This window comes from Aedes aegypti, chromosome 1 (genome assembly GCF_002204515.2).
Source record: "Aedes aegypti strain LVP_AGWG chromosome 1, AaegL5.0 Primary Assembly, whole genome shotgun sequence".
NCBI classification, from domain to species: Eukaryota; Metazoa; Arthropoda; class Insecta; order Diptera; family Culicidae; genus Aedes; species Aedes aegypti.
The window spans coordinates 227,181,662-227,325,840 of NC_035107.1; the positions used below are offsets into that span (position 1 = coordinate 227,181,662).

A 144,179-nucleotide genomic window follows, 5' to 3' on the forward strand; every position below is an offset into this window, starting at 1 on the left:
ATCAAAATCAAATGCATCAAATTAAGTAATATTTATAAATTTCTATTGATCGATAAGTAGAAGAATCATTCGATGTTGAAGAAACTGACAAATCTCTTGAAATGCTTTTCATTTCCTCGCATTCCTCAGCGCGCTGATCATTTTCGCTAATATGGTAATAAGCACTTGGTCCACTCTGACTGCACACTTTATTGATTTTTATTGATCATTCAAAGTAAATTTGTTACATATCTCTCGCAGTTTACAGCATTCATCAAATCTGGGTAAAGTGAAACGGAGGTAAGGTTATTTTGCATCTAATGAGAGATAATCCAATTTTCCTAAGTTTTGCACTTGGTCCCCTCTGACTTAACGCCGACCAAATAAAATACTAAAATCACTAGTAAGGCGAGCTAATACCTTTAAACTCTAACATGTGTTGCTTATCTTGACAGATAGGCCTATTTCGTCTGCGACTTACAGACTTCTTCAGTGTCGAGTGCTCGACTTGAAATAGGCCTATCTGTCAAGATAAGCAACACATGTTAGAGTTTAAAGGTATTTGCTCGCCTTACTAGTGATTTTGGTATTTTATTTTTTTTTTCTGCAAAAAGTGAAGAGTTAAAGTTCAATTTGTAGTTTAAAACATACTCTAATAATCCCTCCCCTAAATTTAATATAAAAAAATGTAGAGATTTTACTGAATTCAGCGAAAAAAAAAAATGGTTTGTGGAGGTGAAAAATCTAATTGAGAATTTATTCGCTAGGTGATTATGATGATGATGATAATGGTCCCGCCACATACCTCTACAAAGGTTCGAACAAGACAATATATCTTTAAGATTATTCATTCTGATCATTTTAACCAGATGTGCAAACAATAAACGGTCTGATTATTTTTACAGATACAGAGCTTTATAAGTTTCCATAGTACAGGTCGGACTCGATTATCCGGCGTATCGTTCTTTTAATACGGATAACCGAATCACTAAAAGAAAAATTACAATCTGCGTTGAAAGAACTTAAATATTACACTTGACTCTCCACATTTCGATGTTCTACATCTTGATATCTCTCTCTATGCCGATGATTTCTACAGTCCCTTCATTCTGCATACAATTTGCCTCTTCATATCTCGATATCCTCCTTATACCGATATCTTCATATCTCGATGTGATTTTCATTTCCGATTTTTTTTTTCTCCATTTGTCCATATGCGTATTATCTAAGCATACTAGACCAAATTTTCGTGAATCTGAATAATGTAGGAACACGGAATTACGTGTGATTGTTTATTATCATTCCTATTTTCCTGACAATGGAGCGGGATTCAATCTTGTATTTATTAAAAGTGTGTTCTATGTATCGATTTCACCCTATCTCGATGGTCTTTTCGATATCGAGTTGTGAAGAGTCGACTGTATCTTTTTTCGTTGTTTTATGTATATGATGCTGTGGTTAGTAATTATTTCTAGGATCATTAGGGCTCTTGAGAAGAAAAAAATGTTTTTGATCAGCATACACAAAAATCCTCTCTTTCAAACCCCCCTTCTCTTACCTAAGTCCAAAACAGCTAAACCATTCATATTGTTGCATTATACGAAATTTTCTCATATTTATGCATAAAAACAGAAAAACCAAAATAACAGGAAAAGAAAAACAGACTTCGGATAATCGAGTAAAAAAATCCGGACAATCGAGTCCGACCTGTATGCAGAAAAAATGATAAAATATTGCTGACGAAACTGAAGACGGCCTTACAGTTGAGGTCAAAATACGCGTATCTGTCAAAGGATACAAAATCTAATGGAATGAAATGGTATAGTACTAAATTTGGTTTTCATTTATTTATAGACATTTCATTCAGCTCTAAGATTCATTATCACGCCAAGATGTTTAATCTCGAGCACACGATCAATTTTTTCGTCATCAATTTGTCTACAAAAATCGTCCGGTAACGGAAACCACCGATAAAAGTTCGCAGAAAGTAAACCACAAAGAGACTGCCTGTTAAATAAAAGATAAACGACATCCAATCACTTTGTCCGTTGCTTTCGTTTTCCACCTTCTTCAACGGGACGACGATGCGAAGCGAATGTTGTCACGTAGTCCAGCCCGGTCGACTCATCGACTAATGCATTCCTCTCAATTAGCTACTTACAATGAAAGTGTACATAAACATGTGTTTATATGCAATCATGAGTGCATCTGTTTAGAATTTTTTGTTTACTCCTATATGATTTTGGGAATGTTGTTCCACAGCTAAATGCCGTTTCTTGCACTAAGAGGTGAAGAGATTGGCACTTCGTATTTGTACAGAATTACGGTACTGGCGATGTCAACAGCGTATATTGCTTCATTCGTATCCATATATTATAGGTTTCTATTTATAATCTAGCAATAGAAAAAGATCCAATATAGTTGACCGCCAACAGTTCATCTCTAGTTGGTGATGTGACTTATCATCTACACATGGAGCAACTTTTTGAGGAAAGCTTGACTGGCCAGAACGGAACCTGTTTTACTGTATCAGAGACGGGTGTTATCACCTTAGATGGAACACGTGACGAAGATGGATTATTATCTACACATGGGGCTGGACCACTCGGTCCTGATTTACGCAAACGATTTTGTTCGCCGATGAGATTGAAAGAACTTTAATGATCTATCAAGCGCTAGCGATGGAACAGGTTGCTCGACATAACTGTCTATGTAGCAGACGAGTGCCTTAACTGGTCAACTGACTCTCGCGATGGAAGCCAGCGGGTTTGTTGACTGTCATTTACATCTAAGGTAAGAACTGCACAACGTCATAGATGGAGGCAAGGGCACGACGAGCAGCTGTTTTCTTTGTGGGCATAGGCCGGTCGCGAATGGAAATAGAATCACAACATGAGGTTGTTGTCTGCGAATGGTGATGCTGGGCGTTATCACCATAGGCGTGACAAGTGCGATCTATAAAATCGATTCCAGTTCTAGTATGTTTCAACCAAAAGACCAATTACTTATTTTTAATATTTTTATTTAGGGTAAGAGACCTTTTCCTATGACGCACTCTGAAATAAATCAGATCCTCATTGATCAACATATCAGAGAGAGTTTGTACCGTAAAACGGGGTAGCTTTGATAGTGTGGGACCCACCATTTTGTTCTAAAAAATCATCTTCATATTCAAAATATTTTTTTTATCTAATTTGGACGCAACAAATCTCTTTTTGTTTTTTTTTCTCCATGTTGCCGTACGGTAACATGAGGCGTTGTTAAAAATCAAGCTGGATTTTATCAAAACAAAATCCCTGGTCTCCTGATTATAAAACGAAGCCAAACTTTAAATTTTCAAGTGCACAAGACTGGAGAATCTGACAACAGTTCGCGTTGAAAATCAATCAAATTGCTTGCTTGGTGGTGGTGACCAATGGGATAAATTTTCATCGTGGAGCGCTGTTTGGTTCTCAAGTTTTGTGCTCTTGAAAATTTGCGATGTGGCTTCGTTCTATAATCATCTTAATTAAGGCTAAGTAGCCCGTCATTCGTTTTGGCAACAATTATGACTTTTCAGCTTGCCTTTCAAAGTGATATAACTTAGTCATGGTAGTTTATATTGACTTGAAAAAGTATCACTGTACGCGCTAACATGCATACAGCATGCAGATACTCTTTCAACTGTGTCAGTGCAAAACCAACTGGTTTTCTTTGATTCGAAATTGTGAGATGAATTAGCAACAATCATTAACGACGCGTACAAATGTCAATGACGGCCTACTTCGCCTTAACGCCGTTGCGACGATCAGCTGTTCCGAAACGTAAAATGGGTTGTACAGCAGTATTGTTTGTTATTCGCTCCCAAGACGACAATTCGTCCGCTGGGGTGTGCTGCTGTCGTCAGATGATGGTTTCCGAAAGCAATGTCAAACCCATTCATGGTTTCAAAACATTCGGAACAAAATATTTATTTTCACCGTTTAAGTGAAGTAATGCATGACATTGAATGAGATCCAATGGTAGAGAATTCATTTATCTACCCAATGGTATTTTTAGGGGCAGCGGAGAATGTCCCGAAACGAGTTTTATTCAAGCGCAAAAATCGCTCAGGCGAAAGTTCCAATGAAACTAACCTCACATATACTGGTTTTCCAACCTCAAACTAGTGCTCCTACCAGCCGGATCTCATTTTTTATGAAAGTAGTGTAATAATACAAGAAACAAACGTATGAAGAACATAGAAAATGAATATTCCTACCTTCTCCGCCAAACTATTTCACTGTTAACCGTATTTTATCAGGAAAATAAAACATTTTTCCCCACAGCGGCATGTGATGGATGCGTGAAAAATCAAATCTCTCATCATCTGACTAGTTGCGCTACCAAAATATAGATGGCCAACAGTATGTTGCGTTTCGCGATTAGAGGCGTATTGTTTACAGTTGTTGACAGTTCTAGAAGATTCAGCCACATGCACACAGCAAACCGTTTATCGTTTGAAGCAAAGACCGAAAATGGCCGATAGTTCTAATGATCCACAAGGTCGAATGGGTAATTCACTGGGATATGTTAAGATAATTTCCATCACCTAGAAGCCGCCGAATGAATTTTCAGGTCGAATGGATTGTGATATCAAGATTCCGCGGTATACCGTTTTGACTCATATTCCGAACACTTAAGGCCAACAGTGACTTCAAATGCATCTGATTGGCATAAATTGGCTGATATTTGTGTAAATTTTAATTTCTTCGCCAAGTTAGCTGTTGAGTGTACCAATAACAATGTTGATTATTCTGTCTCATATTCCAAACACCTTGATTCAAATTCCGAACAGCACGAATAAACCGTATTCAAATGAATAATTTCGCAAATAAATTAATTTTAGCTTGTTTTACTGATTTCAAACTAGAGAATCATCACTACTCCCGCGGTATAAATTATATTGGAAATGTTAAAATTGAATTGCAATTGGCTGCCATTTCCTTGTTATTTGGTGACATATTTCAGCGAAACATTTCAACCAAATCGCCATACAAAAACCGAGTGTTCGGAATATGAGTCTGTTCGGAATTTGAGACAAAATGGTAATCAAGATCAAGATCAAGATATGGATCAAGATAATTTATATTACCTAGAATCCCGTAGTAACCGCTGTGAAACAGAACTAAAAAGAACAATCTTTGATTAAAAGATGGAAAAACACTGATGGCTAATACATTCAATTATTAGCCAGAAGTAAATGTGCAAATGTTATTTCGGCCTAACCACCCTTTCAGCACATAACATATGTGGAACTCAGAAGTGAAAGCGAGTTGAAAAGTTGTACCCACTTCCAGCTGCTGGCAAGTGGTATATTTATGTCGAATTCGTTTTTGAACCTAGGTTGGAACTGGCGCAACCCGTTCTGAATCACAGTTCCAACCCCAACCCGATTCAGGTTCGGCCGAACTACAATTTGCTTGACGTTGGTTTGTTTATGTGTTGATCACCGACTCAGTTCCTAAAAACGAAAACGACATTAGTATAGAAGACATCAAACTGTCATTACCAATAGTAAACAAAAAACATATGATTCGAGTAGTAGACCAGTTGCTGCGAAGATTATAGACATTAAGATCGGGGGACGGTCGACAACGTTGGGAAGCAATGTCTAAAGATGTTTATTTTTTCATAAAATGTATTTTTTTCTGTCATACTATATAATATTCATGTTTCATAACAACAGAATGTGATCGTTTTGGAAATATTATTTCCTATCAAAAAACTTTCTGCTTCATAACGTGAAAAAGCTTTTGCTTTCCAAAATCCTTCCATTCATTCACCTAAAAAATACAATATGCTAGAAACAACACAGATATCTAATACATTGACTAAATTATCTCGTATGCGAGTGGTGTAAATCTAATTCTTAGCTTGTACCATAAATAGTTATTTTCATTCCCTTCGTTGCCACTCTGGATATATGTTATCTTTGGTTCATTTCAATACAATGCCACATTGGGCCAGACCGCAAAATTAGATGAAAAAAAATATTTTGATTATGAAGATGATTTTTTAGAACAAAAATGGCTGAGGCAAAAATGTTACATGTGATTAGGACTACATTTTGACATTAAGTGACATTAGGGTGCACCAACAAAATACGGAAAAAAATTTTGCCAACTTTTGTGCTTTTCAATTTAACGCTTTTAAGTGTTCTATCAAGTTGATCTTTGTTTAATTTTGAACAACTTTGCCGAAGACGCCAATCTTGTAAGTCTACTGTAGCCGTTGCTATGGCGTTTTCAATGACGCAGGGTAGGGCGGTCCGCAGCAGGGACGACAGTCCAGGGGCTTAACGGACCCCCCCCAGGACCTCTGCGAGTTGGGGAGTTGCCCAGGATGTGGTGAAGTTCGCAGTGGGCTCTGATGAACCTTCATAAAAACCACAAAAATCCGAATGCAACTCTGTCACAGCGACCGGTGCCGCTTAAAGTACCATAGCCCAAACTAACAGGAGTGCCAACCGGCACATCAGGATTGATACCAGTGAGATCCTGATTATGGCATACTGGTCGCGATACAAACGGACAAGGCATGGAATTACGAGTAGGAGTGCTTCGAGCACATTGGGACCAACGCCAGTACGGCCCCAATTATGTATACTGGCAGCGCACGACAAAGGACAAGTAACGGTATATGTACTGGATAATATGCTTTGAGGCTGACAGCGGCGACATTCTACTCCCTTAGTAGGGTCGGGTGACACTGGCCCGAAACGGCGAGTGGGTTAATGGCGCAGGCTGCCCCCGTCCCGTAAAACCGTGGCAGGCCTTAGAGTACGTTCCAAATCCGTCGCCTGGTTGTTCCAACTGGGCGGGAGTAGGCTCAGATGCCATTACCTGACCTGCGCCGATCCGGCTCTGAACATAGTACCCCATAAAGGACTATGTCAACCCTAGCATGGCCTCCCTGCTTGCATAGATAACCATGGGATTATAAAGGCGACTATTCCAGCGGAGATGGATAGCGGCTCTTAGGGGGACCCATAAGAGATGATCAACCAAAACAAACAACTAGCGGAATGTGAAGGAGAGGCTTCTGGACCTATCAGTAACCGGCTAAGGTTCCCGCCAAGGAAGGAGGCGACCAACTTTATTGGAAACAGTGTGGGCAAAAGCCTAGATACTGTGACGACGGCAGGCACTGGCCGCTCCAGTGCAACATGTGTGGTGACCGATGGCCCGGGACTAATCGAGGCCATGGATCGCAATAGGGAGTACCTCCCTAAAATGCAGGTAGCTGCTGAGCAACTTGATGTCATCATCGAATATGTTAAAAGCAAAACAAACATCAGCAAAGACTTGAAAACAAGTCTACTGAAATTGCGACAATCAGTCCTAGCTGCAAAGCAGGACTACGAGAAAGCCAAGGAACAACTGGGCAAGGTAGAAGGCCAAAAAGACACTAGGTCGTGTCAGACCGAAGTGTTTTCCTTCACAGGCAACGCGAATATATCTGATGATATCATTCGATACGCGATGCGGAAGAGGGAAGCTTCCGGGGATGAATACGTGGCGAAAAGACGTATGGTTGCTAAGGGAAAAGTAACCTACGCGGCCGTCCTCCAAAGCGGAAAAGCTGGCACGAGCCAAGCCCCGCGATCAAGAGAACATGGCAACAAAGGAGAGGCCAACACCAATCCTAAGGCCAAGAAAGCCAAGAAAAAGGAGCCACGGGTTAACCGGAACCAGGCAGTGCATCCACAGGAACCACGGGCGCAAGGCAACAGCAACCCGTGGATACGAGTTGGAAATAAGAAAAAACAGAGGAAACCGAAAACGGAGCCCAAGGAGAGCGCTAAACCGAAAACAGCGAAACGTAGGAATTTAGGCGAAGCCCTCGTTATCAAAACGGAGGAAGCAAAATACGCCGAGGTTCTGAAGGCGATGCGAAGCACAGAGAAGCTATCGCCATTGGGCGCAGACGTGCGAAGCATAAGGCGAACTAGGATTGGTGAAATGATCCTAGTCTTAAAGAAGGACGCCAAGGAAAAGGGTACAGTCTATAAGCAACTGGCACAAGAAGTACTTGGTGACGAGGTTGATGTAAGATCCCTTACTGCTGAAGCGACTCTCCAGTGTAAAAATCTGGATGAGGTCACCGATGCAGCGGAGGTCTCGGCTGCCCTCAAAGAGCAGTGTGACATCGACGTAGCCAGTAAGGCCATCCACCTTAGAAAGGGCCCGCAGGGCACCCAGGTGGCGGCGATCAGGCTGCCGGTCGCAGAGGCCAACAAAGCGAAGAACTTGGGCATACTCAAGGTAGGCTGGTCGGTTTGCCGGCTGAGCATACAACAGCCTCCTGAAGTTTGCTTCAAGTGTTTCGGGAAGGGCCATAAGTCGTGGAATTGCAATGGTCCCGACAGAAGTAAGATGTGCAGAAAATGCGGCGCTGAAGGCCATAGGGCAAGCGATTGTAAGCAAATCGCTAAGTGCCTAATATGTGTCGACAGAGCAGACAACGGACACTTAACGGGCGGACCCAAATGTCCGGGCACAAGCGGAGTATCAAAGCAGCCAAAACGGAAGTAACACAGTTAAATTTAAACCACTGTGATGCAGCCCAGCAGCTGCTTTGGCAGTCAGTCTCGGAAACCAAGACTGACGTGGTGTTATTATCGGACCCATACCGCATACCAGCCAACAACGGGAACTGGGTGGCGGATAGGTCTCAACAGCTAGCAGCTATAGGGACGACAGGACGATACCCAATCCAAGAAGTAGTCTCTAGCTCAAATGACGGTTTTGCGATAGCAAAAATCAACGGCGTGTTCTATTGCAGTTGTTACGCGCCCCCAAGGTGGTCGATTGAGGAATTTTCCCACATGGTTGACAGGATGATGGCCGAACTAGCTAATCGGCAGCCAGTAGTGATAGCTGGCGACTTTAATGCATGGGCAGTGGAGTGGGGTAGCCGCTGCACCAATCAAAGAGGCCAGCTATTGTTGGAATCCCTGGCCGCATTAAATGTAGAGCTGGCAAATGTGGGTACAGTGAGTACCTTCCGCAGAAATGGTGCAGAATCGATCATCGACGTGACGTTTTGTAGTCCTAACCTTTTAGGTACCATGAACTGGCGCGTTGATGACGGTTATACTCATAGCGATCATCAATCGATTCGCTATAGTATAATACCAGGCGGGCAGAAGGCAGCGCGATGTAACTCGACCCAAGCCCGAGGATGGAAAACAGCGCGCTTCGACGGCGAAGTATTCACTGAAGCCCTGAGGCGCGAACGAAACACTCTGGACCTAAACGGTGAAGAGCTAGTTGCTGTGATATCACGAGCGTGTGATGCTTCCATGCCGAGAAAAGCCCCTCCTAGAGAGAACAGGCCGCCAGTGTATTGGTGGTGCGAATCAATTGCAAATCTTCGAGCAATCTGCCTTCGGGCTAGACGAAGAATGCAACGCGCACGCACAGAAGCACAAAGAGAGGAACGCGGTGCAGCATTCAGAGAGGCAAAGTTGGCTCTCAAAAAGGAAATCAAGAGTCGAAAACGGGCATGCTTTGAAAGTCTATGCGAGAGTGCCAATTCTAGTCCATGGGGTGACGCCTACAGAGTGGTAATGGCTAAGACCAAAGGAGCCATAGCACCCCAAGAGAAATCGCCCGAGTTGCTGCGATCGATAATCGATGTACTCTTCCCGCACCATCCCATAAGCCCATGGCCCCCAGCGCCGTATGCGGCAGATGAAGGAGAAGAAGTGGCGAGAGTGACGAACGAAGAGCTGGCAGAAGTCGTGAAATCATTCGCGTCAAACAAGGCACCGGGACCCGATGGTATCCCGAATGTTGCCTTAAAAGCGGCAGTGAACACGGATCCGGACATGTTCAGAACCACGATGCAACGCTGCATTGATCAAGGAATCTTCCCGGATGTATGGAAACGACAGAAATTGGTGCTACTACCAAAGGCGGGGAAACCACCAGGTGACCCGTCGGCGTATAGACCTATCTGTCTACTAGATACGACGGGCAAGTTATTGGAGAGGTTGATTCTCAACAGACTAGTACCGTATACGGAGAGTGCAGACGGCCTGTCCAACAACCAGTTTGGATTCAGAAAAGGTAAATCTACTCTGGACGCCATCCAGTCGGTCGTTCAAACAGCTGAGGTGGCAATCGAGCATAAAAGGAGCGGCATCCGTTACTGCGCGGTTGTCACTCTGGATGTGAAGAATGCGTTCAACAGCGCAAGCTGGGAAGCAATAGCACACGCGCTTCACCGCCTCAAGGTACCGGTGCAGTTGTGTAAGCTTCTAGAAAGCTATTTTGATGGTAGGATTCTACTGTATGACACAGAGGAGGGGCAGAAAAGCGTTCGAATTACCGCGGGAGTACCTCAAGGTTCAATCCTGGGCCCGCTGTTATGGAATGCGATGTACGATGACGTACTGAGGCTGCCCCTTCCGACGGGTGTTAAGATTGTTGGCTTCGCCGACGATATCACCCTAGTGGTCTATGGTGAATCGATGGAGGAAGTAGAGTTGACAGCAGCGCACTCTATTTCCCTGGTTGAGGAGTGGATGAAGTCTAGGAAACTAGGACTGGCCCGTCACAAGACTGAGGTGGTGGTGGTCAACAACCGCAGGTCCGAGCAACGGGCGCTTATCTCGGTAGGTGATTGCACCATAGAGTCCAAGCGATCCCTTAGGCATCTTGGGGTAATGATCGATGACAAGCTGAGCTTCGCTAGCCACGTTGAATATGCCTGTAAAAGGGCATCTACGGCTATAGCGGCGCTTTCGAGGATGATGTCTAACAGCTCTGCTGTAATTGCCAGCAAACGCAAGCTGCTGGCAAGCGTGGCGCTATCCATACTAAGGTATGGAGGACCAATCTGGTCAAAAGCGCTTAGAACGAACAGAAACCTAAAGCGGTTGGAAAGCACGTACAGGATAATGTGCTTAAGAGTAGCAAGTGCATACCGGACGGTATCTAAAGAGGCCGTGTGCATCATAGCCGGGATGACGCCCATCGGGCTCATCATCAAGGAAGATGTTCAATGCTTCAACCAAAGGGGTACCAGAGGAGTCCGCGACACGTGTAAAGAGGAAACGCTCAGAAGCTGGCAGCAGGAATGGGATAACTCCACTAAGGGTAGATGGACCCATCGACTAATACCAAATGTGTCAGATTGGTATGGTAGAAGCCATGGGGAAGTGAACTTCCACCTGACGCAGTTTCTGTCAGGACATGGTTGCTATAGACAGTACCTGCATAGGTTCGGGCACTCAGAATCTCCTGCGTGCCCCAATTGTGCTGGTGTAGAGGAAACAGCGGAGCATGTCGTGTTCGATTGCCCCCGTTTCATTGTTGTGAGAGGTCGCATGCTCACTACATGCGGAGGGGACACGTCCCCCGACAATATTATAGAGAGAATGTGTGCGGATGCCGAGTGCTGGAATGCAGTAACCACGGCTGTCACTCACATTATGTTAGAATTGCAGCGTCTATGGCGCGCCGACCAAGAGTTGGCTGCAGAGGATTAGCCCTGCCGAGGCTGGTCCCTTGTAACATTGTTTAAGTCGGCTAGGAGAAGCAGTTTGCCTAGGCTACTTCTGCTACACGTGTTGTGCTATATGCACTGGTCCCTTCCCGAAGAAATACCGTAAGGTGGTTCCGGGGAGATGAGGGTCTGAGTCCAAGGGTCATGTCGATGCACTGTTCACCACTTGAGCAATTCTAAATGAATTGCTCATGCACAGTGCATAGGCTGGTTTTAGCGGGTCGTCGTTGGTGCGTCATCCCCGCATTCCCTGAGTTATCTTCTCAGGGGATCTGTTTGCAGATTTCCCCCTTGTAAAAAACAAAAAAAAAACAAAAAAAAAAAGGGTAGGGCGGTCCATGAAAATTTGATATTTTGCGCATTACTTTTTTATTTCATATTCTACCAAAATTACGCCTTCTACAATGATCTAGAACTAATTGAAACGCGTATTTTGGTGAAAGAATTAAATTATTCTATTCATTCGTTTATGAGATATGACCATTTTTATTCCAATAAATAATATTTTTCGAACTTCAATAGCTTCAAGAGGGGAAAATCGGGGATGCACAGGATTTGAAAGGTATAACTTAGAGGTTCAAATGGTATATGGTATCTCCGGAGGATATTGGAGGATTTACAGTTTAATTTTGATGTGAAAACAAATAGTTTATACAAACTCATGATTTTAGTTGAAATATTGAACATTACGGCAAAGTTCTAAACATAATTTGGGTGAAAACTGTTCAACTGAATATTTTTTAGCATATTATACTTATTTATATAATGTTTAGATTCATATTTCGAACACTTGCGATTTACGCTGACTTGAAATGCAACTTATAGGCGAAAATCAGCCTGAGTTGATGATAAAAATATTAATATACTAGTGGTCCCGGCAAACTTCGTCTTGCCATCAAGTAGGCTGTTGAAAAACGCTTTTGATCATCCCATATAAAATGACAGTTTCGTTCGCGCTCGTTTTTTCAACTTTCCCGGTGAATATCCTGGGATTTTTATACACACAAACACGTCGGAACCCTTGACGAACAAAACAGAGAAAGAATCATTCAAATCCGTTGACCCGTTCGTAAGCCATTTCGTGACATACAAACACCATTCCATTTTTATTTATATAGATTCTTCTGTTTCTTGGAATTAACGTCCCCACTGGGACAGAGCCGGCTTCTCAGCTTAGTGTTCTTATGAGCACTTCCACAGTTATTAACCGAGAGCTTTCTTTGCCAAAGTTTCCATTTTCGCATTCGTATATCGTGTAGCAGGTAAGATGATAATCTATGCCCAGGGAAGTCAAGGAAATTTTCTTTTCGAAAAGATCTTGGACCGACCGGGAATCGAACCCAGAAACCTTCAACATGGCGTTGCTTTGTAGCCGCGGACTCTAACCACTCGGCTAAGGAAGGCCCCGAAAAACTTACAATAAAAGGAGATATTAATATATCTCCTTTTATTGTAAGTTTTTCGCAAAAGCATTGAACAACATTTTGTTTCTATTGTCAATCACTGTGGTTATTCTGCCACATATTCCGATCACTGTGATTGGACTATGAAATTGGTAATGCTTTTTGGTTTTGTAGAAAAATTACTTTGCAATGGATTACCTGCTTCGCTCTTGTGCACAGTTGATCAGCAGAAGTTTTCTCGTTTTATTTTGTATGGGGAAAGGCATTTAACTTCAAATTTCCCGTAAATGAAATCATTAGTCAAAATATATTTGGTAAGCGTGATCACCATCACACACAATCGGTACCAAATATTTTTTTCGAAAATAGTTTCCAATTTGGAGAAATAATTCGTTCGCCATACAAATATTTTAAAATTATACGGTAAATCCTCAAATATTCTCCAGCGATACAATATACCATATAAACCTCCAAGTTATACCTTTCAGATCCTGTGCAAATTGCATCCCCGAGGAACCTTTTTGAGATACTGACGTTTGAAAAATATAATTTTCGAATTAAAATGGTATATCTCATAACTTAAATCTTTCCCTAAAATACGCGTTTCAACTAGTTCTAAATCTTTGTAGAATGCGTAATTTAGATAGAATTGGAAATAAAAAAAGTTATGGGCAAAATATCAATTTTCATTGACTACCCTACCCTGCGTCATTGGAAACGCCATAGCAACGGCTACAGTAGACTTACAAGATTGGCGTCTTCGAAAAAGTTGTTCAAAATTAAACAAAGATCAACTTGATAGAACATTTCACAGCGTTAAATTGCAGAGCATAAAAGTTGGCAAAAATATTTCCGTATTTTGTTGACCACCCTAATGTCACTTAATGTCAAAATGCAGTCCTCATCATATGTAACATTTTTGTCTAAGCCATTTTTGTTCTAAAAAATCATCTTCATATTCAAAATATTTTTTTTATCTAATTTCGCGGTCTGGCCCAATGTCGATTGATGTATTGGTGGTATAACTCTTTTGACATTTCGATGTCCTTATACCAGCATGCAAATTTTAAAGTCGGTGCCACTTTTTGAGCTCGAGCTCCACTTATATTATGTGCTTTCAGCCTAACAATCCCTTCGACCTAACATCCCTTTTGGCCTTTCGGCCCTTTTGACCTTTCGGCCCTTTTGGCCTTTCGGCCCTTTTGGCCTTACGGCCTAACGGCATTCGGCCTAACGACCTGCACCCTCTCCACATTATTACGCCCTTACTGTGCTATCCGAAGCAATGACGCAGTTGACCATGTTTCTCCGAGATAATCGGCTACTCATATTTAGTCTCAAATCAGCTGCTCAATACGAATGGAAGCATGTAAATGTAATATGAACCATATAAAAAATTTTCCAGGTTGACCTTCACCATGCAAACAGCATAGACATATGTAATAGAAAGGATTCTCCTACTTTTGTAAATGCTATTCGACAGAAGGCTCTTGATCTCATGATCTGTAGTGACCTGCTATCGGAGAAGATTGTGGACTGGATGAAGATATTCGATTTTAAAGCTGGATCAGAAATATCAGAAAGCTATAGACACCCAACGAAAGCAAGCTGAGATTCAGAATTCGTATAACGGTGAACGGTTTCATGACTGAAAAATGCCCCTATTGGGATCATTGACTAAATGATCTCATCCTATGTACCTTGGTAGAATGACATGCTGGCAAGATTACGGAAGAAATTGTTCAATACAGGAAAATGAAGATTGGATTGAATACTAAAAAGCAATAACTAAATACAACAGAGAACTTAGGTACGCCAAACGTAAGGGCCTTTCGGGTATGTAAAAAACGTCAACAACGTTCCTGCTACTACAAGGCTACACAAAGTCCTTTCAAAAGACCATTCAAGTGGTCTAAGCAGTCTCAAAAAACAAGACGGCAGTTTTATTGTTGACTCTTCGTAAACATCGGAACATGATGGGAACTAATTTTCCTGAACCGATCCCATATTCGGATGAAGAACAGGTCTTAGGTGAGGCAAGATATGTATGGTCAATAAATGCCTATCAGAAAGCATGTAATATCTTCACGCCATCGATGGTCGAATGGGCATTGAGCTCTTTTCAGCCTTTCAAATCTTCCAGGAAAGATGAAATTTTCCCTCCCTTACTACAACAAAGCTAGTGTTACTCATACTTATACATTCCAAGAGTGTGGCAAAAGGTTCGAATTGTATTCATTACAAAAGCTGGAAGAAAGGATAAAACAACTCTCAACGAAAAGAAGCCTTTAAGCCTTGCTTATGTTCTTCGAGGCTGCATTACCGGAAGAGGGTGAGCTGGATGAAACCCCTCTTGAGGACTGCAGGAGAACAGTGAAAGCAGCCATCAACAATGCAGCTGAGAGCAATGTCGGGTACGTGGGACGGAGTGGACGGAACGATTGGTTCGACGAGGAATGAATTGACGAGCGTGAGGTGGTCGGAAGGTGGAAGCAGCACTTCGCCGAACACCTAAATGGCGCTGAGATCACAGGCAATGAAGGATGAGATAACGGAGGAGATGCCTTCGTCAGTACTGCGGGCGATGGAAACCAACCAGCCCCCACTTTTAGGGAGGTTAAGGATGCCATTCACCAGCTCAAGAACAATAAAGCTGCTGATGAGGATGGTATCGGAGCTGAGCTCATAAAGATGGGCCCGGAGATGCTGACCATTTATCTGCATCGGCTGATAGGCACAATCTGAGAAACGGAACAGTTAGGAAGTGGAAGGAAGGGGTAATTTGCTCCATCTACAACAAAGGCGATAAGTTAGATTGTGAGAACTTTCGAGCAATCACCATTCTAAATGCGGCCTACAAAGTATTATCCCAGATCATCTTCCGTCGTCTGTCACCTGTAGTAAACGAGTTCGTGAAAAATTATCAAGCTGGCTTCGTTGACGGCCGATCGACAACGGACCAGATCTTCACTGTACGGCAAATCCTCCAAAAATGTCGTGAATTCCAGGTCCCAACGAATCACCTTTTCATCGATTTCAAGGCGGCATACGATAGTATCGACCGCGTAGAGCTATGGAAAATTATGGACGAGAACAGCTTTCCCGGGAAGCTCACGAGACTGACAAAAGTGACGATGGAAGGTGTGCAAATTTGTGTGAAGGTTTCCGGTGAACTTTCCAGTTCGTTTGGATCCCGCCGGGGACTACGAAAAGGTGATGGACTGATGCGGAAAAACGGGCTTACCAGCTGGAGTACGATTTTCACGAGATCCAGTCAATTTGTTTGCTTCGCGAATGATATGGACATTGTCGGCCGAACATTTGAAAAGGTTGCAGACCTGTACACCCGCCTGAAACGCGAGGCAGCGAAAGTTGGACTGGTGGTGGATGCGTCCAAGGCAAAGTACATGCTAGTAGGTGGAGTTGAGCGCGACAAGGCTTTTGTACGAAGCAGTATACACACAGCCTTTTTTTGGCAAATAAAAGAGCTGTGTGTTTTTATTTTCTTCGATTTGTCTACTTAAAAAGAGAAAACTGCTTTTTCAGTTTTAATTTATGCACCATTTTTACTTGGGCCTTAAACATTCACACCCGCACCAAATGTATCATGTACAAAACGCTTATAAGGCCGGTAGTCTTCTACGGGCATGGAACGTTGACGATGCTCGAGGAAAACCTGCAAGCACTTGGAGTCTTCGAATGTCGGTGCTTAGGACGATCTTTGGCAGTGTGCAGGAAAACGGTGAGGCGAAGGATGAATCACGAGCTCGCCCAACTCTACGGCGAACCCAGTATCCAGAAGGTGGCCAACGCTGAAAGGATGCGATGGGCAGGGCATGTTGCATGAATGCCGGACAGCAACCCTGTAAAGATGGTGGTCTTCACGAATCCAGTCTAAACAAGAAGGCGTTGGGCGCAGTGAGCTAAGTGGATTGACCTGGTTCACCTGGACCTGGAGAGCGTGGGTCGCAGTCGAGGATAGAGAGAAGCGTCCATGAACTAGTGAATTGACGAAAAATTGTTGGCGAGGTTTTAATAAGTTAATTGATGTAAAACCAAATAAATAAATAAATGATAATGTGACATTGACAATGCTTCCGAAACTTGAACTAATTCCATTGTTGAAGCAAAAGGCATTGCAACACCAAAATGGAAAGCGGAAAATTATTCTTTTATCATATACGACTTCTTAAACTCTTAATCTGTCTTAAAAACGCGAGGAGAGGATGGTTTCAATGTACTTGAGATTCTGTTATGGAAATCATATGGCAGAATCTGCAAAACCTATTAAAAACGTTTTATGAATTGAGAACCAAATGAGAACCAAAAAAAAAATTAAAACAAAATATCTTAATTGGACTTTTACTCTAAGACTTTTTCTAAGAAAAGTATATAAAAAAATGAAAAAGTGGTGTGAGTCAATTCTGGCATTGACGGAGGAATGTATTATGTTCAAATATGTATTAAGTTCATAACCGAAAAATCACCTCATTCTCTTATATCTCCCCCAGCATAGAAGATTCGAGCAACATATTGCCTTCCTTCGCCTCTGTTACGTAAAGACAGTCAGCCCTACCACGCCAAAGGGCCACCGATAAGCTAGTACAGAACCGAACATTGTTGCGAGTACATCGACTTCTATACTCGTCCGGGCACTGAGTAGTTGTACCTATACGAGTATAGTTTACGTTCCTCCAGTCTCGGTGACACCACAGGGTAAAATAGTGCTGCACTAGATTCGAGATCACCACGCTTGCCTTCCATCGCATCGGCCAAACCATGCTGTGTTGCCTGTCCGCCTCTAGACGCTGAACCACCAAAGCAGAAACAGTCGCAGACTGGACCTGCAACGGAAAGCACACACACGCGAGTTCGTCACTTCCGAAAAGGCGGAGATTTGGTTCGGACCGGCCAATTGCAGTTTTGGGCGTGATTTGTACCAGTAGTGTGAAAAACGATCGCGAATCTCTCGTGCAGTGATAAACACGGGCGTTTTTCAAACCGAGTTCCAAGTGTCGATACCAGTGAGGCGCATTTTTGGCGGGAAGTTTGCAGTTACCATTGTTAGAAACAGCCTAACGTTTGGGAGATAACAGAACTAGAATAAATTAGTGGTGTGTGAGCTGCCCTGTATCGCCTGTACTGTGTTACGTGACAATTCCGGTTTTTCGACATCGTTGGCTGCCAAAGGAAAGGCGAAAGAAGAAACTCAAGATAAAGAAAAAGTCGGTCAATGAATCAGAAGTGCATGGGTTGTGCTTTATTTGCGGTGATAATTTTTTAAATGTTCTGCAAAGTTGTTGAAAGCAAATGCTAGAGATTATGTTTTATGTGCATTCTTTTAGTAGAAAAGCATTTTACTGAAGACAACAAATCAAATATAAAATATTCATAAAGGTAAGATCATTCATTATTATAATCAAAAATGGAGGGGGAAGCAGAGATATATAACTGGATAAGAGATGAGGATGCTATGAGATTGTTTGAATTAAAAGATTTATAACTAAGACCCACTGATAAATTTTTGAGCTGTTTAGTGGATAACCTATAAATAAATGAATGAAACTCGAATTTAGTACTATACCATTTATACCATTTACTGTACACTAGAGTGTGTATTCTTTGGAGTTTGGAGTGCACTTAGCAAAAAATGCCAAAAGGTTTTACTTATTCATCGGGATTGTTTTTAGAAATGATTAAGACAGATTCTCAAATTATTGACAACTCTTTAGTTTTTATTTTTTTTTAATTTGAGGTTCTATGATTCCATTGGATATGAATCTCTCAACTGAGAAAGTCTGTTTCTGTCAAATGTACTTCTCACGTTTACCCAGCGAATACTGCTAGTGGGCCTCTCTTGGGCTAGTGGTAAAGTCCGCGTTTACAAAGCAAAACCATGCTGAAGCTTTCTGAGTTTGATTCCTGGTCGACGCAGCACCTTTTCGTCGTTGAAATTTTCTAGACTTTCCTGAGCATAAGAACCATTATACCTGCCACACAATGTATGAAAGCGAAAATGGCAACTTTTGCAAATATAGCCTTCAGTTAACAACTGTGGTAGTGTTGATTCAACACCAAGTGGAGAAGCAGAAAATTTTAACAATTACTTCAAAATATGTGCTGGAAGTCTCGATAACGATTCATAAGAACATAACAGTTTATGAAATTTAAAGTAATTCGTTAGAATATGTAAAACTCATACAACTTCTACCACATCCATTACTTTAGTCGGTTTTTCAGTGTCGATTTCAATAAAGTCACATAAGTTGGATTAATGGAGGGGAGAACGTTTTCATCCCTTTTTGAGCGATGAAGATTTTTTTCATCTATGTGTTTTTGATAGTCGCATTGTTAATATAATTTATTCTAATGACGTCAATTTCACAGCACGAATATTGCGACACTGTGATTAGTAGAAGAACGTAACATCATACTAGCTTAATGGGAATTACGTCAATAACTATGCTTGACGTCAACGAACTTTACGTCAACCATGCAGAAAACTATGTAGTAAACTGATTTCTAAATTTCTTCTTTCGTTGTTCTCTAAAACAAGTGAACAATTTATTTTATATTTTAAGTTTGTTTCTCGCTGTTTTAGTTATTTACTAGCATAATGTTAAGCTCTTGATTAGCTGAAAAATTTGACAATCTATATATTTTTGTTTTCAAAAAGGATTTGTCTTTCAAAGCATGATCAATTTGAAAAAAAAAATCAAGTTACTTCTGGAGCAACAATGTTTTTATAAAAAACAATTTCCACAGATTTTTTTTTTTTTTTTGAGAAAAATAATTTAAATTGAAAAGGAACTGAAATGAGTAGAATTGGATTGGATTATCAGTACTTGTTTAAAAAATATTAAACCTGCAACATTTGCATTTTCAAATAAAAGTTTTTGGAAATGTTTTAAAAATGATCAATGTTACCCCGGATTACGATACATGTTTTGAAAAGTATGAGATTCATAAAAAAAAACGATTCAAAGAGCTTAATTAATACCGTGATCCGGGGTAACATTGATCATTTTTTTGAATATTTCTCAAATATTTTGTTTGAAAATGCAAATGTTGCAAATTTTATATTTTTAAAACAAGTACTGCCACCCATAGCTCGATACTATATACAGCATTTTCTTTTTTGAAAGATTTAAGCATGTTTAAAAAAATGTTTTCAGTGATTTTTTGATTAAGCTGATTTGGGGTAACATTGATCACCTATGTGAACGATGTTCGGTAATATTGAAAATGTCATTACTTACTCAAATCATGGCCCCGAAGCCAAACATGAAGGCCAAACGCTTACAAGTCATTTACTTTTTGAGTTATTTTGAAATTAAAAACACCTCGAATCACGGAATACGCCTAAAGATAGGCAATTTCTTAAGGGAATTCTATATTCTTTACAGTATTTCGTTAATGTTGCCTAATTGAGCATACTTATGAAAGTTTTGACAACGGAATCGTTTTCGGCGATGCCATTTTCAGTAAGAACCACATATCGTTAGCAGAACTTGTGTGATACATGAATGTTCAGTAGTATCATCCCTACCCATTGAAATAATTGTTTCGAAAAGTTGACAAATTTACGCAAAAGGTAAACGCAATTTACGCAAAAATCTTCACTTTCATTAGCTTATGAATATAAGAAAGAGAAGCTCCATTCATGATTTGGAAATGTTCCATCAATAAATGGCGATACGAACTTTTTAGGAGACGGGTCATTCCGATCAATGTTACCCCGCTGATCAATGATACCCCGAATTACGGTACTTTAGAATGCGGGTTGAACTCACGTTTTAGCTCTTTATTATAGCTGTATAGCTTCTTCACTAATCTAAATCATCCAGGTAACCACTGAGCACTGTTATAAGCGGTTTTTGAGCCGTTCAAAGGCTTTCCAGTGCCAACTAGCATTAAAGGACATTTTTTAAAGCCTTTAGGCACAGCCCTTTCAAGCCCTGAAAGTAGCCTTATATGGGTAAATAACGCCGTATACAACGGCTGCCAATGTTTATGAACGGCTTAGTGTCATGACGTTCATATCATGATTTAACCAAAACAAATCTATTATGACCGATGATTAAATTTGGCATTTTGGGTTCAATATTCCTACACATCTTTGTGTTTCTTTCAAACAATAGGGTAAAGGTCGTATTTTGGATCCCTTAGGGAAGTGATTTTAGTTTTTTGTCCCAATTAGTTAATTGCACAGCGAAACCAAGTCAAAAAACATGCCAAAATGTAGAGAAACACTTTATCTATGAGATTAAAATGAACATACGGTTATGTAGGATCCAAAAAACGTCGAAAATAATCGAATTGTAAAGTACTATTTTTTATTATTTTATACACACCAATACATTTTCGACAATCAAAGTATATATATTGGACCCCGGCATTTTTTATCATTTGGCGACAAAGTCCACGACATTGGTTGTATAATATGCTTTCCCATAGTCTAATCAATCGATTGACAATGGAAAACTGAAGAAACTCTACGTTTTCAATTCAGAAATATTGACCATTGCACGAATTTTTAGATTCTAATGAAATTGTTCTTGTGCTGGGTACAATTTGCACACTTACTCAAATCAGTATGCATTCAACTATTTATGACGTTTCAAAGTAATTAGAAGCAGTCGAATAGATTGCATGAAAACTTCTTCATGGTTATGTTTATTAGAAAGCAATCATCATTGATGTAAAAAAGTGTCCACCGTATGGTCAGCAACACGCCACGAACAGACTTCTTCTATATTGTTCCTTCTTCATGGTCCTTAAAAGCGCGAACGGCCAATAGCCAGCAGCCGTAAAGCTCACAGGGAAGTTTTGCTTTGAGAAGATATTGTTTGCTGGATCCAAAATGATACAATCACCTAAATCAGATCCAGTATCAGATCTGTTTCCCGCAGATTCAGGACGTAATCGTTTAGCAATTCGGCATTCATCATAACGGAAGAATTTTCAACAACTTGATCTACGTCGTTGCCTAACGGTTCACCGAAATACTCCACGTTGACTAACGAATTTAACTCGTCATCTAAGGTATTAATTCTGCACTGGGAACTGTATCATTCTTTCGGTGGTGTTTTTGGCAATATTCGGGTTGCATTTCTGGACCGCATGAATTGAATTTACCAGTGGATAAATTAATTATGTTAGGGCTTATTCGCAAATTTCATAACGCTGAAGAAGGCGGATGGGGGTCTTTCGATTACTACAGCTAATACAAAAAGAAAAAAATAATACGAAATGCGTTGCATGGAGGTGCTTGAGTGTCATTTTTGGCGCAAAAAAACAAAACATAGACAAAAAAAGTTAGTATCCAAGCATGCTGTCAAACTCACAGTATTTGACAAAACATGTGCAACTTTTTCGATTTTCCATTCAAAATGACCAGCATTGGTAAGCTATATCTCGGTTATTTATAGACCGATTTGAATGAAATTTTGACAGAATATCAGACATAACTTGAATTTTAACATATGTTTTTGAGTGATTTTTCCAATTAAAAGTTTAAAAGCAGTAACGGTTTGACTAAAATGAATTTTTTGACGATTTTTTATAAACGACATAACTAAACATATTGAAGAAATAGCCTCATGGTATCTTCTGCAAAGTTGTAGATTTCAACGAGATGAACAAGTTTGCTGAAGATTGTTTTTGTGTAGGGCTATCCGACTTTGAGATAAACAGTTTTGAATTTTTCGTCGAAAATTACATTTTAGTTGAACCGTTATTATTTAAAAACTCGTGATTGAAAAAAAAATATTCAAAAATATATGTTAAAATTCAAGTTATATCTGATGTTCTGTGAAAATTTCATTCAATACGGTTCATAAATAACTGAGATCTAGCATACCAAAGTTGTTTGTCCAATACTGTACGTGTAAGGTGTGCAAATGTTCACTGTGCATAAATTTTCTGCACAGTAGTCTAATGAGGTGCAAAATGCTCAATATGAAAAAAGTTTTTGTTTACATTTGAAAATTTTCTGACGGCTCTAATTTCTGTGTATAACGTGTTGTGACGGCTTCATGAATAAACCGATTAAATTAAATTAATTTCAGATAAAATAAACACATTTTCTAAGTACAAACGGTTGATGCAAATGCAGTCCTATCTATCCAAATGGCACGCGAATTGAGTTGGTTATTCGATTTAAACTGGAAATTTTGCAGAAAAATGGCCCAGGGCGTCCAAAATATGGTCAAAAATCAAAATGAAATGCAACGAATTAAGTAACATTTATGGACTTCTATAAATGGATGAGACGAAGAATTCTTCGATGTCGAAACATCAGACAAATCACTTAAAATGCCTTTCATTTTCACGCATTCCTCAGCGCGCTGATCATTTTCGCTGTTATGGCACTCTGACTGCATACTTTTATCGATTTTAATTGATCATCAATACACGCAAACGAATTTTGTTGTATAATCTACCGAATCCATCGTAGAATTAGGAACTGCATCAACGATTTTCAACCGACTACAAAAGTAAATGTGACCATGTCCATTGTAGCATCCACTACAAAGCATTGTATTTCAGTCCGTGACACCCACCGAACAAGAAAGTGTGGTCAAAAGTGTAATGCCAAACTTATCAAATAAAGAATGTTTCTAGTCATAAATACTGCAATGCTGGTTAAATATACCGAATATATTTTCTTGTGTAGTGATGTTGACTAGTTAACAGCTCAATGTAGTCGGTTGAAAATCGTTGATGCAGTTTTTAATTTTACCATGGATTCAGTTGTTTCTACAATAAAATTCATTTCAGTGTAGTAAATTTGTTACATATTTCTCGCAGTTTACAGAATTCATCAAATTTGATCAAAGTGAAGTGGAGGTAAGGTAATTTCGTATCTTTTGAAAAAATAATCCAATTTTCCCAAGTTTTGTACTTGGTCCACTCTGACTTAAAGTCAACCATATGAGCAGAGAATGGACTTATGAATCGTTTCCAATTAATTTGAGGTATATAAGCTACCTCAACAATAGCTTATTCAGAACCATTGTAAGATAACAGAAACAGCACAAAAATACTAAACACATTATAAAAGCCATCGGGAGGGCTGTGGGAGGTCATTCCGGGTTATTAAACTCCTACGTAAGGGGCCTCGGAAACATGATGATTTGCAGTTCGAATCTTGATCATTCAACCAAAAAATAACTACGATGAGGGACATAAGAAGAAAGTGAGAGTATATAAATTAAACAAACCTTTTTTTTCTTTGGCTCGTGCTATGAAATTTTGACATCTCTCGTTTCAGAGACTCGAAACGAAGAGTAAGGATTCATTCACAAATTTCATAACGCCAAAAATGGGCATTTTGACAATTGGTCATACATGGATCAATCCTAAGGTTACCTAGTGTCAGAGATTAGAATGGTTACTAACTTTATTCTTTGAAAAAAAAAAATCCTAGGCGATTTTCACACAGATGCAAAATACTTGGGCAAGACTTTCATATCACTGTCAAAATTTAATGGATACTTGACGCAGCATTCTCTCGAGTATGGGACAAGATAGGGGGACATGAGGCAAGAAGGACACCCGGGGCAAGAGTGCCACCTCTAATTTCACGTAATTCAAATCAATTTTTTTATGTTTAACGCAGGATAAGTATACATTGAGTACTAATTGAGGGTTGTGTAAATATTTCAGTTAAAAATGTTTAGTACAAAAAATTAGAAAAATGTCTTTAACTCACCAACGCAAAATATGCGAAATATTATAAGAATGTAAGACTGGAAAACAAGGTTTGACTCCCAATAAATACAAAACATATTGATTTTTCCGCACAGTATTGATGATTTTCAATTGTTAAATATAGCTGTGAGGATTTTTTATCGAAAAAGTCCTTTTGACATTAAATTTTACATATATAATAACAGTATGTCTTATGGGGCAAAAGGGACACCGCAATTTTCTCATATAAAATCAAATGGACTTTTATTTTTCTTGTTTAATATTGCATTCAATCAATGTTTCCTACTAAATAAAATCAAAATAAACCATCTTGGACATTCAGAATGGTTTCTGAAAATGTTTACTATTTTTGTTACAGTCAAATAAGATGAAAACTAAATTAATTTCGTAAAATTAATTTTTAACTTTAAGTCAACTTTTATCCCTCAGTTTTTATCTTTACTTATTCTACAATTTATCCTTTAGGCGGGGAAATAATAATATACAAAATTTATGGCTTTTTGCTTTGGTGGTCTTCTTGCCCCATACGAGTGGCACTCTTGCCCCGTGCCTGGTTTATAAACCTCATAAGAAGGGACATTTTCAAAAATCTCAAATCATCATGTGTTTCTTATATTTTTGAAATCTATTGATAACATCATTTAGAACAAGAGCTGAGCTTGCCCCTACACTGCAATAATCTTCAAAAATTGTGCTAATCAACCATGATTTGAACCTATATATCTTGAGGTGTCCTTCTTGCCCCCAGCCCCCCTACTTATAGAACCTTTACAAGCCTTCCTCAGCCGAGTGGTTAGAGTCCGCGGCTACAAAGCAGGCTTTAGCATGGCTTTGCAGAAGGTGTCTGGGTTCGATTCCCGGTCGGTCCAGGATCTTTGTATGATGGAAATTTCCTTGACTCCCCTGGGCATAGAGTATCAACGTACCTGTCACACGATATACGAATGCGAAAATGGCAACTTTGGCAAAAAAGCTCTCAGTTAATAACTGTGGAAGTAAAGAAGAAGAAGAAGAAGAAGAAGAAGAAGAAGAAGTATTCTAGACATCATAAATACTTAAAATGGAACATAATGATCAAATTTTTATAAATTAACATAATCCCTGGGGGATTTTGAACAGGAATCATATAGAATACTAGCTATAAATTCCACAACTTGCTGGCCAGGATTACAAAATAAATATTAGACAAGATTCTGACACAATGCTAAGCACAATTGTGACAGAACCCTGCATATTATTTTCTTTTAATTCTAGGCAAGAATCTTGGTGATATGCTAACGGCAAGTACATATATTTTCTCAGTTTCTCCAAAAGAAGTTTTTTTATTGACTGAATTGTGTTCGATTTCACAAAAATGGATCTATATGTGAACCTCAAAAAATATCTTACACTGTAAATGAGATTTAGCCCGCGGTTTCAAAACGTTGGTCATGCATGCCGTTAAGTACAAGATATTGCGCGTTTCATTCACTACTGGACCATCACAGTAGTTTTCAGAAATCGAAAACGCAAATGAAAGTGCGCGATTGAATAAAATTGAGTCGATGTATTCAGCGGGCTATAAAAAATATGTTCTAGGCAATCCTTCTATGTATTGATTAGAACCAGAGTGTTACTTCAAACTGGAAGGAAATATTGAATAATTGCAGAATCTTATGGATTTCATTTTAAGAGCGCCGCGTTACGTTTATCTTCCAACAGGGTGTCGCGTTACGCAAAAAACATTTTTATTTTTATTGACAAAATCGATATGTTGCTTTCAGGTTTCGGAAAAAATGTATATTTAGTATTCTTTTTGTTTAATACATTTGACATTCTGCTTCACAGTGGAGTTATTTGATCCGATTCTGGCCAAAATTAATTAACTGTTTCCGTCAAGATTGTCGTTGTAAAAGCGCAGAGTGCGGATGGCGGAGCAAATAATCTTCAATTTTGACACATGGTGGAGAGATTGAATTTGATTGTAATATAAAAATAGTAAACTTTTCAACGATGTACTTTGAAATGTATACTTTCGGCCAAGTCGACAGGCAGACGTTTATGGTTGTCAGAAATGGCCGAAATTCATTAACACAGTGGAGTAAATGGATCTAATAAATGGGTAAATATCTGATAAACAAAATTATTCAAAAGTTTCAATACAGTATTTTGAGAATATTGTTTTAGAAATCTGTATAGAAGACCATAATAGCTTCCAAATGGTGGATCGAAAAATCTTTAAAGCTGTTGTACAGTGGGGTAATTGCACTTAGTTTTGGTTTAAATTTGTTAACCGTCCCCTTCATATTTTTGATGATGATGTTTGTGACTACGTTATAGAGAATATTTAGAGTGTGGTCTGAAGGATACGGAGTTTTGCCGCACAGGGGTGTAATTGAACCAGATAATATTTCAACGAATCCATATAGTATTTTGAAGATCATGTTTTAAGCAAAATTGTTGAGGACGTTTATGGTCTCAAAAAAGTAATCTGAATATCATGGAATTCTGCCACACAGAGGAGTTAGTAGATCTGATTTTTAGGCGAAATTGAACCTACCTATTTTCAAAACATTCGTTTCTATTAAATATCGAATCGATTGTTTTAGCTTTTATTGAAGGGAAATAGTTGTACCAGCTTTAAGCATTGACGCAATTCGGCTGAAACTTTCCACGTTTTTGTGAGATGCAAATTTATATTTTCTTTGTCTTGTATTTGCTAAAAGCTGATCAAATAGCTCTAGTTTTATGTCTGATTTTTAGAAGTGACCCAAATTTTATCAGAAAGGTGTCGGACGGGGAATGAATAGCCTCACGCATGCATGGGACTACTTGGCTTCAACCTCATTTTCTGTAAAATCCGCGATAACCATTTTTACTGATACACCGGATCTTTCATATGCCGTTATTGTGACCACCTAGGTCCACGAACCATCCGAATAATCTATTGCGTTCTATAATAAGGAATTCTGATGAGTTTGCAAAAAACCGCAGCTGCCTTGGATTATTTTCACGAATCGACCATTTTTATTGATGATCCTGATTATCCACCTGAGAACCTTGTTGTTTACCATCAGAGCCAAGTATTCCTCAACATGTAAGAAACTATTCCTTCACTGAACGATACCTGTCTGATAAGATTTGAATGACTAGCCAACGAGTCCATTTAAAAACCAGAGCTATTTGATCAGCTTTAAGTGGAAATTTAGAAAAAAAAAAAACAGACATACTCACATCTCACAAAAACGCGAGGTGAAATCAATGCTAAAAGCTAGTGCAACTATTTCCTCTTACTAAAAGCTAAAAATTTCGGAAATCGGTGCAGGCATGGCCGAGAACGAGCATTTTGAAAATTGTAGTTTCGTCCTTGAAATTTACGGTTTAAATTAACGTAACGCGGCACCAAAACGTTGCACCTCGTGCAACTTTTTGAAGAATGGTCCGTTTTAAGATCAAATGTCAAAAATTAGGCGATTTTCGTAACGCGACACCATATTAATGTGACTTTTTTAAAAAATACGATTTCAAAGAATTAATTACTCGTTCAAAACAAATTAACCCACACATAATAATGCCATCAAATACCCTCCTATTTAACGTATAAGAGATTCATATGACACTTGATAAACTGTGATACAGTACTTTAAAAAAAAGTTGTTAAATATCTCAGTTTCTCACCAATAAATTATATCATGTTTATATAGCTTTTCAGGTATGTTTGTTATAGTATTTTCAATCAAATTTATGTTTTTTTTATACAATTCAATATATTGCCTTTCATGTTCTGCATAGCTTTGGAATTATTTCAGAGTTTGAAATTTTGATATCTTGGCGTAGATGTGCGTGGAATGTGTCATATATGCTTACATCTTAGTAACCATTAGCACTAGTAATAAGATTTAAATCAGCATAATAGATGTACACGGGCATTATAATAACACTACAAATGCTGACACATCTAATAAAAGTTCAATAACTATTATTAGATAGGTCAGCATTTGGGCTTTCAGACATTTCGTCGAATGACATTTGGTCGAAAGACGTTTGGTCGAAGGGACATTTGGTAGAATGGACATTTGGTCGAATGGCTTTAAAATATTTCGTCAAATGACATTTGGTCGAATGACGTTTAGTCGACGGATACTTGGTCGAAAGCTTATTTTAAAATGGTTTATTGGAAGATTATTTGGTAAAAATGATTATCGCTTTCTAAGTTTTGTACATTGTCTGAAATATTTAGCTATAGTGAGTTTATTATTCTTTTCAAATGTCATCATTCTTTGAAAAACTATTCAACAAGCTGTTTTATCACTCAAAGATGTGAACATGATGTTCTTCGTAATGAATTGCTGCTCTTCATCTGATGGAAGCATTCGAAGAGAATACTCGGGATCTTTCTTTTAATTCCGGACCTTGCAGCTTACGGACGTGGGTAAGATTTCTGAATACGGAAATCAGACTTAAAACGTAGGAAAAAATTGTTCTTAGAAAAATCTATATGGCGAAGTGTCTTATTACTTTAACTTTCAGCTAAATGTTATTTTTCAATCTAATATGGCTTTGCTGGCGGTGTTGATGACCTCGGGAGAAAAAAAGAGTTTGCAGCAGAAACTTTGAATAATTGAACAAGATAATTGTGCGTATTCTATGTATAAGGTAATGGAAAATGAGTTGACAAAGGTGAAAAAAGTCGGCTCGCTTCTATTTAAGTTAAGCTTATCTTAACTCGCAGAACAATGAAAAAGTAGCACGAAACGTCAAAACGCAAGAGGTTGATGAATATGTTAGAAGAGTAGGGCCAATCAAATTGAATAAACAAATTTGATAACCACATACAAATTGATGGTTAAATGTAGTTATTCAATCACTCTGTGAATTAGCGACAAAATACTTCTCTCAACAATAATGAGACTAAACGCAAAACTTTGTTTCCTTACTATTTAGATTCCACGAAATTTCGGTTCGACCAAATGTAATATGATTAATGTTGCAATTAAACCTTTTCGACCAAATTTACATTCGACGAAATGTCTTTTCGACCAAACGTACTTTCGACCAAACGTCATTCGACTTAATGTCATTCGACAAAATGTCGTAGATCCCAGCATTTGTAGTATTATTATAATGCTCGTGTACATCTTTTATGCTGATTTAAATCTTATTATTAGTGCAATCGCTGCATCATTGATGCTTTTAAGCCTAATGCATGAAATAAGCACTATATTGACTCCATATTCGCATATACAGCATTTTTCATTGCTATCCAGTATTTTGAAAGTTTACATCTAGTGTGTTCGAAGTTTACATATAGTGGTAAGAGGGAGCAAAACATTAATATTCACACTACCACTATCGCAAATTTTATGACTGGGAAAAGTGATTAAATCGGTTTCTTTTCTCCACAACAATATTTATCTTCTGTGGCCGTAAGAGTAAAGGGACAGGGTTTCAACAATCCAACATCACAGGTGTCGCAAGTACGCGAACAACTGACGTTGTTCATGGTCTAACTGGCAATAGTGGTGTAGAAAAGCTCGGCTACATCTTTGCATTATAATGGCACGCTATTTCGCTTTCTCTGGCATGAGTCAGGTTGTCAGGCATCCAATGACTACCATATATGCGCATAGAATGCTGTTATAATGCCGCATTATTGTGCTTACTACTGGTAACTTGGGTAGGGTAGTCATGTGACGACTTACAATCAACAGCATTCAGCTACAGCGTAGACGGGGTTGGTAGTCTTATGGCTACTGCTCCTGCATCATATGCAGAAGGTCATAGGTTTAATCCCAGGCCCGTCCCTTTCCTTGTACTTTGTAGTTGTATTTTTCACTTGCTTCTATTTTCCCACTCTTAATCTTTCACAGCTGATCTATTCGTTCATAGCATTTGCAAGAACCAGATACGGACAAAAATCCCGTTTCCCTACGCTTGCACTCTTCCATCATTGTAGCACGCCTTGACAGTTGGGCTTCATCTTTATAGTGTGCACTCGTAAGATCTTTATTAGAATCCTAAGCTGTTGTATAAGGCTATCGCACTCTTCTTTTTCCAGCAACAAGATCAAATTGGGATTTTTTGTTTATTGTTTTCATACGGAAACGGTTCCCGTATGAAAGCAATCCATAAGCGTGCGTGTGCAGGAAATAGAAAGGTGATCAAACGTCAGATTGCCTTATGGTGTCCATATCAACTGATGTGGATAAATAGGATATAGACAATTCAAAGACGATTTGTAAGGCGTGCTCTATGTAATAGACCGTGGCGTGATTCTATGAACTTGCCACCGTACGAGGACCGATGTCGTCTTCTTGGCATTGCCACCTTCGTTAACAGAAAATTTATCAAATAAGCGGTATTTGTGACAAAAGAACTCACTGAAAAATTCGATTCGTCTGAAATTCTGTCCCGTTTGAATATCTACGCACCTAAACTAATTTGGCGGCAACGTGATATTTTAACAATTACACCCAGTAATACGGTGTATGGCCAAAATGATCCAATAAGTGCCATGTCAACTGTGTTCAACGAAGTTTACAGATATATTGACATCAACGTGCCTGCTGCAGCAGTTTTGAGGAGGCAACGCAACCGATCATGATATTAGGACGAAAAATCAGGCGAGTTCCGCTCCTAAAGTTTATTTTAGAAATAATTAAGTTACTAATTTTCAACAGTGATTTTGTGGCTTTCTCAGTATGTTTTGCCCAACGTTTCGGCACTCTGTATTTGGCCTTTATCAAGGGTAAAACAGTCTATCGTTTTTCGTTTTGAAACTTATTCCCTAGACTGAGAAAGCCACAAAATCACAGTTAAAATCCTTCCAGTCGAGTATCCTAGATCAACACTAATTTTTAATTTTCAGCAATGTTTCCAACTTGGACAGCCTGAGAGTGCGACGTCGTTGTAATCGTCCATTTGTTGAAAAACTAACCATTTTTACGTAACGTGCTTTGTTTTAATGTTGACTTATAGCTCGTAATTGGTGCAAAATTGTAAAGCATTCAATTGTAAATGTATTTATGAAAAGATGCGGGGTTTTTACGCGCTTTGGAGAATGGAATTACAATGCTTGTCACATCCAACGGGTTAAGTAAAAAGATATATAAACAAATAAACAAATAACCGTGACGATAAAAATTCCTTATTTGCATCTGGAACCTGCGACACCCGTAATGTTGAATTGTTGAAATCCTGCTTCTTTGCTCGTTTGGCCACAGAAGATGAATATTGTTGGGGAAAAAAGAAACCAATTACCAAATCATTACGAATCAATACGTATAGGTACTTGAAAGGAACACTTAAAAGTTTTGTTTGTGATCCACCACAGATAATACAATGGCCTTCCTAATCCAAATAGTTGGAGTCCACGGCTACAAAGTAAAGCCATGCTGAAGGTGTCTGGGTCCGATTACTGATCGGTCCAGGATCTTTTCGTTTTGAAAATTTCCTTGACTTCCCTGGGCACAGAGTATCATCGTACCTGCCACACGATATACGAATGTGAAAATGGTAACTTTGCCCAAAAAAGCTCTCAGTCAATAACTGTGGAAGTGGTCATTGAACACTAAGCTGAGAAGCAGGGTTTATCCCATTGAGGTCGTAATGCCAAGAAAAAGAAGAAGATGATGATCCGAAATGATCATCCACCTAATATGCAAACAACGAATGGCCCTATTTTTACAGGGAAATTTCCATCAATTCGTTCATAACAAACGCATAATTTGTCGTTCATAAAATCACATACCGTTTACAAATGCCAAATCATGCCTTTCGGTTTGGTCACGTTTGTTTACCATCCGGCATACCATCCGAAAAACCTGTTGGGATTTTTATCTCCCGATAGGTTGGTATGCCATGCGATCCGGAATCATCACGACGACAATCAATTGGAAGAAACGCGTTGTCACCTAAGAGTCGGTTGGTAGCAGAGCAAAAAATATAACATGCATTTCTCCCCTTTAGCCTTAATTTGATCTGATCGTCTGTTGGACACTGTCGCGTTAATGACGGAATTTTCCAATCGTTATAGCCACAATGAAACCGATTAGATCGCATGGTTTGTTACTTGTTAAAAAGTTTAACGGTTGTGATACGGACCAACAAGTTATTAGACCGGATTAGTTATCTTACTTTTTTTTATCAATTCGTTTGCTGTTTTATGTACTGCAGAAAAAAAAACACGGATGAAATGAATTGCAAGATTAAGCATAAGTTTCTTCTGGAGATTTCTAATTCAAAATAAAATAAAACTAAGATAATTGCCCTATTGCCGTTTGTAAAGATGGACAAGTACCCAATAGGGCCGTTCAAAATTTAAAATTGTTATAAAATCCAATCTCCCATCTGTTCCTTACAATCCTTACCATAAAAATAGTGTTCTGTGAAATTTTCAGCTTTCTAGGTGGTAACTTAAAGGTGGCCCAAAGACAATATAGGTTTATATGGAAATTACTATGGAGAAATATTGAAAAATGTTCCAAACACGCTAGTACTATAATGTAAGTACAAACCTATTATCCTATAGTAAAAACTCATTCTTCAAACCATAATTAAGAAATTTGCTGAAGAAAGAAATTCAATCCGACCAATAGCAGAAAAGATATTCATGAGTTTGTTTGCTATTATTTAGCTTAATATGGGATTATAGCCCTGTAAACATGTACAAAAATACCAAAAAAAATAGCTCAAATGGTATTTGTTTCTTCAGCAATATCCTTCATTGAGGTTTGAAGAATTAGTTTTCAATATGAGATGACAAATTTCAACTTACATTACAGTACTAGCGTGTTTGAAACATTTCTCAAAATTTCTCCATAGTAATTTCCATATAAACCTATATTATCTTTTGGCCACCTTTAAATCACCATCTAGAAAGCTGAAAATTTCACATTTCACTATTTTTATGCTAAGGATAGTAAGGAGTATATGGGAGATTGGATTTTCAAACATTTTTAAATTTTGAATCGCCCTAATACCCAAGTAATGAAAAGTACTAATAATAAGACTAAATCAGCATCATAGATGCAAACAGGCATTATAATAGCACTACAAATGATTGCACGCATCATAAAAGCACTTCCACCGCATAGAAACCCTATTACTGCATCATTAATGCTTCTAAGCCTGATGCATACAGTTATTAAATAAGCACTGTATAGACGCGAATATAGGCGTAAAGGGCATGTTTCAATACTATCCAGTGTTTTGACAGACATAACACGTTCTTTGTATTGGTAAGAGGGAGCACACATGAATATTTTCAACAGAATAAAAAATAGACATGAAATATTTCGTAATGTTCTTCAATCACATTCAGTTGAGAAATATCATTGACCAGTCGGTACCATATTGTACGAGACCGGCCTGTACTTCTTATCGATGTCACGCGTTTGCATGAGGAACCGGTTTGCTTATCTTTTCCCGCCACCCGTTCGAGTGGACAATACAAATCACTCGATTATTTTGGACAAAAGCGTGATAACCACTGCTGCCCACGCAGCCAAAGGGACACCCCAGTAGGTTTCCATTCACGTGCTAGCTGGAAGGTGTTAAGGTCAATTCGCGATCGAATTTGCGATTTCGGAGTTGGCCTGGAGGCACGACTCGAAATGCTGATAACGCCCCTCTCAAAATGCTGTTTTACAAGGGATTGCAACTGTCCGATCGGACAACTGCAATCTGCAATAATGAGTGATTTTTTGTTGATTCCATTTTATCGATTACGGGTACTATTTTTATCGGTTGAGCTAATGCGAGTTGTCAAGTGTGGTACGGAGAGTGATGCCCGAATGAATCATGGCATGGGTGAATTGTTATTTTTCACAGAAAGTCTTACTCAAAGCGGTTGTACCAGTTGTGCCATCAAAAACCGTTCGTCAAAAGATGGGTGGTTTACTGACTTCGACAGTTTTGTTTATCAGCGATGCAGTGTATTCTATGATTGCTGACAACTAACATGGTCTGAGTGCTGTCGAGATAATAAGATAAATGGTTGGAAAAAGAACTGCAATTGCTGTTGTCGACACAGCGATGGTTGAACATGGGCACTATGAATCATCGGTTGTTCAGTAGGGACACATTTTGAACCCATGATTTTCAAATTACAAAAGTGAATATGATAATTGAACCTTCCCAAAATCACAAACCATATTAAAAGATTTATTTACTTAATTCTACACGGTGTGCCAAAAACCGTTATTAACACAAAAAAATGTCCAAAAATTTAGCACCTACCATTCGAAACATATAGCATTCAACCATCTTCTCCATGAATTTGAAAATATTCTTACGAGAGAATTGAAAGTTATCGTGATTTGAAGGTTTTGAGCTATTTTGCAAGGGATATTCTCATGTTTCAAAATATTCCCCAACGGTCCCTAAGTTCATTTATATGCCTTTGTTATAAATGTGTACATAATTTACACATGAGAATGTCTATAGGACTTCGCAGTTGGGTTAAGAATATTTTATCAAAAGACAACATAACTAGAGCACTTTTAAATTTTGGAGTCATTAGGATTTTTTATGGATCGTCTAAAATAGTGTTTGCAAAACGCATTTTATCATTGAGCAATTCTCGCTGAAATCAGGCCGCCATCGGCACCCATCGTTAGAATTCCAATTTTATGATCGCTAGTTTTTGATAAAACTTAAGGGTGGTCCTTACGGTTTTCTCAAATTGGTGGACCCCTCGTTCGCCAGCTAGCTAAACAGTTTGCGAAAAAGCCCATTTTTTGATAAATATTGGGCATTATTTCGCTTGAAACACAAAGCAAACTTAGTGGCATCGTATAAAGAAAGGATATAGCTTTCATTTGAAGTTAACAAAATTTTGGCCATTTTAAATTTGGCCGCCATCTTGAATTTTGTTAGAAAAATCGATTTTTCACCATTAGCGCACCGCTTGTTTTGAATTCTGAGATCACCATCAGAAAGCTGAGGAAAAATTGCGTAAGATAGGCTACAAAAACTAGGTGAGCAATGGTAATTAACCTATGAAATGGACGATTTTCTAAATCATGTTCTACGATTTTGACGTATATGGCGAGTGCAATCAATGCAAACATTGCTTTTTGTACAACAAAGAAACAAGTTTTCAATCGTTGGTGTTTTATTCGAGTCGAGAGGTCACGTGTTTGAATCTTGTTGGATTTTTTTTTATTTACATCCAAATTTTGTGGCATCGTATTGCAGAGCACGAAAAGTCTGAAAAAGTCTTACCGAGTACTCATGTAGCCTCCTCTTTGGTAGGTATATAGCCTTTTCATGCATTCAATACGAGTGTATTGATTCATATAGAATGATGTATTTAACAAAAGTTTTACCAACCAAATTTTTTACTGGTTATCGCGGAATTGCCATTATCTCCTGTATCCCCAAACTCTTCGAATCTCTCGTGAACGTCAAAATTTTCCAGCAAGTAAAAAATCAAATTACTTCTTTTTTAAAGGCCACTCAACATCTTCCAATCTGCTAGAATTTGTATCTTTCATTCTCAGCGCAATGGACAATGGCAAGCACGTAGAAGCACACTACACTGACTTTAGTAAGGCATTTGACCGAATCGACATAACATTATTAATCTTCAAATTGCAAAAATAGGAATGGATCCAAACATATCTATCATATCGGAGACAAATAGTGTGCTTTCAAAATAAATTCTCAGTACTCATTTCTGTAACCTCTGGAGTACCCCAAGGTTCTCATTTAGGCCCACTTCTTTTTATTTTGTATGTAAACGACATTTCCTTTTTACTTAGAAAAATAAAATTTCTTATATATGCAGACGACATGAAGCTCTTCATGGAAGTAAATAATTCTAGCGAGCGGAAGAATTCCAGAATGACATTAAAATTTTTTTATTCTTCACTTGGTGCAAAAAAGTCTACTCCAACACAATGTCAAAAAATGAAATTCAATAGAATTTAGTCGAAAATATGTAACACCTCCAGTGGAAGTATTTTTAGGAAATCAAGTAGTGCAGAAGTGTAAAATTGTAAGGGATTTGGGCGTAATCCTAGACTCTAAACTCACTTTTGTAGAATATTATAATTCCATAAAAAACAAAGCAAACAGCATGCTTGGGCTTCATTACGAGGTTCAGTAACAATTTTCAAGATCCATAAACCATTAAACTATTGTATATTACATATGAAGAATCCATTCCGCAATACTCTCACCTAGTATGGAACCCGTACCATGTCGTACACGAAGAATGCATAGAATCAGTACAGAAGCAATTCCTTTTATACGCCCTTCGGAAATTGAATTGGACTGTACTGCCACTTCCGTCGTATGAAGCACGCTGCAAACTCATCAATGTGGAAACACTTAAGCAACGCCGGGAATTCGCAATGATTCGCTTTATAAAAAACATTATTTCAAACCGTGTTGACTCTGCTGCACTTCTCTCTCAATTTAACTTCTACACACCCTCTCGGCGTTTAAGAACAAGAAAATTATTTTCAGAATAAATCATGCAAAAACGCACTAATAAACCGTTCAAAAGTTACAGATAGGTTGAATTTTGACATAAAAAAATGCAATCCATCTACGATTGATTTGGTCTTAACCGACTCTAGTCATCTTTGTAGCCAATTAATTACTCATGCTGATTTTGATTCTGATCATGTCCCTGTTACATTTCAAATATCCCATGAAGCGATTCTCAATCCTATCAGCTCCACTTTCAATTATTTACGAGCCGATTGGAATATATATGAAACGTATGTTGACTCTATTCTTGATGTTAACATTTCTTTAGAAACTAAACTTGATATTGACAATGCTCTTGAAACTTTAACAAATTCGATTGTTGAAGCCAGGAGCATTGCAATTCCAAAATTTGAATCCGTGATTATTTATTTATTTATTTTTAACTTGAAATTTTGGAAGAGGGAAAAACCCCTTTGAGTGATTTCTTACCGAAATCTTTCTCAAAAAGGCACAAAACCTCTTCATCTTTTCTAAAAACATTACAAAATAAACAATCTTAACAATAAAAGGCTCAAGCGGCATTGATCCATAGCAGAGCCAAATCCTTGAAGAAGTGAAAGGTCCCAGGAGAGGTTTATAATTGTTAAGGTACCACTTATAGAAAACTGTTCTTTAAAGCTGAAAAGAAACGTACGAAAAAAAAGACAAGTATTATACATAATAGGAGATTTGATTCAAAAACTGAAATAAAAGTTTCAATATTGGAAGGCACATATTTCCTAAAATATCTCTAACAGATATTGGAGTAGTTTGATTTAAATTTTGAATTTGTTTAAAAAAATTATTCCTTGGTATAATGTATCTTGAACAATGAAAAATTATATGATCAATGTCTTCATAGAATGGTCCACAATCACATAAATTTGAATCTTTTATGTGGATGCGATATAAATGACTGTTACAATTATAATGATTTGAAATCAGTCTTGAAATGTTACAAATGAAATTTCGACTAACTGATAAATTTTTAAACCATGGATTTAGACAAAATATTGGTTGAATAGAATGACACCAACGTCCTTTATCACTAGAGTCCCAAGACGTTTGCCATATAAGGAAGATTTCTTAAATTTTGTATGATATTCAGATGCAGAAATACTACGGTTATATGTAATACCACAACGAACACCCAATTTAGCTAAAGAATCAGCTTGTTCATTACCATAAATTTTTGAATGAGATGGAACCCATACAAATTTAACGATAAATCCTAGTAAATTTAGCTCAAATAATAATTGTTTTATCATTAGAATAAGATGATGAGTTTTAGCATGAAAATAAAAAATATATTTGCTGAACGATTTTTTATCAAACTGCATGTAAAATATAATGCAGTTAATTCGACAATAAAAATAGAACATGGAGATTGTAATTTAAAATAATGTGCTGCAAAATGATTGTATACTCTGAACCCTGCAATGTCCTTCATTAAAGATCCATCTGAAAAATAAAGTTGATCAACATTTACACCAATAAATTTACGATGAAAAAACAAACTAGCAAACCGAGGATAGTCATTGTGTGAAATTTGTTTCAATTCTTCATGTAAAGATAAATCAATTAAAGGTTGGAACGAGTGGATTTGAATTTCATATTTATAAAAAAAAGTTTGACGAATCAGCTATAATATTTTGATTTATACAATGATTAAAGGAGTCTAAAATTTTATTTGTTGGATTTATTTCAGCTAATGATTTTAAAATTGTGATTATCGGATGATTATTCGAAATACATTGTGTAATATACTTGCAATTTAATTCATGAAAACGAATTTTCAATGGAACAATCCCTGCTAAAACTTCCACAGATATTGTATGAGTGGAATTCATTAATTTTAAACAAATTCTCAAACAACGATATTGAATTTTTTCAATTTTAGAAAAATGTGTAGGAGCAGTACTTCCAAAGGTAAAACAACCATATTCCAGTACAGAACGTATTGTCGTTGTATAAAGTGTTATTAAATCAGAAGGATGAGCACCCCACCAGGCACCTTCGCTTCGAACACGTTTTTTGAATATACTGAATATGATACTTCCACGTTAATTTGGAATCAAACCATATTCCGAGGTATTTATATTCATCAACCTGTTCAATTTCAATATTATGAAAAAATAAATTAATGTTAATAACAGATTGTTTACGCGAAAATATTATAAATTTTGTTCTAGCTACTGAAAATGTAAAACCATTTTTATGTGCCCGGCTACAAATATTATCCAATGCACATTGCATAAAATGACGAATCACTTCTCTATTTTTGCCACTGACACATAAAACCTTGTCATCAGCAAATTGATAAAAATAGCAACCATTTGGTAGAATAGATGCTAAATCACTTGTAAATAAATTGTACAAGAAAGGACTCAAACAAGATCCTTGAGGTAGACCAAAATAGCTATAACGAACCATTTTAGAAGATCCATTGTAAAAAAAAATCATAATTTTGAAAGAAAACAAATTACATATGAAATTTGACAAAAAAAAAAGGAATTTTGAAATTTAACATTTTTTCATATAATAAATCAATAAGAACAGAATCATATGCTCCAGACACATTAAGAAAAGTGGAAACCATGTCTTGTTTTCTATTGAATGAAAGATGAATTTGAGATGCTAAAAGAGCAGTACAATCACGAGTACCACAACCTTTCCTGAAACCATATTGTGATGAAGCAAAAATGTTATTCCTCTCAGCCCATAATTCAAGGCGATTCAAAATCATTCGTTCCATAAGTTTACGTTCACATGATAATAAACTAATAGGTCTTCTACTGTCAGCCAATGAAGGATTTTTACCTGGTTTTAATAAACTAATAACTTTTACAAAACGCCATTCTGGTGGGAATATATTTTGAAGAAGAAAAGAATTATATAATGATAGTAAATGCATTTTGCCTTCAAATGGTTAATTTTGTAGTACAATAAATTTTATTTTATCAATTCTTGGAGAAGTATTATGAGTAACAGATAGAGCTAAATTCATTTCTTCCAGAGAAAATAATGTACAAAGTTCAGGAAAATAGTTAAATGTTTGATGAGTTTTAAAATTAATATTTTGTAATACAAAATTAGGACAAATTTTTGATGCAAATTTTTCTATCCATTCTGTAGAATATTCCAAAAAAGGTTGAGTTGAAAATTCGTAATTTCTTAAATTTCTTGCAACCTTCCATAGAGTGGATAATGAAGATTCTTTATCAAGATTTTGAACAACATTTTTCCAATAATTTCTTTTATTAAATTTGGTTGTGCTTCAGCTTTGCAATATAAAAAGTAATTATCCCTAGAACCAAACCTTCGAAATTTTTTAAATGCATCAGATTTATTTTTTAAAGCTAATGAACAATCATTATCCCACCAAAATGTCGGACGTTTTTTAACAGGAGATTTAGAGACATGTTTTTTTGTTTGCGATTTTATTAAAGTTTCCATTAAAAGCTTCAAAAATATTTCATAATTTTCAAGTGGAGTTGTGGAGTAATCAAAATGTATTAAAGAAAAAGAAACTAGATCAGAAAACTTATTCCAGTCAACATTTTTATATAAATCAGGAGAATTTACTAAAGCAAATTTTGAATTGCTTTCAGAACTATAAATTTGAATTAAAATTGGTAAATGATCACTACCGTTTGGATCATTAATTGTTTTCCAGGACGAAATAAATGATAAACTACTGGAACAAAATGTTAAATCTATAACTGAATTATGAGCTGGCGAAATAGCAATTCTGGTAAATGATCCATCATTCAAAACATTTAAATTGAATTCATCAATCAGGTCCATTATTAATGAACCTCTACCATCAATTTTATCACTTCCCCAAGCAAAATTATGTGCATTGAAATCCCCTAGAATAGAAAAAGGAGAAGGCACATTATCCAAAATATTTTTAATTTCAGATAATGAAAAAGAAACATTCGGATGAATGTACATACAAATAATTGAAAACTTAAAACCATCATAATTGACGGAAAAAGCAATAAATTCAATATTAGTATGGAGAGAGATATCCAAATATTTGAATTCAATATTATCACGGATACCGATCAATATCTCTCCAAATGGAACATTTCTATCACAACGAACAATATGGTATGATGGAATACGAAAAACTTTATCCTTAGTGAACCAAGTCTCATTCAAACAAAATATATCTATATCATAATTTGTCAACATGGCTTTAAGCCTATCAATTTTTGGGGAAATACTGTGACAATTCCATTGCAAGATATTCAATCCTTTGAAATTGTCCGAAGCCATTAGGAAAATAATGAAGACAAAAAGGGTCCAAATGAGTTGAGTTTTTCAAAAAGATTCACAAGAAAAGGTAAAATCTTCTTTATTAGGTTTTTCCAAAAATCGCTCATACCTAATAAGTTTAACATTTCTTCTAAAATGCTCAAAATGGAAAAATCATTTTTTTCACTGCCTGAAATATTGTTATCATTATTATTTTCTCCATTTTTATCATTAATTTTCTGAAATCCGGGAATATTTTTTGGAAGTAGATGCAATATTTAGAGGAGGAAAATTTTGTTCAAATAATTTTGAAGAATGAGTATATGTTTTAGGATCATTATAAACAGCACAAATATTAGGACGTTTTCTTTTACTTGGAGGTTTGTAAATATATTTATCATTTTTATCAAATGTATTATCATTTTCAATATCAGATAAAGTTTCATATAGATTTGGTGAACTAAAATCACCAGAAGTTTTCAAAATCTCTGAATATGAATATTTATTTTGATTTCTTAGTTTTTCATTAAGTTTCTTTTGATTGGATATGTATACCGAACAATTATTAATTGAATTATGTTTTTGTTTGCAATAAATACAAATATCTGATTTTAATTTACGTTCAGATGTAGAATGAAGATCTCCACATTTTGAGCATTTTTGTTTATTTGAGCAAAAATCAGATGTATGCCCAAATAGACGACATCTATTACAATGCATGAGCTTTGGAAAATAAAGCCTCACGCGAAAAAAAAACATTATCAATATTCAGAAAATCTGGCAAAACAGATCCTGAAAAAGTAATTTTAATACAATTGGAATGAACATATTTGGAAATTCCATTTGCATCAAATGATAATTTCGACAAACGTTTGCAATCTAAGATTTTGACCGGTGAAATCGATTGATTTCTAAAAATGCCAGAGCCATGGGACCTAATAACGTCACAATCTAATGATTCATCGTAGATGACTCCGCTGATTTCGCAAGAATCGCACGGAGCATATACACGATAAGAATCATTAAATAATTTGGATTCTAAAAGAGAATTGGCTTCATCTCTAGTTCCAAAAACAACTCTGAGTTTGTCTAAGGAAATGTTTTTAATTTCCTTAACTGATTTATATTTCTTGTAAACTTCCGATGAAATCAACAAAACATTTATGGGTCGATCTTTCTTTCGGAAATAAACAGGAAATGGACCAGCAAAAGTCGCAGGGTAGATTTTTATTCGAAATGGTTTCGAAGTAGAAGGTACTAAATCATTATTAGTATCTGGATTTTGTAAGCCTCCGTCAATTTCCATAGTGGAAATTGAACGGGGATTCAACTAATAACAAAAACAAACTTATCTATTAACAAATAAATACAAAGGAATACTTAACAAACGCCAAAATGAATCCAACAAACACCGGAAAGACCAATTGTTTTCACTTCTTCAAACACCGCCAAATATTGCTTCAAAACCAACACCAACCAGTTATTAGGAGAAGCTTAACACCGATCAACCAAATCTACCAGGTCCTTACAGGTAATTCCTCACAATTGGAAATTCTTGAAAAAATCGTATCTGAAAAATGGAAAAAAATGACAAGCAGAAAAAAGACCATCCAAGCCGGTCAAGGCCTACTTACCTTTTTTGAATCCGTGATTATAGACGATGATCTTAAACTCTTGATCCGTCTTTAAAACGTGAGGAGAAGGCAATTTCAACGCTTTCGCGATCCTGCTATGAAAATTATATGGCAGGATTTGCAGAAAGAAATCAAAAAACGTTTTTCTCAATTAAGAAACAAAAATTTTGAAAATAAAATTTCTCAATTGAACCTTGTCTCTAAGCCCTTTTGGAAATTATCTAAAATTTTGAAAAAACCTCAGAAGCCAATACCGGCATTGAAAGAGCAAAACAAATTATTACTAACTAATTACAAAAAGCTCAAAAACTTGCTATGCTGTTGGAAAGTGCGCACAATTTTAATTTAGGACTTACTAGTCCAATTGAAAATGACTCAGGACTTCGAAAATATTCTCAATCAAGAGAACGTTTTCGAAAATGCCTGGGAGACTAATTTGGAAGAAGTTATTGAAAAAATCAAAAATATGAAAGCTCCTGGCGATGATGGAATTTTCTACATCCTCATCAAGAAACTTCCAGAAAGTAGCTTATCATTTTTAGTTGATATATTTAACAAATGTTTTCAATTAGCATATTTTGCTGACAAATGGAAAAATGCTAAGGTAGTTCCTATTTTAAAACCAGACAAAAACCCTGCAGAAGCTTCTAGCTATCGTCCAATCAGTTTGCTTTCCTCCATCAGTAAACTTTTTGAAAAGGTTATTTTGAACAGAATGATGGCCCACATCAACGAAAATTCAATTTTTGCCAATGAACAGTTCGGATTCCGCCATGGACATTCGACCACTCATCAACTTTTACGTGTAACAAATTTGATTCGTTCCAACAAATCTGAAGGCTATTCTACTGGTCTTGCTCTTCTAGACATAGAAAAAGCATTCGACAGTGTTTGGCATGAAGGTTTGATCGTAAAATTAAGAAACTTTAATTTTCCAACATACATTGTTAGAATAATTCAAAGTTATCTGTCAAATCGTACACTTCAGGTTAATTATCAGAACTCCAGATCTAAAAGACTTCCTGTAAGAGCTGGTGTTCCTCAAGGCAGCATTTTGGGACCAATATTATACAATATTTTCACATCTAATTTACCTGAGCCACCTCAGGGATGTCAAAAATCTTTGTTTGCGGATGACACAGGCCTCTCCGCCAAAGGACGAAGCCTGCGTATCATCTGTAGTCGATTGCAAAAAAGTTTGGATATTTTTTCTTTATACTTGCAAAAATGGAAGATTTCTCCTAATGCTTCCAAAACTCAACTAATAATATTCCCACATAAACCAAAAGCTCTTTATTTGAAACCTTCAAGAAGACATGTTGTCACGATGAGAGGGGTTCCAATAAATTGGTCAGATGAAGTTAAGTATCTAGGGCTCATGCTAGATAAGAATTTAACTTTCAAAAATCACATTGAGGGCATTCAAGCCAAATGTTATAAATATGTAAAATGTCTCTATCCCCTTATTAATAGAAAATCAAAACTTTGTCTTAAGAACAAGCTTTTGATATTCAAACAAATTTTCAGGCCAGCCATGTTGTATGCTGTACCAATATGGACTAGCTGTTGTAATACCAGGAAGAAAGCTCTGCAGAGAATTCAAAATAAAATTTTGAAAATGATTCTGAGGCTTCCTCCCTGGTATAGTACCAATGAGTTACATAGAATATCCAATGTTGAAACATTGGAACAAATGTCAAATAAAATAATTAATAATTTCAAGCAAAAATCGTTACAATCTTCTATTGCCACGATTAATGTGTTATATGTTTAGGTTAAGTTAGGTTAAGTATATTAAAAACGTTTTTTTTTCTCTTATAAGCAGGTGAAATCAACGCACCTGTAAAAAAACTGAACTGCTACGGCAAATGAAATGTAATATGTTGTTAACCTTTCGGTCGTCGCGTGAATTTTTGTAACGCGAGTAGTCGCACGTTGTACTTTGTACAACACCCTTGGTTTAGGAATCTGACCACTTATAAAGATGACGTCTTCGGCAAAATTGTTCAGTAGGTCAAGGACTATCATTGTTCGATCTAGTTGACTCGAAATTTTGCCACCAGACAGCGCTAATGAACATAAAACAATTGTTTTGCAAATATCTCAGGAGCCTGATCACTTAGAAAGATGGCGTCTTCGGCAGAGTTGTTCAGTAGCTCAAATTCTTTCTTTGTTTGATGATTTGATTTGAATGATTTGAAAATAATGATAGTCCCTGAGCTTCTGAACAACTTTGCCGAAGGTGCCTGTCTAAAAATTCAAGATCCTGCAGTATCCGCAAAACAAAAATTTCATGCTACAGAACTATTTTGCCGAAGACACTATCTTTCTAAGGGGCCAGGCTCACTAGCGCCGCCTAGTGACAAAATTTTCAATCAACTAGCTCGAAAAGTGATAGTTAACTTACTAAACAACTTTGCCGAAGACGCCATCCTTTTGAATGGTCAGGATCCTGAAATGTCTGCAAAACAAAAGTATAACTTCCATGCCCACTAGCGGGCAAATTCCAAATTAAATGAGGTACCATCAAATAACACTTCACCTCCAGAACAACTTAACTAAAGACTCCAAGTTTCTCTATTATCTGGATCTTCAGATATACCGATTTCAAACTGTGGTTTACTCGAACCGTATATAGTGCGTTCATTATTATTCGACTTCCATGAACATTTGTTGATTTTACCGCATTATAAAAGCCATACTGAAATAAAAAACTGTCGAGTATTGTTTTTAAGAAGATTCTTGATGAATACATTTTGGTTTGGTGTCGATAGATATCTTCGTTACAAAATGATATTATATAAATCACAACTGTTGTACAAAGTACAACAGCGCGACAGCCCGTAGGTTAACAAAATGTTAATTAAATCTTAAATTTGTTTTACCAAATTAGGATGATAGTGTTGTCTAATAACACAGAACACCTAGATATAAGAAATGAATGTAATGTTTGGAATGATACTAATAAAGAAATTAAAAAAAAAAGTTAATGATGCAATATTCAAAAATATTACAAAATAAATTTAAACGAGTTAGGCAGCAATCATTTATTATGTCTTTATCATGACCCGTAACCCTTAAGCTAAAATGCGGCACTGCTTATCTTCTAATATTCTTTTTCTTCTTTTTTTTACTTTATAGGATTATATTCGAACCGAGGTCTAGCTAATTTCCAAGGGTAAGTAAATGAAAGAAAACAATTTATTTGATAAACTACTGAAAAAAACACATTGAATTTTTGAGCATGTAATGGAAAACATTTCGAAGGAAGTTTGTTAGCAACCTCATTGAGATTTTTCTTTAAAGAATCGCTTGAAAATTTCTTCATTTTTGCCCGGAACACTTTCTTTTTCATTAGAAATGACAGAAAAAAATCTGTTGGATCTTACATTGTTTAAGTTCCTATTTTTCAATCAAAAATCCTAAACTATCTTATCTGGCTTTCGAAAGCAAACCATTAAAAAATGGTCTAAACACACCCAGATGATAAAAACATAATATATAATATTATAATTTCTGGCTTTACGTTTCAACTGAAATAGAGCCTGCTCGTTGATAGCTTGCGAAAGGTGAACAGCTACTAAGGTAGAGATAATAATAATAATATTATGCATATGCTTCTCAACTTACTGTTCCTTGAGCACTTCCACAATTATAGTTGAAATTTGCCCATTGATCGTTGTTGTATTTGTATACTGTAAGCTATATAGGTATTATTGATGAACTCCTATGATGAAACAGGTTATCACCCTAGTAACCATATAAATCCATCGCATCATAACCCGTGTGCGGGCCCGTTTTGCTAGCCATTCTTTGCGTGAGGTCACATCACTTATCGCACTCACTCGATCACGGTTCACTACAATTATTCGGCGTTATTTATGTGGTGTCATGCCATGCGTCGTCGTCAGTGTCTAGGAATAAAGATTTGTTTGTTCCGAGCTGGATCTATCCAGCTGTTACTAGATATTTTTTACCCAAATTAAAGTCTTCGGGGTCATCCGTTTCGACAAGTGCCCATGTTGGGTCAACCAACGAGGTTATTACGTCCCTTCACAAGTTTTCCGTAAGCAAACCACTCCAACGTGTTGAATATGTGTTATATAATGTTGCCGAGTGGTGGCATCTTAACCTAATCCAAAACGTACCGATCAATTTGGTCGTTAAGCATATCAAGTTTTTTTCTTGCTTCAATGAGACATGATTTCCGTTGAAAGATTGCGAACTTAGCTAATTGACGTGGTCAAACGGACGTGAATGGTAAAAACACACTTTTGAAAAAATGCAATTATTCGATAATTATTCCTAATTTCAAAAGCAAAATATTTCCTGTCGTTGGCCGTCTTCCTGTTCTGCCACAAAGTCACCCGAGTTTGTTTTGTTCTAGATGATAATTATCCCGAGCGGTAGAGCAGCACTGATAATATGGGATGAGTTTCAGAGATTAGTCAGCGAGATAATGTAGTCAAATTTTCAGGAGAGCATGACATTTTCGATTCAAATGCAGGAAAAGGCTGATCGACGAAAATGTGATTGACAAGGGATCTCTAGTTCGTCTGTTACCAAGGTATTTTTTATATTACTTTATTAGTGTGATTCCAAACCTTCCATTCATTTCTTATATCTAAGGGTTCTGTGTTATTCAACACTATCATTCTAACTGAAAACAGCGTTTTGAGAAAAATATTATACAATATTTTCACATCTGACTGACCTGAGTTATCTCAGAGATGTCAAAAATAATTGTTTGCGCACTCAACTAATAATATTCGCACATAAACCAAAATCTCTTTATTTGAAACCTTCAAGTAGACACGTTGTCACTATGAGAGGGGTTCTAATAAATTGGTCAGATGAAGTTAAGTATCTAGGGCTCAAGCTAGATACAAATTTAACTTCAAAAATCGTATTGACGGCATTCAAGCCAAATGTAACAAATATGTAAAATGTATCCAATTATTGACAGAAAATCAAAACTTTGTCTGAAGAGCAAGCTTTTGACCTTCCAACAAATTTTCAGGCCAGCCATGTTGTACGCTGTACCAATATGGACTATAGCTGTTGTAATACCAGGAAGAAAGCTCCGCAGGGGATTCAAAATAAAATTTTGAAAATGATTCTGAGGCTTCCTTCCTGGTATAGTATGTGTTTTTCTGCCTCGTTCCAACATTAAAATCACGTGCTCTACCAAACAACATCAATTGAAAATCTAACTAATTGATAGCAAGAGCCGCACAATGTCAATCAATGTCTAATCTCAACGAAAGCTGAATAGATCTTTACGCATAACCGACGATACACATTCATTCATTCAGCTGATTGGAACGTGACACCGCGGAGTGTCTCCAGTCAGACTGTTCGGTTGACATAACTTATGAATGAGTGACCACCACCTTCGCCGAAGCAGCCTTGATGCTTGTTCGGGTCGCTTTGGGGGTAAATCGCGTTTGTGGGCGGTGATAATTGGCGACACTCGGAAGAGTACCTATACAATACACTCTTCTTATCTCGCTTGGAAGGAGACATCATCGGCGATCTGCAAAGCGATGCAACGTCTCATCATCGACGTCATGAATCACGAAGTGGTTGGAATAGCTGCCGAATCGCGCGTTGGTTAGTTGAAGCGGTTACTTTTCCTCGGGGTTTCATTGACGATAAGAGCGCGACTTCAGAAATCGGGAATGGTCTATATAAACCACTGGAGAGATCGAACCGGGGGTACAATTCGGAAGATACATCGGGTTTGCACAATTGATGCGCCGCTGTATTACTTGTTTGCTCTCCAGAGGAGGAAAATATTTGTGTTTTGTTAGGTGCGCCGTATCTAGCTGGGAAAGTGTCGTGTGTGCTGTTTAAGATTTCGGTTTGTTTAGTTCTTACGTGCGACAAGTGGCCAGTTGTGGTGAAAAGACAGTTGCAGTGGCAGTTGTTAACATTTGTCTCCAGAACAGCACGGTTCGAGTGGTGGACTGTTTGGAGTGGTTCGCGACTGGATTGGAGTGGTGGAATTAGCTTTGAAAAATGTGAGTGCTATAAGAATAGTTTTGATGCGTGAATTGATTGTTTCTAGTTCAACTAAAATAATTGAACAAATGTTTATGTGCATATTTGAAAATCTATCCTGCTTACAATTGTCCTTCAAAGCTGAACCTCGAGTTTTCAAGAGCACAAATCTAGAGAACCAAACAACTGTTTGGGCTAAACATTTAATTGATTGGTAACTCGCTGGTGATGACCAATCGATCAGGTTCTTTAGATTTGTGCCCTTGAGGTTTGGCTTCGTTGCATCTTCACCTTACTCTGAAGAAATGTGAAAATGAAAAAGAATTTCTGAAATAAGAAAAAACTGAAATTTTTGTTACTGGTCCTTGTTGCTTCTTCCATGAGAATTGTACTCTCAAAATTTTTGTACATTATTGACGTTTCCGAATGATATTCTCCTTGCCCATACAGAACTCTTGGTGTTAGTTGACCCCGCTACCCGGCAGCTTCATTTTTTACCGCTAAAAATATTCAAATTGAGTTGACTTTTTTGTTTCTCGATATTTTTGCACCATTCGAATACGATAAAAATCTATAGCCTGAGATATTTACGTGGGTTATGGCTACGTGTCGGTCCCCCAAGGAATTTTGGAATATCTCCGGATCCAGATGACCAATTATCAATAGCGATACATATTCCAAAACTAGAAGAATTTTTTGAGAGTTTGTGAATAAATGGTGCAAAAATATCAAGGAACAAAAAAAGTTATCCCGATTTGAATATTTGTTTAGTGGTTAAAAATGAAGTAGCCGGTTGAGGGGTTAAACTCCTGATGGTCTACTGGAAACTTCCAAATGTATATCGTTAGAATTTCCGTGTGAGAGTGTAGTGTATTTCCCTGTACGCTTTTCACTAGAAATAAGTTCACGAATTTCATAGGAAATTCATCTAGATATTCTTTTGAAGGTCACTTGATAATAGTCAAGGATTTTTTCCATCTTCATCTCAACTTATTTCTTGAAAGAAGACCTCAGCGATATTCTCACGATTTCTGTTGAATATATTTCAGCGTTTTTAAGCATGCAATCGTGCAAAATCAACGTAAACCAGTCGTAGTCGAGTCTATTATAGTGGGTTACCGTAATCCGTACAGGCTCAAAATCCGTACACTTCATAGAAATAAGTAGGCCTCATAGAAATTAGTAGGCGTTTTGTATGAAGTGGACGGATTTAGATTCATTTCTTAGGTGTACGGATTCGAGCAATAGTCATTAGACTACACTAAAACCTTGATTTACGAAGTATTTTTTCACGTTTCTTTTTTTTACGAAGTTCGTAAATTAAGTTAGTAAGATTGAACAGGATATTAACACATAATATGTTGCGATGCTGAGATTCGCGTTAATTATGTGAAATTTTCTTTGCAGTTCTTCTTCATTGCAGTTCAGTTGTTTTAAATAATGGAATAACTATACATGCCTTAACCTCCAGAATACTCTGGAATAAAGTTTCAAAATCTACAATTATTAATATTTTTATTGTTGTTCTTCTTCTTTCTGGCATTACGTCCCCACTGGGACAGAGCCTGCATCTCAGCTTAGTGTTCTTATGAGCACTTCCACAGTTATTAACTGAGAGCTGACTATGCCAATGACCAGTTTTGCATGCGTATATCGTGTGGCAGGTACGAAGATACTCTATGCCCTGGGAAGTCGAGAAAATTTCCAACCCGAAAAGATCCTCGACCGCTGGGATTCGAACCCACGACCCTCAGCTTGGTCTTGCTGAATAGCTGCGCGTTAACCGCTACGGCAATCTGGGCCCCCTAATTTTATTGTTGTATAGTTGTCTTATGTTGATTAAATGTTTTGAGCCATCCAAGAACTTCTTGGAATATAGGTCTTAAGATATTTATACGTAAAAAGTAACAAAGTGGACGATTATTGATGCAGCATATGCTTCTAATAATTCAACGAAGTAAACTCTTAAAATCTTAATCTGAATTGAGTTGTAATAATAAATTGTGGACAATCTGGGCTACCCAAGAACTTTATGGTAAAAAGATCATAACTATGAGCATAATAGGTTACATATTGAAGAGTTCTAAATTAGGCTTATGCTCAGAAATGTTTGAAAAATTTAACTACAAGTATTGATGATCACAAGGGAAGTTCCAAGTTAACTTTTCGAAGCATAGGCTATAATATCTACAAGATCTACCAGCATAATAAATGATTGTTTGATGAACAGTACACGTCCAGTAGACTCATGTTATTAAGTTGGATAAATTGATTAATTCAAAGGGTGCTAGTCCCGACCTAACCTCGTTCTATGAAGTGTTTGTTTCACATAAATTTAAGACGTATCTTTTGTTTACTAGGTTCGTACAATAAGTTAAGACGATCCTATGGAAAATTATTGATTATTTAGATACTTTGATTGATAGTTTACGCTAAAATTAAGTAATATGCTATAATTTTTTGCTTTTTTATTAAGTCAACAAATGTTTAGTCTGTAAGTTAATGATACATGTCCTTGGTCATACATGCCCCAAACTGCATAATACTTTTGAATATTGTCGTCATATTATGATTTATAAAATATTGTAAAATTTAGAAAATCCTAAAAAAAATTCAAGGCAACATACTACTTTGATTTTGAAGTTGTATTGTAAGAATGTTTTGAGCTATCCAAGTACTTCCTGGAATGTGGTTCTTTAGATCTACATATATAAATAGTGACATGTGGGTAAGTTATTACTACAGTACATGCTTACAGTAAATCAGCAAAGTAAGTTCAATGAAAGCTAGGCATAATTTGTAACCTAAAATGTTAGTGGACAATTTGAGTCATCCAAGAACTTTTAGGTAGCTAGAAGGTCTTGGAATTTATAAGCACAATTTGTTATTGACTGAAGAACTTCGAATTTGCTCAGAAGATATTGTGCAACGTTATTGCGTAATTTGATGAATACTACAAAAGTTCTAAGCCATAGATACGAACATCTACAAGATCTTCTAGCCTTGCGACTCATCTTTTGATTTTTGTGTCTATATAGGTGTACGTTTTGTAGACTCATGTTTTAAAGCTGGATAAATTGTGGAGTTCAATGGAGGTTCTTATTTTTATCTCATGAACTCCTGGAATATTAGTCTTTAGGTCTTCATACGTAATAAGTGACATATTGTTTTTAAACATAGATTTTTAAATCTTCGAGAGCAATTTGTTATATTTTAAAGTATTTTAAATCCAGCACATTTTTAGAAAAGTTTTGAAACTTTAACTGCATATCTTGATGATTAGAACAGGAATTCTAAGATTCTAAAGGCTTTACTACCTTGAGCCCTTGAACGAGCACGAACATCAAATCAAACATTAATACGAGGTATTCGTTTACTTTTAATCATGGTTATGGGTATTTGAACTATTCAAAAACAGTCTATAAGCCATTGGTTACCCTTGTAAATCTATGACTATATCCCATGGAGTCTTTTTGGATCGAAAACATGCATATGAATCAGTACAATAAGCCATTTTACGAAGCTGGTCAAATGGTATGAGACCTTTATCAAAACAAAATCCCAGGTCTCCAGTCAATTGACGCCGTTGCGACGATCAGCTGCTCCGAAAAGTCTCGTAAAATGGCTTATACTCCGTTTACTTATATCAAGGGTTAAGATTAAGTAAAAACTGTAACTAGAGCACTGACTATGCTTGTAGAAGCTAAGGCATGGAATCCTTGGAGAATCAAGAACATCAGTAAAAATCAATATACTACTCCGTTTACTTAAATGAAGAGTTATGATTTTATGCCATAATTATATACCATCAATATACAACTGCTTACATTTGTAGATCCTAAATCCAATATTGCGTGAAGGCCTTGTCGATCCAAGAATATCGCAAAAAAAAAATCGTTTACTGATATAAATAGTCAGGAGCTATCAAAATATTAAAACATTATCTATATACAATTGGTTACGCTTGCAGATCTTAAGGCCTATATTTGATAGAGATCTTGGAGGACTAAGAACATCCGCGCAAATAATAACAAATCATCGTTAACTCACATAGATGGTACGGGGCCTTTGGAGTACTTGAAAATTATGATTAGATCATTTAGGGTCCTCCCTTAGCCGAGTGGTTAGAGTCCGCGGCTATCAAGCAAAGCCATGCTGAAGATGTCTGGGTTCGATTCCCGGTCGGTCCAGGATGTTTTCGTAATGGAAATTTTCTTGACTTCCCTGGGCATGAGGTATCATCGTACCTGCCACACGATATACGAATGCAAAAAGGGAAGCAGGCTCTGTCCCAGGTGAGGACGCTAATGCCAAGAAGGAGAAGAATAAGAAGATGATTAGATCACTTATAATCCTCGCAGGTCCAATACTCCATTGAGTCCTTGGAGGACTAAAAATGCCCGTACAAACCAATACAATATTCCGTTGACTTAATTGAATGGTTTAGAAACTGTGCAATTTAAAAAAAAACTGTCAATCGAACATTGCTCACGCCTGTAGATCTTAAAGCCTGATTTGTACTGAAAAGGAATCGCTAAAGAAATTTCTCGCCGATTCCTTGCAGAAATTTTCTACAGCGACTCCCATTAGAACTGACAGTTCTTTTCAACTGCGTACTGCGATCAGAAAAAACCGCATTCTTGGTCGATTCCGGGCAAAAATTTCCCATGCATCAAGATAGGCCGAGAAATTACTTCTTCTTCTTTCTGGCGTTACATCCTCACTGGGACAGAGCCTGCTTCTCAGCTTAGTGTTCTTAGGATCACTTCCACAGTTAATAAATGAGAGCTTACTATGCCAATGACCATTTTTGCATGTGTATATTGTGTGGCAGGAACGAAGATACTCTATGCCCTGGGAAGTCGAGAAAATTTCCAACCCGAAAAGATCCTCGACCGCTGGGATTCGAACCCACGACCCTCAGCTTGGTCTTGCTGAATACCTGCGCGTTTACCTCTACGGCTATCTGGGCCCCTTGGAAATTACTTGTCAGCAGCGAATCAGGCTTAAGGCCTATATTCCATGGAGAACCAAGGATATCGGTAAAAATTGTAACAATACTGAGTTTACTGGTATGGATCGATAAGGGCCTGTGCCATATCATTGAAAATATCACAGGATCACTAAATACGCCAGTACATTGCAGGTATTAGCTTTTTACGCTAGTTGTAAAACGACGAGGGGTTATTTGACTTGGACATTTCTTGCCTACAGATTTTATAGTTCATTCTTAGTAGGCTGTAATATTATATTATTGATTTGACTGTCAAAAATTTTCACTACGCTTGTTTTGCAGCAAGGTTTGATTACAAAAATTATTCCTCAACATTATTTACCGGATTTATTCGTCGACTTTATTTCTTTCAGGAACCAGAGAATAAATACGACAATACAGAAGTGATTCGAAATGAAATATTCCATCGTTTCATGAACATCGTTGTTTGGTTAAATAGATCACTATCACATAACAACGGACACGCTCTGGACAAAGGTGGATTTTCCTGATGCATTAATTATTTTAATTTTATATATTAAAACGCAGTAGATGATCAGTTTTCAAAGCGTAAAGACGTTTTTTGTTTAACCGCTGCACTGAGAATCAGCTATTGTTTGTGAATCCGCTTTGTTTCTGGCTACGTTCTAAGGATCCTATAACATTTCCCCGAATACCATTACCCCGAAAACCATCACCCCGAAAGTCAATACCCCGAATGGTCAAGTACCCCGAAAACCAATACCCCGAAAACCATTACCCCGAATAGTCCGTTACCCCGAATACCATTTCCCCGAATGGACCATAACCCCGAATTTTCTTGGCACGAAAAATTGAAGATCCGACAAATGAATCCCATATACCTATTTCATAGAATTTTGATTTTCATTTGAATTCATGTTCTTCATGTTATCAAAGATTTATTATTCTTTTAATTAACAGCTATTCTTCATGAGCCAAGTGAGAACCCAAATTTTACTCACAGGCGTGTACTTGATTTTGTGAGAATGATTGTGTTCACAGCAATAAATCATTTTTCGAACTGCTGACATGTTAATATTAGAGACCTTTCCCGCCATCTTTCAAAAGCGTTATATTATTTGGTAATACATAATTATATTTTTATATTGCTGGAGGCAATGCGAGTTTAACATATTCTAAAATGTCATTAGACTATGGTTTGAAAAATGTCTGATGAAAATGTTAACTGATTTTTAACTGACCACTATTTCAAAAGTAAATCGCTAAAGAACAGCCTATGATAAAAGAAGAAAAAATCACTGTTTAAAGCGTCAATAAATATGATGCCAACAATCACTTTGCTAGTGCAACTTCCGAAAGAATAACCGATAACTAAAAGAAGGACAAATCTCTTGTTGGAAATTGTAATACTGACAAGATGTAATACAGACAAGTAATGAAGGGGCTTATTTTCATTTATTTTTTGAAGTCACTGTCAACTTTGAATTTCGATCAAGACAATTTTGTCAGTCGTTTTTTTTCGCTATCGCTCAAACTTCAACTCAAACGGTACAACTAGAAAGAACAGCCTATAACTCAATGAAGAGAAAATCATTGATTAAAATTTTTATACTGCCATTATACAACCTCGAAATAACAGGCGATGATTGAAAGAATAAAAAATCACTAAATCACTAATAGGAATAGTAGTAGTTACTTTTTTTTTTTTTTTTTTTTTTCGGTAGCGATAGGGGTAGTACTGGCACTCTTAATCTGCCCTAAGCTCCTTCCCAGCATTTGCTTTTATAAGCCTCTATTGCGTTCATCACACAGACGTTCCTAAGCAATGTTGCTCAAATGGTCACTGTGTACGCTAGCAGCAATCAGCCCTTGCCGTAGTTTTGCAGTCTAGTAGTTCAGACTACTATCAAACTATGATAAGGCCTGAAATGCTACTAGAGTGGTTAAAGTGAAGAACGAAATAGTTTTATTAAAAGGTCCTCATTCCCCATTTCACTTCATCAATCACTATCGTCACTTTTATTTTCGACACTATCACGTGTATCACCGATTATCACTCATCAACTTTCGTAATACACTTCAGATATACTTTCTATTATATCACTTTTCCCCATCACACCATTTTCATATAAATCTTTTAGCATTACCATCTGTTAGCATTACTAAGTAATTTAAAGATATTCAATTTAAATGTATCATTATTTTTGTTGCTGTAGAGTCATTACTATTCAAACTACGATTTAGCACTATGATCAAGAAAGTTACATTAAAAAAAAACACTTCGATCCATTCTTCTGTACTCGCTGTCATTACATTAACACTTTTATCATGCACGTTTGAAGAACTAGGCAATTAAGTTTATATTCAGAAAAATGATTGCACAATGTATTATGGCCATTATTAAATTAGTAGAGTTCACATCATTATTATTATATTTTTAACAAAACTATCAGAATCACTTCCACCTTAATTTTTTCAAATTTTCATCACTATAGATTTAATTATAAAATCACTATTAGCACCTTCACAATCACTAAATTTAATAACGACGAGTGTAACGCACAGTTTCACCAACCACCCATTCTTATGTTGCATTATAAAACGATTGATCACACGTTGGCTTCGAAACTTAACCACCATTGCTGATTAGTACAAAGGATGCTACAGCTCGTGTAAACGAATTGAAACATCAAACATCCAGCACTGGTTTATAAGTAACTAATGAGCCCTGGCGGTCCCTCCGTTCGAAGAGGACCTGATAATATGCCGAAACATATTAACAGATCCTCCGCCTGAATGCAGCCGTTTCATGATAAATCATGAACCGTTGGAGGTGTGCCAAAGTATTGGGAAGGTGATATGTTTCACAGACGGGTATTATTATGGTGCACCTTCTACTTTAGCACCGTCAAACCCTGTGATCGTGGCCAGGGAATAGTAGTAGTTACTAAGCCGAAAACTTTCAGGCTCAAATTCGCGAGCTTCCTTGAAGAATTTCTTGAAGTGCATCACTGATTTTCGGGGAAGTGTCGTATTAGGGGAACTGGTTTTCGGGGTAATTTACCATTCGGGGTAATGGTTTTCGGGGTAATGTGTCATTCGGGGTAACGTTGCTTTCGGGGTAATGGTTTTCGGGGTACTGGTTTTCGGGGAGATGGTTTTCGGGGTAATGGTACTCGGGGAAGTGTTATAGGACCGTTCTAAGCCGTATCTGGCTAACCGGTAAAAACCCAAAGGAAGAATGTCGAATGGAGTAGTTAAAAACACGCTGGTATTCCAGTTCCCAGAAACCGCTGCAGGACCCACCCTGGTGGAGATTGCTCGCTTTGTGAAAGCTTTCGATGCCGATAAGAAAACCATGGAGTCAAGCTACAAAATCTCTGATGAACGGGTTGTCTGCATCAAGTTCAAATCAGAAGCAGCGATGAAAGAGGCTCTTCTACAGAATCCGGATCTACACACGTTCCGGTATTCCAACGGAACAACTGTGGAAATACGAATGACGGTTGCAGGAGGATGCATTCGTTATGTAAGGGTCTTCGATTTGCCGCCCGAGATATCAGACCTGGAAGTTTCGCTTGTTTTTGGAAAATATGGAACAATCAAACGCATGGTTAGAGAGAGATTCCCAGCGGAGCTGGAGTTGGATCTTTTCAACGGAGTCCGAGGGATATACATGGATATCAAAAAAGAAATACCGTCAACTTTGTTCGTCGCTAATCGCAGAGCAAGGCTGTACTACGAGGGACTAAAACAACGGTGCTTTTTGTGCAAGGAGGAGGGGCATCTCAAAGCAGATTGTCCGCAAAACAAACGACGCCTTCCAGAAGGTGCAGCCCCTGGGGTGGTAATACCACATAGCGAAAAATCGATAATCAGCAAAAACACATATGCCGATGCTGTGATTGGAGCCGCAACATCATCCAGAGTACACGCACAGCTACAGACGTCAATGGTGACACTAGTTTCGTCAAGGGATGGCAGCATGCGGCAGAAGCAGATAGAAGGAAACTCCATCATTGAGGTGGCTGCAGACCGGCAGTCCGATGTTGCTTCCAAAGCAGATTCCGAGGAGGACACGTCAGACGAAATTACGGCCGAGGAGAAGGAGCACTCTAATAAACGACCTCTCACAGCGAGCAGCAAATCTGGCTCCGATGATGGCGGCGACAGTTTCGTGACCGTTGAAAAAAACAGGAAATCTCGTAAACAGAAACGTTGTGACGAAGATGCAGAGAGGCCAAATCCACTGGAAGCAATTGCAGCTGCTAGTCGTAGTGATTCCAGGGTCACAAGGTCCAAATCCAAACGACAACAAGAGGATCGATCACGATCACGGAATGCAACGAAGGTAAGTGAGTCCAATGATGCTACCGATATATGTTAAGTTTTGGAACTTGGTGTCAATCAACGTTGAACAACACTGTGCATAGCCGTCTCTTCACACCTCTGATATTGTACACAATATTGCATAGAAATATGAATTTTGTGAGGATTATTTTCACTGTGTACATCAATGCAATAACAGTAAGTTCAAAAAAACAGTTGCTAAAGGATTTTATAGTACACAACGACATAGATGTTACAAGAAGTTGCCTTTGACGATTTTCACTTTATCCCTTCACATCATGCGATTGTCAACCGTAGTGATGAGAATGTCGGCACAGCAATACTTATAAGGAAAACAATACCTTTCGACCATATCATGTTGGACCCTTCTGGCCGTCTCGTTTCGATCGTTGTTGATGGACTAAACGTGATCAATGTTTATGGGCACTCAGGATCGCAGCACAATGCAGAACGTGATGACCTGTTTCAGAATAGCATCGCTCCACATTTGAATAAAGGACAGCAGATTTTGCTGGGAGGTGATTTTTACTGTATACTAGATGCGGTAGACAGTAAAGGAAAATACAAACCGTTTTCCAGAGGACTTCGCAACCTTGTCAGCTTGTTCAAGTTTGAAGATCTTGGATCCAAAAAGCGAGAGTATACTTTTTTGAGGCTCAACTCCGCTTCACGTTTGGATAGGTTCTATGGTAATAAAGATCTCTTACGTAGACAGAGAGACTACATCACGACACCAGTTCCATTTTCTGACCATCACGCAGTAGTTCTCAAATTTGAAATTAGCCCTCAAAACGTTCCTATGGCTATGGGTAGAGGTCATTGGAAAATAAACAGCTCCCTGTTAGCAGATGACGAGATTTCCGAGAATTTCGCTAGAATTTTCGCTAGTCTAAAGTAACGTCGTAAGCATGAGGTGAATTTTTCGGAATGGTGATCGTACGACTTTAAGAACAAAGTAAGAAGTTTCTATAAGTCGGAAGCATTTAAATTTAACCGATCCAATGCAATAAAGAAAGAAAGTTACTACAAACAACTTAGTGATTTGATGCACCAACAGTCAGATGGGTTGAACGTACAGGAAAAGATGAGTAGCGTCAAGTCAGCAATCGTCGGACTCGAGGAACAACGTTTGTCAAGTCTACGCACCAAGCTTCAGCCGTCAACCATGCTAGAGAGTGAGAAACTAAGCATATTTCAAGTGTCACGAATTATGAAACGTGGATTCAACACTCCACAGCTGGAAATAGAAACTTCAGAAGGCTATACTACCAAGCAGGCTGTGTTTGATCATTACCAGAAGCAATTCTCCGAACCGCAAGTCCACCAAAGATCAACATACGCAGCAATGAACCACGTGCACAAAATGCTACCACAGAATCTGGGAAACAACTTAGTTGCGCCAATTGGAGAGCAAGAGCTTCTTGCGACGATTCGGAATGCTACGAGGAAGAAGGCTCCAGGCCCTGATGGGCTTACATACGAATTTTATGAAAAACATTTTGAGCTTCTAAAAGAGGATCTCTTGAAACTCCTCAACGGATTTCTCGACGGATCTCTTGCTATGCAAGAAAACTTTTCCAGTGGCATCATCGTGTTGATTTTCAAGTCCGGTAACAAAAAAGATCTGCAAAACTATCGACCAATAAGCCTACTAAATACAGACTACAAAATTCTGGCGAAAATATGCGCAAACAGACTCAAAACCTGTATGGAGTTTCTAATCGCAGAAGGGCAAACAGCAGGGCTTGAGGGAAGGTCCTGTAACCAAAATTTGGATAAATTAAGAACGGTAGTTGTACGGGCACAACAAAGTAAGCGAATACAATTTGCTTTACTTAGCTTGGACTTGCAGAAAGCGTTCGACGCTGTGAATCACAATAGGCTTTGGGAAACACTGGCGATATTTAATCTTCCTGGGCAGTTTGTCAATTTCGTGAAAACACTGTATGCTAACGCGTCATCACAAGAAATGGTGAACGGTGGCCTGACTTCATCATTCCGAATTCATCGGTCAGTTCGTCAAGGTTGTCCGCTATCCATACTGATGTTTTCGCTCTACGTGGAACCGCTGATCCGGCAACTTTACGATTCAACTATAGGACTAATGATAGATGGAAAATTCTATAAAATAATGGTATATGCGGATGACTTAACACTTATAATCAGAAACAATGAAGAATTTGACCTAGTCATGTCAATAATGTCCGACTTTGCCTTACAAGCAGGAATACAAATTAATTTTAGAAAATCTGGATTTATTAGATTCAATAATTGTTCACTAGGCCCACAAATGTTGCCCGAAAAACAGGAAATCAAAGTTCTTGGTATGAAAATAAGAAAAAAATGGAAGGATATGATAAAGGTTAACTTTGATGCACTCCTTAAGGCCTTTACAGCTGCTTGTCAAATCCATAGTGCAAGAAATCTATGTTTGCTTGAAAGAATAATCATTCTGAACACGTACCTACTATCGAAACTGTGATATGTTTCGCATGTGCTACCGCCAAATAACTCGCACATAGCAGAAATAAAGAAATGGACAGGCTATTTTTTGTGGAACACGTACTTCTTTAAAGTAAATAGGAATCAATTATACCTCGAGTACTGCAAAGGGGGGCTTAAGCTAATCGACCCTGAAAGTCAGTGTAAGGCTTTATTTATTAGAAATCTTTTGTTTGACGGTAGTACAAAAGTAAACCATTTTCTTTTAAAACAAAGTAACTTAAGGAGTTTATCTATGAACGCTAAAAAATGGATTGAAGAGGCGAGGAAGCTTGAAAATCATACATGTGTTGAAAATAATAAAACATTATACAACTATTTCATAAATGAAATGAAAATACAACCAAATGTGCAGGAAAAGTTTCCACATTTTTGGTGGGATTGCATATGGCAAAACATTAATCATTCCTTTTTAAGTTTGAGTACAAGATCAATCCTTTACCTCATTTTCAACGATGTAATACCAAACAAAGCAAAAATGTACATTTATACCGATAAAGTGGACCATAACCTTTGTGAAATTTGCCACAAACCCGATACAAATATCCATCGAATCAAAGAGTGTCACCAATCAGGAATTATATGGAATTGGATTAGAGATATAATTGAAAAAAGACTTAAACTAAAATTAAGATCGCCAGAAGAAATATTATATAATGGTATAACCAAGAAAAAATATTTAAAAAAAGCTGCACTATACTTAGTAGCTGAAGCAATGGCCTACAATATTATACATTACAAGAAGCCAAGTCTCTTTTCTTTCAAAAAACTCATACGAGAAGCTAGATGAATGTATATAATATATGAATAAGAATGTATTTAGGGCAGTATTTAAAACATGTCTTAACATCTGTTAGACAATAACAACTGTTAAGATTTACAAACCTTTGATGTCTAATTATTACCATATATGTATAGTTATGCGATACATAAAAGAGTTGTAGTTAGTATTTTTATAAATAAACAGTAAATAAAAACTTTTAGAAAAAAAAAACAGCTGCTTATTGTAAACTGACAGGGCAGTGAAAATTTAAATTATAAAGTAAATCGAGACATATTCACAAGGATTTTGATGTTCTAAAAGTTAAAACGTCAATGTGTAAATTGTTTATTGCCGGAAAGGTAGAGAATCACGAACTATGTTTCGTTGGATTTCACTCGGAATCCATAACATCGGAAGGCATGCAGTTGATTTGATTCCTATTAGTTTAATTTGAATTTCTGTTCGATTATGCAAATTTTCAATAATTGTCACCAATAATTATTCATCAAAAATTATTCCGCCAATAATTATCCAATTAAAAATGAGTCCAAACTTTTTTGACAAATCACACTATCACATTCACTGTATCCAAAGGTGGCCAAAGATCTTTCCTACAGTAGCCACGTGTTTTAAGTTGTTACATCCTTGGAGAAGTCAGATTCTAGCTCAGTTCTGGGCCTCGTAACTTCTTTTAAATAGAAAAAGTATCATAGTTATGAGCCCATACATGTCATAAAACGTTTGCGCCCTGTTTTCAAGTTGCTCGTTGAAAAGAGTGAGACAGCACCAGCACACGGCGCACAGTAAAAGTAAAAAAAAAAAACAAAAGGATTTATGGCACGGACAGAGTTTCCTGTTTCCTGCTTGTTTTACGATGTCTTACAACCTAAAATAGAAAAACTTTTAAAATAAAAGAGGAAGTCAAGAAGAATACACTGCGGAACACGTTTTTGTCTCAAACATCAACATACTGCTATTTACATAATTTAGGGTTGCTGAATCCATAGCCGTTTTCAAAAATATCATAGCACGTCTAGTTTTTGAGTTATTGGCTGTTGAAAATGCAAAATTTTAGTATATCAGCCAATTTGCATGCAAGTTTCCCAGCTTGTATGGCAATTTATTTGCTTAATTTGCCACAGGATTTAAACTTTATGTGTATAACAATACTTATCAACAAATTTTAGTGATCTTGACTGGTATTTTTGTGAACTTAATTTTGGATTTCGGCTTGCAGTCACAATCAAAAGCGTTGATAATTTTAATTCATCGCCGACATTTCGATCCTATGGTTTGGATCTTCTTTAGGGCTCGAAGCTAACCATTTTGTTAAGTAGTAATAGTAGAGTAATATTCCCTTCTCCGGCTGTGAAACATCCGTGCGCGAGACGTGTGTACAAACCTGGCAATTAATTCCAAAATGTTCTATTGCTTAGAAATATTGAGTACATCTTTATTTGCTCAGGCAGAATTCCAAACTCCAAGGAATTATTGGAAGACTTACACACTAACTAGGATGTATAAAAATCAATAATGCGATAATTATACTTTTCATACTTAGGAAGCATTTTTTAATAATAACGATGTATTCCTTACGTATTCTTCTTCAATAGGCAGAACAACGTTTTACAAACTAAACTTTCCCGTGTTACGAACTTATTCAATTAACGAACCCCCCATCTTGTTCGTAAATTGAGGTTTTTTAACTTGCTCCTTTTATATGGGCAAGGTATGAAACCCGATCCATCGAGTAAAAACTCGTTTGTCTCATGCTGTGGTTCTATCCGAGACGGATAAATCCGATAAAATGTTTTGACGTTATGTTATGACGAACCCAAAATCTTTTTAAATTTTGCGAACGATTCTCTAAAAAATTGTCCAAGAATCTCTCCATGTGTGCCAAAAATAATGCCTTTTCGAACGTCAACCAAAGGATTCATTTTTTAATTTATCTACGAATTCCTCAAAAGTTGAAGGTTTTTTTTTAAACATCTCTTTCAAGATATTATGAAAATTTATTGGCTTTTATCGGTGAATGCAATACTGTACTCAGAGTGAAAGGGAGTAACGAAAGTAATGAAATGACAAGATGGATAGAATCGCAAGCGAGCGACGAGAGAAATGAATAGAAGTTGAAAATTTGTTTTTAACAGAGGGCCATATGTATGAACAACACAATCGAAACGACAAATCGTTGCCTAACGTCCTGGTCTTGAACGGCTAGATGTTGTAGTGTTGGTCACTACTAACACTAGACAGGCAAAAATTTGTCGCCTCGACCTGTTAACTATATTGTTCGGCGTATATAACAGTTCTATCGATCGTTGGCATATTTTCGGAGATTGATACGAAATGACGTTACTTATTGGATTTTTCGCGTCTAATCTCGCATACCCCTAATTTGCCCAAGTGATCCTATTCGAACTGACGTTAAATTTCTTTGCCAAATTGATTCTACATTTATAAGAATCTGCAAGATATTTTGTACAAGGTTTTAAATAAATTGTTGTTTCTTATATTAGAGGGATTCTGAACTATTTTTTCTAGTATTTTCGATATAACTACGGTGTGTGTGATATCGCTATGGGGAGCAATTATTTAACAAATTTTCTTGGAAGAAAATTCCACGAAAAATATCAGCCCCTTTCGCTAACAGTTCTCTTCAAGGAGCATATAGCAGTAGACGACAAATAACAGATCGACTTGTTAATTCAACTGGGGATTCTTTCTACAATTTATGTCGAGATGTTGGTTAATTTAATCAACGATTCTTGACCACTTTTTTAAATCTTTGACGTGATCTCTGATAAACATATTCATGACAAATTGCAATGTCAACATTTTTTACGAAATTCGTAAATTGACCTTATACACTGGAAAATTATGCTTTGGAATAAACATTTTTGAAGATATAATGTGATTTGCTTAGATCTTTTACATTATAATTTATTTAATGTAATTAGTAGCAAGGATGGAAATCTAGTGATCATGATAAAACAAATGATGCATCGTGGTTGTTCTTTGTCATGCGATCATAGCAACAACGATAAACCCTTAGTCGTCAAGCCATCACAACAAACTTCGCTCCGCAAAAAATGAATCGCTCGGCATGTGTGCTTACGATCAATTGTTCGCAAACCGAATTTTGGAAGATTTTCACGCTTTCACTCTGCGATATGACTTCTAGCATACCATTTTTGATCCTTAAGTCAATCGTGCATGGAATGTGAGAAAGTTTATCCGTGAATTTTAAATTGATTCACATTAATCGCAACTTGTTACAATATCCGACAAACCCTTTGTCCTACGACAAACAGTTTATCGGATGCTCGATATTTCTATGATTAGCGCACGTGGTGAGGTGTTGAAATCATGTTGCTGCAAGAGCGATGGCCCTCTTGGACCGTTCAAATACCGTGTTGTTTGTCGTTAGAGCTGATTTTTTTCCATCCTTGATTAGTAGTACATCATCTTAGTACTATTTGCCCTAGTTATAATTCAGAATTCTTTAATCAGATCCACAAGCATGATGTATTAACCTTTGAAATTTTTTGCATATGCAACAGAGAGCAATGCAATATATTGCTTGGTTTTGTTGTAGTTTTGAATTCAGAATAGAGATGGGCAAAACCACTCATTTCAATGAACGGACCGATCCAAATCACTCATTTTAGTGAACCGAATCTTTCGATCGGTTCAGTAGCTCAGCGGCTTGCAAAGGAAGAGCGAACTGAACGGAAAAAAAGCGGTTCACTCTCTATTGCGCGACATGCGCCGTTCTTTTCGTAACTTTCGTTCTCTCATTCTTCGAACATTCTTCCCCAGATACTCATCATATAATTAGGAAGCAAAATGTTGATTGCCATTCAAATTGATACTTTTTCTCTCTTGCTTGCATCTGCCTGTATGCAAGTGGCCGAGGCATGCTGAGAGCACGGAACAGCGGAAATCTTTGCTTACATGTGTGACGTGGCGCGCAAAGCAATGCACGTGTCAAGCATTATAATAAAGCCGAGAAACGAACGAAGGAGTATAGGAGAAAATAATCGGTTCGTACTTTTTCCGGGTCACTTGTGAACGGCTCCGATTCTTTTTTCCCATCTCTAGTTCAGAGAATGCTCTGAGTCATCCTAAAACTTCCTGCAATGTTAGTCCTGAAAACTACATAAGCAATAAGTGGAATTTTCGATGCGGCACGTGTTTGCAGTAATGCAACAAAGTGAACACCTTGAATTCTAGATTGAAATTTATGGATTTTAACTCTTAAAGAATTTTCAATTTATTGAATAGTTGGGAAAGTTTGAAGAATCAAACAGCATAAGATAAAACATTAACTTTCCGGAAACATGAGTTTCCAAGATTTATGTACACGATCTACTAGTGTAATGAATGGTTGTATTATATTTAAAACAAAACACAGTATGCGTATATTTAAGCTGGATTAGTTGTTGAGTTCAACAGGCGTTTTTTGTCAACAAATGAATTCCTGTTATATAGAAAGAAAGAAAGACAATTTACTCCGCCATAGGCTGCACAGACTGAACATAACGAACATTAGACAACGGACACACGGAACGACCAATGGACCAGTGAAGAATTTTTCGTTTGACAAAAAGTTTTCTCCGACTGGGGCGGGAATCGAACCCACACTCCCTAGCACAATACGCCTAAACGACTGACGCCGCTAACCGCACGGCTACGAAGCCCATTCATTAGCCCAGGTCATTAGATCTATACGTGCGAAGTAAGTGAAAGTTTGTTAATGCAGTTAATGCTGACAGTAATCAAACCTAGATAGATCTGGGTGAAACAATGTTGGTGGTGTTGGGTACTCTATGAATCGCCTAAAACCCATACTTTGATATTTTAATGGGGCTTAGAGACAATATGTTTAAAGACAAAAAGTCGAAAGGCAAGACGTCGAATGCCAAAATGTTGAATCCCGAAACGTTGGAATGAACAAAACGTCGATTTTTTTTCCATACAAAGTAGGCCAAAATCGTATGGATGGGTCGAAAATTAGTGCTAGGTCGAAAATTGGTGCTCTTCCCCTATCTCTTTTTGTTTAGGATCGTTGTTTTTCTTGTGAAGACACGCCTGCTTTGTATAAGATTGGAGCAAATAAAATAAGTATCTTTAGACGGCATTCCAAAGACAAAATGAGTTTCTATATCATATCAAAAAATGTAGATGTGTAATTTCGCTATATCTCGTCAAAGTAGTCTATGGATGACTTTAAAAACTTAAGGCTCAAGAATCCATCATTCAATCATCAGCAATCATCAAACATGAAAAACCAGTTTTTCCGTTAAAAATCAACGAAACCCACATAAAAATCTATCACTGCAATCCAGATAGCAATTCTATTGCAGTGATAGATTTTCTTGATGATTGCATTCATTTTGAGCAAAAAAAAAAAAGGTTTTAAAAATTTGAAAAACGATGATGGTTATTTTTCTCTTAAGGATTCTCAAATTTTCATGCAAAAATTTTTGATATTTATATGAGTTTAAAAAGTCTTGAAGTTTTATCTGAAAAAAATATGTTGTTTTTCAAGGCATATTGTTCGAGTTACAACGATAAGACATCAGTAAGTTTTTAATATAATATAAAACCATTGTGTCTTTCGAATGACGCCAAAAGATGTTTTTATATTTGCCCCAACCAGAGATTTTTACAATAAAAATAGTCGTGTTTTTGCAAACTCCTCAACGGAAAGATTTTTCGCTCATCAAATTACGCACCGAGAAGCTTCTTTAGACCACCGCTTGTTAACATAGTTCAAAGTAACATAAAAAAGTTCTAAATCGGTCAATTAAAAAGCTACAAAATACTTGATTTGGCAAAGTTTCTTGAACTTGAATGTCCTACAACTTCGCAGAAGCATGTATACAACAGCTCATACAAATAAGCAAGTTGACTTTTTCATTTTAATGAATATTATTTTCTCATATTTTTTTTCTAACTTTCGCTCTAAGGAATTATTCTAGAGTCTGCGCTCAAATATAGTCACTTCTTTATATCCTTGATTGAAGTGCAAATAAATTCTTTTGTGCTAATTTCAAACTGCATGAACTGAAGGATCCGAAATTTTAATTAAATCACCATACAAAATTAAATGTTCGAAATATGAGTCTGTTCGAAATCCCAGACACAATGGTACGCTCTGTGCGATCTTAACAGAGTAAATGCATTTAGTTCTCAAGTTTATCAAGGACATAAAAAAATAAATTGTTAACATTGGACATTGAACAGTTGCCACATTTGATTCGTCATCACTTTCCCACCACATTACTGAATCATTATAAGTAGCCAATTCATCATCCAACGAGTTCTGGATAATGGTTAATAAAGTGCAATTTGTAAACGACAATCGGGCGTGACTCTGCTGCGCGCACCAAACACCCCTCATATGGCACTAATTACCTTTAATCAATGTTGAGACTAAAAGATCTAATCAAAGGGATGGAACCGTCATGACAATAATTTCAGCCTTTGATGAGTGATGTTTGCATCGTTCCAGAAGCCGTTGGAGTTCCGTTTAGCACAGAATGTCACCTATGAGAGCTATGTCTAAATTCTTTTCTCCTGTGTGTGGAAGCAAAACAGCTTTTCAGTGAGCTTGAATTGAACTCAAAATTCAAATTCATGATGGATAGAAATTTACAACAAATTTGTTCCTAAAATATAATCACAGAAATGTCGATGGCTTCAGATTATAGAAGATCAAATAGTTTTGTTATTAGATACTGGTCATTTGCCGGATGTGCACTGTCTAGCTAATTGTTCCTACTGACATGTGATGTGATTACAGTACGTAAATGACATGCCTTGTCCACTTAAGTGATTCATCCAGAGAGGATGGTTAAATAATGAGGTGTGAGGTCAAATGATAAACATTAATAATAATGTTTGTAGTTCTTGTAATAACGGGTATCATCTTGGAGTTCCTATCGAATCAAAGTAAATCGACAGTTCTTACATGACCGAAGCGATTCGCATCACTTCTTAGCAGAAAAACAAAGATCTTACATATGTCGAATTTGTCATTGAAATACCAAAACACCATGCAGATTGAAATCCACATTATCATAACTGAATAATGATAAAACCTGATATTGTTGCCAAACGCGCACATCTGCGTTAGTGCTAATTGAGGAGTTCTGACCAAGATAAATATACGCAAAATTCATTTTCACGGTTTTAATGATATTCAGCGCGAGTTTTATAGCACATTTAGCAGATTATACTTGCATGTTTTATTTTGCATTTATTAAAGATGTGTCGAATTTGAAAGACACACTAATTATCTGTCTGAGCTTTAAATGTAGGCGGGCAAAATTTTCGATGAAATTCCAGACCATTTTTTTGATAATATCCTAAGTGTAAAATTTGCCCAAAAGTCCCCTTGGCCCGAAAGCCTTCATGGTTTATTAAACGCTTTTTAGCACTCGTGAAATGATGTTCGAAATAATGAGACACGAATACGGCAGACTGATGCAAAAACCGGACATTTTTTCCCAACTGGATCTTGACGCACTTTTGTGTCACCGGCTTGCCGTTGAAATACATTCCGCTGTTAATGGATTTGATCACGTTTCTGGAAAACTAGTTTCCACCGGATAGGGCAAATTAGCAGATGGCGCAGTGGCAGACGCCACGAGTTACAATGAATCAACGCATGATTGAATCGATTTCTCGACAATTTTTGACACATATTTTGCAAGGTACTGGCAGTACTCCACACATTACATTTATTTTTCATATCTAGGAGCTCTGCACTAAGCAACACTTTATTTGTAATTTGGCCAAAATTCTGCTGAGGAGCTTCCAAGCTTTTACTGAGAAGTTTCTAAGCCTCTGCTGAGAAGCTTTCAAAGTTCTGCTGAGAAGCTTCCAAACTTCTGCTGGGAAACTTCCACGCTTCTGCTGAGAAACTTTCAAGCTTTTGCTGAGAAGCTTACGAGCTAAACTATTTGAATTAAAAATCGCTTCATGAGAAAATATAAAAGCATTTGGGATGTAAGCAGTCTCAAAGACAAGAGTTTCTAGTTGCCTACAAAATTACCTAGATCAAATGAACAGTTGAATAACTTTAGAATTTTTTATATTGAATTGAGAAATATCCTGAAAAACACTCGAAAAAATTCTACCGTTGGATTAAATTGGATCCACCTATCATAAATTTCTGTAAGAAAACAGTCCGATTAACCATACTCACGTTTGCACGTGCTCTTGAAAGCCTTGTCAAGCCCCGGCTACCACCAATACCAATTCCGTTATCAATTCATCAGAAGTGTTTGACCGCAACAGTAACTATCCCACGATACAGACAACTGCCGCAGTCTGGAAAAGTTACTAAGAAGTCGTAAAATTAGAAAAGTAGGCACCCACTCGTCGCAGTTATTTACAACGTGGGGCAAATATTTGGCCAATAGTTAGTGTTATCACCATGTGAAACTGTCGCACTATTATCGCCGTTTCCCTAAGAACTTGAGCTCCCAAAGTGGCAATGCGGTAACAAACGATGACTTGGCTTTGTTTGAAGGTAGCTTGAAGCCACTGCGGCGCCTCGGTGCAGTTTGTTTTAGGGCCGGTGCATTCCGGTAAAAAAGTTGATAATGGCTTCGATGGTAGGTGGTGAATGATTCAACTTAATTGTAGTACTCCATGTTGATATGAAATTTACAAACAAAATTGTTATTTGATGACGTTAAGATGAATCGTCCAAATATATTTTAAAATATTTAATTTTTGAAACCAGTCACGGGGAAAGCTGCTGTTATTTAAGAATTGATAACGTACATATTATAGTTGTTATTGATGTAGTTTTCCATGAATTTTACCAGCGATTTCTCCAAAAAACAATCCAGTAACTATTTTAAGAATCTCCAGCAATTTCATCAGATATTTCTACAGGAATTTCTGCAAGAGTATATTCAAGAACAACTCCAAAAATTCCACCAGTAATTGGTCTATACACACTAAGCTCTTACGGTGAATTTCACCGTAATCTCAACAGCTGAACAGTTCGGTGAAATAAAACACCGTAATTTCGTCGGAATTTTACGTATTGCGGTGAATTTTTACCGAATACTGTGAAAATTTACCGTACTCCGTTAATTTATTTTACCGAACCGTTCAGCTGTTGAGATTTCACAGGAATCCGTAAAATAATTTAAGTGTGTACGTATCTGTACGGACTTTTCCAATATACTATAAATTATCATTGAATGATTCATCCTAGTAGGTATCCTGGATTTCTAGAATCCAGTTTTTGAGCCATGAGTTTTCAGCCTTTTTTTATAACCTAAGATATTTCTGCAATGAATATTCAAGAAATTCCTTCAAAAGCTTCTGCAGTAATTTCTCCGAATATTTCTATGAGTCTTTCAGGTTCTACTTGCATTCATTCAAAAATGTTCCCAGAAGTTTCTCCAGAATATTCTCAATGAATTCTTTCAGGAATTTCCCCAGTTTCTTCAGGGATTTCTTCAAGAAATTCTGTAAGATTTTTTCCAGAATCGCCAAGGATTCTCCCAAACAGATTCCTCTTCATAGAATTAATTCACAAACTCCATTACGCATACGTTTGTGCATTTCCACAAGAAATCATTTCAAAATTCTTCAAATTAGCTGTCTCCTGTCTCTCAGGGACGAACAGTTCATTCTTAGAACGCTTTACACTGTTCTTGGTATCGTATATAAAGTTTATCCAAGTGTATCTTCAAACATTTCTTCAACATTTTTTTCAGAGATACTCTAATGCGATTTCTTAAGGAATTTTTCCATCCTTCAGGAACTTCTCCAACAAAAAATACTGAAAAATCCTTCCAAGTAGGAAGTTCCAACAATTTCTACTGAAGTTCTGCGGTCTTGAAAAGATTTCTCCTAGTGATCGCTCGATAGTTCTCAAATTCTAACTTGTCACCCTTTTTGTATATTGTCCTTCCACTCCTCCGGTAGATGTTCTGTATCCCAGATCCTAGTTATCAATCGGTGGAAACAAGTAGCCAACCTGCCTGGGCCCATTTTAATAAGGTCCGCTATAACACCAAAGTTGTTTAATAGCATCCTTAACTTCACCTATTGTGGAAATTGGCACATCTCCCTCATCCGCCGTAACTACTGTAAAGCCATTCCTCATGCGGCCTTGGCCTTCCGCCTATGCGCCATTCAAGTGTTCATCGTTGTGTGGCTTCCATCCTTAAATCACCTCACGTTCGTCCGTCAAGATACCTCCATCCTTTTTCCGGCACATACGCTAGGTTCTCCTCAGGATTGTTCCCCGCGATGAATCTATCCTACTCTAGCTAAGATTTCTTCGACGGCAGGAGATCTCCGGAACCAATGATATTCGTGAAGATGTGTTGGTACTGAGATTCCGGTAAAGGGTATATGTTTGTACCAACAGGGCAATTCAAAATATATAAATGTTTGAACATCCAATCTCCTATATCTTCCTTACTATAATTACTTACTATTTTTGAAAACACGTTAGTAATGTAATGTAAGTACAATCTTATCATTCCATAGTGAAAACTCATTCATCAAATCTTAATAAAGGACGTTGCTGAAGAAACAAATCCTCAAGCAAACAAATTGTTTGGGATGTTTTTTATATGCTAGCGGGCCTGAAATCCCACATGAAGCTAAATAATAGTAAACAAACCCATGAATATCTCTTCTCCTATCGGTCGAATTGAACTGCTTTCTTCAGAAAATGTCTTTATCATGGCTTGAAGAATGAGTTATCACTTTGAGATGATAAGTTTGTACTTTCATTCCAGTACTAACGTGTTTGAAACATTTTTCGAAATTTCTTCATAGTAACTCTCATACATATCCTACATTGTCTTTGGGCCAAAAGAAAGCTGAAACTTTCACTGAACTTTTTTTAAGAGAGGTATGGACGATATGGGAGATTGGATTTTCGAACTTCGATTTATTGGCTGTCAGGGATCGATCGGGACACGAACAGTAATGAAACACATCTATCTTATGGAACAGTTGGAATGAGAATGAGTTTATTGTAACATAATTGAACATTAATTCATGTCAAACTTCAATGACTGCTTAGATTCTCCAGGGAGCTGCGTTGCAACTCCAATACTCCTCCTCAACACTGCTTCTCGAGTCTGCATTGCTGTCGTAGTTTTTCAACTCGAATTCTTGAGAAGGGTTTTGAAGATCGGCTAGCATCAGTTCGGTCGGACAATAATTGTACTTGATCGCTCCAGTCTGCTTCAAATCTTTGGCAAAATTGAACCTGATTGCGATATGCTTCGTTCCGTTACTGAATTTCTCCGAATCCAGCATCTTGACACAACTTTGATTATCTTCGTTCATCGTAACGTTGGGCAAATTTTCTCCTAAATCCGTAAGCAACCGTTTCAGCCACAGGGCTTCTTGCGAGGCCTCCGACAGCGCGACGAATTCTGCTGCAGCTGTCGATAGGGAAACACATGTCTGCTTGCGACAGGTCCAAGAGATTGTTCCTCCGTTGAATTTGAAGATGAATCCATTATTTGATTTTCGATCTTCACGGTTTTCTGCCCAGTGATCATGTTTGCTCAGCCTTAACTTCAATTCGACGGATCCCTTCAGGTACCGAACGATTCGTTTTAACTCCTTCCAATCTTGCTGGGTGGGAAAGGATACTTTCCGGCTCATGATGGAGATCGCTGCAGCTATATCAGGCCGGGTGTTTACTGCAATGTACAGTAGTTGGCCTACTAGCTTTTGATACTGCTTATTGTCCGGGAGAATGTTGTCGTTGTAAGTTTGTTTACCATATCCAGTGTCCAACGGAATGTTAGACGGTTTGGCATCTTCCAGTCCGGCTGATGCAACCACATCTCTGATGTATCTCCGTTGACTGAGGTAGAAATCTCCAGCTTCATCACGTTCTACTTCGATGCCCAGATACCACTGAACATCACCGAGGCTACTGATTTCGATGTTCTGTCGCAGGACTGCTTCCAGTGGTTTGATAATCCGCTCTTCCTCGCTTGCGACAATCTGGTCATCCACGTACACTAAGATATAGCACCACTTTTCTTTCACCTGTCTGCTGTATAAACAGGGATCCGATTCACAACGCTTGAATCCAGCTATCTCGAGTACTTCATTGAGTCGGTGGTTCCAAGCTCGCGCAGCCTGTTTCAAGCCGTATATGCTTTTCTTCAATCGGCAAACCTTGTTCTCCATATCAGGAACCACATAACCGGGAGGCTGACGCATAAAAATCTCCTTCTCAAGGTTTCCATTCAGAAAAGCCGTCTTCACATCGTACTGTTTGACAACCATTCGTCACTTCGCCGCTACTGACATCAGTGTCCGGAATGTTGCTTGACGGACCACCGGCGCGAATACTTCGTCGTAGACGGTTCCATATCGTTGGCTAAAACCTTGAGCTACCAATCTTGCCTTGAAACGATTGACTTCACCGTCCTTGCCTTGCTTCAGCTTGTAGACCTATTTACACCCAATGACACGCCGTCCGGCAGGCAGATCCACCAGGTCCCATGTTTTGTTGGAGTTCATCGAATTGAGTTCCTCTTCCATCGCCTCTTTCCATTTGCGGCTCAAGGAACAGGATGTTGCTTCCTTGAAAGATTTCGGCTCCTCCTGAAACAGCGGACCAGCCATACACACGTACCTTTCCGGTGGTATACCTTGATTCATCCTTGCAGATCTTCGGACAACAACTTCATCTTCATTGGGTAGCTCTTCAATGTTTTCCGGATCGTTCCACACGTCATCATCGTCGGACTCTTCAATGTCAGGATTGCCAGATTCATCACGTTCCTCAGTGCTCACCAGGGGATTATTGATTGGAGGAACCACAACGAGATCTTCCACTTCATTTTCATCCACAGGCTGACTGCTCTCCAGGCACTTGACATCACGACTAATAGTGACTTTTCCACTTCTTGAATCCAGCATTTCAACCAAATACCTGTTTTTGCGCTCGGCAACGCCATTCTGTTGCGGACTGTACGGCGCCGTGAACTGGTCAGCAATCCCGTTTTACTTCAGATATGCTCTCATATGCTTGCCGGTGTACTCACTTCCATAGTCGGATCGAAGGATTTTCGGTATCTTGTTGAACTGAGTTCTGGCCATCTCTACGTATTTTTGCAGCTTCTCAAATGCTTCCGATTCCTTCCGTAGTATGTGAACGACTGTATATTTGCTGTAGTCGTCTACAAATGTCAAGAAATATCGTCTTCCGCCAATAGTCTTTGTTCGCATCGGTCCACAAATGTCGGTGTGAACGAGCTCCATCACCTCCGACGTCGTTGATTCGGAAGCTTTCAGGAACGGTTTCCTCTGCATCTTATCTTGAATACATGCCTCGCAAATTTCCTTGCAATTGCACCCTTTGACGTTAACTCCTTGAACAAGGTTCTTCAACTTCATGACAGCATCACAATCTCTATGGCCAAATCGCCGATGCCAAGCGTGGACGCACTCACCAGCCGACGTCACCAAAGATGCAGATTCCCGGTATTGCTTGATCACGAACAAACGGCTACAGCACCAATCGCCCCGCTTCTGGAAATTTCGGCGCCTTCTTCATCAAACGTCACGACAAAGCCTTTCGTTGCCAACCGCTTGACCGAGAGGAGGTTGGATTTCATCTCAGGAACATACAGCACCGATTCCAGGGTTATCACTCGGCGGTTGCCTTCACCATCGAGCACTGCTAACTTACCAGTACCGCGACCTTTTGATTGTGCCTTCATGTCATTAGCGACCCAAACAGCTTCCAGAACTGACTAGTCCAGGTGGTCGAAGAATTCGCGACGATTACAGATGGGGCACGTTGCTCCGGAATCCAGGATCCATTGGTCCTCACGCCTCAATGCATTTCCGGTACAGAACGCCCAATTTTCGTCCTCGTCATCTTGCTGCACCACACTGTTGACTTTCTGTTGCCTGGTTGCTTTCGGAAATTTCTTCTTCTTCGCCTTCCATACCTTGAATTTCTCACAATTTACCTTCAAGTGGCCCGATTTCTTGCAAAAGAAACACCTATCGAAATTCGTCTTGGGTCCAACTTGCAACGCAGCTTCAGATCCATCGTCCGAATTGATGCGATGCTCCCGCTTTTGCCATTCATCGATCAGCTTCCCCTTCACTAGGTTCAACGTAAGATCTTCCTTTGGCCTTGCCTCCAGCGCGGTCACAAAAGTTTCGTATTCTTCTGGCAGGCTGCTAAACAGGATGGGTACCAGCCACTGATCATCGAGAAATTTTCCGGGTTGCAGACCATTCAGCTTCTCGAACAGCTCCGTCAGAGCCGAGATGTGGGATTCCATGTCCCCGTTCTTCTCCAGACGCATTCGAAAAATTCTTCGTATAACGGATACCTTGGTGCTGCGTGTCCTCTTGACATGGAACTTCTCGAGTGTTTCCCAAGCTTCGCGAGCGGTTTTGGCCTTCCTAATGTGAACCAGTTGATTGTCGTCCACGGTTAGTCCAATGGTCGCCAACGCTTGTTCATCCTTCGACATCCAGGCAGCAGTTACCGGATCGGGTTTCGGATCCTTTACGGTAGCCCATGTTCCTTCCTTCATCAAGAGTAACTTCATGCGAAAACTCCAGTTGTCGTAATTGGTCCCGTTCAACTTCGCAAACGACTTTTCCATCTTCGTGTTTCTGCTCTTCTATTGAAAAAATCTTCAAACTTCATCGATCTCGATTCAGGTGCGGCCCATAACCTATTGGCAGTCAGGGATCGATCGGGATAGGAACAGTAATGAAACACATCTATCTTATGAAACAGTTGGAATGAGAATGAGTTTATTGTAACATAATTGAACATTAGGGGTATTCACTTAACAGCGCAAAACACTGCGTAAGTCATGCTTAAATGATTAACTAAATATTTCATGACTTTGTGAAAAACTGCAAATGAAACATTTCGGAGTGTCAAATTCAACGGCTTATCAATCCAAGAACGCTTTGATAATCTGACAAATGTCATTAATTTGTTTTCTTAGACCGGATACAGAACAGCCGGATGCAAGACGAATTGGCACTAGGAACCTGAACTTTAAGTTGCAAAACGGTTGCAAATTCACAGGCCAATGAGAGCTTTATTTCGATCTGAAGCTATGTGCCCTTGTGGAGAACTGAATACCTCAAGTTATTTTACTATAGGTTCAGCGACTTCGGAAACGTGGAATTTGTTCTGAATATTTTTATTCATTAACATCTCAGGATCATCTTAGGGGCAAAGTTTGGTTTTTTTACTTCACACAATTGGGTGAAGACAAACAATAAACTGACTTCAGTGGTTTGAAACCGTTTTAGAATTGAATGCAAAGTTGGAAATTTCTTAGGATAACTGGGCTATCTTTCCATTGCATGATTCGGAATCATCTGCAGGTGACCTGGTGAAATCAGTTTTATATGAAACCTCCAAACATCAAATATGGCTTTCTGTAAGTAAAATGCTGATGCGCTAATATACATTTGCCTCAGTTGAATGATTAACATCCATTAATAATATCAATACGTTATTAAATTGCCAAATTCAGCCTCAATAATCCCGAAAATTCTTCAAAATTTCGACCTGAAAAAACAGATTTTGGCACAAATTATTGATGTTTACAGCGCAATGCAGTGGCTAGAGCTGTGGACAACTAGATCATAATTATCACATTTGACGTTCCACCGCATCAAATTAGGAATATTTCATTTGAAAAGTTTCAAAGCTGAAGTTACGCAAAATTGGAGATTACGCTACTTTAAGTGAATACCCTTATTAATTCATGTCAAACTTCAATGACTGCTTAGATTCTCCAGGGAGCTGCGTCGCAATTCCAATACGTTTGAATGTACCATGACCCCACATTTATGGATCAACTAGACACAGTTATGGCAACTTAAACAACGAAAGTAATCAATCAATAGCTCTAGAAATGCCCATTGCTGAGAAGCAGGCTTTGTGCCAGTTAATATTTAATGCCAATAAAAAGCAGAAAAAAGATATTGGTAGTGTTTGAACTCCCGGATAGTCCTGGATCTTTTTATAAGGAAAATATCCACGATAATATCCATCGTGCCTGCTACACGGAATATAAATACAAAAATAACAAAGAAAGCTATCAGTTTGAAACCGTCGAACTGCTGTTATAGCTCAAAAGCAGCCCTGATAACTAGAATCAATGCAACAAATTTGGATATCAATAGGTATCACAATTTCCTCGATTAGACCAAATACTGACAAACTCGAAATAGAGCACTATCACATCACACTGCAAGGTTCCTCGCGTGCATCATCCATCATTACCGTTTAATTACACAACCCATCTAGTGCTAAGTATATGTGATTCGCGCCACACCACACACTGCTCTGAGCGACGCTAGTTGTCCACATTATATCACCATCTATCATCGCTGTGCTAGTCGCTTGCAGTCCTGGGCTATAACAGTGCAGATCACAATCGGTGCGCGCGCGGTCCATTATTCTTTCGGAGAACTTTCTAAAGTAGGGTTACACAAAATCGGGTTCTTCTGGACCAACACACCATGTGTGTTATTTTCACACATCCTGAAAAATCGTTTCACGACCTATAGAAATGCTTAGTATTTTCAGGAAGACTGAGTGATGGTCGTGGGTTTGAATCCCGCAGGTCGAGAAGCTTTTCGTGAAGGAAATCTTCTCGACTCGATATACACATGTGAAAGCTCTCTGTGGAAGAAGCCGGCTCTGTCCCAGTTGAGACGTAACGCCAGAATCACAGAAGCAGGTTTTTCAGCTTGTGTTAAAACTACATATCTCATGTGTTGATCCGATTATGTGTGAATCGTACTCAATTTTGTGTAACTTCGTTTCGACGTGCAGGTGTTAGATTAGTGCCATTTTCGAGTGGATCAACTCCCTGCGCGGTGGTAATCGGTACGATGCGTTGAACAGTAGTCCAGCGAACAAGTCGATTGTACAGTGGGAACGTTCTTTCTGCTCGTACGGTGATTCCCAAGTGACCGGCAGCAAAAAAAATCTCTCAAACAATTGTTGGTGCATTGTGATTGTCTGGACTGCAGTACTGGCGGAAGGGCACTTAAAAATGCTGGTAATTGACTTTAACGAGATGTTGCTCTGATTTAGTGGTCCGTGTGTTTAGTGCGTGGGAATAATCACGTGTCACCAGGGATTGGTAGCACGAGCGATGTATGACGTGGTCCGGAAATATTACTCAGCTGGGTGCTCTATGGGCATCTACAGAGTTATGAATTGTGGGAGCTTTCATTACCAAGGTGTCCCTAACCAGTATTATTGCAATCAAGTGGCCCATATAGCCATATCGCGCAAGCTGTTCAACAGGGGGGGGGGCGGCGTATGCTTGAAACACATCAGTCGAGGATCTTCAAGGATTGTGAATGGCCTTAATTTCAGTACTTATTAGTGCTACTTTTGTCTAATAATTGATCATTTTACGATCCTTGTTTGCACCCATGCCTTCGATTTTCTTTGGACCCGTTAGCGAAAGCTAGCGGTGGTAATCCTTCTTGAATACCATCTTCAAAAAAAAAACCTTCTAGAAGATCACTACTTTCGTTTATTCACCGATCATGATTGCAACCATGAACAAAAATAAGGGTGAATCTCTGAATTCACAACTTCCTTCAAAAAAAAAAAAAAAGTGGGTTTTGAGCCTGTTACTAAACGTGGCAAAAATGGAAGAAAGGGCGTTTCTCCGGAATGCGCGCTTTCTTCCAATGGTGAAATGGTTAATGTTGATAATAACATCGATTTGAGCAATATTTTCAATGGCACAGTTTACAAGGAATAAAATGAAAACGCTTAAAAGTTTTTAATGCTAGAACGGAACAAATGTCTCTTTGTCTAGTTAAACGAAACCATAGGCATAAACCATCAAATTAATCTAAAACACATTCTGACAACAAAATAACTCTCTGGTGACCATTACTGCCAACCTGATCAATCAGAAATCATTTCCCAGAGAAAAAAAAAAGATCCACTTTAGCCTAACCATCCACACAACCCTAGTCGACACCGCACATTCAAGCGAGATTCCAATCGCCCCAGCAATTGATGTGTGCATCTAATTAGTGGAAATCGCTGTTGTATCTTGTGTGAACTTTTTCTTGTCTCTCGCTGTCTAAAACGGTGTGCGCACTTTACTTATAGTATACTGGCGTTGCATCGCGGCTCCCGAGCAGAAAACAATTGCTGTAGAATACCATACTATGGTATTCAATATCAGATACCACCTGCATGAGGTATGGAAGGACCCTGCATAAGAAGTAGAATACCTCAAATAATATCTTATGCATATTTTAGAAACATCAAACTGATAGTTGGATCATGTTCTGAAATACCTAAATGAAACAGAACGAATTTTCAAATAGGAATGATTTTTTTTAATAGTAGTTCAATACATCCAGTAGTCCTCAATAATTTTCTGTGTACTGTATTAGGACACTACCATCCTAATTTGGTAAAACAAAACTAAGCTTTTATTAACATTTTGTTAACAACATATTACATATCATTTTCAGTGATTGTAAAGAATTTTTACAGATGAGTTGATTTCACCTGCTTATAAGAGAGAAAAACACGCTCTCAATTTACTAAACCTAACTCAACCTAAATATATAACGAATTGATCGTGACAATAGAAGATTGCAACGATTTTTGTCAAAAATTATTAATTATTTGATTGGACATTTATTCCAATGTTTCTAAATTGGAAATTCTATGTCACTCATTAGTACTATAACTGGAAGGAAGCTTCAGCATCATTTTCAAAATTTTATTTTGAAGCCTCTGCAGAGCTTTCTTCCTGATAGTACAACATTTATTTAAAATTGGTACAGCATACAACATGGCTGGGCTGCAAATTTGTTTAAAGATCAAAAGCTTGTCCTTAATGCATGCACTATTGAACAATACGTTACAAAGGTATGACACAAAAATATGGCATGCATAGTTACGTACGAGTTATTCGTTCCTGCTCGGGTTGTAACGATGGCTCTGACTGCCATTTTCACGGTCAAGTTTACTCACGCGGTTGATGCTGAAAATAGGAGTTGGCTAGTTGATGTACCTAGTTAGGTATGTGACCGAGGCATCCGTGTAGGAGAAGTAGTATTTCGATTGTTTCTTTGTGAATGAATTGTTGGCTGAGAAAAATCGAGTAAGTACGTATTTTGCGTTACTCAATATGTGGGGGCGTATTGATGCTAATTGCAATTGACTTGCCGTACGTAAGTAATTAGTGCGTTGCTATTGTGTAATATTAAGATTAGGTGCACTCATGTCCGATGCATATCTTATCTCTGAGCAATTCTCGCTGAAACCAGGCCGCCATCGGCACCCATCGTTAGAATTCCAATTTTATGTCTCTGATCGCTAGCTTTCGATAAAACTTAAGGGTGGTCCTTTTTGTTTTCTCAAATTGGTGGACCCCTCGTACGCCAGCTAGCTAAACAGTTTGCAAAAAAGCCCATTTTTTGATAAATCTTGGGTATTTCTTCACGTGATATGTCTCATATTTCCCTTGGAACACATACCAAACTTAATGGCATCGTATAGAGAAAGGATATAGCTTTCATTTGAAGTTAAAAAAAATCCGGCGGCCATTTTGAATTTGGCCGCCATCTTGAATTTTGTTAGAAAAATCGATTTTTCACCATTAGCGCACCGCTCGTTTTGAATTCTGAGATCACCATCAGAAAGCTGAGGAAAAATTGCGTAAGATAGGCTACAGAAACTAGGTGTGCAATGGTATTTACCCTATGAAATGAACGATTTTCTAAAACATGTTCCACGATTTTGACGTATATGGCGAGTGCAATCAATGCAAACATCATTTTTGGTACAACAAAGATACAAGTTTTCAATAGTTGGTGTATTTTTCGAGTCAGATGTAGAATAGGAGTATTATTTTGAGTGAAAAAATCTGGCGGCCATCTTGGATTTTGACGCCATCTTGGTTTTAAGTAGTAGAATGAGTTTTCACCTTGATAACACTCAACATGTTGAATTTTAATGCCACCGTTACACTTACTATTCTTCTTGTTCTTCTTTTTCCTGACGTTACGTCCCTACTGGAATAGAGCCAGCCCCTAAGCTTCAAAAATAAATTAACAAGTAAAATTTTTTAACGCTTATTTGCCACCTGAATGATTGTTCTGCATATCTGCGAGTTGAAAAATAGCATTAATTCTTTCATTTATTTGGTCTAAAACCATTGATAGAAATGAACAATCTGTTGAACAGCTAAAATAAGATAAGAAATAAAGAATCTGTTTGTTTTTTAACGGAGATCTTTAATTAATTAAACATGAAGAGCGCTGAGATGTTAAACAATCATTCTACTGCTAAAAACTAAGATGGCGTCGAAATCCAAGATGGCCACCAGATTTTCCAAACTCAAAATGATTCACCTGAGTTTCGGCATTACGTCCACATTAGAACAAAGCCTGCTTCAATTTCGCTATTTTTAACATGCATGTTGGGTGTTAGTAAAAACAATACTTTATGATTCAGAAAATCAAGGATTTTTTTTTGCTTAAAAATTTAAGATTTCCATTCTAAATTAATGCACTTTTGGAAATGTTTTACGTTAAACCTACAGATATTACCACAAAACTTACTAATGTCCCAACGCACAATTTATAAACTTCATTCGATGACAAAAAAAGCATATGGTAAAAAAAAAATGTTTATTTCAATCAATGTTTTGGACGGTTTTTATTCATTAAATTTATTTATTCATAATAACTGAATTCAAAGATATGTCGAAGAAATATTCTGTTATTAAAAATCGTATTATAAAAGAAAATTCCTATTTAATAACCTGTATTTATAACTAATAAAACTGAGTATCAGGCTCGGTTCCACTAGGGACGTAACGTCAGGAAAATGAAGAATAATAAGAAGAAGAGTATACGTAACCTTGTTTTTATTGGTAACCTCTAAATTCGACATGCTGAGTGCTATCAAGGTGAAAAATTCATTCTACTAGTCAAAATCAAGATGGCGTCAAAATCCAAGATGGCCGCCAGATTTTATCACTCTAAATAATACTCCTATTCTTTATCTGACTCGAAAAATACACCAACTATTGAAAACTTGTATCTTTGTTGTACAAAAAATAATGTTTGCATTGATTGCACTCGCCATATACGTCAAAATCGTGGAACATGTTTTAGAAAATCGTTCATTTCATAGGGTAAATACCATTGCACACCTAGTTTCTGTAGCCTATCTTACGCAATTTTTCCTCAGCTTTCTGATGGTGATCTCAGAATTCAAAACGAGCGGTGCGCTAATGGTGAAAAATCGATTTTTCTAACAAAATTCAAGATGGCGGCCAAATTCAAAATGGCCGCCGGATTTTTTTTAACTTCAAATGAAAGCTATATCCTTTCTCTATACGATGCCATTAAGTTTGGTATGTGTTCCAAGGGAAATATGAGACATATCACGTGAAGAAATACCCAAGATTTATCAAAAAATGGGTTGCAAACTGTTTAGCTAGCTGGCGTACGAGGGGTCCACCAATTTGAGAAAACAAAAAGGACCACCCTTAAGTTTTATCGAAAGCTAGCGATCAGTGACATAAAATTGGAATTCTAACGATGGGTGCCGATGGCGGCCTGGTTTCAGCGAGAATTGCTCCTCTGTTGTATCGTTTGCGGTTGTAATGCAAGGAAGATGATTGCGTTTGAATTCCGGCTCGATCCAGTTTTCTAATAATTTTAGTTTTATTTTTTGGTTTGAGTGCTTCGTGAAGCCCAAGCAGGACAGTTCCCCGACCAGATGGAAGAAACAAGATTATAACATAATGTGTTCCTCTGATATGATTTTTTTATATCACCAGTTGTTATAAAACATGTACCGTTAGTAGTTCAAATAACAAAAATTCTAACAAAATTTGCACCAAATTGAACTAAAATATAACAAACCCTGTTATAATTATATCAAAGTTATTACAGAATGTGTTGCAAGAATGTTACAAAATAACAAAATTATTGCAAACTATGTTACTGTTTATGACATCGGATGTTATTTGCAACAAACTTATAAAAGCGAGGTCAAAAATATAACAAATGTTGTTATAAATGTGATACTAAGCATATAACAAGTTGAGAACAAAGCCATCTTGATAACAAAATTATATCAACTTCTGTTATTTTTAACTGCTGCTGATAGGAATGTGTTAGAATCTTGTTATGCGGTTCTGGTCGGGTCGGTTTACCGTCGTCCGATAGATTTGGCTCACGGTTTCGCGCATGTTTTTGTCGCCGGAGATTTTTTTTCCTGTTTTCAAGCGTCTTGCTGGGTGTGCTTCGTGAAGCCCAAGCAGGACAGTTCGGTTTTGCGTCGTCCGATAGATTTGGCTCACGGTTTCGCGCGTGTTTTCGTCTCCAAAGATTTTTTTTTTCTGTTTTGGAGCGTCTTGCTGGGTAGGTATATGGAAGGCACATGCAAGACGGTTTGTTTTCGGGACGCCAAGAAGTTTTGCTGTCAGTATCAGTTTTGTGTTCAGTCGAGGATGGATTACCAACTGGTGAGTTCGTTTCATGCTTGTAATAACACATATTTTCTTGAAAGCGTAACTTTTAAGTAATTTTAAAACAAACTTTGTATGGTTCGTCACTATAAGTGTCGGCATTATGCTTTTTTCTTATACAATTTCAATATACATATATTTGTCTCTTTTAGACATTATTAAAAATTATCTTTTGAATTGTTCGACATTGTGAATGTTGACGTATTTTTTAAAACTTCTACCATATCGAGACAAAATGCACAGTAATACACATAGGAAAATTTCAAACTAACTATGTATAGTTCGTCACTACAAGTGTCGGCATTATTCCTGTTTCATATAATTTAAAATATATACATGTAATTTTCAGTTTTCGTCATTAATAAAAACATCTTTTGAATTGTTCGACATTATAGATGTTGACGTATTTTTTAAAGCTTCTACCAAAAACTTCTCGAGACAAAAATACAACACTTGCTTTAAGTGTTAGTCGTATATTTCCTCCTTGTCCATGGATCGCATCATCGACCAGAGGTGACTCCCAGATCTTTTCCTCCCTCAATAGTAAACACCCTTCCCGTGGTGATTGTGGAGATGCAGAGGTATTCTCGGTCTCTAGAAGCAACAATCATTACACCCTAACATTCCTTCCCCTTCCCAACTGACTGTAAGGACTTGGCCGGCGCCGTTATTGATCAATAATATTAGATCTGCTAAAATTGCACTTCGAGAGTAAGCGGAAACTCCCATCCCTTATTCATTTGGATCGTATTGCAATTCTTACCAGTTCCGATCAATCACGGAGTAGCAACCATTGACATGTACAGTCAGTCTATGCTATGCTATGCTATGCTAATCTTAGTTTTATTTTTTGGTTTATTTGATTGCAGACCCAGGGTACTAATAAGCACACGGAGTCCTATATTTCGCCAAAACAAACATAAAGTGCCTATATAGAACTATATAAGCTCTGCACTAGTACTATATCGCAACCCACAACCTGTGGGATTCGAACCCACGACTCTAAACATTGTATGGAGGGTATAGTAATGCGGGGCCAAAGTGATCACCGTGGTGAATTTGATCAATTCAGAAGCCAATTATAGATGCTTTCAATGACGCGAAACATTTCGTTGTTATCATATGAATTCTATGTTTTCCAGTCTCTATATGTCTAATATGATTTTGAAATATTTTGTTTCAAGAAAAAATATTTTCAAGGGTGTAATTTACATTGTCGACAAAGTCAGTACCATACTAAATATTGTATTGATGCTATGAGCTGTCCATTAATTACCGGGCGGATGACAGAAACAGGATCAATCTTGTCCGGTTCGTATTGTGTGAGTGCGAAAAGATTCTTGTGTGCAGACGAGAATTGATTACCAACTGGTGAGCTCGTTCTATGCTAAAAATAATACACTTATATTGTGACAATGGTATTTTTTTATAATTTTTAACAAAGTATGGAGGGTTCGTCACTATAAGTGTCGGCATGAACCCTTATCCTGTTTTACATAATTTTAATATACACATACTTTTTTCCGTCATTATCAAAATAACCTTTGAATAGTTCTACATTATAAATGCTGACGTACTCTTTTTAACTCTCAAAATCCCGGGACGAAACTTAAATTTTGAAGTGGCCAAAATGTTGAGACCGGTAGATCAATTAATTGGAAATAAACTTTGAAGTACATGCGGTTCGTTAATCTTACTATGCTTTAGTAAGAAATCTCCCCTGACCCCTCCCCCTTTTCTGAGTAACGGAAACCCCGTAGAAAGGAGGGATCCAAAATTGGCCTTAGACGGATATCTAAAGATCCCGAAGAGCAAGAAGGTTGATGTCTTCGATAAAGTTGTTCAATAGATCAAGAACTTTATGGTGATTGAAAGTCCAATTGATAATTTATCCGCTAGATATCGCTGGTAATAAATTTTCGTCTGTATCGTCGTAACAATCGTCTGTATCTCAAAATCAGTATCAGCTAGAAGGTGCGTATCTTCGGTTGTTCAGTAGACCAAGGGAGAATTTATCTGCTAGGTGGCGCTAGTAACAAATATTGTTTCAATTGTCTACAGGGTGATTACTATATCCTGTCAGTAAAATAAGTAATCATAAAAAAAATGGTTAAATGAATTTTAATTACCAATGCATATCCAGTTTAGGACATCTATAACATTTGTCTTTGCTATACATAGATAACAAATTAATGTTTTTACCTCAATTTCCAGCCACAAGCATTGTTTCAGAAGCATTACAGTTAACACGCAAGCTATTCAAAAGCATATACTTTAACCAAAATATACATATTATATTCGCTAAAATTTTCCATAATCAGTCTCATTCCCTAGTAAGTCTTAAAGATTGTGGTAACATGCTGTTTCAATCAGGCAATTTTTTCAGCGAAGTTTAGTCAAAAATACATATCTGTGGAAAACGTGCGTACCAGGTGCAATGCCTTTAAAACAACACATATGACTAAAAACTAAGGTAAATGAAAAAAAAGATGTAATCTTTACTTTGTCAAAACAAACTTCCCACACTCCGGAAGCACTGATGATGACAAGGACGCATTTTACGCGCAGCTCGAACGCGAGTACGACCGCTGCCCAAGCCACGACGTCAAGATCAGCATAGGAGATTTGAACGCTCAGGTTGGCCAGGAGGAGGAGTTCAGACCGACGATTGGAAAGTTCAGCGCCCACCGGCTGACGAACGAGAACGGCCTACGACTGATAAATTTTGCCGCCTCCAAGAACATGGCCATTCGTAGCACCTATTTCCAGCACAGCATCCCGTATCGGTACACCTGGAGATCACCTCAGCAGACAGAATCGCAAATCGACCACGTTTTGATCGATGGACGGCACTTCTCCGACATAACCGACGTCAGAACCTATCGTGGCGCCAACATTGACTCCGACCACTACCTGGTGATGGTGAAACTGCGCCCAAAACTATCCGTCAGCAACGATGTACGGTACCGACGCCCGCCCCGGTACAATCTCGAGCGGCTGAAACAACCGGATGTCGCCAATGCGTACGCACAGCATCTTGAGGCAGCGTTGCCGGATGAGGACGAGCTTGATAGGGCCCCTCTTGAGGACTGCTGGAGGACAGTCAAAGCAGCCATTAACGACGCTGCCGAAAGCGTTGTCGGATATGTGGAACGGAGCTCAAGAAACGATTGGTTCGACGAGGAGTGCCAGGAGGTTTTAGAGGAGAAGAATGCAGCGCGGGCTGCAATGCTGCAGCATGGTACGCGGCAAAACGTGGAACGATACAGACTGAAGCGGAAACAGCAAACCCGCCTATTCCGGGACAAAAAGCGCCGCCTGGAAGAGGTGGAATGCCAAGAGATGGAGTTGCTGTACCGTTCTCAAGAAACGCGGAAGTTCTATCAGAAGCTCAACACATCCCGCAAAGGCTTCGTGCCGCGAGCTGAGATGTGCCGGGATAAGGATGGGAGCATCTTGACGGACGGACGCGAGGTGATCGAAAGGTGGAAGCAGCACTACGATGAACACCTGAATGGCGCAGAGAACACAGGCACAGAAGGTCAGGACAGCGAAGGCGATGGCTACGTCAGCACAGCGGACAGCGGAAATCAACCAGCTCCCACGATGGGGGAAGTTAAGGATGCCATTCAACAGCTCAAGAACAACAAAGCCGCTGGCAAGGATGGTATCGGAGCCGAACTCATCAAGATGGGCCCGGACAGGTTGGCCGCTTGTCTGCATCGGCTGATAGTCAGAATCTGGGAAACGGAACAGCTACCGGAGGAGTGGAAGCAAGGCGTTATATGCCCTATCTACAAAAAGGGCGACAAACTGGAGTGTGAAAATTATCGTGCAATCACCATCCTAAACGCCGCCTATAAAGTGCTATCCCAGATTCTCTTCCGTCGTCTATCACCTATAGCAAACAAGTTCGTGGGAAGTTATCAAGCAGGTTTCATCGACGGCCGCTCGACAACGGACCATATCTTTTCCGTGCGGCAAATCCTCCAGAAATGCCGTGAGTACCAGGTCCCTACGCACCATTTGTTCATCGATTTTAAGGCGGCATACGATAGTATCGACCGCGTAGAGCTATGGAAATTCATGGACGAGAACAGCTTTCCCGGGAAGCTCACAAGATTGATCAGAGCAACGATGGACGGTGTGCAAAACTGCGTGAAGATCTCGGGCGAACACTCCAGTTCGTTCGAGTCTCGGTGGGGACTACGACAGGGCGACGGACTTCCGTGCTTGTTGTTCAATATTGCGCTTGAAGGTGTCATGCGGAGAGCCGGACTTAACAGTCGAGGCACGATTTTCACGAGATCCGGACAATTTGTTTGCTTCGCGGACGACATGGATATTATTGGGAGAAAATTTGAAACGGTGGCAGATTTGTTCACCCGCCTGAAACGCGAAGCAACAAGAGTCGGGCTAATGGTGAATGCGTCGAAAACAAAGTACATGCTGTTGGCGGAACTGAGCGCGACAGGGCCCGCCTAGGAAGCAGTGTTACGATAGACGGGGATACCTTCGAGGTGGTGGACGAGTTCGTCTACCTCGGATCCTTGTTGACGGCTGACAACAATGTTAGTCGGGAAATACGAAGGCGCATCATCAGCGGAAGTCGTGCCTACTATGGGCTCCAGAAGAAACTGCGGTCAAGAAAGATTCACCCCCGCACCAAATGCACGATGTACAAAACGCTCATAAGACCGGTAGTCCTCTATGGGCATGAGGCGTGGACTATGCTCGAGGAGGACTTGCAAGCTCTTGGGGTTTTCGAACGCCGAGTGCTAAGGACGATCTTCGGCGGCGTGCAGGAGAACGGCGTGTGGCGGCGAAGGATGAACCACGAGCTCGCTCAACTCTACGGCGAACCCAGTATCGTGAAGGTAGCTAAAGCTGGAAGGATACGCTGGGCAGGGCATGTTGCCAGAATGCCGGACAACAACCCTGTAATGATGGTGTTCGCCACGAATCCGGTTGGAACAAGAAGGCGTGGGGCGCAGCGAGCTAGGTGGATTGACCAGGTACACCAGGACCTGGAGAGCGTGGGTCACAGTCGAGGATGGAGAGAAGCGGCCATGAACCGAGGGAATTGGCGAAATATTGTTGGCGAGGCTTTATAAAGATAATTGATGTAAAGCCAAATAAGTAAGTAAGTAATCCATCCTCCGTCAGTATCAATCAGATGGTGACTGAGACAAACTGACCCTCTTCGCATGCAGCTAGCCTCACTAACAGTAGAGCTCTCTCCTACCTGCTCGGTGTGAGAGTAAAAGAGTAGGAGAGAGTGAAAGTAGATGTAGATATAGATAAGTTAAAAATAGATCTGTATCGGTAAAGAAGCTACAGATCAACTGATTCCGGCACAGTAGTGGCCACGAGCACAGAGTGCCTTAAAAAAAAAAAGATTATCGTACACTCAGTTGCTAACATTTCGACCACAAATTCCTCCCTTCTCATCTGAAGTTTTACCTTCTTTTAAATGATAGCTGTTCTTCAGAATTTCCGTTCCAAGCAATGATCTGTATTAAGACTATTATTTTCCTTTTTGATACATTTTCTGCTCGGTGCTACGCGCGCCATCGGTATCCAAGTTGTAAACAACTGAATCTTCTTTATCTAATTGTTTAGAGTCCGCGGCTACAAAGCAATGCCATGCTGAAGGTGTCTGGGTTCGATTCCCGGTCGCTCTAGGACCTTTTCGTAAAGAAATTTCCTTGATTTTCCTGGGCATCATCGTACCTGCCACACGATATATGAATGCGAAAATGGCAACTTTGCTCAAAAAGCTCTTTGAAATCCATCTTTAATGCTGTAATGAAACTTCAAAGTCACAATTCTCACGAGGATTGTAACAGACAGTAACTCGATTTGGATCTGAGACTTATGTACTGGTACAAAGCATGAAACAAGAATATCAGCTTTGTTGGTTCACTAATTTAGTACATTTTTGCTTTTAAAAATTCGAGTAGGGGCACATTTTAGCAATTTTGACGGCCATCTTTGATTTCTCAGATGTTGTTAAAAAGTAGAAAAAAAACATGCGAAGAGGCCTTTCTATTGTTCTTAATTTTGTTTGTATTGCACGCTCCCACGCAAACAAGGTATTCATTCAAAACACGATCACATGCAAACATTTATATACTAAATTTCCCCGATTGATCATAATTTGGGCTTCCTATTGAACCCAACTCGAATCAGCGCTAATTATTGAAAGTGTGAAAAATCACCGCCCGACGACGGCGACCAATGGTGACGTCCTTCCCGCTGAACATCCGTCAGCAGCACGTGCCCTCGCCACAACTCGGCGACGCTATTCGGTTAGCTTAGGTAGCTACACCTAGCCAAATAATGTGCGCGAATCAACCCGTTGATGTCCGTCATTAGCAATCGGTGCAATGGACGACGATCTTCGTACACGGTTTTTGCAACAATGAAATTAGCTCGATTAGGGAAAATCCGCAAAAAGGTCGTCTGTATCCCAACCCTTCCTTTGATAAGTGGTATGCACTTCGCATTATTCAATCTGTCACCTGGTATTGTCGCTGTGTGTATGTTCCGAGTGACCAGTGTGGTACAGTAGGGTGCGGCTTATATTTTGAAAGTTCCCTAAACCTAAAATTCGTATGGTCTGCTGAATGTAAATCATATAAAAAGAGAAACCTCAAAGCTTGAGCCAAAATTTAGAATTAGAGGTGATGCAAGTGACTTGAAGTTGAATTTTTAAGTTATGAAATACGAAAAACTTAACTTTCAAAAATTACATTGAGGGCATTCAACCCAGATGTAACAATTATACAAAATGTATGTATCCACTTATTAACAGAAAATCGAAACTTTGTCTTAAGAACAAGATTTTGATCTTCAAACAAATTTTCAGGCCAGCCATGTTGTATGCTGTACCAATATGGACCAGCTGTTGTAATACCAGAAAGAAAGCTCTGCAGAGAATTCAAAATAAAATTTTGAAAATTATTCTGAAGCTTCTTTCCTGGTATAGTACTAATAAGTTAAATAGAATATCAAATGTTGAAACTTTGGAACAAATTTTTAATAAAATAATTAACATTTTAGACAAAAATCGTTGCAATCTTCTTTTGTCACGATTAATACGTTATTATATAGGTTAAGTAAAGCTAAGTTAACTGAAAATATTTTTTCTCTTAAAAGCTTGTGAAATCAACTCACCTGTTAATCATTTGAACTGCTACGGCAAATGGAATGAAATATGTTGTTAACAAAATGTTAAGAAAAGCTTAATTTAGTTTTATCAAATTAGGGTGGTAGTGTTTTCTTACACAAAATACCTAAATATTAATAAAAAAAAAAATCTTTGAAATAAGCCACACCCTACTGTAGCTCAGGCACAGATGGTTTTGTGGGTTGATGGCAGAATTCCACTAATCACCGTCACCTCGCAGTTGGCTATTTTGTTTGGATAGCTATTAGTCTCCATCACGGTCTGGTAGCTTCCCACCACGACCAACTACATACTACCATTGATGAGCCGACCCATTAGAACTAGAACTAGTATAGGATGAGTCGGGAGAGAGCACGACTCACTATGCCTATGTATTCTGCTGACCAGATCATCCCCTTCTGAGCCGAGAGCTGCTGGGCAAATGTTGAACTGCGAAGTTGTCAGTAGCCATTGATCGTCGGTCGGACTTAGCGAAAGGAAGGGTTGCGAAGCAAAGGCTAGTATCTAGTTCCGCGTCGGGTCGAGTGCGTAGTCGAGGACTCAATCGGTGATCCGGGGGTTTCCAGGATACTGGAATTCGTTGAAACGTGAAATTGGGACTTGGTTTTGGGAGAGATTTTGAACGATCGAGTTCTTCAAGTGATTTAAGACAAGCAATTCATATCCAGTCAAAAGGGTAAAGATCCGCCCAAGTGAGATATGAGTGTACCGGCTTAGCCGCCCGCAATAATTTTCAACCAAAACTGGAATATTGTTTTCGTCGGGAAAGCCCACATTCTTACGCAAGGATTCGTGAATCGGACACAGTGGGCGCGTGCGCAGAAAGAAATGGCGCCTCCATTGGCATCGCCGTCGGCAAGATTTGTAAGTATTCCGGTCAGCCACCACCAGCCAGAGTGCCAACCAGATACTCAAATATCTAGCTTTGGCATCATGCTCTACGTCGTCTTCGTCACGCGGCGGACTTTTCACGGTGCGCTGCTAAACGCTATTAAATGGATTGAATTTGGCAACTTTTGGCCTAGTATGCTCGAAGCCGTTTAACGCGTGGTTGATAAAATTCGAATCTTTGTCCCGGGGGATAACTGATGGTGTGCTGAAAGTGGTTCAAAAATGTACACGACGGTGAGTGAGCTGTTGTTGACGGTGGGTTTTATGAGCGAAGACCACGCGACGGTGAATCATTTGGAGTTTTGTGATAAGTGAAGAGTAAATTAGTTGTGCTATCATAATCTTTGCACTACAAATTATCCCTTTAGGGATGAAAAGATCTAGGATTCAGAACGGGAACACAATTTCGTCGCAGAAGAAAATGTATACTGATTTGGATGCCAAAGAGCATGAGTGAAAAAGAGCCTTCGATTTTCGACGTGAGGAACAAATAATTCCGCCATTCGAGGTCCGAATTTGCTAAATTTCGGCAGGAGTTATTGAACTCCATTAAGGATATTAGGTTTCCTTCCAAATCATGAAGAATGGAGGCTGTTACCTTTAACCTGAAACCATGAAAAATCGTGACCTATGAGCATAAGCATGCATGAGCATAAATGACCGTACAATTCGTAGTTGCTACTCCATGATTGTTGAAACCATGAAAAATCGTGACCTACTTCTCAAACATTTTAAATAAAAAATTGCTACCCCTCGGTTCTGTCCTACAATTTTTCAAATCGGTCATTTTCTTGGTTAATTCACCTAGCTCACTGTGCTCCTCGTCTGCTTGTACCGACCAAATCCAAAGCAAATACCATTTATGCGGAACTGTTGTGCGGTATTCTCACAACGTGTCCCGCCCATCATACCCTTCCTACTTTTGCGACTTTCTGAATACTGGGTTCACCGTAAAGTTGCGCAAGCTCGTTGTTAGTTCTTCTTCTTTATACGCCGTTTTCACAAACTCCGCCAAGCACACGGTGTTTGAAAACCCCAGCTTGCAGTTCCTCTTTGAGCATAGTCCACGTTTTATGCTCGTAGAGGACTACCGGCCTTATACCGGCCTTTTTATCGCAGTTTCTTCTAGAGCGCATAGTAGAAACAACATCCACAGATGATACACCTCCGTATTTCCCAGCGAACGTATTTCCCAGTGCCCGTTTTTGGTTCTAGCGATTGCTAGAACATACGAATGAGCGTAGAATGAGTGAAAAGATGAAAGAGTGAAAGATATGGATAGATACAGATTGCACAACTAAGCAAACATTTACAAAGTAGACTAACTACGGAAGGGGCCTGAAATTGAACCCATGATCTTTTGCTTACCAAGCAGAAGTAGTTTCCATTAGACCACCATGCCCCGTGAACAAAAGCTTCAGTGAACATTTAGCAAACAACTTCGGCGGATTAACGATAATAACTCTGCTAGGTTCCTGACAAGGTTGTTGATAGGTTATCTCCAAAATTCTTATTCTATGTTTCTCTAGATTTCTATATATTCATGTAAGATGTTTGGCAAGATATAGAAAAGACATTATTGTTATACAGTCGACTCTCCTCATCTCGATGTTCTACATCTCGATAACTCTCCCTATGTCGATGATTTTTGTGGTCCCTACATTCTGCATACATTTTCACTCTCCATATCTCGATACCCTCGTTACCCCGATATCCTCCTTATCTCGATGCGATTTTCATTTCCGATTTTCTCTTCGTATGTCGAATGGGCATTATCGAAGGTTACTAGACTAGATTTTAGGGATTCAAACCAATTTGCAAAGACGGAAAATGACGTCTGTTTGGTTTCAATTTTCCTGGAAACGGAGTGATTTTCAATGTAGTGTTCATTAAAAATTTTTCTATGTCTTCATCTCTCCTCATCTCGATGGTCCATTCGATATCAAGATGTGGAGACAGAGAGTCGACAGTTTAAGTTTTTTTCAACTACCGTTTAATAGGGTAGTACGGCAGTATTCAACAATCTGCTAACGATATCTGCAAGAAAACGTTGAACAGTCATTAAAATCTTAATAGCAATCTACCAAGTAATCCATTAAAGATTTGACAAACTACTGTAAATATTCTCTGAGAAGGATACCATTCTAAATTTTTCAAAGACAAGAATCACTTAGAGATCTGATCAGAAGTTCCATAAAGACCTGGTTTTAACCTTCGTGCTGTCGCGTTGTTGTACTTTGTACAACAGTTGGGATTTATATGCTATAATTTTGTAACAAAGATATCTATGGACACCAAACTAAGATGAATTTCTAAAGAAACTTAGTTTTTGTGTACAGTTTGGCCTTTTTTAGTGCGGGAAAATCAACAAATGTACATAGAAGTCCCATAACAATGAACGCACTACATACGATTCGGGTAGACCACAATTTGAAATCGGTATATCTCAAAATTCAGATAATTTTGAACCTTAGGGTCTTCAGAAAAGTTGTTCTGATGGTGGAGCGCTGCCTGATGGTGCTTTTAATTCGGAATTTGACCACTAGGTGGCACTAATAGGCATGAAGCTTTTACTTTCGTTATGTAGATATCTCAGGAGCCTGTCCACTTAGAAAGATGGCGTCTTCGGCAAAGTTATTCAGTAACTCATGGGCTATCATTGTTTGAGCTAATTGATGCACAATTTTGTCACCAGGCGGCGCTTGTGTACATGAAATTTGTGTTTTGCATATGTCTCAGGACCCTGAACTCTTAAAAAAATGTCGTGTTTGGCAAAGTTGTTCAGCAGCTCAATAGATGGGTTTTCAGACCCCCTTGCCCCCTCGTGGTCATGTGTCCACACAAAAATGTATGGACCTTTGACATTGGCCATGCCCATGGGGTAGGACACTAGATCCAGTATTAAAATATTAATATTTGTTAATGATATTAATATTGATAATGAGAAAATTAGCAAGTATGCATGGAGTTTTGCTGTTTGCCTGTTGCCGGAGTTGCCAAGGCAAATTGATTATTTATATGAAAAAAAAAGTTGTGTTTATTGTCAGATCGTCTCAGATCCATATGGTCATGATATCATTATGAGTTAATGGATCAGAAATACCTTTCAGTCAAAATATGTTCAATAATATAATCTTAAATACAATGGGCCCCCTTTATGGGAGTTTCATGTACTTACTTGCTAAATCTAGATATTCCCCACTCAAATCAATTCCGTATTCATTGGGATCATGCATCATCAAATGGTAGCTTTTAATTCTTAGTAAAAATAGCCTAAACGGATGAACATTGACCCAAGTGCACTAGTTGTAGCGATGGGAAGAGCTTATTTAGTATAAGTGTTCAACGGATATGTGTTGGAGTAATATCAGAATCTGTACCTGACAGGTCTCTGCAGATCACGATATTCTCCATACCACCACTAATAAATCCAGTGATTAGAACATCCTCACTACCATTCTGTATATTGAGCAATATATATGAGAAATCCGTCCGATGCAACATAGACCACACTGTTTGATGCCAACATCCATCTGGTAGTCTGGCTAGAAAGAAACTGGCACCTTGTACGATGCATCACATTCGGTGAAGCTCCATTGTCATCAATTCCCCACATGCAATATGTCTACTGTAGTATGTCAGATCCGCAAGACATACAATCCACGATCCCTAGCTGCTTGTTTATAAATTCAAGATACTTCTGTCAGATGTCTTGAGGAAAATCGTAGCAATCTCGATGAGATCATAAAAATAATATATATTAATCCGTATTAACGGATATTAATACCAATATTGATGAGTGTCTTACCCCATGGCCATACCCCCCTCCCCTTTTTTTTTTTTTTTTTTTTTTTTTTTTTTTTTTCTTCTAAGCAATGGGGGGATAATCTGCTCAACAGACGCCGTGTGGGGTTAGGGACCATTTACTACATGCAAGCAGTAAACAGGACTACACCCCCGACCCACTAAACCATTTCCATTGCCGCCAAACCCTTCGTCTCTCCGGGACCACCAAGAAGGCATTGCTTCGGAGAGGGGCTATTGCACATCGCATCCTCCAGGTTAGCTGCGTAGCCATGCAGCAACGAACATCGATGACACGCTTATGGGGGCCCACCAAGGTAGCATGCTGGCGCTTTGCCAGCTTCCCAGGTGGTCCTCACCTCCCGTTGTCCGCTGAAAGCGGGCAGGGTCGACCACTACGCCCGCGCCCAGCTGCACCGCAGGTATCAAGAACTGATACTGCGGGCTTCGCAATTTGACCTACTGAAGGCTCAGGCCCTATCAGCTAGCACCAGCTGGGATTGCTGACGAAGGGGCCTCCACCTGCCCCGAACAACCAGAGGCTCGTATCCACCCAGTAGGCCGGCGCCACGACAGCAGCGCTACCAGGATGTTCTCCCCGCGGCCACTTAATCGCTGTAAGGGTCGATTTCGACCGTAGGGCACCGGTATGACCTACGTAGCCGACTGCGAACCCTTGGACCACCTGTTGTTTAGCGTCTGCACTAGCCACTCCTCGAGTCCACTCGCCACCTCCTTTGCAATCCCGAGACGATGTGGGTGATAGCCGATGAAACGGCATTCCAGCCAAACTCGTCTTCACACATCCTCTGGACCAAATTGTCCGGAGTCGTGTCCCGACCGCATGTGGCTAACATGCGGTCACGCATTGTGCGGAAACGCGGGCACACGAACAAAACGTGTTCCGCCGTTTCCTCTAAACCTGCACAAACTGGACATTCGGGAGAACCCGCATGACCGAAACGGTGTAGATACTGTCTAAAGCAACCATGGCCCGAAAGGACCTGTGTCAGGTGGAATGTTAGTTCCCCATGGCGCCTATTGACCCAGATATCTAACCTCGGAATCAACCTGTGAGTCCACACTCCTTTGGTGGAACTGTCCCACGCACGCTGCCATTTGACCATGGAGGCCAGTCTGGCAGTCCTGCGTATGCCTCTTGTGCCACGCATTTCGAAGCACTCTATGTCTTCCATGATAAGGATACCAATAGGCACCATACCGGTGATGACGCAGAGTGCATCGTGTGACACGGTACGGTACGCGCTCGCAACCCTCAGGCACATTAGCCTATAAGTACTCTCTAGCTTGCTACGGTAGCTCTTGGTACTTAAGGCCGTGCCCCAAGCCGGGCCACCATACCTCAGTATGGACGAGGCGACACTGGCCAGAAGCTTTCGCTTGCTGGCGTACACCGCAGAGCTATTGGACATCATCCGGGACAGTGACACAATGGCTGTGGAGGCTCTCTTGCAGGCATAATCGACGTGGCTACCGAAGGTAAGCTTATCATCGATCATCACCCCCAAGTGTTTGACGGAGCGCTTCGAAGTGATCGTGCAGTCGCCTACACTGATCACCGCTTGCTGCACCGACTTTCGGTTGTTGACAACAACCGCCTCAGTTTTGTGGTGAGCCAATTCCAGTTTCCTGGAGCTCATCCACTCCTCCACAATTGCGATCGAGTGGGCTGCAGTCAATTCCACTTCTTCGATCGATTCACCGTAGACCTCCAGCGTAATATCGTCGGCAAAGCCAACGATGACCACACCCGCCGGGAATTTTAATCTCAACACCTCGTCGTACATGACATTCCATAACACCGGGCCCAGGATGGAACCTTGCGGGACTCCTGAGGTTATGTGAAAGCACTTCCGACCCACCTCTGTGTCATAGACTAATACCCGATTCTGGAAGTAACTTCCGAGAATCTTGTACAGGTACTCGGGTATCCCCAGACGCAGGAGCGCATCGGCAATAGCCGCCCAACTGGCACTATTAAATGCGTTCCTTACATCCAGAGTCACTACTGCGCAGTAGCGAATCCCCCTCCTCTTACGCTGGAGTGCTATCTCAGCGGTTTTCTTAACCGTCAGAATAGCGTCTACGGTGGACTTCCCTTTCCGGAAGCCGAACTGGTTGCTTGAGAGACCATTTACACTCTCAGTGTACCTCAACAGTCTGTTGAGGATGATCTTCTCGAGCACCTTCCCCGCCGTGTCAATCAAGCATATTGGTCTATACGCCGACGGGTCACCAGGTGGTTTCCCCGCCTTTGGCAATAGTACCAGGCTCTGCCTCTTCCACGCATCTGGAAATACTCCCTCGTCCAGGCATATCTGCATAGCAGATCTGAACATACCGGGAGCCTCCAAGATTGCGACTTTGAGGGCCAGGTTTGGAACTCCGTCCGGACCTGGTGCCTTCCCCATGCTTAGGGATTTTGCAATCCCTACAAGTTCCTCATCGGTTACTCTATCCTCATCGCCAGCCCCAATCCCCGGCTGTCCTACAAAAGGAGGCCATGGGCTAGGGTTGTGGCGCGGAAAGAGCCCCTCGATGATCCCCTCCAGCATCTGTGGAGATTGCTCCGTAGGAGCAATTGCACCTCTTGTCTTCGCCATAACGATCCTGTAGGCATCACCCCACGGGTTCACGTTGGCACTCTGACAGAGTCTCTCAAAGCAGGCCTTTTTGCTTGCCCTTATCTCGGACTTCAGCGCGACTTTGGCAGCGGTGAACACCGCCCGTCGTTCTTCACGCTCCTGCTCGGTACGTGCTCGCTGCATCCGCCTCCTGGCCCGTAGGCAGGCACGGCGCAGGTTCGCAATTGCTTGAGACCACCAGTACGTCGGTGGTCTCCCATTTCTAGGGTGGACTTTCCTAGGAATGGTCGCATCGCACGCACGCGAAAGCACCGCTACCGGTTCGTCCCCGCTTAGGCCGAGTAGGTTACGCTCACGACGGAGCGCCTCCCTAAGTACTTCGTCATTGAAGTACGATGTCTTCCACCTACGAGGGCTTGGCCGTGACCTAGCCGCTTCCTCTACGCGCTGCCTGCTGTTGTTGTAGTCGATACTGTAGCGAACCGCCAGGTGGTCGCTGTGAGTGTAGGCATTGTCTACCCTCCAGTTCGAACTACTCGTTAGGCCAGGACTACAAAAAGTAATGTCGATAATCGACTCCGCTCCGTTTCGGCTGAAGGTACTTTTGGTACCAACATTAGCCAGATCGACATCTAGCACGGCCAGTGCCTCTAGCAGGATTTGACCTCGCTGGTTCGTGATGCGGCTTCCCCATTCCACGGCCCAGGCATTGAAGTCACCCGCTATTACTACTGGCCTTCGCCCTGTCAACACGGTCGTCATGCAGTCCAGCATCTGCGTGAACCGCTCGGTCGACCAACTCGGAGGCGCATAGCAGCTACAAAAGAGGACCCCGTTTACCTTGGCGATCACGAAGCCCTCGTAGGTAGTAGACACCAACTCCTGGACGGGGTATTTACCCGTCGTCCATATCGCCGCCATTTTTCCGGATCCATCCACGACCCAGTTGCCGTTGCCGGCGGGTACTCGGTATGGGTCCGATATGATGGCGATGTCCGTCCCCCACTCAGCAACTGCCTGGTACAGCAGTTGCTGAGCTGCGTCACAGTGGTTCAGGTTCAGCTGCGTTACCTGCACTGTGACTTTTCGTTAATGGCTCGTTTGAAGGTCGGGCACCTTGAGCCTCCCGTTGGATGATTGTTGTTCACGGACTTGCCGGAACAAATCAAGCACTTGGGAGGGTTCTTGCAGCCTAGTGCCTTATGACCTTCCTCACCACAACGCCTACACAACTTGGTCCTATCAGGGCCTTTACAGCCCCAGGACTTGTGTCCTGGTTCCCTACACCTAAAGCAGATCACCGGTTGCTCATGTATGTTCAGTGAGCATACTGACCAACCAACCTTGATCTTGCCTACCTTAGCGGACTTATTTGCGTCCGCCACAGGTAGGTGTACTAAGGCCACCTGAGTACCTGCCGGACCTTTCCGTAGCTGAACGGCAGCGGTGGGCACCTGAATCTCGCACTGTTGCCGCAGTGCTGTGACGAGCTCTTCTGCGTTGGTGATCTCGTCAAGGTTCATCACCTTCAGAGTCACTGACTGCGTCAGAGCCCTCACTTCGACACCCTCGCCAAGGACCTCTTCCGCCAAACTTTTGTAGGCGGCGCCCTTGCGCTCCTTGTCGCGCTTAAGCTCAAGAATCATTTCACCTGTACGAGTGCGTCTGACACTGCGTACGTCGGCTCCACGATCTGCGAGCTTCGCGTCACTGCGCATCGCCTTCAGGACTTCCGAGTACCCCCCTCCCCTTACTGCCCCATAAATGACCACGTGCTTTATGGACGACCCCTAAGACGCCATGTTTCTGTTGTCGGGCTCCTAAAATATTTGCAAAACAAATGTTTCGTGTCCACTGGCGTCATCTGGTGGTAAAATTTTAAATCAATTAGCTCGATCCCTTGGCTTATTAAAAAACTTTGCCGAAGACGCTATATTTCTAAGTGGTCAGGATCATGAGATAGAGTGAGGGACCGAAATCCATACAGGCTCAAAATCCATACACTTCATACAAATAGTAGGTGTTTTGTATGAAGTGGACGGATTAAGATTCATTTCTTAGGTGTATGGATTTCGATCCCACACGGTATCCGCAAAACAAAAGTGTCAGGCTCACTAGCGCCACCTGGTGGCAACATTTTGAATCAACTAGCTTGAACAATGATTGCGAACAATTACTGTCCAGAAAATCAGAATGTACATATAACGAAATCACCTTTTGCATTATGCGATACTTATATGTTCAAAGATTCCTTATAAGATGTCGTCAAAACGCCTTATACGTACAAAGTGGAGCCGATATATGTGCATATTTTATATGATGAAAGTTGGCATGCAATGCAAGTGTATAGAATTTATGCGAATTAATCTGTCGTCTTATGCGACTTAATTTATGATAACAAAGATTATTTGTCAGCTGCTACGGATTGATTCAATTTATTTTGTACGTGTATACGGAACGACACAAAATGCACTGATGGACTCAGAAAATAGCGTTTTATGCGAGGAAATCCGTCAGTCAAACGATTTCATTTAGCGTGTTGTGTGGGGGTGATATAGTTCGCACAAGTAAGCGACTGTTTATGTTAATTCTTATGCGACTTCTGGTAGTCTGGGTGAGTTACTGAACAACTTTTTTGAAGACGCCATCTTTCTAAGTTGTCAGGCTCCTGAGATATTTGCAAATTCAAACTTTCATGAATACTAGCACCGCCTGATGGTGGAATTCCGTATCTGAATGATCACCGCATAACAGCCCTTGATCTCCTGAACAACTTTGTCGAAGATTTTTTTTATTTAATCTAGATCACGGGGTATTTCATGTTGAACATGAAAAACCAAAGATGGTGTACAAAATACACCGTACAACTACTTGCGTTACAAAAACTTCGCGCGGCAACCGAAAAGTTAAATTCTTAAAGAACCTTCTCGGAAATTCATAATAATAATTAATGATGTACCAACAATATTGTGGACATTCATTGTCAGGAATCACACAACCTATCCTACAATACTTTTTTTACGAAGTTAGTAAATAAAATCAACACGTTTCAATGGGAAATTTAGTATTAGAATGCAAAGTTACGCGGAAATAATGTGATTTGTTCTTAATCTTTGTAGTTTAGTTGAGACCAGATTAATTTAAGAAATAATAATCTATATTATCTGTCCTTAACTCCAGAAGACTCTGGAATGTATCCTTCAGGTCTACAAGCAAGATCTATTATGCTTTGAAAATCTTTGCATATGCAAAGAAATTCAGACCAGTATATTGCTTTTTAATATATTGTAGTGCCGTATTGAAAGTAAATTTGTGCATGAAAATACATTTAATACATTATGTGTATGGTTGAGGGCCTGTGTCATCACTAAAAACTATCAATAGACCACAGGTTACGCTTGTAGATCCTAAAGCCTATATTCGATGGAGTTCCTGAAGGACCAAACACATCCATATAAATCAATGCAAAAGTCAATGCCATTATTGAAAGCCTTCAATATTTTCCCCACTCGCGCTTATAGATCCTTTTGCCCATTTTTTCAAGGAGTCTTTTTTTAAAAGAATTTTCGCACTTATTGCAAAGCTAGAAACATTCACCTTATTCACTTATCTGGGATGCTAATAGGATGTAGGCTCTGTGGTTCTCACTCAACGGTCTATTAAGGATACACGTCTTGAGTGTGGTACAGAGAAAAAACTGAGAAAATGGGCGATATGAATAAAAAGCATTGAACTTTACTACATGTAGCTTCCACTCAAAAACAAAATCCACAAAGTTAACTACACTTTTGGTATGAATAAAAAACCTTTCGAACATGTGGTAGTACCTACTACTTTCGAACATGAGCAATGACTGATGCTGCACGTAAAGAAAATTCTATTCAGAGTGCAGAGTGATGCTGCACGTTAAGAAAATTCCATTCAGAGTGACACTTACAATCAATAAAATCATGCATATATGCCAAATTTGTCGCTTATTCACACGACAAATCATGTGAAAATATTAATATTACTACGTTCCCGCTATGCATCGCGTAATCGATCATGAACACAAATTCATCTAAACTATGTAACTTCACGCGATTTGAAGTGTAAATTTGCGATAACCATTACCTTTATGTGCATGTGAATTTTATAATGATTTGACAACAAGGATTTTTCTGAGAATTTTGGTATTATAGCTAGAAATCTGTATCCCATGGAGGAATCCTTAGATTACAGCAATTGTGACATTATAAAGTTCCTAACATTTTCAAGATTCCAGTACTGAGAATTTGATGAATTTTGAGCGTCCTCTGTGAATTAAATAAAAACAGCCTGTTGAACTTCGATGGTGGATATGGGATTCTTTGTATTTCTGTGGTATTCTCGTTATTTCGGTAGGTTTCCTGGTAGTATCCCTGGAATTCTTAGAAATAAAAATAAATTCTCACAATAGTGGTTGAATTAAGGATTTTCTTTACATTTTTACATTCAGACACTCAAAGGTGTATACTATAGTTGAATATTTTCTCTGAAATCTCAACGGAACTGAATCAAAGGAATCTAAAGTTTACAAGAATTCCAAGGATTCGGACCAGTGTTTGCAGAAATCTCAGAGATTTTTACAGAAATACCGTCTTAAAGATACCCGAATAATTTCAAATGATTAATAGCCAGACTAAATACTTACCAGATTTACAATACTTCCAAAAAAATCCCAGAATTGTTATAACAAATCTAGAATGCCTATCAGGAAACCCAGAATTACTATAGGTATTCCAGAATTCCAAAGGAAATCAGAGAATCTGGGATGTCAGAATTCTTACATAAAATTTAGAATTACTTTATAATTAGTTTAAATCCATCCGACATCCGAGAATTCCTAAGCAACTAAATAGTTATTGTAATGCCAGATTGAACATAATTATCGTAATGAGTATCTTCGTATCTGCCACACGATATTCACATGCAAAATGGTCAATTGACATTGAAAGCTCTCAGTTAAAAACTGTGTAAGTACTCATAAGTACACTAAGCTGAGAATTATGCTCTGTCCCAGATGGGACGTTACGCCAGAAAGAATACCAGATCTCTCAAATAAATTCAAAATTCCTTACGGGAATCTCAAAATTCTTTTCGAAATATAAAAATTTCTACGGAAATCTCAAAATACCTTTCGAAATATCAAAGCGGACATCGTTTTCCCATGATATTTACTCAAATTTTAATTATTCCATTCATTTCAACAAACTCAAAACATGAGTAGCAACATTGAAGCTAACTACCAGTAGCTTTGCAGTAAATGCTACCTTTATTCATAGCAACGCGTTGTTTGTAGTAGGGGGAGATCCCCCAGTACCGGACACCTAAGCTTCTAAAATCATAACTAAAAAACTATTGATTTTTTGTGGTCTTGGTGCCCAATTATGATAAATATTATCATTATTGTAGCGTACAAAAATAAATATGGAAATATAAATATGAATTTTCACATTGTATTTTGATGATGTATTTTAGTACCAAATTGACGTATCATAAAAGGTGGCTCCCAATACCGGACACGATCTGGAAATGTCCCGAATTCTAAAAAATTGTATATCATCGAATGTTTTTACTTCAGGAATAGTATTTTATCAATAATTCAATGCATTTGCAACTTTCACAAGAATAATTTGAGCTTTACTAAGTCTGCAAGTTGGTCATCAAAAAACCTCTTTCATATATGACGAAAAACAACATTTTTTATATGTTGTTCTGAATTTTCATTCTTCTTATTTTTATTGCATGTTCGATACCAGGATCGATGAAATCTATGAAAAACGAATGTATTTTGAGTCACTGGTGCGAATATTACAAAGATATCATGTAACAAATCAAACTGTCCGAAACTGGGGGATAGGAGGTGCTAGACCAAAATTGTAGTTTGATCATATTTAGTTTAAATATGGTACAAAATACATTCACACTTTCAAATTATGATTATATGCGATCATGCTTGCGTGTTTTAAATTATTTTGCCATGTTAAAAATAATTACTAATTAGGCTTAAATTTAGGGCGATACGTCAAATTTTTAAAAATTTTCATTCATCTCTACTTTTTTAAAAAGTCAAGCATATTTCAAGGATGTGATATTCTACGCAAACATTACTCTCCATTATAGCTTCCTTTTCTTCTAATACACCATCTTGATTGGATCATGATTTCTCAATTTTCGAACTTTGTCCGGTATTGGGTGCTGTCCGGTACTGGGGGATCTCCCCCTATGTTTCGAACAAGTTTTTGGTTCCTGTTATATTGTTATTTTTTTTTTAATTTTAATTTTTATTATTATCAAATATTCTGGGGGGGCTGGATGATCCTAGAGGGGCCAGACCCCCCTGCCCCCCCCCCCCCCCCTGTTCCTACATCCTGTTCCTACAACAAGAAATCTTCAAACGAAATGAAAGAAACTCATAAACTAAGGCCGAAATGGTGATCGGAAAAGTCAATCTCCATACAAACTTCAAGCTCGTTAAGTATTCCAAGATTTGAATAAACCAGAAGTATTTTCGCATTTTAACAAAACGTTATACCTTAGGAAACCGATATGCTGGTTTTCCCGAGGTAAAATGTGCACCGTTTTTGTAAGAGATATTTTCAAAATTTCTCGGTTACTCTAAGGTTTTTTTTTACGTCGGTCGATGTCCCGTGTAAAAAAACGCATTGTTTCAAAAAACGACGTAAAACCAGACTTCGTGTTTTTTGACGTTTCATGACCGACGTTTCATAATATAGAATTTTGTTTTGTATGGTAGAAAAATTACTCAAATTTTGTTTCACGTCGTTTTTTAGATTACGCGATTTTTTTACGCGGTACCGCGCAAAAATAAACTGCCTTTAAAGTTTTCAGTGTATTGTTTGTTTGTCATAATTAGAAAATCTTCTACTCACTTATTACAACGCCACCTATGGTCGAAACTTTATTCGCTACATATATTTTTTTCATTTTTCGTCGGCTTTGTGAACTTGGACAGGTTTGCTGGTTCGAATGAACAAATCAGGATGGCCGGGGCTTTTAACTTGAGACGAGACTCGCGAAGACGAAAAAAGCAACGTACCGTCCAGATTTTGCTGTGACGCAATGCTAGATGCAATCAGCCGTCGGTTTTATGATCAAAGAAATGGATAGTATTCGAAATATTGTTTAGAAATTCATCAGCGAGATATTTTTGGTTTCGGTGATAAAACTAAAATAGAAGGGACCAATGCACGAGTTCATTATTTGACGTTTGAGCGGTGCTGTGTTATTTTTGTAACCATGGCAACGAGTGTTTTTGGCATCGCTCAAACGTCAAACTAGTGAACTCGTGCATTGGTTCATTGAGCTGCAAAATAGTTATTTCAAAGTCTACTATGTTTGCAGACACCCAAAAAGCTTCCCTTGATTCGTTGCGAGGCAAATACAATTCATATTTGCTGATGAGTTCATGTGCCAGCTTTATAAAATGTGTAAACACTTATATATTATCGTAGAAAATTTCAGTAATCGAAACCTGAGACGAGGCTCGCGAAGACGGTCCTCTTTTTCTGTGATTGCTGAGTTTTTTCTTATTCAACTTTGTGTTTATACCAATCATGCGCAAACCGTTCAGACCCTCTCAGAAAAAAAATGGCTGCGTTTGCATCACACCGAATCATAAATGGCTTTTTAAGTAAAATTTCACGCCAACAAACGTAGCAGACATTAGAAACAATTAATCTTGTGTTTAGATTTATCAGCAACTTTGGAAAAAAACTGCTGCGCCAACTAAAGTTTTAATAACAGTTTATTTTGAACACAATACTTTTCACTTATGCAGCCATAAAAACGGCGGACTGGGAATCTGCCACCAACTGTCGATGATAAACCGCACATTCGAATGGCAGAGCGTGGAAAATCGTCAGAATTCAAGTAAACGTAATTGAAATTTCTGGGTATTTTTAGATGATTGCACATTTCAAAAAGTTGCATAACTAAATGCAGTTGTGTGTTGGCAAACTGCTATTATTTTTTATATTCGTACCCTTTTTCATAGTATGCAACGATAAGTGAATAAGATTTTACCCTAAATAGGTTCATTAGGACATTGTGCACAACCTTAGAATAAAAAAAGAAGGCAAAAACACATGTTGTCTGTGAGCTGTCTCTTCTCTCTCGGGGTATAACCTAAGATTTTTTTTTACTTTGATGATGCTCGGCCACTGTGCCTTAATTGGCATAGTGGTAACGTACCGAAAACTATACATAGGAATTGATCTAATATCCGCTAAGCCGACAAATTTTAAAATCGCGCCAGCTGAAAGCGTCCTGCCCCAAAAATACCCCTAAAACTCGAAAGCTTATTCAAACAGACTCAAGTCAAAAAAAAGTATACTAACTTACTTTATCGATCCTACGTGTTTCGCAGACGAAATTTTACACGTTTCGCTCTAAACCAACTAGATTTTTCACTTTTAGAACGTTTAATTTCCGGATTTACAAAACGACGAAAGTAAGATTTTCAACTTTCGCAACCCAACCATTACTTTCGCCGCTCCGCTGTATGGAGAAACAAAGTGACTTATCATTTTGTCATAAAATTTTTGTGGGAAGTGATAGGAACTCTCTAGTTTTTGAACGCGAGCTCATTGTATGCAAAATTTAAGCAATGTACACGGCGAAAAAAATTACAAAAGGTGTTTCATTCTAAACAGTTTTAAAAGACAGGTTGTGATACTTCTGAATTAATTTTCTCAAAACCGTATGGAAGTTACTTATGTCGATTTGAAAAAGTTATCGAGAAATAACTGTTTACGGCACATGCCATCTAATTACCATGATCTGTAGCATGGCACTTATTCCAAACAAAACAGTGCGAATCATTTGGAAAACATCCCACCTCGTTACCACAACAAAACAAATTAAAATCAGATAACTTCACAGAGTGAAAATTGCCAACACAGATAGTTTTTGCTCCTGTCACCACAACAACTGCTTCAAGAGCAGCGTTGCCATGCGGTCGTGCTCTGGGCCTTCTTGGATCGAATGCCCCCTTAGGTCAGCCATCTAAGCCGAGTCACGTTTGACGCCACGGACTGCTTAGCATCGCCTTCTTTGTTCTAAACAGAAAACTTTCGATAAAGACGTTTTTCTCAAGCAACCTTTCTGCCATTTGCGACTAATCACCATTACGGCTTCTGAGTACTGTGCACCGCACAGCCATTCAAAGACACGAGAGAGCCGTCTCCTTCCGTCTTGATAATGCTCCGCACTGCAAGAGTGCGTTGATTAGACATTCATGCTGTGTTTCTACGAAGTTGCAGGGTTGTTTACAGTTGCAGAAAAGTCTAAACAAACAATTAGAAGCTGCGGCGATAATGACATTGCAATTATTATGCAATGATTACACTCGTGTCCCCATCGCCCGATAGTGGAGTCAACAAATGTGACTCTTCGGTTATCGCCATCTCCTGGAGATAACGATCTAAATCACCGCATAAGCGTCGTTCTGGGTTCTACTGAACGGAGTCTGAACCAAGAGTTCAATAGCTAGCGACTGGTTCCACTCCATTAGCATATTGACTAGTTTGCATAAATGAATATCAATAATTACGTATACAGCAGTAGCTGCGCGTAGAACGGTAGCGTTGCCGTAATCGGATCGCGCACATCTGTCACCACGTGTGATCTGTTTCCATGCATTTCGTTCGTCAATCAGAATCAATCAACGCCTACTGCACTGAGCGCGAAACGTCAAACACCATTGACTGATATCTCTCGCACCCGGGGTAGCGTCTATTCGCTCAAATAGCTGCCGCTGTTTGACGGCTTTATTGCTGCTGAAGCGCCACCGTCGGATTTGTTGATAAGAGAACGCCGGTCAAACAGGTTTCCCAGCCGCGCGACCAGCGTCATTCGGGGAGACGCGGCACCGCGTCTGCGTGACTCACTTTTGTCTACGCCAGCCGAAATGTTTGGCTCTCTTTTTTCTCTTCTCTATTTGGGGCGCATGCTTACTCGGTTTGCCGCTAGGTGCTGCCTTGTTAGCAGAGCGCCGAACCTGCAATTGGTTTTCTTTGATCGATTTTGACTCGCGCGCTCACTTTGAATGCAGTGTTTTTGGCGGCACACAATGCTGCGTCTTTTGGACGAAAGTAAAAAGATCAATACTATTTTCCTACAGCGAATCAAGTGAGCTGCCTTATTCATATATAATTAATATAATATAATATATTAAATTTTGGCAATATAATACAATCAACTCTCCATAACTCGATATTGAAGGGACCATCGAGTTAAGGCCCAAACGCAATGATAGCGGAACGGCAACGGAATGCGGAACCGGTTCGCCAGCATGAATCACACCATCTCGACCGAGCTGATAACGAATGAAATTGAATTAACACTGAGTCGACAAGCTTGTTGTAGTTCATGCTGGCGAACCGGTTCCGCTTTCCGTTGCCGTTCCGCTATCATTGCGTTTGGGCCTTTAAGGAGGTATCAAGTTATAGAACACAAAATCAGTGCAAACGCGATTCAAGGGACTATCGAGGTAGCCATTGGCGTAGGAACAGGGGGGGGGGGCAGGGGGCCTGGCCCCCTCCAGAAAAAAAAAGCAGCATTCTGATTTCTAATGTTTTTGGAGGATACCCTTCTGGAAGTGTGTGGTGATGCTGATGATTTCCATTATGAGAATTCACTAAAGAAATCCATACATTGACTTTTGTATAATGTCCGAGAAAAATAATTGATAAAATAGACAAAATTACTTAAGGAATTTCTCAGACAATACGAAGCGGGATTTTTTGTCGAAAATTAAAACTTTCAAATAAAAACATTCAAGGAACTTCGGCACAGCAAAGTTTTTTTTTTTTCAGATGAGTAACAGAGATATAACCTGGTATGAAAAATGTAACAAAATCGAGGAATATTTAAGGGCGGCTTCAGAGCTTTTATAAAACTTTTCGAAATTAGTCGAACAATATTGTGGGACTTGTTCACACTTTCAAAGCGAATTCCTCCTGGTGGACATTCATTCCTTCTATGTTTACTTTTTATTAGCAAATTGATTCCGAGAGAAAATATTCCCGGATTTACCTGAAAAATGTTACTTAATCTTTCAAAACATCAGTTTCCTTCGCAATCCCTTCAATAATCATTGACTCTGTCAAATCTAATTTTGAGATTATCGCTGGAAGTTCAATTAGAAATTCTTCTGTGAATTTCTTTTAATAGTTTTCCCAAAAATGTTATTACAAATTCTTCCTCGAGTTTCAGCAAAAGTCCTTAAGAAATATTTCCAAATACTTCAGAAATCGCGTAATTCTTCTGTTCTTTTTAGAAATTTTGCTTCAAATGCCCGGATTATTCAAGAATTGGAAAGAAAATTGATTTTGAAATGCCTTCAAATTTTCAGAGGAAATTTGTTGAAAAACTTCCAGGAAAAGTTTTGATTCCGAAACTAGCATAACAGTAAAGGAATCTCTAGAGAAACATGTAGCAAAATAACTGAGGTGGGGAAAAGATTTATTAACATATTAATGAAGAAATTTGTATTGATCTTCCTTAAAACACTTTTTCAGAAATAATTTAACCATATTCTTAGTTTGAATTTTTAGCGTTACGAGAGCGACATTCAGAATTGTAGAACTAGAAGTCAAGGAAGGATAGATTTCAAGGATAATTTCTAAAGAAGATTCTGATGGATCTTCAGAAGAAATTTGTTTTATTCGTTAACTAATTAGAGAGGTTCTACCTGTTCTGTTATTTACCTCTGAAGAATAGATTATAAATTATCTTTTATTGTACCATTTTTCAGCTTTTGTTCAACCAGCTTCAACATTTTGTTGTTTTTCTTTCCTTCGCATGATGTTTTGAGGCACTTCGTACAAAAATCTTTCCATACTCGTACAAAAATCATTCCATACTCCATATAAGAACTCTGCATTTTTTTCGAAACTCTTTTAATTTACCTTTCTTTAGATTTTTGTTAGCAACATTTTAAAATATCTTAAGAAAGGTAAATTATAAAAATTTCTAGAAAAAATGCAGATTTCATATATGTATAGTGTCTGATTCCTGAAAATCCAGCAGGAATTCCTCAACATATTTTGAGAGTAATACAAAAGTTTTCATTAGGATATAAATTTATTTAAATCTTAAAATTTTGCGTTAAACATCTACAGTAATACAACTTAATCGATAATAGAGCCTTCAAAAAAGTTTGTTTGGAATTTCTAGAGGTAGGAAAAAAAATACCTCTAGAAATTCCAAACAAACTTTTATGAAGGCTCTATTATCGATTAAGTTGTAGTACTGTAGATGTTTAACGCAAAATATGTGCAGCATTTTTGTTACAAATACTTTCAGTAAAAATTCCATTTATTTTCTATTATAAAAGAAGTAGAAAAAGAACAATAATTAAAAAAAAAAACTCCTACAAGGACCACTTAAGCTTTTCTGTGAGGTACATTGTCAACAAGTTTCAGAAATTCAGGGGTTTAATTCTTGTATTTTACGACAGGAGTTAAGTTATTTTTTTTTCGAATCATATTTAGGCTGCAATTATTCAAAAAATCGCCAATGAAGTTCTTTCAAACTCATCTTTAGTGATTCGTAGAGGAATTTGTAAAGCAATCCCTAAAAAATATTGAGATATGCCTGGAGTAAAAAATCCTGAGATTACCAAATTCGCAAAAAAAAAGAAGTTTTTTCTAAAACCTGAAATAATACATAATGGAATCCCTGGAGATTTTTTTGAGAAGTTCAAGAATGAACTGCATAATCTTCGTTAATTTGATGAAAGGTTTCTTCCCAAAAGAATCGTTAGTGCGGTTTGAAAAAAAAATCTCTGGGAAATGCTCAGATCATTGGTAAATTTTTCGGAAGAATCTTAGGGAAACAATAATATACCTCTGAGAAAGCCCTGACAAAATTACTAGGAAATTCTTTGCGTATTTTTGCGGAAGGGTTTTTGAAAAAACAATTGAACGTATTCCACTAGGCAATTTATAGGAATGTTAGAATTCTTTAAAAATTTATTAGTAAGGCATTTTTAAAAAATAAAAAGAAATTGTTATCGAGATAGTTTTGAAGGAATGCGAGATGTTGCTAATTGATTTAAGATAAATCTGCGAAAAATACACATAGATTTGTAGAGAAATTCATGAATAACATTTGCCAATTTAATTCATTTTAATTGGTAGGTGTTCAGACAGACCGGACTAGATGATATTTTGTCGAGCTAAAGATACGTTAAGAACTCTGACAATTCAGAATTTTTCGATACTGTTTTTATACAGATGTATCCTCGAATAGATAAGTTGCATTATTACAGCAAATAATGCAAATATGTTAATATTTCGAGTGCCTGGGGCTGGGGTACGTTTTCCTGAAACAATGAAAATACACTTGGTTTAGTCTGTCTGGACACCGACCAATTGGTCATGAAATTCTGGTGGAATATTACGAGGAATCTTTAAAGTAATACCTAGAAGAGTCATTAAATGTTTTGAGAAAGTTACCCAGTTTTTGCTGCGTTTCTTTAAAACAATCCTGTAGACAACCTTTAGAAAGAACTTCAAAAGTGAAGTTGGACAAACTGTTGGCGAATTATCTGAAGAATTCGTGAAATGAATCCTTGTTTAGTGATTTTGAGGATATTTTTGGTGACACTCTTACATTATTTTGTACTATTTTTTTGGAGAAATTCTTAAAAATTTCTGAAAGTCCTAAACAAATTGTTAATGAACACATGAGGATACTTTGACAATTGTAATCATTTTCCGTGGGAATCCTAGGACGAACTCAGTGAAAACTGGCAAAAAAGTTTTTAGTGAAAGCACTGAAAATTACGAACATAATTCATGGACAAATTCCCGTAGGAATTCTCAGAGGAATTTCTTCAAAGCGCATAGTTGAACACCTGAAAAGAACAAGGAAGAAACACAAAGGACATTCCTTGACTGGATTGCAAAAAAAAATTAATCTTTTTCGTTGCGAAATTTGAAATTTATAAATATCACTGATGTGCCGCGAAATGAAACAAAATAACAAATAAATTGAATCAATACAAATCTGTAAAAACAACGAAATTTGTAAAAATCGTGACTATTGCGACCGACATTACTTCTGTAAAACAAGTATTTACTAGGCCCCCCCTAGGCCCCCTCCAGGAAAAAATCCTAGCTACGCCAATGGAGGTAGCCATGAAAACCAACTTTTACTATGGTTCTCTAGTTCGACAATATCGAGTAAGGGAGAGTTAAATGTATATCAAAACATCGTAAACCCAATTATTTATGAAACCACACCAATACAAGTTGTTGAACAATTTGATTGATTGGCATGGACTATGTAAATATGTGCGAATAACAATTTATTTTTTGTAGCGATTTATGTTCTTCAATGCTATTTTTTTAAGTGATAATCGAAATGGTAAGCATCAAACTAAATAAGTTCCATACATAACACTGTATGCGATTATGATATTATTCGTAGAAGAATTTTGTGAGAACTAATGCTTCCATATCGTTTCTTTTCTACATAGAATTTTTGCATAAGTTCTCATTTAGGATGCCTTTTAATTACTGAAAATAATTCCAGCTGATCCCGTCTGCTCTTTTGATTGTAATTTTGGACAATTAGTACCCACGGCTCTGAGCATGGTATTGCTGAACAACTTCTTTAGATGGATATAGATTTTAATTTGTTAGAGATAATCTGCATTGCTCTGCTTTGAATTAGTGCAGTAAAAATAACTTTCTTCCTAAGGTGGTTAATTCACAAATTTTAAAACGCCGAAAATTGCGTTTATGATACACAATAAAAAAAACAATCTTGATTACTTTCTATTGTCCTATTGAACATCTTAAAAAAAAAATGAAATGTAAGCAATTGCTTGTTGGCAAAATAACGTCAACACTTATTCTAACAAAGTAAATTTTGCTGAGCATGACTATTTTGTGAAGCGAAAAATTGCTATTCATTAATTTTCGTTAATTTCATTTAATTGCGTAAAGTCAATCGAACGGAATAACATTTTGGAAGATTGTTTTTACCTTTCCCAAAATATGGTCCTATATTTTACAAAAAGATTAATTGGTTTACGCGGTACACCTGAACATTTTATTTTAAATACTTCAAACCATTTTTTAATGTCTTATTTACTTTGTAGGTTCATTGATATTCACAGTTTTCAACCCATTTTATCCCTCTAATACCCAACCCCCTAATTTCAACAAAATGAAGTAATTGGTACGAATTTTGATGAAAAACTCATTTGTGGGGATATTTTTAACCCGCATAGGCCTGAGTGAAAGCAAAAATTCTAAGACCCTCACTGCTCAGCGAATTCTTACGGATCAATCAATCATCTGCCTCTAACAATAGGCCTTTTCATGTGACAGGTACGTCCTTGTATCTGTTTACATCGGTAGAGAACCGGGGCAAACATGAGGCTGTCATTTGCATAGAAGATCTGTCAAAGAGCTTCCCGATCAGCTGATTTGGAACGTCTTGTGAATAGGCCTATGATAGTCCTTGAACTACTGAGCGACTTTGCCGAAGACACCATCTTCCTCAATGAACAGGCTTCTGAGATTTTTGCAAAACAAAACTTACATGCACACTAGCGCCACCTGGTGGCGAAATTCCGAAACTGAATAATCACCACATGGCAGCCCTTGTTCCCCCTAACAACTTTGTCGAAAATGGTTGTACTATATTCTATCCAGATCTCGATGAAATATGAAATATTTAACATGAAAAACCAAGGGTGTTGTACAAAGAACAACGCACGACTACACGCGTTACAAAAATTTGCGTGACAACCGAAAGGTTAATGAGCGGTGCAGCGGCAACATCAAAAATTATACAGCTCACCCTCAATTTTTACCCACTATCATCTAACAGAAGGCCAAATATTTCCTCTACCGTAACAAATCTACGCATAGCAACAGGCAATGAACAAATAGCGGTACACATACAGTCAGGTCTCCTATTCGACGCTACCACTCACTTCAAGCTCACCTCAATTTCTCAGCTCCTGTTTTATAATGAAATTTGGTAGATAATAAGCTTATACTATGCCTTAACCACATATAAAAAATCAGCTTCATCCATTGAGCAATTGCTGGGAAAATGTCGTGGGTGGCAGCGTATTATAGGAGACCTGACTGTATAACCTCCCTGAGGAAGGCTTCACCCACCAGCCGAAACGTTGAAAATTAAATAACTATCCCGCTTTCACTACGTTTGACCGGAAAAGTCACAAAGAGGGTTTTATAAAATAGTAGTATTAGAATGAAAGTTATGTTGAAATATTTCAGCAAATTTAGTAGAAAAACAATGCTATATGAAGTAAATTTACACCAGGATACGTTTTACGCCCAAACGCAATGAAAGCGGAACGGCGACGGAAAGCGAAACAGGTGCGCCAGCGTGAAACACACCGTCCGGACTGTGCTGTCAACGAGCGAAAGTGAACCAAGTCTGAGTCGACAAGCATGTTATAGTTCATGCTGGCGAACTGTTTTCGCTTTCCGTTGCCATTCCGCTATCATTGCGTTTGGACCTTAATGGTTAATAAGAAAACATTATTATTGCGCAATTGAAGTAAACAAATTGGAGTAAAACATATTTTATTGATGTTTGCATGATAAATTGATTTCTTTTGTTGACATCAAATCAATAATATAAATCACTTAAGCCGTTAGAAATTTACTTTTGGGAACTTGTAATCAGAAGACACAATGTGTTTGTTAGAAATTCCATCCGGTTTACTAAAAACATCAAAATTAAAAATAAATGGAAAATGCTGTGTATCAATTTTCTCATAAAACGTTAAATTGAAATGGGAAAAATATTAGACCGTCATCTCAAACAACATACAGTATTTATGCATTCCAACTTGGTATGTCTGTAAAATATTAAATTAAACAATGTTTAACATACCATAAATCAAAGACTAAGCTACATAAGCTTGTTATCAACAAATTCGACTAATTTAAATCTTACAAAATTTGATTCTGAATATCTTGCAAGAGATTTTGCAGACTGTACTAGACATTGCGCTAGATATAAGGCACTTGTATCCCAGACAACCAAAAGTCGTATTACAGTTTACGTATAGAGTCGTTAATTTGTACAAATTGCATCACATCCGCACTGCTTGGTAGATGAAGTCATTTGATCGATGAGTTTCCTCGCATAAAACGCTATTTTTTGAGTTCTTATGTACATTTCGTTTCGCCCCGTATACTCGTACAAAGTATGTCGAATCAATCCGTAGCTGCTGTCAAATCAACTTTGTTATCATAAATTAACTCATATAAGCGTGCAACTTAGTTCGCAATAAACTCAACACTGTCGCATTGACTGTTATTTTTTATCATATAATATATGCCCGTATATCGCCTCCAAGACCTTTTCGCGACATCTTATACGTGAAACTTTGCACATATAAGCATCGCATAACGCAAAATATAGATTCGTTATACGCACATTCTGGTTGTTTGAGAGAGGTTTAGTTTAGTTTTTTTTTATATCCCAGAATCTGTTTTTAAGGGTTTCTCTAAGTATTGTTCTAAAAAGTGTTGAATAAATAGCTCCAAGGATTGTTTCTTCAAATTTATCACGAGTTCAGGCACAAACAATCAATTTACCAATGGTCAAGTCCGCTGCTCCTGAAAAATTCTAATTTTGTTTCGGGGAATTCCAGTTTTTTTTTTCAAACATTTCAATATTCGTTCCGAAGTAAAAGATAATTCTTCTGCATTTCCATGATGGTTTCTTAAACCCAATGTTTCATGACTATCTGAGCCTCAATCATCCAAACCGTTGTCTACCAGGGCAGCTGAGAATCCTAATGTGTTCCACAAGATATAACTACAGTGCAAATAGACTCAGATAATTGAGACCTCACTGAATATCCATCTTTTAGGATATTCAGTGAGATCGCAATTATCGGCAATCTCTAAAGAAATATACTGCGTTTCCTTGTTTTTTTGTTTTGTATCCTATTGGAAAACCATATGAACATGAAACAAGCATGCGGGAAACTGTAATAAAGTGGAATATTTTAGCTGATTAAATACTTATCTATCTCTGAAAAAGTGGTGTTTGCTGCTGATTAAAAGTAGAAATCTTTACCTGTAATTGAAATGATGTATAGTCAATTCAAAAAAATAATCAAAGTTTTAAACAACTCCTTATCCTTATCCTTTTACAAATTTTTCAACTCATTCTCCTCTCTGCTTCTCCTTTCAGATGGCACGTACCTTCCTGGACCTCCTGTGGGACTACGGCGTGTTCGTCGTGTTCATCATCTTCTCCACGTTGGTCCCGCTGTGGGGCCGTTTCTTCGGCAAGAAGGAGAAAACCAAAGCGGACTATGTGTTTGGGCTCGGGACGATTTCCATGGGCGCCATGATGCTTTCGATCGCTCGCGGTACCCTCGGGGTACGATCATTCCTGGGCTATCCAAGCGAGCTGTTCTACCGGGGGTCTGCCATGTGGGAAACCCTGTACGGGATGGTGACCGCCTATCCGATCGTGTGCTTCGTGTTTATTCCGGTGTATTTCAATCTGGGGGTTACGTCCGTTTACCAGTATCTGGATTTGAGGTAGGTGTTCATTGATCTTCATTGGTGAAGTAATTGAAAGTTACAATATTTGTTTCATATTTGAACAGATTCAACAGTCGCTTGGTTCGCTGTCTAGCGTCAGGAACATACATAATTCGATCACTTCTGAATCTTGGAGTAACGGTCTACACTCCAACGGTAGCTCTGAACACGGTTATCGGGATTCCCTACTGGGCATCGCTGCTTGGAATCTCCGCGATCAGCATCGTCTTCAACCTTTTGGGAGGGCTTAAGGCCGCCATTATGGCTGATGTAATTCAGGGAGTTACCATGATTCTAATCTCGATCGCCATTATCATCCAGTCGATGATCACTGTAGGTGGTTTCGATAAAATATTCACGATCCCAGCTGAAAATGGTAAGCTTAGATTTTCAACAAACCTTCAGCATACTAATCTTCTCTTCTAATGCTAGGTCGCTTAAACTTCTTCAATTTTACTGGAGACTTCACGATTCGGGTGGACACTACTTCGGCCTGGTTGGGGCAGCTATTCATGTCGCTGAGCATCTTCGGCTGTCAGCAGAACTTCGTTCAACGCTATCTAAGCATGAGCACATTTAAAGAGGTTCGACGAACTCTAATGAGCAACATTCCGGTGGTGATCACGCTGTTCTCGTTGGCCTGGATCGTCGGTATGGGGGTCTACGCAGTGTACGCTCAATGTGACCCAATGGCAGGAGGCTACATCAACAAAATGGATGAAATCTTACCGTTTTTCGTGGAGGACAAATTCAACTATTTACCGGGAGTGCTGGGACTCTTCATGGCATCGCTTTTCAACGGAGCGTTGAGCTTGAACGTGTCCAACCTGAATTCGCTAGCAACCGTGACCTGGGAGGACTTCTTGTCACCACTTCCACGTTTCAAGGGAATCAGCGACAAGCAGCAGTTGACCATTATCAAGTTTATTGGATCTGTGTACGGAATTATGGTCATGGGAGTAGGATTTGCCGTAGGTCTTCTGTCCGGAGTGATCGAGAGCAGTATGCTGATGACTTCGGCAACATCTGGGCCATTGCTGGGAGTCTTTCTATTGGCCATGCTTGTTCCTGTCGCTAACTGGAAAGGAGCTGCTTCTGGCATGATCATTTCCCACATCGTTACACTGTGGATCACGTTTGGAAGTCTTACCATCGATAAGGAGACCGTATTGCTGCCAACAACTATAGAGGTATGTTGAATAAGATTTCAATCGACCTGTTCAGTTCTCTAACATATGTTTTTCCTTCCACAGGGCTGCACTAACGAAACCTTTTCGTCAGGCATCGTCAAACCCTCCAAGTCGTGGCTCCTATCAAACACGCCCCTTGAAGTTGAATCGGATTTCTCCTACCTAGATGGTCCGCTGGAAGAGCACATCTCACGCACTCCTCAGTTCCCGGAAACTCTGTACTCTATCTCATACATGTACTACAGTCTGATCGGTACCTTCTTGACGGTCATCATTGGAACCCTGGTCAGCTATCTGACCCGACATCGAGACGATGCCTATGACCACAAGCTCCTCCATCCGGCAGTGTACCGCTTGAGTCGAATGCTTCCTGGTAAGACCCGACGTTACGTCAACAACCCTGACATCCGTCCCAAAAGCTGTCCCAGTTCCTCCAAAAAGATTCCGCTTGATAATCCGGCCTTCGAGCCTAGTCTGGAGTCAATCCACGAGAAAAAGTCTCCTCTTGAGCCGGCGGTATTCATTGTCCATATGCCGATGCCCGTCGAAGTTCCGTCCAGTGTTCCCAGTGCCGAGCCAGCTGTAGATTCCAAAGTTGGCGACCTGAAAGAAGTGAGAACGTGAGTCTCCATCGTCGCTTCACCGTCTGATGGGATTAGTTTTAGTAAGTGTGTGCCGCAGATCATTATTTAATGAGTTTGTTTGTTAAGCCGTAACAATGTAGAACACAAAAGACTGTGATAAGACGTAAATCGTGTTTAAGGATATTGAAATAATTACAAAACCCAGGTTATGATCCGAATTTCCATCCCTGATGGAGTGATGACTCTTTCATGCAATCAAAAATAAAGAAAATGTATGTAAGCATGTAATACCCTTTAGAATAAAACATGTTGTCCAACTCTTGACGTACCCGGCTCCGATTTCGTATGTGCCGGCACTAGTCGAAAATATCACATTCCCTGCTTCCCCAGGAACAGAATATACCGGCAAACTCCACACCTCAACGCAGATATGGCAGGTTAACTTCATCCTGCTCAATTTATTACCATCTTTAGTGGAACAGCGGCTGGCTCCAGCCAAGAAGCATTTCAAACTCATCCCATTTGTGGATGCGAACGACGATGATGATGCCGTCGAAGCATGTCGTTCAGCTTTCTAGGTTAGGTTTCATATTACACTGTGCTCGGAGACTGATGTGAGCATGAAGGGGGTAAATCATATACAATTTATTTGGCACGAACGATGCACGAGCTTCATTCTCCGTAGAAACGTCAGCGCGCTAATGCAGCCTTATCATGTGGAAAACATCAGTTTCTTTGAGCAATGGGATGGAAGCTTTTCACAGTTTCATATTTTCCGGTACTTCATTCTCTATAATAGACATATGAGAAATATGAGAAAAGAAGCGTAAGAGTTGAATTTAACATCTTGAGTTCTGGTATTGAAATTGTTTTTTTTTTTTGGTTTTAAAACATTTGATTGAGTTGGAGTTTAGTTGGATTTGAATTGGATTGGATTTGGATTGGATTTGGATTGGATTTGGATTGGATTTGGATTGGATTTGGATTGGATTTGGATTGGATTTGGATTGGATTTGGATTGGATTTGGATTGGATTTGGATTGGATTTGGATTGGATTTGGATTGGATTTGGATTGGATTTGGATTGGATTTGGATTGGATTTGGATTGGATTTGGATTGGATTTGGATTGGATTTGGATTGGATTTGGATTGGATTTGGATTGGATTTTGGATTTGGATTGGATTTGGATTGGATTTGGATTGGATTTGGATTGGATTTGGATTGGATTTGGATTGGATTTGGATTGGATTTGGATTGGATTTGGATTGGATTTGGATTGGATTTGGATTGGATTTGGATTGGATTTGGATTGGATTTGGATTGGATTTGGATTGGATTTGGATTGGATTTGGATTGGATTGGATTTGGATTGGATTTGGATTGGATTTGGATTGGATTTGGATTGGATTTGGATTGGATTTGGATTGGATTTGGATTGGATTTGGATTGGATTTGGATTGGATTTGGATTGGATTTGGATTGGATTTGGATTGGATTTGGATTGGATTTGGATTGGATTTGGATTGGATTTGGATTGGATTTGGATTGGATTTGGATTGGATTTGGATTGGATTTGGATTGGATTTGGATTGGATTTGGATTGGATTTGGATTGGATTTGGATTGGATTTGGATTGGATTTGGATTGGATTTGGATTGGATTTGGATTGGATTGGATTTGGATTGGATTTGGATTGGATTTGGATTGGATTTGGATTGGATTTGGATTGGATTTGGATTGGATTTGGATTGGATTTGGATTGGATTTGGATTGGATTTGGATTGGATTTGGATTGGATTTGGATTGGATTTGGATTGGATTTGGATTGGATTTGGATTGGATTTGGATTGGATTTGGATTGGATTTGGATTGGATTTGGATTGGATTTGGATTGGATTTGGATTGGATTTGGATTGGATTTGGATTGGATTTGGATTGGATTTGGATTGGATTTGGATTGGATTTGGATTGGATTTGGATTGGATTTGGATTGGATTTGGATTGGATTTGGATTGGATTTGGATTGGATTTGGATTGGATTTGGATTGGATTTGGATTGGATTTGGATTGGATTTGGATTGGATTTGGATTGGATTTGGATTGGATTTGGATTGGATTGGATTTGGATTGGATTTGGATTGGATTTGGATTGGATTTGGATTGGATTTGGATTGGATTTGGATTGGATTGGATTGGATTTGGATTGGATTTGGATTGGATTTGGATTGGATTTGGATTGGATTTGGATTGGATTTGGATTGGATTTGGATTGGATTTGGATTGGATTTGGATTGGATTTGGATTGGATTTGGATTGGATTGGATTTGGATTGGATTTGGATTGGATTTGGATTGGATTTGGATTGGATTTGGATTGGATTTGGATTTGGATTGGATTTGGATTGGATTTGGATTGGATTTGGATTGGATTTGGATTGGATTTGGATTTGGATTTGGATTGGATTTGGATTGGATTTGGATTGGATTTGGATTGGATTTGGATTGGATTTGGATTGGATTTGTTTGTTTGTTTGTTTATTACCGACACTTTACACCTCCGGTGCATTCGTGTCGAATTAAATTATTGTATAACCTAATTTAGTAACAATTTCTGTTTCATTCCTCTTCTCCGCTTTCTACCATTCTAAAATTTTTCCTATTGTTATATTCTAGATCATTTTTAGTAATTGAGTATCGTTTAGAAATTTTAATAATTTTGTTTCGCTATTGTTCTCGTTTGCCAGTGCATCTCGTAGACTCGTTGTATTAATTCCGTGCGTTCTTCGCTCAGTTTCATATTTTCGGCATTCCAGAATCATGTGCCTGACGTCTACAGCCGTTCCACAGCATTCGCACGTGGGCGGCAATTCTCTTTTCAGCAGGAAGGAGTGCGTTAGTCTCGTGTGCCCTATTCTCAACCGCGTTAAAGCACGCTGCTCTGCCGCGTTGTCTCTGTCTCTCCATCTGAAGGTGTCGTATTTGATTTCACGAAGCTTCGCATCCCTTTTTCCATCCCATTGGTTTTGCCAACAGCGACGTATGGCTTTTTTGACCGATCTCAGAGCATCTTCTCCTGGAAGGGGGATATCCATGGCCGGTTGTCTTCTGGCCTCGTTGGCTAGTCTATCGGCTTTAGTATTTCCGTTGATCCCTGCATGCCCAGGGATCCAACAGAATCGGACCGGCTTGGACCTCGCTATACTTTCCACTTCTTGGATCCACGGGTGCTTTGATGTTCCTTTTTCTAACGCTTGCAGACAGCTCGCAGAATCCGTAAGTATTACGATTTCTCGTTTCACGTTCGGTATCGAAAGCGCCATTTTGATGGCAAATGCCTCTGCAGAAAAGACACTACATTCTTCGGGTAGGCCGTATGTACCTGCAAAACCTGGTGCATAGAAAGCGGCTCCTACAGTATCCTCACATTTGGACCCATCGGTGTATACCACGGTGGATTGTTGGAAACGGGTAGATAATAGCTGCTGTACTACTGGGCGGACTCTTTCCGGTGGGTCACCAGCTCGCACACTTCTCTTGACATCCCAAATGATTGTTGGCTTTCGTGCGTGCCATGCACGATCACTCATTCTCACGAGTTGGCCGATAGCCGGGAGTGCCATGCCAGTTAATTCGGCAAGACGGTTCGAAGTTCGCAGAATCAGTGGGAGACTGGTATTGTCTTTATGTTTCCCATGTATTCGAATGGCCGTTCGTGCTGTCGATTGGACTGCCAGAAACTCGAAGGGTAAAGTACCCGCTTCGGCCATGACCGAAATTATCGGACTGGTCACAAACGCTCCAGAAGCGTAACGTATCATTTTATTATAGGCCGGCGCGAGGATCTGCAGCGTTGGCGGTCCTCCTCGGCTCACTAGTCCAATACCGTAGGTAAGCTTAGCGGTGACTAGGGCCGAACCGACTTGCAGTAGCGTTGTTCGATTACCACGTGGAAGTTTGGCTCCTATCATCTGCAGGATTCGCAGCCTAGATTCGCACGATTTTTTTACAGCCTGGCAGTGTGGCTTGAAAGTGAGCGTTCGATCTAGCGTAATACCCAAGATCCTCAGACGGTTAGTCTTTGGGATGGGTATCCGATCTATGGTAACATCGTTTGACGGCTCCCGGCGCGCATTTGGACTGCAATAGAATATATGCGACTTTGTTGCTGATATTGAAAAACCCACGCTCTTTGCCCATTTATCGACAACCTTCACAGCGGCCTGCAGTTTCCGGAGCAGTGTTTCGTTCTTTGCTCCTCGAACTACAAGAAGGATATCGTCGGCGTATAAGAGTATTTCTACTCCTCTCGGTATCATCCGGAAAATCGGCTGCATTGCGACAAGAAACAGTGTCACAGATAGAACGGAGCCCTGAGGTACACCATTTTCCAGCTGATGTTTGCGGGATAGGTGCCCGCCAACAGCCACCTGAAACGTGCGTTCCGAGAGGAAGCTCCTCAGCATATTAAACATGCGACCCCGTATTCGCCAAGCCTTCAGTGTTCTCAGTATCCCGTGCCTCCAAGTCGTGTCATATGCTTTCGACAGATCTAGAGATGCAACAAGACAATGCTCGTCGATATTCGGAAGCGTTCGCTCCAACTCCGCAAAGTATGTATCGGTGCCACGCCCTGCACGAAAAGCATGCTGGCGCTTGTCAAGCCGTCCACTTGTCTCTAGTTCGGTGATTAATCGTCGGTTGACGATCCGCTCGAGTAGCTTTGCCATGCAACTGGTAAGGGAGATTGGTCGGAAAGCAGCAGGTCCGGTGTCTTGGCAGTTTGGTTTCGGTATTGGGACGACGATGGCATTTCGCCAACTAGCGGGAAACTCACCATTTCGCCAGATTTTGTTCAGTAGTTCAAGGAGTGTCATCTTCACGACCAGAGGGAGACGTTGAAGCAGCGGGTACCCTATCAAATCGTCACCTGTAGAGACACCTCGCCCTTTGTCGAGAGCCCACAGAAGTTCAGCTAGGGTGATATCAATGTTGTACACATCGCCGGTATTAGGCGAAAAATCTGTGGACTCTCGTTCAGCTGCCAATTTCGCCATCTGGAACGATGGAGGGTAGCTTGATGTCGCCGATCTTTCGCTGTAGTGGGTTGCCAGTTCTTCCGCTACTTCTTCGGGATTGTCCGTGAAACTGCCTGCTCGCTTGAGAATAATTGGACGTTGTTGCCGGTTGCCACGCAGTGTATTGACCGTACGCCACAGTTCGGTTGTCGTGCTGTTCGGTGAGATTTTCTCCACGAAGTTTTCCCAAGATTGCTGCTTAGCTTGGCTAATCGCCTTTCGTGCTGCTGCTTTAGCTTCCTGGAAGCTCGCCAATGCTTCGGGTTGATTTGGATTAGATTTTTGCAACCGTCGAAGGATACGCAAACACTTTCTTCGTCGTCGAATTGCCACCTTTGCCTCAGCGCACCACCACGGCACTGCCTTCGGTCCGATTCGGCCGCTGGTCCGCGGAATGGATTTCGTCGCTGCCGATATTACCTTATCAGTGAAACTTCTTACATCCCACTCGGCATCTGGCGAGATTGTTTCAGCTGTAATACGTTCGTATAATGACCAATCGGCCTGGTCATATAGCCATTTTCGTCTTGTCATCTGCTGATTTGACCATCCGGGTATGGATACGGTTATCGGGAAGTGGTCGCTGCTATGCGTGTCCGCTAAGATTCTCCAAGTGAACCTACGGGCCAAGCTCTCGGAACATATCGTTAGGTCGATTGCCGAAGTATTACCTGTAGCCGGATCGACGCGAGTTGGGGAGCCGTCATTCAGGATTACCAACTGTTGATCCAAGGTCGCCTCAGCAATAAACCTACCAAGTGCGTTCGATTGTTGGGACCCCCAAGCAAGATGGTGTGCGTTGAAGTCTCCCATGAGCAGGATTGGACCTTCGAGTTGTTCAAGCAGCTCACTCAAAGCGGCCTGACACTGGGTTGAGCTCGGTGGAATGTATACAGACACCACGGTCACTTGAATCGGTGCATGGATGCGTGCAGCAACGAGCTGTAGGCTGGTGTCGATTTGCACTCGCTCGAATGGTATACCTTCGCGGATTGCTAAGCCAACGCCATGTTGCCAGTGATGTACGGCATTCGATTCGATCATCAACGTATATTGCCTTCCGATGAAATTTGGGGCGATGATGTGTCGACCCACTTTTGTTTCTTGAAGCGCCACGACACAGGGTTCAAGGTCGGCGATCAGCAGTTTCAACTCGCTGATGTTGGCTCTGAGACCACGTAAGTTCCACTGGAGAGCAAAGTTGCTACCGGAGTGACAGCAATCGGTAGTGGTCAGAGAGGCGGATGATGATACCGATGTTCTTCGTGTAGACGAGTTGGCTGTGGGAGAAAAGGGGGCCGCAGTAACCTCTGCTGACGATGAATGAACATTGGAACTTGCCTGTGGGACGCGTTGTCCCACAGTACCAGCTGCTGTCGAAACCATTACACTAGTTCTATCAATACCGACAACAGCCGGCACTGGGGAAGCGCTTTGTGTAATGTTTCTTTGACGAGCTCTCGACGTGCCTTCTCCGGAAGAAAGAAGAGATGCGGTGTTGCCTGAAAAAGTATTAGGCGCAGCGGTATCTGTTGGTGGTTGGATAAGACGAAGACTGACCTGTGGGACATCTTGCCCCACAGTGCCAGCCATTGCCGAAACTACTACACGATTATTTCCAGAACTGCCGGCAATAGCTGGCACTGGGGAAAGACTTTGTGTAGTATTTTCGGTTTGGTTGATGTTATCTACGATGCGAATTGATGTTGCTGCAGGTTGGTTGGTGTTTGCGATGGGGAGTTTTGCGTTTCTGAAAACTGGAAAAATACCAGGCGCGGCATTATCTGTTTCAAGTTGAAATGAACGAGAACTGACCTGTGGGACGTCTTGCCCCACAGTGCCAGCCATTGCCGAAACTACTACACGATTATTTCCAGAACTACCGGCAACAGCCGGCACTGGGGAAAGACTTTGTGTAGTATCGTAGGCGTGTTCATCGATGAAGACGATGGTTTCAATGGTTGTTGACGCTGGTAGCTCTAGGTTTTCTATCTCTTGTGTATTGAAAAAATCCTCTGTTGTGGTGTTATCGAAGGTTCCATCGGCTACAGCGGTGAATTCGTCATCAACGGGTTGGGGTGTGACGTCCCGGATGGCTCTTTCAACCTGCTGTACTTGCGTCAGGAGAGGTACTACACATTCCCTACTCCCGAACCGATTTTCATCGTCCATTGTCGTGCTGTGGTCATCATGGTTGTCCAAACTTTGTTGAGAAGTAGGTCTATCGAAGACGCTGGTTAGGGGGTGTCTCCGATACCTCCGATTCTTCTCCCGAGTAGTCCATTTGGGTGAGGTCCTGGGTGCTTGCGGTGGTCTTTTTGGTTTTCGGAGGTGGACTCAGTCGATCTGGTGACGCCGGTTTGGCAAAATTGTACTTGGAAGGTCGTCCGCGCTTTGTTTCCTGGATGGCTGGAGAATTGTTCCTTGATCGAGTTACTGGGCCGGGGACGGATTGGGTTGCTGGTTGCTGTCTGTTATGGTGGGCTTTCTCTTGGCTTACGATTTTCTCGCTATTGTGACGGATTCTTTCTTGGCTCTGCTTACTTTGCTTGAGGAAGTTCATCATTTGCTCAATTTTTTCATCCTTCCTCTTACTCTCTTCTTGCAATCTAGCGATCTCCTTATCCTTTTGCAACATGGCCGCTTCAAGTTCCTTCAACTTTTTTTCAAATTCATTTTGTTGTGCTGCTACCTGAGCATAACTTCCCCCTGCTTGAAGTTCCACACGTTTCCTTGCCTCTGGAAATGACAAGTTGTCACGAACCTTAATTTTTATTACCTCGACTTCTTTTTTGTATACCAGACACTGGCGATTGGTTGGACGGTGATCTCCCTTGCAGTTCCTGCAGAATGATGCCTCGCCACATTCTTCACCGTGGAAATTGTTTGAACAATTGACACACCGTTGTGGTCCGGGGCATCGAACTCGTGTGTGACCATAGCTGAAACAACTGTAACATAGCATTGGATTTGGAAAGTACGGGCGGGTCGGTACACGTAGCAGGCCAACTTTGATGAACTCTGGGTAGGTCGTTTTGCAGAATGTCAGGATTAGAGCTGGTGTGTTCACTCTTTTGCCGCCTTCATTTCTAGTGATCCGCTGTACACGGATTACTTTGTCCCTAATCATTTCCGCTAGGATGTCCTTTTCTTCCATACGAATCAGGTCAGGGCAGGAGATGACGCACCTGCTGACATTTAGATTCGGATGGGGTATGACCTCCACTTCCGTTCCGTCGATGAGTTTAGTCAATTTTAACAATTTGGAAACTTGAGCCGGATCGCGCACCCGCAAGGTGTATTTTGCACCCTGTGCTTCAGATTTTGAGCTTTCGATCTGCCCACCAACACACGCTTCAACCGACTTCCCGATAATATACGGGTTGATCGGTAACGCAACACCATCCTTTCCCGTTAGCTGGAGAAACGTTAGCTCACCGAAACTGTTAGTTGGGTCCATAAAGGTCGGTAGCCTACGACTGGCAGACCCTCCGGGGTCGCCGCTACTAGCGGCCGCCATGTTGTCTCACGTTGGAATTACGCAAATGGCAACGGTCACCCGTTACCCACCCCAAGTGAACGAAAGAAAAGGTAAAAAAAAAGGAGAATTCCTACCTTCTTTATTCCGTCAACGTGGAGAGCAATGCAGGTGTTCAGAGAATTATGTGCCGCACCGTAGGCACACTCACACAATACGCACTGTAATCTGCTCAAGCTGCCAATAACGCACTTTCAATATTTTCAAAAGCCCCCAAACTTTTCGGCACTTTTTTTTATTTTTCAAAACGACTTCCCTCTGGCACACCGTGTACCACACTACCACGGTGAATGAAATCGGCCGGAGAGCCGGCTGACGGCGATTTGTTTTGCCGTTCGACGCACGTGGATTGCACTTTGTTTCGTCGTTTTCGGCCGTTTAACCACCGATTTTCACTAAACCTTCACTGCACAGTACGTATTTACCACCGGAGCAAACGATTCACACACGATTCGTTCGCAAGAACCGCGGAAAACTTGGAGAAATCACCTAGTTTAACTCGCGAGCGCGCACAAAGACATGCGGTCAACACGGTGTGTCAACGAACCATGGTGGATTGGATTTGGGATTGGATTTGGATTGGATTTGGATTGGATTTGGATTGGATTTGGATTGGATTTGGATTGGATTTGGATTGGATTTGGATTTGGATTTGGATTGGATTTGGATTGGATTTGGATTGGATTTGGATTGGATTTGGATTGGATTTGGATTGGATTTGGATTGGATTTGGATTGGATTTGGATTGGATTTGGATTGGATTTGGATTGGATTTGGATTGTATTTGGATTGGATTTGGATTGGATTTGGATTGGATTTGGATTGGATTTGGATTGGATTTGGATTGGATTTGGATTGGATTTGGATTGGATTTGGATTGGATTTGGATTTGGATTGGATTTTGATTGGATTTGGATTTGGATTGGATTGAATTGATTTGGATTGGATTTGGATTGGGTTTGGATTGGATTTGGATCGGATTTGGATGGATTGGATTGGATTTGGATTGGATTGGATGGATTTGGATTTGGATTTGGATTGGATTTGGATTGGATTTGGATTGGATTTGGATTGGATTTGGATTGGATTTGGATTGGATTTGGATTGGATTTGGATTGGATTTGGATTGGATTTGGATTGGATTTGGATTGGATTTGGATTGGATTTGGATTTGGATTGGATTTGGATTGGATTTGGATTGGATTTGGATTGGATTTGGATTGGATTTGGATTGGATTTGGATTGGATTTGGATTGGATTTGGATTGGATTTGGATTGGATTTGGATTGGATTTGGATTGGATTTGGATTGGATTTGGATTGGATTTGGATTGGATTTGGATTGGATTTGGATTGGATTTGGATTGGATTTGGATTGGATTTGGATTGGATTTGGATTGGATTTGGATTGGATTTGGATTGGATTTGGATTGGATTTGGATTGGATTTGGATTGGATTTGGATTGGATTTGGATTGGATTTGGATTGGATTTGGATTGGATTTGGATTGGATTTGGATTGGATTTGGATTGGATTTGGATTGGATTTGGATTGGATTTGGATTGGATTTGGATTGGATTTGGATTGGATTTGGATTGGATTTGGATTGGATTTGGATTGGATTTGGATTGGATTTGGATTGGATTTGGATTGGATTTGGATTGGATTTGGATTGGATTTGGATTGGATTTGGATTGGATTTGGATTGGATTTGGATTGGATTTGGATTGGATTTGGATTGGATTTGGATTGGATTTGGATTGGATTTGGATTGGATTTGGATTGGATTTGGATTGGATTTGGATTGGATTTGGATTGGATTTGGATTGGATTTGGATTGGATTTGGATTGGATTTGGATTGGATTTGGATTGGATTTGGATTGGATTTGGATTGGATTTGGATTTGGATTTGGATTGGATTTGGATTTGGATTTGGATTGGATTTGGATTGGATTGGATTTGGATTTGGATTTGAATTGGATTTGGATTGGATTTGGATTGGATTTGGATTGCCTTTGCCTTGGCCTTTGCCTTGGCCTTTGCCTTTGGCCTTTGCCTTTGGCCTTTGCCTTTGGCCTTTGCCTTTGGCCTTTGCCTTTGGCCTTTGCCTTTGGCCTTTGCCTTTGGCCTTTGCCTTTGGCCTTTGCCTTTGGCCTTTGCCTTTGGCCTTTGCCTTTGGCCTTTGCCTTTGGCCTTTGCCTTTGGCCTTTGCCTTTGGCCTTTGCCTTTGGCCTTTGCCTTTGGCCTTTGCCTTTGGCCTTTGCCTTTGGCCTTTGCCTTTGGCCTTTGCCTTTGGCCTTTGCCTTTGGCCTTTGCCTTTGGCCTTTGCCTTTGGCCTTTGCCTTTGGCCTTTGCCTTTGGCCTTTGCCTTTGGCCTTTGCCTTTGGCCTTTGCCTTTGGCCTTTGCCTTTGGCCTTTGCCTTTGGCCTTTGCCTTTGGCCTTTGCCTTTGGCCTTTGCCTTTGGCCTTTGCCTTTGGCCTTTGCCTTTGGCCTTTGCCTTTGGCCTTTGCCTTTGGCCTTTGCTTTGGCCTTTGCCTTTGGCCTTTGCCTTTGGCCTTTCCTTTGCCTTTGCCTTTGGCCTTTGCCTTTGGCCTTTGCCTTTGGCCTTTGCCTTTGGCCTTTGGCCTTTGCCTTTGGCCTTTGCCTTTGGCCTTTGCCTTTGCCTTGGCCTTTGCCTTTGGCCTTTGCCTTTGGCCTTTGCCTTTGGCCTTTGCCTTGCCTTTGGCCTTTGCCTTTGGCCTTTGCCTTTGGCCTTTGCCTTTGGCCTTTGCCTTTGGCCTTTGCCTTTGGCCTTTGCCTTTGGCCTTTGCCTTTGGCCTTTGCCTTTGGCCTTTGCCTTTGGCCTTTGCCTTTGGCCTTTGCCTTTGGCCTTTGCCTTTGGCCTTTGCCTTTGGCCTTTGCCTTTGGCCTTTGCCTTTGGCCTTTGCCTTTGGCCTTTGCCTTTGGCCTTTGCCTTTGGCCTTTGCCTTTGGCCTTTGCCTTTGGCCTTTGCCTTTGGCCTTTGCCTTTGGCCTTTGCCTTTGGCCTTTGCCTTTGGCCTTTGCCTTTGGCCTTTGCCTTTGGCCTTTGCCTTTGGCCTTTGCCTTTGGCCTTTGCCTTTGGCCTTTGGCCTTTGGCCTTGCCTTTGGCCTTTGCCTTTGGCCTTTGCTTTGGCCTTTCCTTGGCCTTTGCTTTGGCCTTTGCCTTTGGCCTTTGCCTTTGGCCTTTGCCTTTGGCCTTTGCCTTTGGCCTTTTGGCCTTTGCTTTGGCCTTTGCCTTTGCCTTTGCCTTTGGCCTTTGCCTTTGCTTTGCCTTTGGCCTTGCCTTTGGCCTTTGCCTTGGCCTTGGGCCTTTGCCTTTGGCCTTTGCCTTTGGCCTTTGCCTTTGGCCTTTGCCTTTGGCCTTTGCCTTTGGCCTTTGCCTTTGGCTTGCTTTGGCCTTTGCCTTTGGCCTTTGCCTTTGGCCTTTGCCTTTGGCCTTTGCCTTTGGCCTTTGCCTTTGGCCTTTGCCTTTGGCCTTTGCCTTTGGCCTTTGCCTTTGGCCTTTGCCTTTGGCTGCTTTGTCCTTTGTGCCTTTGCCTTGCCTTTGGCCTTTGCCTTTGGCCTTTGCCTTTGGCCTTTGCCTTCGACTTCGACTTTGTGCTTTTGGGAATTATCTCTGGGTTTTGGTTCGGGAGACTTTAGGCTTTGAGTGTTGAGTTTTGGACTTTGGCTTTGGACATAGCCCTAAGCTTTGGGCTTAAGATTTCAAATTTTGTTTTTGGGATTTGCGCTTAGATTTTTTTTTTTTTTGATTTGGGCTTTTGCTTTGAGCTTTTGCTGTAGCCTTTAACTTTGGTGTTTGGGCATTGGCTTGCAGTTTAACTTTGGGCTTTGGGCATTGGCTTAAGCTCAGCTCTTCTGCTTTTGGGCATTGACTTTGGGCTATGCCTTTGATTGTGGCTTTTGGCTCTGTACTTAAACCATGGGCATTGGCTTTCAAATTTGAATACACCCAAAAGACAGGGGTGAGCTTTGGGCTTTGGGTTTTGTGCTATGGCTATGGGCGTTTACTCTGGGATTTGACTTTAATATTTGAGTAAATCCAGATGGTTGGTTTTAACTTTGACTGTGGATTTAGCTTTGTGCTTTTCACTTAGGCTTTGGGCTTCATCGTTTGGCATCTGGATTTGACTTTGGAATTTGTCGTTCAAATTTGAATACCATCCAAATGATTGATAACATTGTGATTCATCCAATCCGGCATGATCTCAAAACAATCATGCGTTTATTCACGTACAATCTGAAAGGAAAACAACTTTACTAGATTGTTAAGATTACCGAAGAAAAGCCTTGTTTATCCAGATGTAACACATTGAGCCAAACAAGTGCTCCACCTTCCATGCAAACCCTTATCTTATGTCCACAAAGCCAGCATCTACTATCTCAAAGAATGCACATACCTGTTACAAAGGGCGCCACCCAAACTTTTGTGGCAACATCTTTCGGACTAGGTGACGTTTATGGTACATGCGGCAGTTCATGGTCTGTTGTCACCGTTCGTCGCACTGTCCTCAAAATATTAGCGAATAAATTACTGATAAACTATGATGTTGTGTGGAAGCTTATCCCGAGCACTACTTATATGACCATCCGGAAGCCAGAGGTGCTTATTCACCGGCTGAAGTTGGGTTGAGGCATTAGCTGCCGAGAAGAGTCGTGCGACAGCAGTTTAATCGAAACGCACTCGCACAGGCATATCAAGTGGAACTCCTGTAATGTGGAAGCGGAGAGCAACTGGGGAGGACAGTGATTTACGGAAACTCTTGTCGAAGGAAGTGATTCGCATCAAAACGGAATCGGGCGAAGGTTGAACAGTACAAGTTTGAACATTTGACAGTGAAATTCGGATAGCTGAAGCTGTTGATCGGGATACTGGAAGATTTTCACCAGGTAGAGTAAACAGGTATAATACGCCCCCCCTAAGACAAAACTGCTCTATCGCAGTAGTAAATGCATTACTTGTATGGTTTTTGGTGTCAAAGCGTTATTTACTTAGTTTGTCATGCTCTGTATGCAACTTTCTCTTGCCAAATAGCTTCTAAAAAGAGTATAAGGCGTTTTATGTAAACGGTCCAAATCGTGACATTTCAAAACAAACCGGGTAATATGCCCCTCCCATAGAAAAAAGTTCCGCATCGTTGTAGAAATGCTTCCCAGGAGAATTCCACCTCTTGCTGACCTTTAAAGGGTATATTGGCAGTCGTCTTCCGGTAAAAGTTTTTGTAATAAGTGCAATTGTAAAGGACGGGCTTTATTTACAACGAGGCTAGCCTATCGGACCCACAATTCTACGCCAAAAAGCTGATTTTCGATATTTTTTGTATTTATATTGGATGTTTATACTTCTCATAGATTTAATATGCGCAACATCATTTTTTGATATGTAATCATATTGACGTGTTAAATAAGCCTCCATCTCTTGAAAATGAAGTAGGCGTATTGCCCGGTTGGGGCGCATTATACCGTTTTACCCTAAGTGTTCTACTTGTTGGATGTTTTGTAGATCAAGACTTCGATCGAAGTGTTGATCATCAAGGTAGGCTATTTTTGTATGAGCTTGTAAAGTATTTTTTTGCAATTTCTCATCGTAATAGGCTGTTTTTCATCACGCCAATCTGTCATGAAACGGCCTACTTTCCTGCACTGAAGTATGCAGTGCGGGAATAGTCATTACCTAACTGAATCCAGTGCTGTAATGATTCATTACGCAACGCTTTCTCATTACGCAACTGTTTTGAGTTGCGTAATGAATCATAACACAACAATTTCTCAGAAATTGTAAAATAATGGTGAATGCATTCCGATATAATTTCTGATACCCTCAAGTGGTCTCCTACGAAATTGCAAAAAATGTTGTACGTAACACGTTGCAGAACTCGATTTTTACAGCACTCGTCGTAATTATCCTACTCGGCAAGCCTCGTAGGATAAATTTACGACTCGTGCTGTAAAAATCATCATTCTGCAACTTGTTCCGTAAACTACTATTATGACTCAGAGGATATTAAGCTTCTTGTTATACAAAAAGTTACAACGTGAAACTTGAGTAAACTGGAGTAAGTAAGCTTTTAAGGTTTAAGTATTGAGCAGAGGCGCGTCCACATTCAAAACCATGGGTAGGACACATAATGGAAAAATCTTTATGTCCAAGGAAGTTCGGAACAAAATTCAATATTTTGGAATCATTGAAAACAAAATGGAAGTGACTGTTTTCATTTCGGTCATTAACACAAGACTAGGAAAAGCTCCAAGATCATTGGATATCAAAATTTATATCATTTTTTGGATTAGTTCACTAATAATCGGTTTCTTTACCACCGCTTAGGTCTTAAACCAAGTTTAATCATATGGGTGAACCTGGTTTATGGCTTAAGCGAAGGTAAAGAAATCGACCCTAATTCAGATTTAACAAAAAACTAGAACAAACTGTGAAACTGAACCAGTGATGTTGTTCTATAATTTCCTATTGAAACATCAAAATACTGTGAATCTATTTCTATTTCTTTGGATTCTTCGCAGAATTTTGAAATGGAAATTCCCAAGATATCTTAACAGAGCTTACAGTGGGGCTGGTAGCAGATCTCTTTTTGGGAACTTGGTCTCTTTAGCAATACTAGTCCCTAAAAATCTCTACTTTTGACAGAATCTAAAGTCTCTATTTTAACAAAAATATAACGCACAAGGATTTTGTTAAATGTTTTCTAAGAGACTATATCAGTAGTTCCTCCAGATATTTGTTGACCAATTATTTCACGGATTACCCCAAATGATTCTATAGGAGATTTCCCATAGATTCCTACAGGAGTTTTTCTTTTAAAAAAATGGAGAAAAAAGTTCATTCCAGAGTTTTTTGAAAAATATTGTTCAGCGATTTTCCCAGGAAGATCTACAAGTATCTTTAGTTTTGTATGAATTACTACAAGAATTCATCCACATTTACTCAGGCATTGCTACAGCTCATTCGAGGTATAATCCTGCAGTTCTTCAAAACAGCGGCTCGAGTAATTTCTCAAGTAAAATTTCACTTAATTTGTTTAAGATTATACATCTGTAATCATTCCAATAATTTCTCCGATCTGTCCTTCACAAATTTCTTCAGGGAATCCGTCCATAATTTTCAAGGAACTCCTGCAGGATAGCAATTAGCATTTTGTCTAGGAAATAAATTCTTGGAGGACATAACACTTTCTTAGAAACCATTCTGAAAGAATCTTTGGATGAATTTCTGATGAACCTCTGAGGTAACCTCAGTAGTTATTCTTAGTAGGTTACCTGATTTCCTAAAACGAAACTTTTTGAAGAATTCCATATGAAGGAAGTCCGCAAAAATCACGAAATGAACTCCTGAAAGAAAACCTCTTTGGGCAAATATCCAAATTAATTCCTGGAGGAAATAATGTAAAAATGCATACAGAAATTTGAGCAGTGATACTTGTCGTAATTTCATGGAAAATTCCCAAAAAATATTTTTCAAATATTCTTAGAGAAATGTCTGGTATGATTATCTGCGGCATAACAATCTTATCTCCTGGTTCCTGCTAGGGTTCTATTTGTTGTCTTGATTCCTTATTGATCCCTTTTTGATTTATTGTTGGTTCTTGGCTGGTCTCTTTTTTCCAGGCAAGAGGTTTCTAAAGCACATACAGTCGCCTCTCCACATCTCGATATCGGAGGGTTCATCGAGATAGGGAGAGATCGAGACAAAGAACAAATTTTTGATGAATACTAGATTGAAAAACACTCCGTTGTCAAGAAGTAATACACAAACAAACGTCATTTTGTGCTCCAAATTTGTTTTGAACAGGCAATGGATATGCCCTATATCAACTGCAGCGATTCGCAGTAGACAGGATGTCCCGGGCCCGATCCATCTGACAAGCCAATCGAGCCCTCTGTCACCATAGAAGATGGTGTCTCCATCCATGTCGATAACCTGGTTTTGAATCCCAAAACTTTGGTCTAGTAACCTTAGATAATAGTCATATCGACAAATGGAGAGATAATTGAGACCGAAAAATCAATAGAAACACATCGAGATATGGAGATATCGAGAGAAGGAGGATATCGAGATATGGAGGGTGAAAATGTATGAAATCATCGACATAGGGAGAGACATAGGGCCTAATTTAACAGAAAAGTCGTGCTGTATATTGATCGTTGAAAGGTATGTTGAACACTGATATCAAATCAGTTTGAATTGTGATTCATAGCAATGTTGCAAATTTAATATTACCTATTCTAGGAACTTCCAGGCTTGTTGTGAAACAAATTAAAAATCTAAAGTTACTTGAAATGGTGCAGAAAAGAAGCTCCTTTAAGTATTTCGCTGGAATTTGTTTAACAATTCTGCAAGCATTTTTAGTGTTTTCGACAAGAAATCACTCTAAAATATACTCTATATTAAGTGTGTCTTTAGGATAATTCAATCAAGAACTTCAACAGAGTGTGTAGGGGGTGTAGGGAGTGTAGGAATTTCTCAACAGATCGCCAACAGATTATTCCAAGAATGCCTTGAGAAATCAAGAACATCATCAGCCATCGCCAGCAGCAGTACGCTAGTGCTGTGTATGACAAGCGAGCTTTTTTTTAAGATGCGTGCTGCTGACGGTCTTGGGTTAATCAATGAGTTGTTCCAACGAAACTTTGGGAATTTCTAAAATTTCTTCAGGCTTATTCCAGTAATATGTCAAGAAAAACTTCCTAAAATGCTGATGATGCAATGCATCCAACAACATCTACATCTGACTGTAGAAATTCTGTACCTGTCCTACCCGCTGCCCGCGCCACTGGTATTGAGCATTGGCATGATATCGTTATTGAATGAACAATTCGAAGGACAATCAGATCGCAACGTTAGACTTGTAAAAATCTTGTAGTTCTTATACTGAGATAAGCCACGATGACTAAAAATAGGTATCAAAACACATATCAGCCCTGACCTTGCTCAATTTCATAATCTCTATGATAAATCAGAAGTCACTAGTTGAAGATGAACTTTTATAGCACGCTTATCATGTAAGTTTGCTTTGCATATGCCGTTATCTCGAGAGAAACGTAAATGTTGATGAGAATGGGAAAAGATGAAATAAACTCAAACAATGTCATTGTTTTTTGCTAAAATCCAGTTTTATGAGAGAAGTCGAACATGACAATTTGAAGAGCAATGTTGGAAAACGTTTGCACAAACTGTACGAGTCAGTTAGTTACAAATTGCTAGACCGGAGGTGTTATTTTCGCCATCATAAAACGAAAATCTGAAAGCTATCTGGGGCAAGATCTGGGGATAACTATGGAAGGAATCAGAATTGCCGGTATGGGGAATCTTCCTATGACTTCTGAATCTGGACTTGCGCTTTATCCAGGTTAGAACTGTTCCACTGAAGGCCTCAAAGCGGTATACCGTTTTGATTCAAATCCCGGACAGCTTCAAATTCCGGACACTCTACTTTGTATGGGAAAGATTTCAATCGAAATGTTTCAAAATGTGCCGTGAAAAAGTTCCCAATTTAAAAGATGATATTTACAAACATTTTACATAGCAATCCATGAAAATTCACAATGTTCAACTAGTTTTCACGTCTTTCTACCGACTTAAGGCGAAGTAGGCCGTCATTGAAATTTGTACGTGTCGTTGATGATTGTTGCTAATTCATCTTACAATTCCAAATCAAAGAAAATCAGATGGTTTTGCACTGACACAGCTGAAAAAGTATCAACATACTTTATGCATGTTAGCGCGTACAGTGATACTTTTTCAAGTCAATATAAACCATCAAGACTGAGTTTTATCACTTTGAAATGCAAGCTGAAAAGTCATAATTGATGCCAAAACGAATGACGGGCTACTAAGCCTTAATGCATTTAATTAATGATTCGACTATTCTAATTGTGTTTTTCAAGAGCTGTCCGGAATTCGAATCAAAGTGTCCGAATTATGAAGCAAAAGTATGGTTGTGTCCGGAATAAAAATCATGAAGAGGACGAACATTGTTATTGATTAAAGTGAATTAAAGATGTGCAATCCGAATATTCACCCACCATTCCAAATTTTGCAAGGCTGGATTACGCTAAAGTTTTGTACAGAACGATTCAATTTATATGTGTTTCGATTAGGTGTACTTCACTGAAGCCTTAAGTGTCCGTAATATGAATCAAAACGGTACCGAGCGGACTTGGATCAGATTTGTGTCCTTCAAGATAATCCGTAGATGGAAGGCAATCTTCTTTGAGGGACTCGGTTCTGATGATACTTAGAGATTAAACAGTCCTAAAGTGCAACTGCTTCAGGTATTCTTACTACCTTCTGTGCCAGATTTGTTGGAGATGGCGCTGAATTTGCTCGAAATAGCCGAACTAGTAGTCGCTTAGACTTGCGACGAGAAGAGATTGATGGTTGAAACCAGGACCAGATGTGAGATTCCGGGGACATTGGACAGGTTAGATGAACATTAGAGCAATAGGATTTTAACTGAGTCACATATGCACATATGCGAGTTGGACGAGGATGTTTTCTTTTTTTTTTTTTCGGAGGCGACATCTCCTCTCGTCTGTAGAGCATTTGTGACCATGTACAAAAAATTATCAAATTTGTACAACGCTAGTGTGTATGATTCATAAGTTTAACCCAATATATGATCAGGTATTTAATTTGTTGATTTTCATTCTTGGTCAGAGCGTCATGTTAGTCGCTATACACAGTATTGGACAAAACGACCAACTTTGGTAATCTACATTTCAGTTATTTATGGACCGATATGAATGAAATTTTTACAGGACCTCAGACATAACTTGAATTTTAACATATATTTTTAAATATTTTTTTCCAATCGCGATCGTGCTATGAAAATTATATGGCAGGATTTGCAGAAAGAAATCAAGAAACGTTTTGCTCAGTTAAGAAACAAAAATTTTGAAAATAAGATTTCTCAATTGGACCCTGGCTCTAAGCCCTTTTGGAAATTATCTAAAATCTTGAAAAAACCTCAGAAGCCAATACCGGCATTGAAAGAGGAAAACAAATTATTACGAACTAATTGCGAAAAAGCTCAAAAACTTGCTATGCAGTTTGAAAGTGCGCACAATTTTAATTTAGGACTTACTAGTCCAATTGAAAATCAAGTTACTCAGGACTTCGAAAATATTCTCAATCAAGAGAACGTTTTCGAAAATGCCTGGGAGACTGATTCGGAAGAAGTGAGAACTATTATTAAAAAAATTCAAAAATATGAAAGCTCCTGGCGATGATGGAATTTTCTACATCCTCATCAAGAAACTTCCAGAAAGTAGCTTATCATTTTTAGTTGATATGTTTAACAAATGTTTTCAGTTAGCATATTTTCCTGACAAATGGAAAAATGCTAAGTTTGTTCCAATTTTAAAACCAGACAAAAATCCTGCAGAAGCTTCTAGCTATTGTCCAATCAGTTTGCTTTCCTCCATCAGTAAACTTTTTGAAAAGGTTATTTTGAACAGAATGATGGCCCACATCAACGAAAATTCAATTTTTGCCAATGAACAGTTCGGATTCCGCCATGGACATTCGACTACTCATCAACATTTACGTGTAACAAATTTGATCCATTCCATCAAATCTGAAGGCAATTCTACTGGTCTTGCACTTCTAGACATAGAAAAAGCATTCGACTGTGTTTGACATGAAGGTTTGATCGTAAAAATTGATAAACTTTAATTTTACAGCAAACATTGTTAGAATAATTCAAAGTTATCTGTCAAATCGTACGCTTCAGGTTAATTATCAGAACTCCAGATCTGAAAGACTTCCTGTAAGAGCTGGTGTTCCCCAAGGCAGCACTTTGGGTCCAATATTATACAATATTTTCACATCTGACTTACCTGAGTTACCTCAGGGATGTCAAAAATCCTTGTTTGCGGATGACACAGGTCTCTCCGCCAAAGTCCTTCTGCGTGTCATCTATAATCGTTTCGAAAAAAGTTTGGATATATTTTCTTCATACTTGCAAACATGAAAGATTTTTAATAATGCTTCCAAAACTCAACTAATAATATTTCCTCATAAACCAAAAGCTCTTTATTTGGAACCATCAAGTGGACATGTTGTCACGATGAGAGGGGTTTTAATAAATTGGTCAGATGAAGTTAAGTATCTAGGGCTCATGCTAGATAAGAATTTAACTTTCAAAAATCACATTGAGGGCATTCAAGCCAAATGCAATAAACATGTTAAATGTCTATATTCCCTTATCAATAGAAAATCAAAACTTTGTCTTAAGAACAAGCTTTTGATATTCAAACAAATTTTCAGGCCAGCCAAGTTGTATGCTGTACCAATATGGACTAGCTGTTGTAATACCAGGAAGAAAGCTCTGCAGAGAATTCAAAATAAAATTTTGAAAATGATTCTGAAGTTTCCTCTCTGGTATAGTACCAATGAGTTACATAGAATATCCAATGTTGAAACATTGGAACAAATGTCAAATAACATAATACATCATTCCAGGCAAAAATCGTTACAATCTTCTATTGCCACAACTAATGCGTCATATGTTTAGGTTAAGTTAGGTTAAGTTAATTCAAAGCGTTTTAATTTCTCTTATAAGCATGTGAAATCAACTCACCTGTAAAAAATCTGAACTGTTACGGCAAATGACATGTAATATGTTGTTAACAAAATGTTAAATTTGTTTTACCAAATTAGGATGATAGTGTCACAGAACACCTAGATATAGGAAATGAATGTAATGTTTAGAATGATACTACCGTTAACTCTCCATTACTCGATATTCCGTATCTCGATATCGAGTAAGAGAACCATAGTAAAAGTTAGTTTTCATGGCTAACTCAATGGTCCCTTGGAACGCAGTTGCACTGCTTTTGTGTTCTGTAACTCGATACCTCCCTAACTTGATGGTCCCTTCAATATCGAGTAAGGGAGAGATGACTGCAATAAAGAAATTAAAAAAAAAAAGAACTATGCGAAAAACTCTGCCGACAGCTATTTTCGCTAGCAGTGAAGTGAATTACTGCTTACATTCAGGATGTTCTTGTTTTAGCACTGACTATTTCTTAAACTAACACTTAGGAGCTAATTATTTGTATATCAATGATAATTGAGCCTTTTTTTAAAGTTCTTTGAAAATCAGCTTCGAAATACACTACTAATGCATGCTAACTATAGTTCATTATAGTTTTTTTTATTTCGGCCAAACGGCATTCGGCTAAATCACCTGGAACCCTTTCTTTGCCCGGCCTGTATCCAACTTCTTCGTAGATAACTGCAAAACAGTAGCTCATCAGCGCCGTCTGGTAGCAAAATTTTGAATCAATTGACTCTACAAGGATAATTCTTGACTTACTATATAACTTTGCTGAAGACGCCATCTTTCCAATTTCGTCATGGTCCTGAAACATACGTAAAACATGCTCACTAGCATTGCCTGGTTGCAACATCTCTAATTTCTTGGCTAAAATAATGATAGCCCTCGAGCTACCGAACAGCTCCGCCGGAAACGCCACCTTTCTAAGTCATCAGGCTCCTGAAATATCTGCAAACAAAAGTGTCATGCTCACTAGTGCCACCTGGTGACAAAGTTTTGCATCAACTAGCTCGAACAAGCCCTTGACTTACTGAACAACTTTGTTGGAGGAATTGTATGAAATCCTTTTATAATTCAGTAGTCGAATCCCGTAAAGACGTATTTCTTGCTTTTTTCACTTTCTATCAATCAGTAGAAAGCGAAGTAAAGAAATAACCTCCAAACGCAAACGCAACTCAGAGAACATAAATACCTTTAGCATGTTGAACCAGAAACGAATTAAATTATTCATCATTACATTTATTCGACCTCTCGTATTTACATATATGAAACTAATCATCTTGAATGTTACTCAAAAACAGTCAACATTTGCGTTTCCTGAACCGGTTTTCTTGTTTATAATCTTTCCCTCTATCTGCTTCAAAATTCACGTGTGATAACAGCGTAATGCACGATATTATCTGATTATAAGGGAAGCTGACATCCATTTTGTTTTATTGTGTTTATGTAAAGGGTTTGCTTTTCAGATAATAAGCAGGCGTGCGCTACCTAAGTAGTGTTTATTTGTATACAACTAATTTGAATTATTAACGTCACTCTCCTAGTCTGACGTAATAGATATGGGAATTTAAATCATCTCACCAACAAAAACATTGTAATATTCCGCGAACTGAGGGTAAAGTGCGACACGGAAGAGAGACAGGAAAGAAAGAAGCATCTCCGATTACACGACTGAAAGCACGTTCCCACTGAGAAACACAGTGTACTCTGCACTTTGCTTTTGACGCTTTTCTAAAGGCACAGTCAATAAGCCTGAATAGTATGCAATAAACAAACAAAGAAACATTCAATTTTCCTCTTTCAGGATGACCACCACGTCTGCCAATTGCGGCAACAGTCTGACCTGGGACTACATCACGTTCTTCGTGTTCGTGATCGTATCGACCTTGGTTCCCCTGTGGGGTCGCTTCTTCGGACGCAAGGAAAAAACCAAAGCCGAATATGTCTTCGGGATGGGCACCATATCCGTCGGGGCCATGATGCTGTCGATCGCTCGCGGAACACTCGGCGTCCGGTCGTTGCTCGGGTATCCCAGCGAACTGTTCTACCGAGGATCGGCCATGTGGGAAACGCTGTATGGCATGGTGACTGCGTATCCTATTGTATGCTACGTCTTTATTCCGGTGTACTTCAATTTGGGGATCACCTCGGTGTATCAGTATCTGGATTTGAGGTGAGTTTCCTCGATCGGTATGTGAATCACAACATCTAATGATCGCCTTCAAACAGATTCAACAGCCGCTTGGTGCGTTGCCTAGCATCCGGAACGTACGTAGTTCGAGCTTTGCTGATTCTGGGCGTTACACTCTACACTCCAGCAGTTGCTTTGAACACTGTCGTTGGAGTCCCGTACTGGGCCTCGCTGTTGTTGATCACCGTTACCACCATTACGTTCAACCTTCTGGGAGGCCTTAAAGCTGCCATTAAAGCGGATGTGATCCAAGGGGTTACCATGATACTGATCATGATCGCCATTGTCATTCAGTCTATGGTTAACGTTTGGAGTGTTGAAAAGATTGTTACCATTCCAGCTGAAGAAGGTACGTTGCGCTGAAATGATCAACCCTTTTTGTTTAAACAACTCTATATCATTCGACAGGACGTCTAACATTCTTGGACTTCACTGGCGACTTCACGGTTCGAGTTGACACAACTTCGGCATGGTTAGGACAGCTGTTTATGTCGTTGAGTATCTTCGGATGTCAGCAAAGCTTCGTACAGCGATACCTTAGCATGGGATCATTCCAAGAAATCCAACGCACCATCATGACCAATGTGCCGATCATCATTATACTGTTCACGCTGGTGTGGGTAGTTGGAATGGGAATATTTTCCGTGTATGTGGACTGCGATCCACTGGCAGCTGGCTTCATCAGTAAAATTGATGAAATAGCTGCTTTCTTTGTACAGGATAAGTTTCATTACCTTCCGGGGTTCTTGGGGTTGTTTATGGGTTCGCTCCTGAATGGTGCGTTGACATTGAATGTGTCCAACATCAACGCAGCGGCGACCGTCACTTGGGAAGACTTCCTGGCACCTTTGCCGTATTTCAAGGATACCCGTGACAAAAGGCAACTGCGCATGATTCGGATAATCGGTGCCGTATATGGAGTGATCGTTATGGGCATAGGATTCGCCGTGGGATTGCTGTCCGGAGTGATCGAGAGCAGCATGCTGATGACTTCGGCCACGTCCGGCCCATTATTGGGGGTGTTCCTCCTGGCGATGCTGGTCCCGGTTGCCAACTGGAAAGGGGCCGCCAGTGGAATGATCCTTTCACACATTGTTACTCTTTGGATTACGTTTGGAGGGTTGACGATCGATAACGAGACACCGTTGCTTCCAACGTCTGTCGAAGTGAGTAATTCACAACAGTTCTACTGTGTCAATTATTTAACTGATCTCTGATCTCTCTAGGGTTGCACCAACGAAACTTTCTCCAGTGGAATTGTAAAGCGATCGGACTCTTGGCTCGTATCTTCCATTGCCACAACGGATGCGTTTCAAGACCAGTCCAGTCTCAACGCTACAAGTCAGATCCGTGAGTTCCCGGAAAGTCTGTACGCCATATCGTACATGTACTACAGTTTGATCGGAACGTTCATTACAATGCTGGTTGGAACGGTTGTAAGCTACGTTACTAGCGATCGGGAAGAGGATGCCTACGATCAACGGTTGCTTTACTCGATGGTTTACAAACTGAGCCGCGCTTGTCCTGGGGAGGAACGGCATTATGTCGACAACCCGAAAATTAAAACCAAATCGGTGAAGAACTTGGAGGGGAAGTCTAACGAAACGTTTGATGGAAAGACCGAGGGCAAGGTTTAACATGTATTGATATTATTTTAGATTGATTAAGATTCAGATAAGTTGGTTAAGATAATAGTGTTTGTTCAATTAAAATGGGCTAATAAACTGTATTTGTAGTTCATTCAACATAACTATATGAAT

General features: G+C 39.2%; 2 protein-coding genes across 6 annotated transcripts; both read left to right on the top strand.

Moving 5' to 3' along the window:
• Positions 1-17,743: 17,743 nt before the first annotated feature.
• Positions 17,744-119,342, top strand: LOC5580175 (sodium-coupled monocarboxylate transporter 1). Of its 5 annotated transcripts, none has more exons than XM_021857731.1 (6): positions 17,744-18,314; positions 46,130-46,166; positions 116,886-117,241; positions 117,310-117,620; positions 117,677-118,434; positions 118,498-119,342. In XM_021857731.1, exons 3-6 carry the CDS (start codon positions 116,886-116,888, stop codon positions 119,056-119,058), a joined length of 1,986 nt encoding a protein of 661 aa, XP_021713423.1. In that variant the 5' UTR covers positions 17,744-18,314; positions 46,130-46,166; the 3' UTR covers positions 119,059-119,342. The 5 variants fall into 5 exon arrangements, with proteins under 5 accessions (XP_021713423.1, XP_021713422.1, XP_021713420.1 ...); XM_021857728.1 differs by lacking the exons at positions 17,744-18,314; positions 46,130-46,166 and adding exons at positions 77,987-78,085; positions 78,443-78,671; XM_021857730.1 differs by lacking the exons at positions 17,744-18,314; positions 46,130-46,166 and adding an exon at positions 48,703-49,011.
• Positions 119,343-142,033: 22,691 nt separating this feature from the next.
• LOC5580177 (sodium-coupled monocarboxylate transporter 1) lies at positions 142,034-144,056 on the top strand. The gene is made up of 4 exons (XM_001655542.2): positions 142,034-142,401; positions 142,458-142,768; positions 142,828-143,585; positions 143,646-144,056. Exons 1-4 carry the CDS (start codon positions 142,034-142,036, stop codon positions 144,054-144,056), a joined length of 1,848 nt encoding a protein of 615 aa, XP_001655592.2.
• Positions 144,057-144,179: the final 123 nt, after the last annotated feature.

Coding starts and splice junctions, on each gene's coding strand:
- LOC5580175 (XM_021857727.1), top strand. CDS start 92,164: ATGGCGCCTCCATTGGCATCGCCGTCGGCAAGATTT. Junction 117,242..117,309: donor TACCAGTATCTGGATTTGAG/GTAGGTGTTCAT, acceptor ATATTTGAACAG/ATTCAACAGTCGCTTGGTTC. Junction 118,435..118,497: donor TGCTGCCAACAACTATAGAG/GTATGTTGAATA, acceptor TTCCTTCCACAG/GGCTGCACTAACGAAACCTT.
- LOC5580177 (XM_001655542.2), top strand. CDS start 142,034: ATGACCACCACGTCTGCCAATTGCGGCAACAGTCTGACCTGGGACTAC. Junction 142,402..142,457: donor TATCAGTATCTGGATTTGAG/GTGAGTTTCCTC, acceptor GCCTTCAAACAG/ATTCAACAGCCGCTTGGTGC. Junction 143,586..143,645: donor TGCTTCCAACGTCTGTCGAA/GTGAGTAATTCA, acceptor TGATCTCTCTAG/GGTTGCACCAACGAAACTTT.